The sequence below is a fragment of the Apteryx mantelli genome, chromosome 3 (genome assembly GCF_036417845.1).
Source record: "Apteryx mantelli isolate bAptMan1 chromosome 3, bAptMan1.hap1, whole genome shotgun sequence".
NCBI classification, from domain to species: Eukaryota; Metazoa; Chordata; class Aves; order Apterygiformes; family Apterygidae; genus Apteryx; species Apteryx mantelli.
Window position 1 is genome coordinate 73,689,966 of NC_089980.1, and position 144,179 is coordinate 73,834,144.

Below are 144,179 nucleotides of genomic sequence, written 5' to 3' on the forward strand. Positions count from 1 at the left end.
TGATCTTTGCCCATTATTCTCATGATTCTACAGGAATTTGTAGATGAATATGTATTCATCTATATATGAATACAATAGATTTTATTCATCGCAGAAGAATACAACACATTAGATTTGTAATTTTATTTTTTAAGGGAAAATCCTCAAATGGGCACTACAAGTGATTCATGGCATGTTGTATGGATGGTTCATGTCTTTTGTCTTCGTGCTTAACAATGCAACAAGAATACCTTATTACAAGCTGCATGTTGGTACAAGGATTTATCACAGAATGCAAAATGTAAGCTTTCTACGGATGATGCGTTCCTATTGACACCTGTGCATACTGAATCTCATCACTCTTTTTCCACAAAGGCACTCCTAATTATTTGCCCCATCAATCTATTCACATCAATGCTTTCTGAAGGTTATTCTCTAGCAATGTAGCTGCATAGGTTTCCTAAATCCTTCAAAGGCCAGAAACCCACAATCTTCACATTTGTATTTGTTTAATTTTTTTTGTTTTTGAACATGGCACTTGGACATATTTTCAATGAATGCCTTCTGTGCTTCTCACCTATCTCACAACCTTGCTGTGGTGTTCAACTACCTACAAAAGCCATTTATTGCCTCATATATTCTTCCACCATGGGCATTTTCCCTTAAATAATTCACACCCCAATGTCTTGCTGCTTGAGTGGCAAACAATATAAAAGATATTTAAAGACCCTCTTTACATAAAGCTTATATAATTTGATATAAGTACAGTTGAAGCCTCTTGTGGAGTCAGGTTTGCTTAAAGAAAACTCCAGCTCAACTGGAAATTTACTTTGTCATGTGTGAACTGTTTTCCTCATGATTTGTGTCTGAATCATGAGAAAGAACATCTTCAGTGCAAGCTGCATTGTTGGAGGAGCATATATAGGCAGTTAAATCACTTTTATCTCCTTGATGGTCTTGTGATTTGTTTTTTTTGCATTTACAATCAGGGGGCAGAGCAGATGGCAAAGGCTTAGCTTAATGTAACATGTCCATAAAATAAACAAAGCTGTCAGTGAGCCTTCTCTCCAGCAGGAGTTTATTCCACTTTCAGCAGGGTTTTTCTTCCACTGGAATGAACCTCAAAAAATTGTGACTTTAGGAAGAAACAAGTAGTTCTATGAGCAGCAAAACTTACGGTTCTGCAGTTCTTTTTGAGTTCAACTATAGAGTTTCTCTCTTGGGGAGGAAGGTGCTACTTTGGGATTCTCCTCCACAAGGCAAGGTGTTTTGACAAATTTTGTAGAAATTCCTCATTTTTGCTACTTCTCTTCTTCTGTCATTTAAAATTTGGGGGTGGAAGTAGGGAGTGGCAGGCAGCTGGCAAAGTCATAAGAGACGTCACCGCTGCATGCATTCATGACTTGACAGAGCCAATCATGTGAGTGCAGTATCATAAAGTTCTTCTCATAGAAAAAAAAAAAAACTTGTATTTTTGTTCCTATGGGATTCAAGTGAATTCTTAAATATCTTCTGAAATTATAACTAAGGTCTAGGGATGGTGGAGATCTGTTAATTCCTATTACAGCACCATCTGCTGCCAGAAGTGCCCAGAATGTGCCAACCCTCTATAAATAGGTAGTAAAGACAGGCCCTGCCCCAAAACAATAACTATCTAAACAGAAAGCACAGGTTAACCAAACTTTAATTTTGCTTGTTTCTTAAATAAAGAAATTATGACATGGACTAATTAAATGACTTGCCCAAGGCCACACACAAGGTCTGAGGTAGAGCTGTGAACAGAGAACTATTCTCTTGAGCCGCAGTTCAGCGCATTAACCACAGTTAATCCTTCCTTTTCAGAGTGCTACCATGTAACAACATATTATTCAAACTTGCTGACAATCCCGAATAACTCTTTTTCTTACGAATGAAGGAGTGGCAGTTGGCAAAAGGTAATAATGGCACTGGGCAGCAAAGATTATAACTGCCTCTGCCATGCATTGTATTATACATTTTATCTTTAAATGCTCCCTTAGAGAACTACAGACAAGAATACAAAAGAGGCTGAAATCTGACACATGCCTATAATTTATAATACTCATTATATTTTGGGACAGCTATCTCTTGGCAAGGTAAGTTCTTTTATTTATGGGCAGAGGCTGCTCATGATTTGCATGCTAATGCATTCACATCTGCAAAGCCTATAAATTAGCCTCCAGCTCCTTATGGCAATGCCATTGTCTTACTTGCCAGTATGTAATCTGATCCCAAATGTTTCAGATGTTCACAAAATAAAAGCAGCCTGAGGGAAGAGCTTCACTGTTGTGACATTAGTACATGCACAAAAAAAGTTTTCAAAAAAAAAAAAAAAAAGAGGAACATAAAATGACTGGAGGAGAGGAAAACTACCAAGTATTTCAGAAAGATGAGCACAAAAGCCTAACACCCAAGAAAATGGAAACCTGTTGCTATGTTTCAGTGTGCAAAGGCATCAGTTCAGCCAAAAGAATGAATTTATAGCAGCTTTTTAATGGGCTCCCAATAAAAATATCTTAATACAAAGTTAAATCACTTGGCTGTCAAATTGATTGTGTCCTAATGCTTCATATATGAACAGCTGTATTATTATATCTTCTGATTGTGCCTAGAGATCTCAAGCAGACATGGAGATCCTTTTTTGGTGGGCCTTATAAAGGCAGTTCCTACTCTCAGGTACTCAAGATTTTAGGATTATGTCAAGACTTATTAAGTTGGCAAAAAGATGGAGTGCAGTGGAGACCCAAGTGAGACAGAAAGCAGGTACATGTTTGGGAGTCACAGGGCACATATACTCTACGGTCCAGAGGTGCAGATGCCTCCTATTCTGACTAACTTTGTCTAAGTTAACTGGACAGTACAAGACCACTTGCTCCATGAGGAGGTGTTCAGCCGCTGAAGCCTCTGCAGGCTCAGCTTTGTTGCTATAAACACGTGAACTATTCTGGTGAAGGATACTCTCCACTGATCTCAGATACACTTCCCTATACTCTTGCAACTTCCTTTTGGTTACCTTTAACTGTGCTGAGACATATAGGCATGCCCATCCTTAAAAGAGAGAAAAATGAAATCCTTGCAAATAAACCCCAAACCCTATCTACATCATAGGAAAGATCTTAAACAAGGGTGCAGAGAGAGCATCCATCAGCAAGCTTTCTCCCACTGCCCAGACTGGTCTCTGCTTTACCCTACTGCTTGCATCACGTAGGCTTTTCATCTCTTCCTCCCAACTCTCCACCTACTCTTCCCTGGCTATAGCATCCTCTGAAACCTCCCTTCTTCTCTGGCCTACCACAAGAGATAAATGACTGTAAGTGAGAGGAAGGCCTGAATCAGGGGAGCTGGTTTGAGGCTTCTGTGTGGAAGGGGCAAGGCTCCAGGTCAGTGCACAGCTGTGACTTTGGATTCAAGATCCAGATTCAGGATCTCTTGCATGCAAGAGATGTAATAGTATCTTTATTGAATTCTGGTTGATAATAATAGCTTATTATTTATTTATTAACTTGCAAATCTCTTGTTTGTCAGAGTAGGTGGGAGAAGAGCAGCAAAGCAGAGCTCTGCATGAGTCATAACCCAGAAACAGCTCTGCTGAGAATACAGCTCACACTGCTTTGCAGCATAGCTCAGGTGATAATCATCGTTGCTGTTATCTTCATGTTGCCAGTCTCATATTACCATGAATGACAAGATTCACTATGGTATATTCAAATGGAGTTGTTGGTAGGGATTTGTCCTTTTCATTTGCTTGCTTGTACTTGCCTTTTTTATACTGCCTTAAAATGGGGAAATTACAGCATAAAGAAAAAGGACTACTTGTTTAAAACAGTCATAGAAGTATAGAAAAAAGTTTTCTTCTAATTTCAAGGTTTTGACCTCCATTCTGTCTGTACTTGTTGATCTTGCAAAGAATTGCACAAGGTGAGATGCAGCTGTGAGGCTCGGAGAGGGTTTATACATCCATTCTTCTTATCCCAATACATGAGTGAGCAGTGCACTTGTGTAAGGCAGAGCTCTGCTGCCCCCAGCAATCCTGCAACTGGCAGATAACTAGCAGGTCTATCTTTTAAATATAAGACAGTTCCACTGAAGTCTGTGGGACCCTCCTAGCTAAGAGTTAGGCATGACAGAACAGGGCCATGTCTAACTTACTGAAATATGCTGCTCAATCATATGTTTAAAAGCAAATTTCTTAGACATTTTAGGAATTCTGTTCCTTGCTGCTGAGTCTACAATGAACTTCACACGGACAGGCCCAGGAGCAGCCACCGTTGGCTGAGATTCGCTGGCTGCATCCACACTGCTCTGAATGAGCTGTGTTGAGGAAAATGGTGAGCTCAATGCTGAGCTGCGTGCCTGGTACAAAGAAGCTGCAGATGGCTTGGCAGTTGCTAGGTTGCTGGATGTGCCGGGCATTTTGTGCTGCATTTTTGTGCTGCATTTTCCAGAGGGAGTGAGCAAGCTCTGTGCCTGGAGTTGCGCTTGCAGGCTTGCCCTCTGCATGGGCACCGAATCTTGCCTGCAAGACTCTACTGCCATGCAGCAGGCTGTGCTGATAGGCTCTGAGTAGGTGAAAGAGGTTCCAGTATTTATGGAGTTTATCAGTGTTTCTCATGCTATGGTGTTTCTTCATTTCCCAGATGTATGGATGATGGAGTACACTGGACATTGCTGTTCAGATATGGTACTGAAAAGTATAGCATAATGCCTAGATAGAGCCAATTTCTAATTACATTTACTTTCTATACAGTGGCACAATCCCCTCTAAAATGATAGGTGTAGGCAAAAAGATCTCAGTAGCATTTTTGTTTAGACTGGGTGTGGTAAAGCCTCATTTTCTCTTCCTTCAGCCTATTGTGCTTTTCTTTAAACTTTTCCTGAACCTATATTTTGGACCTAGTTCTTCTGTGCTTTGCACAATAGAGAGCCAAGGAATTGCTCCTTCACAAATGGTGGTAAGCAAAAGCATGCAAATGCTAGACACAGGCATGCTGTAAAGATGTTTAAAAACATACATTTCCTCTGTGTGTATTTAACACTTTCCATCTTCGCCATATGTTCCTTCCCTCATCAATTTGCCTTTTAGATTGTTCTTTAACACTTGCCTATTTTCTTGCCTCTGCAACAGAAGGGAGGTTGATCTTTCATTTGTTCCACAAATATTCCTTATTGTCCCAGGTTTTATTACCCCATCTGTTATTGTGTGATCACTTGAAGTCTCTTGTTGTGTCACTTTCCCAGCTGATCACAGTGTACCACAGGTTCTATTTCAATTTACTTACCATCTACCATATGATGTATAAACTAGAAAGAGAGGAGCAGAGTGTTTTCCCCAGTCCACCCTTCTTCTCTTTTTGTGTAAGCAGAGATCTTCAGTGCTTACTCATTATCAGTGACAGCATTTAAACTAAATCTCTCTTCTCCACTCCTTTCTACATAGATCTGATGCTTCCATCTCAGTGCTTACTACCGTAAAGAACAAAAGTATTCACGGAATACGCTCTCCAACACTTGAAAGACATGGGTAGATAGTGTCTTACTTCATGAACTAAAGTGACGCTTCTCTGCAGCACCCCTACCAAGATGGAAACCTTTTCCCCAAGCCCAGCGCCACCAATTTACTCCTTTCTCCCTCCTCTTCCATCTCTCAGCCTTTTCCTACTGTTTCCAACACTGTTGCTCTTAGTCATGCATGCGTGCGTGTGTGTGTGTATTTTTTAAATTAATTTTTCTCCCACTTTTTTAAGCATTTGTGGACACTATCTTCTGAAAAGTCCTCTTTCATCTCCCTGTACTCAGCTACTTCTGTTTCTATCACAGCAAGCTGTTCAAGAAAGAGATGCTCTTTAAAGTAGAGGTACAGTACTGTTTCTGAAAAGGGAAGCTAAACTTGTAAGTGTGATCAGGCTGATTTGAAGGAAGGTGAGTCTTCTGCTGCATAACAAATATCTCCTATCTGTCCGGTACTATGGGAGAGGAAGCCAGCATTATTTATAACTATTGTTTTTAATAAGAACATATTTTTAATAAAAAAACGGTCAATGCCAGGGAAGACCTCCAAAGTATTGTGATCTCTCATTTAGGCATTGACTTTAAAGACCAGACTCTCTTTTCAAAATGAGGCCTCAGCAGACTGAACCATTGGATGAGTCATTTATGAACAGGGCCTATAAAGTGGAGCTGTGCAATGAAATGTACCCTGTCTGGTTCTGGACATGCACATGAAGATTAAACTCATCCCAGAAACTCTTGATACCACTGCTAGGAACTAAGACATCATTTTACAAGAGCTGCCTGTGCTGCGATGAAAAGGAACAAAAAAGATGACAGTCTTCTACAATGCTCTGCGGGCAGGTTTGAGATGTGCATGGTTTTACAAAGGGGGAAGAGGAACTGAGACAGGAAATACGGATTAATGCTAGGAAATGCCAATATCAGTGGAAAAGAAAGCTTTTGTAAATCCATCAAGCCTTTTTTTCCCTCAAGATACTTGAATGAAAAACTTTTTCTAGATTTGACTCTTTCTTTCCTTGAAAATATCAAATAAATGATATATTTTAAAAATATCAGTGTTAAGAATTGACAGCAGGACAGCAGGTTCCAGCTCCCTAAATAAATTCATATTCACAAATGCAGGGCAGTGTCAGACTCCCACTGGAAAACATAAGGGCAGTAGGGTCTACCTTATGCCTGTCTCTGGTGTAAGTGTTTAGCCATGAGCTAATCACATAGACTGGATGACTCTCCATCATCAGTAGGGAGACAAACAGACATTCCTCTTCACATCATCCTAAGGCAGAAGTCTAAAATAGCTGAGTGACACATTAGGTTCCAGGTCTGCAATTTCAGGAGGAATTAGGCACCTAAATATCTCATTGCTCAGCAGTGGAAATAAGGATGACTGTCTTTATGCCCATGAGCAAACTAAGAGGGCTCCACTGAGCTAAACGAAACTGCTTGGGAGGCTCCATGTCGCCAGGCTGAAGGGGCCGGGGAGTGATAAGCCCCTTTGCCCAGAGAGGATTTTGACATCGGGTTGAGCGCGCTCTCCAGGACTCTCCCAGCTCAGCAGCATTTTAAGGTGCTTTCTGCCCTCTGGTGGTACCATCTCACCGACCTTCCTGGGTCTTCCCTGCAGGACAGAAAGCCATCACCACTCAAAGTACTCTGACTGCTATGAATTATTTTGCTGATACCCAGAAGCCTGAACTGTGAGCCGAGATTCCTTCGGGCTGGATGCCATGCAAACATCAAATATGGAGCATATATGCATCACCTGTTCTCTTAAAAATAGTATAATCATAGGAGAAACCTCAGATCTCACTAAAACAGTGTTTCAAATCTGAATCCAGTTCTCAGAACGGCATGAAAAAAAATAACAGTACCCCTATAGATCAGGCTGAGTTGCAATATTTGCATTTCCAGCTTTTTGTCTGATATTGCACAAAAAATGATACTTTCCAAAACATGTCTTCTCTGAACTTACTCAAAGTGAACGTATAATTCAGAATGTATATAACCAAGCTGCTCTGCAAGAACTTGTCAGCCTCTCTTGTTCCTCTGGGTAAATAGAAGCTAGCATAAAGAAAAACCCCAAAGCAACAATAACAAATACTCCAAGCCCTTGTGCATTGGAATACACTACAACCTTGGGTATTCTTTGGGGGCATATTCAAAAAGAAATGTTAGCAATTCTAGGAAATAATATTCACATGCTGCACCAAGCTTCCATTCTTCCAGAAAACTGTTTCAGTGTTAGCTAGGCAATTCCTAGTACTTCATTACTGCTGTTTAGCATCACATACAGATAGCCGTTTTGTGGCCTTGGACTTCTGGACAAAAGCAAAATTAATATGGAGGTCAGGGATGATATAGTTATTTGTTTGATGCTTTCCTTTCTTACATTTTGAAAATGTAAATGAGAGGAAGAGGTAAGGGGAGGAAAAGTTGCAGCAATGAGTCTGTAGACCTTAATTGTCCTGAAACTCTGGGTATTGTGTGGGCATGATCTAAGTGAGCCAGAGTTCTCTATAAAGCTCTGGGGTAAATCCCAGCCACCAGGAATTCAGCCATTTATTTTAATAGAGACAGAATTTCACCCAGTGCATCTCTGGGACAGTACAGAGGCCTTTGCAATAACATAAATGCAGAAAAATTGAACTGCTGAGTCAGTGACCTCACAAGCACCTTCATTATCGTCTGTACAGCAATCATAGGGACAGTGTGTGCAGAAAGAGGAGGGCTTTTTGCCATCCTTTTATTTTTCAGGTTTTTAGGTCATCTCAGGCAGATGGAGCCACATGAGGCATCTGTCACTGGAAAGAGAAAGTCATACCTCTGTGGGTCACGCTGGTGTTCTCTGCTGCTTTTCCCTCCAAACAAGTATTTTCACCTGGCTTTTGAAGCAGTCTCAACATTGCATCAATTGCACAGAGCCAGCTTATTTCAGTTGTGCCAGCCCCAGACGAATTTCTACATAAGCAACATCCAACCAAGTGCTACTGACAAAAGCTGGCCAGAAAAATTGCCTTCTTTAAATTCAGATAATGGCAACTTTTCAGCACAGATGTGGAAATTGAAATTTGAGCTGGAAGGACTGTTGGAGTGGTTGGTGGGGGTTATACCAAGTACCTCCCATTCCTATCCAGTTTTTATATTGAATGACTAACTTGTTTTGGTGATGCTCATTAGCGGATAAATAAAGGTATTATGGCTGTGATGCATCAAGAGAGATTAAGTAGAATTAGGGCACTTTGACATGGAGGAAAGTAAGGACAAGACGCTGCTGAAGGCCAACACCCATGAATTATAAATAATTGGATTTTACAACAGGCATTCAGTCTGCAGATACTGCTTTTTCCTAAAGAATTTAGTTGAGAAGTAAATATGCTAGAGAAATATATTTAGATAAAATGGAAAATGCAGACAAACCCCCATCTTGATGGAACATCTTCCCCTGCTGTTCCTTGACCTTAGACAGGGCCAACAGCAGCAAGCACTGGTGCGAGACAGGTGGGATGAGCCACCACAGATAGCAGGGAAAGGCAGCAAAACTCACAGAGGCCCCAAACACCCTCAGGTGGGAGGATTTTCTCTGGGGCCAGGAGACCACTCAGTGCTTAGCCCACCCAACACTCCTGATACCTTGACTCAGGGCCTGCTGGTTTTCTTTTATACCTTGGTAAATGATTATATGCAGTGGTAAATGATTTACTGAGTTTACTTCACCATCTACTAGAGAGGCATATCCTTTGTTATGTGGCAAAGAAAAAAATAAGCTATAGAATCTAAAAGATTATGAAATTATCTGACTGTCTACATAATAAATAACTAAAGGTAATGGTGGTGAAAGGTATGATTCCTTTCCAAAGTGAAAGAATAATTTGGGGAAAAGGTTTAGATTTGATCCAGAATATCCAGATAAATTCAGATATCCAGGCATTTTTCGTAGTTAGTACAGCAAACCTCCAGTTTATTTCATTGCATATTCGGGCATCTTTTTCTCATGATCATATCACTATGTTTTTCCATGCATGTATCTTTGCTGTCCCATAGAAGTGACTCCTACCATCTGGTATCTCTGCATATGCTTGGCTACACAACCTGGAGGTGAGAAAAGCTACATATGCTATTGGAGCTGTCTATTTTGCTACAGGAACCACTAGTTTATCAGTTTGCTAGATCTTCTCACTACTAGATCAAAGCAACACCAGAGCTGAAGGCAGATGACTTCATTGACTGTATTGTGGGCCCCTGAGCACAGAAAAATTAAATATTTAGCATGTTATCTTTCAGTTTTAGATAGATTTTCCAGTTGGCTTTCCTTTTCCCTGTATGTCGTCTGTTTAGCATGGTGGAAATTCCTTCTCACATTGAGCGAAATTTCCAGAAGTAATATTCAGAAATGCAAAATTTGAGGGGAATTTTCATCTTAAGCTATTGCCACTCTGTAAATGTTCAGTGTTGTGCTTAATTACAAACATTATTAACATACAGAAGGTAGTGCTGCTAAGAGGCAAGAAGTGAAGCATGAGGTAAGTGAATAGGACAACTGCACTCTGGTCTCCAGCAACAAGCCCAGATGCTTAAAGCAAAGGAGAACATTACATTTCTCTCTTCATGGGGTTACTGGAGAGAAGCAGGGTAGGCCAAGACAGCTGCTAATGCCAGAGGTGAACTTGGAAGGGTCTGGTTTAACACGACACAGTGGGGACTTGCTGCCCAAAGTGCCCCAATGCACTTCTTGACATGCTCCTCCAGACACCACAGCTCCTGGGAGCTGAGGCACCTCAGGCACATGCAGAAATCAATGAATGCAACTCATAAAAATGGTAACCAGCTCTACGCTCCTTTCAGAACTGGGGAAATTCCCTAACTTTTGACCTTGTAACAAAGCTAGCAGTTTCTGCCCGAGTGATGCACTTTTACTCCATTTCTTGCAAAATAGATGAAATTTAACCTCTCTTCTTTTCCAACTGTAGAGAACAGCTCTCACTTTTTCTGCTGAAGAAAATAACTTCTGTATCTACCTCTGAGGTGACTTCAGTGCTGACAGTGAGATTGCTGGAAAATCACCTGTCAGCACTGAACAAATGAAGTCCTGCTGTAGTGACAAAAAAAAGATGATAATCATGGTGCCAAATTCTGCCCTTACTTATTCTCCGTGCAAAAATGATGTGCTGAAGAATTATGCATGCTAACAGTTCAAGCAAGCTTTATTTACAGCTATATTTTACTGTGAATTTGGGATGAAATCTGAATGGTGGGTATGACCAGAAGGAATGAACAAGGAAGATTATTTTGAGTGCAGTGTTGTAGCAATGATTTGGATGGATTTGAGAGGGACAAAGTTGTGGTAATGAAGGCTGCAAGAATAATACAAAAGAAGGTATGATTTGAATCAATATTGTAAGGGAACTGTGGTAAGAACTGAAGGGTGGAAAAGGAGTTATGAATAAAAGACATTTATATGTGTGTGTTTGTGTGTGTGTATATATATACGTATGTGTGTATGTGTATGCATATATATGTGCGTGTGTATTATCAAACAGTAAATTGATACCTTGTCATAATACAACTTACTATGCAATAATAAGCAGGCCATTAGTTTTTCCAGACTGATGACCTCAAGTAAGATTAGATTTTAAAATTAGCCCTTCATTATTTTGCCAATCTGAGCTTGCCAGTAAAAGCCCTTGAGACAATTAAGTGGTAAGTGGTGCCTCAACAGTACTCAAATACAGGAATTCTTAAAAGCAATAACTTAAGAATACCTTTTTTCAGTTTTCAATAATTCATAATTACACCTTTTCATTTTCACTCTTAGAAAAGCCACATGCTCTGCAACAAATATGCAAACAATGTTTTAAGGCTACTTTGTAATATGAATTATATACTTCAATCACTATTGATAGAATTATTACTTCTCACTGTCCCATTTTTCACTCACATTGGTATTAACAAGTATAACATTTTCTAGATAAGTATACAAACTTTCTAGATTTTTCTGGTGGGATCTTTGAAGAGAATGTTGAGAGGGTTAGTAAAACTTTCCATAGTTTGAAGTAACCTGTCTGAGATTTTTGCAACTTGCTTTTGGTGATATCACCTTGTTCTGTTTTCCTTGGCATTTGCCAGCAACATTTTTCAAATGAGGTTCACCATCCCTCCTCACAAGACACCTCTCTGAGTGTTTCTTGAGGAACTGATTTTGGGCATGGTTTGAGCTGTTTGACATAGCTGCAACAAAATCTCATTTGGTGCAGTCCAGTAAAAAATTGTATTTTCTCTTTCCCCTTGAAACTTATGCAATTCCCCCTACTCAGCATTCTTTTCCAGCCCCTTTAAAAAAACATCCACTTAGCATCAGAGTTTTGAGAATTTTGGCCAAGTGCTGAGTTAAATCCTCCTGGCCATGTTCTCCAGTAAAGCAGGGACTCCGATGTATGGCTAACCAGTTGGATCCAGCCTGAAGGATGCAACACAGTCTGTTCCCTGATATCTGCTCTCCTGAAGGTCTTTCTGACACACACAGGTACTGACCTCAAAGAAATATTCTCCTAGTGACCTCTTTGCTGAGGGCCTCGAAGCTCCTCTGACACTCCCCCAAACGTAAAAGTTAAGTGCCCAAAATGCATTCATCCCTAGTCCTGTGAGAGGTACATGCCTGTTCCTATGACGAGTGTTTGCATTTGTGCTGGGTGATAGGATGACATGATGGGATGTGTATAGATCTTATTGGGGAGAAGTGTTTCTCCCATGACCAAAATATTGGGTGTGCATTCATGTCATGTGGCAGGGGAGCCTTCATTTTGGTCTTCTCCGGGGTGCATTTCCTGACATGGGATAGGGGAAGTCAGGACACATGAGTCCTGGGTACCACTCCTGGACTGTGTCTGGCCAGTCTGGTGGAAAGTCTGAGCATGACTGCAACCAAGCATTTAGGAAACAGCCATTAGAAAACAAGCAATTGTTTAATGCTGAGCTTAATGCCAGACATGGGATAGTTACAATGAGCTGGTTTCCTTGTTAATAATGTTGTATTCCTGTCTTCAAATAACAGCTTTTTTTTTTCTCCTTCTCATTTACATTAAATTGTCCAAAAACTGGGCAAGAAGTTGACCATTTCAACTGTAAAGCAACATGTCATAAGCTTTCAGTGCACAAAGTGACTAACATTATTATCAATTTTAGGTAAGTCTGATCTGTCTTTATCTGGTTTTGAGAGGAAAAAGATGAGCTTAAATATCAGGGAAGAGTGCAGGGCTTGTGAAACATTGTAAGAAACTAAAATTTTTGATGTGCTCAGTTACAGTTGCCAGCAAGACATCCACAGAGATATGAGAATGACAGACCGATTCCTGGGAATTGTCAAGTCAGGTATAATGTAAATGATCCACTGTATACCACAGGTAATAGGCAGGTGAAGAACCATCTAGAGGCTGAAACAATGCTCATGAATACTGAAAACTTCAAAAGAAAAGCAGAATCTGTTTTTGAACGTGTTCCTTGCCGAAATACAGTGCTACATATTTCAGCACAACAACTTTTAGATCAAGCGCTTCAGTCTGCTCCCCTGCTAGACCTGTTTGAGGTGTACATCCCCAGGGATTAAAATATCACAAATGTTTTTGGATTTCCCGACGCTGAGGTTGCCACGAGCCAGGGGAACGCAGGATGGCGTCGCCCACCTCGAGCGAAAAGCGAGCCTGCAAGCGCGGGCGGCGGGTTTCGGCGGCGGGTGCCAGCTAGCAAGGAGTTAAGCGCAGGATTAGGGAGTGTAACTGGACCCGCGGTTTGTTTAGCAACCCGCGAGAAGGGGCAGAGCAAGGAGCGGGGCCCAGCCCTGCCGCTTGCTTTCCGCCGGCTCCACAGGTTGCTGCTGCCGCCCTGAGTCACAGGAATGTGGGTGGGACTGCCTCCTCCCTCAGCCCAGATTAAAAAGCAGCTCAGACAGATACGCGCAGTCCGTCTGTCTTCCCAGAGCAGCCTCCCCACCCCGCCGGGTCGGAAAAGCTCGGCCTCGCTGGTCCGGCCGCTGCGGGAGCGCCCCGGCAACCGCGCAGGATGGTGGTGTGCAGCCTGGCCTGCTGGCGCTGCAGGTGGCTCCTGCCCCTGCTGCTGGGCCTGGCCATCATCATGGGCATCATCGCGCTGGCCGGCCGGGGCTGGCTGGAGTCGGAGTCGGAGCCCTACGTGCACCAAGCGTCGCTGTGGGAGAGCTGCACGCGGGGCGAGCAGGACCTCAACTGGAATTGCGAGTCCCTCATGGACTACGGTGAGTGCGGGACAGGCTGCCCGCCGCCCGCGCCGCGCTCTCGCAGCGGCGCCTCCCGTCACCTGGGCTAGAAAAGCGGTTCCTTTAGCGGACGACAACACGGATGTCCCCCCACTTCCTTCTGTTGCAGTTTAGTTGCTTAGTGGGACTGGTGTTTCTAAGCAGAACTGGTAGTAAGGCTGTTTCGGAGTTTAAAACAGCAAAGAAAATCCGCCCTCAAACTGCTTCAGAGCAATTTCTTCTGTCAGTGCAATAGTAAGAAGCCAATCATTTTTTTAAAAGAAAGTTCTCTTTTGCAACCAAAGAGAGCCGCCTGGCCACAAATCCCCTTAGCTCTCTGGTTTGCTTCCTATCACGCGTTGGCCAGCTGCAGCCCTGCAATCTGGCCCTGCCGTGCCCGGGGCTGACAGGCCTTGGGGAGCAAACCCTCAACGGAGAAACATTCATGTAGGGCTCCCTGTGCAGAGCCGCACCGGCACAGCCGCAACATTTCTTTCCCTCTATCCCTCTGGCGGGAGAGAGGACCCGAGCCCCTCGCAACTAGGGAGACGCCGCATGTACCACTGTGTTGCACGGGGGCCCTAAATCTGAGCATAATCGTGCCTCTGCTTTAACTTGCTTAGCTGCTTTTATGCCTGGTGCTGCCAGTGTGATATTCTCACCACACACTCCTGGGGTCTGTTTGTGCTTTTGGGGGTGACTTTTTGTTTTTTGCTAAAACATGCTGACTGATTGCATCTGCTTTCCCCTAAAATGGAATGCTTATGGATAAATAAAAAGAGCTGCCTTACAAGCCTGAACTAGGGTACTTTGGGAGGTGAAGCTGGAAAATAAAAAGGGAAAGTTTTAGCCTGTCACAGCTCTGGCAGGAAGTATTCCCCAGCCGCGTGCCCCTTGCCAGCTGAGCCTGGTGGTCTTCCAGAAGCTTTTCATTGCAACACTTGTGCACAAGCTAAAAACTGAATATCTTGCCAGAGCAGTTGCTTCATTTCTTGGCCAGATGATGACTGCAGGTTTTACTGTAAGCGAAGGAAATCTGGCTATTGTGACAAAATAACTGTCTACCCCATTACACAGTGAAGAAAAGTAATATGGTAGAGTTGCTGAAATTTGCTTTCTTCTGTAGTAACACTGCTTTTCATGCCCCTGCATGCTGATGGTTGTGCGCTGCTCTTCAGTCCTGAGCAGTCTGGGGCAAAAGCGCCATTCTGCTGTTTTCTCTGGCTAACAAGGTGTCAAAGAAGAAAAGTATCCTTTACTTACAGCTTGTTTAAAACAGCTTGACTTCGCTTCTTCTGTAATTTTGATGAAACGAATGCCACCTTCTACTTAAGTACTATTTACATCTAGAGACAGGATGTAACATATGAGTTCAGGTTTGATTTATTTCATTTCCTTTTTTTTTATGTTAATGAAATTAAACTTAAAATAGGCACAGGCATTTACATGGAAAGAAGTGCCTAGCAGGCATTTACAGTACTTCTGCAGGAAAATAAAAGTTAATTAGTTGAGATGCATAACTTGTGCTTTGCATACAATAAATACAATACACCAACCACCCTGCGCCTCTCCTGACAAAAATAAAACTTCAGAGTGGATCCCCATTAATAGAAAACTGCATTAAACTGAGTTTCTCAATTGAGCCTTGGCATGTATACTAAGGCAAGAAAGAGAAAAAGCAGCCAAGCCACTTATTTTAAATGGGGAAGAAGAGGCGGGAGCAGACACATATAGATTTGCAAATAGGAATGTCTCCTAAACCAAACTGCTTCTTAATACACATTTACAATGCCACATGAGAGGGAAGAAGTGGAAAAGCAAAAAGAGGAGTATGATATCATTTGGTAGGGAGGCAGGGAAGGGATTTTGATTAGAAAATTATACTGGTTTGCATCTGGGAAGTGCCTGCCTGGCAGCATCAGTATATTATATGTTGCAATGCGTAGCTGCCATTCTGCACTATAATGTGACTCAAGATGACTTACTCTTGACCATTGCAGGATTAAACTGTTGACTGTGTGCTTGAAACATATCAGGAAGCCATCAAATATGAATAGAGTTGTTTGCAATGTGGTTACTTGGGGAAGGCAGGTTGCTTTTATCTTTACAGTGATGAAGCTGTAAGTTTAGGAACAATATCTGTGGGTGGCAATGTCCTCCCAGTTCTAAATGGCTGCTCCCTGTGACTTGGTTCGAATTAACATTACAAATAACAGGTGTGTATGTGTGTGGTAAAGGTGCTGCCATGGTGGTTAACTCTTTCTTATATGCCTAACAGCCAGTTGGTATTCATTAAGCACACAATAGTTAACTTAGAAAAATAGAAACATTCATCCAGATCTTTAGTAAGTGCCAAAGGAAAAAAAAAAAGCTGGAACTTAGAATTAGGAGCCCAACCTCTATGAATCATGTTTCACTGACGCTGTGTCAGTGCAGCAGGAAATGGCCTTTGGTACCTAAGATTATTGGTGAAACTGTGCACATGTCAACTTCACTGAGGGGGCCAGATAAATAAAGGAGGAATGTTACAGATACATTCATCTCACCCTTGCCTCTTTCAGGCATATTTCTGTCTGATCTATGATGCCAGGCTGAATTCTAGACAGACAAGCTTAGTTTATAATGTCTGCTCAGTGAAGGCACTTGGAGAATGCTAATAGAAGAGATGTGGAAGTTGGTCTGTCTGTCTGTCTACACCCCAAAAAATTTGCTGAAACTCCCCAGTAAAAGATTAAGTAAAGTTATTAAAAAAAAAAAGTAAAAGTCTAGCCTGGGCAGGCTAGACTTGCATACGTGCCAGTGGGCTTGCTAGCACAGGGGGCAGGCGCATATCTACTGTAAGCAACAGGGAAGCACTAAAAGCTGGAAACTTCCAGGATTTTGGCTCTGCTCAGTTCCAGTCAGAGCTGGATGGCTGAAGCAGAGGTTGTACTGGTGGGCTTTTATTTAATAGTTTGGTAGTATAGCAATGGCTTATTGCAGTCTCCTAAAAACTAAACAGAATTGTGATTCCCAGTGATAATTCCCAACTAGTTTTCCCAGCAAACCTTAGTTTCTGGGCTGTCCTGTGCTCATGATGGGTATGCACATACCTTTCCTTCACCAGTCATGTTGTCATGGAAGTTTGCACATTATGTGAGCAAGAAAATATTGTTGACAGTGGTCTCTTGCTCACAGCCCACTACTCTTTTATTTAGTCAACAAAGCATATTTTTTGAGCATTCCATGTTATGAGCTCTCAAGGCTGAATAAATGCTGTTACTCTTACTTATATACAGAAAAATATCAAAACTACAGTGTAGAAACGTATCTCATCTAAGCATGGCAATGTAAAAGCTTCTACCCTAAGATTCCTGATATTCACAAGCTAACAAACTAAATTCTGATTTTGTAAACAAGTGAACAGAGATGAGAAAGGCTTGTTACTTCAAATCCCATAGTAGTCCGTCTTCCTGCTGATGCTAGATTATTTTCCCAGTGCTTTTATTCATTTCTAAAGGGAAATCTAGATTTAAATGTCCTATGCTGTAGGGCTTCCATCTCTTCCCTGTTGAGGTTGAGGCATAGACAAATAAAATCAGGAAGTTCAGCTAACACTGTCTTTTTTTTTTTAATTTCGTCATATTTACTGATGATCATCATTAGCTTGAAATAATCCCAACCCCTCCTTGTTATTTGCATACTAACATTTGTAGCTTTATTTTCTTTGTATAGTCATCATTAATCAAACTGTATAATAAAACTTTTAATCCTTCCTAGTAATTATAGCCCTTCAGCCCCTGAACAGCTTTTTTGGTGTTCTTTGAACATCACCTAATTGATAAATACTTTTCTATGATGAGATGCCGAGAACTCAACTCTTCTTTGAGGTAAAGCTGACCAGGGCAATACTAGTGCCTCAAACTATGTGACTATGCATCCCTGAATATTTTGCTATTATTGTTTGATTCCATAAACAGATGTCATATTTATGCCTGTTTCGAGTAAGAAATACTCTGTCTGCCAAATTAAGGGACCTGAGTCTTTTCTGTTTTGGGGGAAGTTTAAATTCTGGCTAAATCTCTTGCGATAAGGTTCTTCTGAGCACAGACTGGAAACTGGGGCTGATCTGTCTTTCTCAGCATGTGAGCATAACTTTCCAGCTCTCAAAGCAGCAAACTGTGAGGGAAAATACATGCCTCTCCCCTTTGGACAGTCAGGAGCCATAGGTGGAGGACCTTGCAGGCAGAGATTGAGGGCTGGGTGGCTGGGGAGGTTCAGACAGCTCTCAGGGGACTCCCTGGGTTGAAAAAGAGCCAGGAAAGCTCACATTAGTAGGTTGGGGTGATGAGGTTCCTGCACAGGAAAATAGCAATGTTCAGCAAGAACCCTGCAGCAGCACCACTACCGAAAACTCTCCCAGTACACGGGGGTAGCAAAAGCTTGTGTGGAAAAGGAGACTGCCAGGCCTTTGCCCTATGCTCAGTGAGGGTGCAGCCTCCAGCCCCAATCTCTTACCTCAGTCACTTATTAAAAGACTTCCGATTAAATTTTTGAGAACTGGATTCTCTTACATTGTGTACCTAAGTGTGTTGTTGCTTTCATACTGCCAGAGGTGAGCAAATAATTCCCAATGAATGGAGCCAGGGCTGACTCGTATACAAAAGCTTTTTATACTTGTAAACTAACCCAGGATATGGAAATAGCTGAGATAGCACTGTGGGCTTTCTAGCTTGTATCTCCTACAGTCATGTTTGCGTTGCACCAGACTTCGAAGTGTCTAACCTGTTTGCGTATTTGAGTTTGCAATCTAACCTTTACCAGGCAGATGCCAGACATGACTTCCTGCATTGTGCCGCATATATAATGCATTTGAAGAGGAATGTACTTTGATAACAAAAAGTAGTTTTTGTTGCTGTTGTTACTTTTCTTCTTAATAGGACAAATACCAATAAATGGCATTCCTAGTTTGTTTGATTTGAATCATTTTTCCTGAACTGGCTGTGTGTTATGGTTAAATATCCTTCTATATTAGCTACGTCTAAATAAATCCTGTGGAGACAATATCCACTATCTACATTAGGTACAACAGAGAATATTTTGTATGAAAAGATTTTATCTGACCACTGACATAGCTTCAATCTCCAAATGCTGATCAGGTGTCCTCCCTCCCTCCTCCCCCTGCAGCAGTCTCTTAGGGAAGGGATATAAAACATGCAAAACTGGTCAAAGGAGTAGTGGGGACTAAGGGAGCTAGTTTGAAAACTTTTTGCTGCCTTGGGTAGCTCTCGAATTCATGAAGGGGAAGGGGAAAGGAAAAGGAAAAGAAAACCCTTTCTATGCCAGCTTGACTGCCTTCAGGGTGGTGGTGTGCTTTGGGCTGAGAACTGGCAGCTGTATTTCACTTGAGATTTCAGAAGTGAGTGTTATTGCATATTGGAACCAGGGGCAAAGAAACCACCCTAGACTGATTTAATGAAAATAGCTGTAAAACAGCGTTTGCTTTCAGAGAGTAAATTGATATATATAAAAGGGATGTCTGAGATAGCTTCACTCCTTTCCCTGGCTCAAATTACTATTTTTTTCCATTTATGTAACTAGTGGATACACTGGTTAAGGCAGAGGACTTTAACTCTTCCAAAAAGTGTTCTCTGTCTCCCTGTCTTTTTCCTCTTACTTTTTGCACACAAAGAACTTCTTGGACAGAGGCTACCTTAAAAACAAAATGTCTCCAGAATCACTTTAGCTTTGTTGGAATGGACGATTCTGACGAAAGAGACATTTGTTAAAAACGTCCTGACCTAGATCTATTCCTACGTTAGAGGGAGCTCGGCATCTGGCCCTACTTATGTCTGAATATGTGAAAGTAGAAACGCATTTTATGGAGACATGGAAAGTGAGCTGTGATGACAGCTCACTGAAACCAAAGTGCTGGTACCTATAGTTTAGCCCATGTGGGTAAGGGTCCTGCCTCCAGGGCGGGAACACCTTTTTCTGTTGTTGTTTGCAATGTGCCCACCTGAACTGGTAAATAGTTTCTAAAGAGAATAAGGTCTGGCCATAATGCATACCTTTTCACATGCCTGTGTTACTGTAAAATGAGAATTGTTGTTTTTTTGTCAGGGAGGGTTTTTTTCCTTTTTGTTGCCCTGGCACTGGACTGTGATAGATGAGCTCTGAACACCCACCGCTGCTCTGCTGGGATGAGGTCACTTTCTTAATGTCTGAGCCTCTTTAACCTTCAATTAATTGATGCTGTTACTTGAGTCTAAGTGTCTGCACGGTGCCCTGTCCTATCAAATATCAAAGAAATGTTTCAAAAAAGGCTCTTCCACTTTACCTCTGACTCTGCTTTTTCTCCTCCACCCACTACATTTTAGCTCTTTCCGAATCTTTTCAGCTGTGAATAGGTATTTATCTTCAAGTGTTCTCTTTCTCTTTGTCATCTCTCACCTCAGCTGTTCCAAATCTAATTCTTTGTGATTTTACTAATTTTACTTCACATGCTTTGTTCTTATCATAAACAAACAGACAAGAAGCCGTGTGCTGACAGCATTATTATGTCATAGACACTATCACTTGCGATGGTACCCTTTTGTCTTCTCTCATGCTTTGCCATGTGTGGAAGTGGTTTTGTAAATTTATATGTTAAACAGAAATGATAGTGATAAAGTACTTTCTGAGAGGGTGTGTGCCCTATCTGCTCAGAGATCCATGGGTCTCTTATAGATACTGATTTTGAATATGTCATCTGCATTACCATTATATCCCTCTTTTCAGTAGGATGAATTAGTGGGAAAGGAGTTCTGGGCTGTTTCTTCTATGCTGGTGCCTCTCTGCTGTGCAGCTGTGCACTTTAAAGACATCCAGTGTTGCTTTGACATAGGGCATTGTTTTTACAGTAAATGATTTCAACAAAGAAATAATTACAGGAAACAAAAGACCTACAGTGACCTACAGTTCAGTGCACTGCTGTGTATAACATCTTTCTTGTTTTCTTCCCAAGGATGGGGGAGAGCAGCAGCTGCCACATACCTTGTTGGCTTTGTGATCTTGGTCATCTGCTTTGCCCTGGCAGTCATAGCATTCTCGGTCGAAATACTCCGTTTCAACTTTGTGCGAGGAATTGGAGGCTTGCTGTTTGTTGTCGGTAAGGCTGGGTACAAAGACAAGATTGTTTCAGATGTAAAACAGGCATCAACGGAAACACATCCTAGATGGAGCCTCCCTCATGAAATATGCTGTCTTTGTCTGGTTTATGATTCGTTTTTGTGGGGAACAAGGGAAATTTGGTGTACACTCTGAGAGGATAAGAGTTAGGGAAGTTCCAGTGGCCTTTGTCAACTAGGACTTTCACAAAAGCAGTATATCAGGGTAATCAACATCTTTGACCCTGCATGTCACATACTAACCCTTTGGAGCTGAGAGCCCCAGGTGCTTCCCACCTTCCCAAGGCGTGGAGGAGCTCTGGAGCAACCCTGCAAGTGAGAGGTGACTGGCTCCACAAGGATCACAGCACACAACTGTAGGACAGGGCTGGTCTTGACATGCAGATGAGTGCCATAGCAAAGTGGCAATGTCAGCCTTAGCTGCTGCAATCAGATAGGTGTGAGGATCTGCCTACACCAGAAGTCACATATCCCTGCAAGAATGCAGATTTGATTGTGGGACTGGAGCTAATCTTTACCTATCTCAGAGGGCAATACAATTACCTCCAAATATGCTTTTAGTGGGAAAAGCAGTACAGTTCATTGTCATTTACTCTTGGTTTTCTTTCTTTCTCTCTGCCCTTTAGCTGCATTCCAGATCATAGGCTTGGTCATCTACCCAGTGAAATTCACAGAAGAAATTCCTATGACAGGAGCTAATATGTTCAGCTGGGCCTATGGTTTTGGCTGGGCCAGCACTGTTGTTGTAATTGGCTGTGCTTTCTTCTTCTGCTGCCTCCCCAATTGGGAAGATGAAGTCCTGGGAAACATCAAGCCGACCTACTACTACTCCTCCCCAGAGAGAGCACCATACTTAAATTGAAAGAATAAATCCAAGTACATTCAACTGTCGAAGCAACAAAAGAGCTCCTCTGCTGTAAATTTTGGTGTAATTATGAGAGACTGAAAAAAACCCACCTTATTTCTCCAAATTACTTCTTACTAGTACTGGTAATGAATTAGTGAAAACATTGACATCTTTAAGCAAATAGCTTTTACCTAAAGTGTTATTTACATATTCTCATGTCAGTTCTGTTTGGATGGGTTACTGGCTCCTTCCCCTCCTAACTAATTGAGTCATAGTTAATTTATTCAAACATCTGCTTACAAATAAAGATGTAGTGTTTCAAGTATAGAAAGGAAGAGGAGAGATTTTAAACAACCCATTTGGGGGACCTACAAGTTATTTTATTTTATTATTCCACCTCTGACAAAATTGCGTGAAACAGAACCAGAAGAAATACCCTTCCAAAGAATGCTTTTTCTTCCACCAAAGTCAGTCCCAAGAAAGGAACTTTACTTGAGTGTATTACAGACACATGCTACCTAAGAATGTCTTCTCATTCCTGTTACTGGATTATTGTTGACTATTAACCATTTGAACTAAGGGGAAATTAAAATTAAAATTTATTTTTCCACCAACTGTTGCAGTTGGATGGAGACCTCTAAAGCATGGAACTAACGTGTGTATAATGATGATTAGTGTAACACTGGTGGTTTTGTGGAGACTGCAGGACTTGTGATAGAGCCACATATATTTTCATATACATTGTCCCAGAAAGAACCAGTAAATCCTCAGATGTTAAAATGCATGCATTTTTATGTGGTATTTGAGAGATGCTGGTTTAGAAAATATCTTAGAGTAGAAACATATGCTGTTCTTTATGTCCTTTACCCTCTTAAAACAGCTGTGTTTTAATTATCAGGCATGCTTTGGAGGGAAATTTTAGCCTAAGGTATTGAAAACTTCCAAGAGTTTCTAAAGCAAACTGTAGGTGCTTCAGAGTTTAGTAAACTTAAGGGGTTTTTTTTTTGAGTTACTAGGGATAACAGGTAAAAACAGAAAAGCAAAAGCTGTTTTGTGAGCAATATATGTGTGCAAACTCCATATAGATACATCTCTCAGTGAATAATCTGAGAGGCTTTTACCTTGTGGTTCTGGACCCCGTGATTCAAAATAAGTAATCCAATGAGACAGCTTTGTCTTTATTGGTCATGGATCTCCTGCAGTTTACAGCAGATTTAATTATGATCTATAATCTTTGTCAGAACTTTGTTTGGGTGGGGAAGAAGGAGGAAGAATCTCATCTGGGAAGCTCTTCTTCCAGCTGTGGGAGAAGTAGCTTTAGTAGAGAGAGATTTCTAAATGGGGTATAGGTATGGGTGTAGGTATGGTGGAAAGTAAATGCTGTCTGTTACGCTGTGTAACAAGCAGTTGGGAACTTACTTCCTATTATCACAAACCCAATACTTAGGAGAGAGTAAGTGTGTGGGTATATGTATTTATGCACATGTGCAAAATAAAACTTAATGAAGCATTAACCAGCATACTGTAAAACTAAAGTACTTCAGAACTAAGCTTTTTCAGTGCCCAATATGTCTTGTATTATATGTTGTATATCTTTCTGTTTTGTGACACCTTTTTTAATTTGGTAACGCTGTATATTGTATGTGATCCTGTTTTGGAAAGGCGAGGTGACTTCTCAAGGTACCTTCTGGGCCTGTATTTTGTAATTTTACAGAGCGTAAAAATCTGCAGACTTCAGAGCTGTGTTACAAGCTCAGTCACGGCATATACAATCAACTGTATTTATGATTCTTGCTGAAGAAGAGAATCCTGTGACAGATATGTCTTTTTTTTTTCTGTGCAGTACTGACTTGCTGGGAATACTGTATAGACTTATCTGTATTATGAGTAACGATAGTACCTAACTTTTTAATGAATTCAAAACACAGAAGAGAACTGCAACTCTGGAAAATCCTTGCACAACTAAAACTGATAAGGATAGAAGACAAAAGAAAATGGGCATCCTTCCCAATAAGAAGAAAGATGGTATGGTAATAGTGTTTAGCCTAAGTAAGTTAAGTCTTTTGTATGTTTTTTATAAGCATTGTCATAACTTGTCAAAAAGCATAAATGTAAAATAAACTTGGTTCTGAATATACCGGGAGGGGTAGAAACATAACCAGCGTGTTACACAATGAAGATATTTGGGAGAAAGCTATTGCAAATAGTCATTAATTACTCTCAAGTGATGCTAATGTCTGCGGCACTCCTTTCAAATATGGTGGCTTAATTAAAGCTGTTTTAATTAATAGTTGTAGAAACTTGGTGTTGTTTGTGGTTCATCGATTCATTTCATAAAATCAAGTAAATAGCCATTCTTCTGTTAAGGTGAACTTCAGTATCTATGAACTATCAGGTTAATAAAATGGAGTTAAAGAATTTACATATCCAGGGCGGCAACAGCATCTTTCACCAGTCATATAAGTTTGAGTATATGCTGCAAAACACATCTGTGTCCTTTCATCAGAAGTGCCAGACCTAGAAAGCTCTTCATTAAGCCCAAACCTCTTGAATACATAACAACTTTAGGGGGAACCCTCGATATTTTAAATACGTGAAGGCCTACAGGTGGTCTCAGATGTGGGAAGGCTGTTGTTTTTTGTCAGAACTATGCCAAATAGCTACTTTCATATACTAATTAAGCCTTTTTACTAGGGGCACAAAGATGAATACTCACCTGCTATTCTAGTGGAAGACCACACTTCTCCAATGATTAGAAACTTTCCCATGTTTAACCTCAGTTTATGCCTGGCCAACATGTAGTACTGTGCTGGTGGTATCCTTTATCTTGAACAACTCTTTCTCCCTCTGAGATTATGCAGAGAGCAAATCCCCTGTCAGCCACAGCTGTGTTAAACCAGTCTGCTACTGGTTTCCAATTTCTGGAAAGACAGGCTCACCATTCTCCTGATCATTTGAGCTGACCTCTTCCTTAAATGTCTTGAAACAAAGTTACCTGCTTGGATTCTGGCTGTTTGCTTGGCCTTTTTTTTTCTTTTTTTTTTTTTCTCCTTTAATTATTCTTATATTTTAAATGCACTGTTAAGGCAAATACTTTTATTCGTTTTAGATTTTCCTAAAATGGATTGAAGAGAATCAGAAGGCTTTTATAACACCCACTTTTTAACACAAAGAACATGTGTATTCTTGCTTACCTACCAGTCTGTATTCAGCTACTGCCTTATTCTGTGCTCACTAAAATCCACTGAAAAACTCCAGCAAAAAAAACACTGAAAAACTCCAGGCTGCAGATTAGCTCCTTGTTACATAACTCTGGAAAAGACAGAGCAGTTCAGGAGAGTCTGAGCATACTTGGCTCTCTTTAGGGTGAATTAAGAGCACTCAGTAACTCATATGACTGGATGCTAAAGAAGGCCAACTGACCTGAATGGGATGACTGTAATCATCTGTAAATCTCATGGATAAAGGAAACAGCTGCCACACCTCACTGTGATTTTGCATTCTTAGTTGATGTAGTACATGACTCCTTTTTCAGACAATTCCTTGATGAGGTAGAACTCTTACAAATACTCATCTGACCTTTCTTTTCTGTATCTAAGGACTTTTGGTGTCAGTATACATAGGTAAATCACGACAGTGTAGCCCAGATAATTCAAGATGGCTTTTTAGGGGCACATGTTATGACGATAAGCACTACAGAAACAGAAATGCACACAATAAATGAAAGGTTACAAAATCAGACCAAAAAAATAAAAATAAAAAGAGTTGTTGAGATCATTGAGCATTTATGAATTAATGAGGAACCAAGCACTTACATCAATGGAAACAAAAATGCTTTATGATATCCACAACAGCCAAGACAGCTGAGGTAATGGTGCCACAACTCACAGCAATGGAGGTTGCTGGCAATACAGAACCAGTCCCCTCAAAAGATGGGATTTTCGGTGCCAATAGGTAAATCTGCACGGGTTTTAAAATAAACAACAAAAACAAACTTGAGCATTGATACTCCCAAGCAGAATAAAGCACAGTTGAATTCGATCTGAAGGATGTGTTCCCCAAAGCTAGGAATGCCAGTTTTTTGCTGCAACTCCTGTGACAAGTACATGCAGAGATGTTGTGAAATCCACGTGCAATGAGTCCACAGCACCTGGGATATGTCAGCCTTACTTCACATGTGCAGCAGAGATTGGCTGTGTAGATACACCAAGAATGTGTTGGATTTGCTGGGCGTGTACAGCATATTCATAAGGTAAGTCCAAAGCATCCACTATGCAGGTCAGCATTGGTTCAGTAAGCAGTCTTTTGTCTAGGATTTCCTGGCATCCAAAGGTATGGGCCAAGCTACTGCAGCAAAAGAGCTGGATGTCCAGAAATTTCAGGCAAAAATCCAATGCCCTCAAATTCTGCTTGCCTAAAATGATATTTAAATAACTTGGGAGTTCTCAAAATAACCAAAGGACTTTTATTAAGATTTTTGAATACCTGAATTGAATAAGGCTGAATTTATAATAAATGCAGTAGTGGAAAACATACAGGCATATCTAGAACTTTCTAAGTACTTTATAAGTACTAGCTTAAAATATAAGCTTTTCCATGAATGGTATTTCTCATGGGTAAGTTTTTGCAGGATTGGATAATATTTATCAGACGAATTGGTGTGACTATTGCTTTTTATTTCTTTATGGTAATGCATGCAACACATACTATTTTCCACAGAGATCTTTGTGAATATAGAAATATTTTATAAGTATTAAATATTGGTAAGCATAGGAACACATCTGAAGACAGCATTCTCTAAGATACAGACAGTTGAGAGGCCCAGCTCTTAGAAACGTTGCAAGTGAGCACTCACATTCAAAACTGGGGTCCTGAAAGCCTTTACAGAGCTGCAACTGGCCTTTGAAGAGGCCTCATTTCTTCACACGGAAGTTTCCCTGTCATTTCTCTGCATGTACCCTGAGCCCTGATGGCTACTGGGGCTCCTTGCAGGAACCCCTGTAACTCACAGGACCCCGAAGGAGAAGTCTCCGCTGCTCCACTCAAATAAGAGCGAGCAGCAGCGTCATAGTACTTTTTCTATCTTGACTCTTGCAGTATTTTACAAAAATAGGTAGCTCCATTTTATGGAGACGCAGGTATCCTAAATGTGGTACCAAAACCATGATTTATGGCTAACATTGCTTGAGAAACTCCTGGCATTTTTCATAGGGGTAGTGAAATGCTGCTTCTATAGCTCAGTCTTACAAGGCAAGCAAGATGGGTTGTTGCCTGTAGCAAGTAATTTGCTTGGTATACTTGCCTCTGGGGCAGTGAAAAGTAGGAATCAGTACTTTTGGATTTAAACTACTGAGTCCAGGTCACAGAATAAGTTTATTGCAGAACTGGAATTAGATCTACTGCTAAGCAGCCAGAAGAGCCAGCAGGTGCTGTCCCTTTCACTTGGCAGAATACTTAAAATGGACATCTACTCTGAAAATCACCAAGACTGTTACTTCTGCCTCTTGAGTTACTGTGCCACACTTATTTCCAGAACCAGTGCGCTCAAATTTACACTGGGAAAAACAGAATTAGAAACTCTCTCAGAAATTTGAGACTCGCGTTACTGCTTTGCACTGATCATTGTGAATTGTCCAGACTGTTTGTAGTTAGGCCTTTACCTACACCATCAGGGACGTTAAATAGATGTCATTAATTCTCTTCAACTAAGTCATCTGTGTGAATATGAATCAACAACTGGGACTTGAAAACACTTTTGTGATCGGTGTAAGTGGAGAATTAGAACCCAGGTAACTCCTGTCCTCAGTTGTCCTGGCTTGAGAAATTATTATGAATTAAAGCACATTAGTTGGCTGTCGTAATCTTGAACATGCTTGGAGGCATACACTTAGGGCAGGAGCTGACATGTGGCTCTTACAACCCCTTTTCAGAAGTGAGCCTATTTTTAAACTCTCTTCATGTTAGTAAACCCATAAAACAAGAAAGAAGCAGAAATTATAATGAAAACAGAATTTAGATGAATTATGATACTTCCAAAGAATTTCTGTTCTAATTTGCAATGGAAAGTCAAACAACTTGCAAAGCAAAACTCAGGAAAACACTAACTGGCATTTTGTATCGAGACAATGTGAAAATATGAAAATGTTGGTAGGAGACCATTTTCATTTCAGCTTTCTTCCCCCCCAAATTCCATATTAAACATTTTAAACTGGTCATTTCCATATAAAATTTTGGTTTCAATAAAACCCTATTTTTGTCTGGAAAATTTCAACTTGAAAATTTATGGCTGGAACTCTTAAAGATATTGCTTGGCATGCATGTCTTTTACCTGTAAATCTCAAAGTACTTAAAAAAGTAGCTAGTGCTATTCATAAATGATACATAAGGCACAGTACATTCAAGTGATTTGTTTGATAGAGAAATGTAAGTAGCAACAGTGTGGCATCTGGGAATTAATTATGTAAGGCTGATTTTATTCCTCTCCTAAGGTAGCTGACCTGTATGTTTTACAATGAGTTACTACTATGATCTACTATGAGAGGACAGCTATTTCCTAGCTATGCCACAGAGAAGTGGCAAGCAAGTTGCTTAGGTAAAATTATCACATATGAAGAATGGGGCTGCACTGTAGCACTTTAACTGTTTATATACAATTTCATAGAAACTCTATGTAATATGCTTTATATGGTTATATGGCCAGCCAGCTGAACACTAGTGCTGTCTGGTGTGGTCATACATAAATACATTTACTACACTGTCACAGCTGCCCAGCCCCTCAATCCAGGCTGTGCTGCGTGAGTGTGTCTGCTGCATTTCTTGGACTAACAGCCAACCCATGTTTTGGTGGGGACTAATCGGTGGTTCCCACTTCTGGGTCTCTGAAGCACATTTCCCATGTAGATCCTGCATCCTGCAGAGCAGCGCTGCAGTCTGGTTCATGCAGACCAAGGAACCAGCCCTGGCCCCCAGGCCTTTGGCTGCTTCAGTCTGTCCCCTTGGCTCCATGTCTGTATGGGAGCATTGGCTTCTCAATGAATTTCTGGAGAAAAAAGCTGCAGACAAAGGAAATGCATTGCAAAAGAGCTTGTACTCCTGACAAACACACCAGGAAGTCACAGACCACCAAAACCAGTACCAGATCATCAAAACCCAACTCATCTGGTAACTGCAGGATTGTTTTACAGGACATCCTTGATTTCAGCCATTTGTCTGAGGGATAGAGGGAAGGCTGAACCAGTTAACCTTCTGCAGCACATCAGTAGGTAAGTAACTGTGGAGTAAATCTTGTTTCAGTATAGAACTCCTCCTGAGGAAAATGTGTCCTGTAACAAAAATTAGCTGAAAATGAAGTCCACGTACATGAACACACAGACTCTTCTTTTGTGTTTTCCTAATGCAGCCTTGAATTGCTCACATAAATAAAAATCATGACTGCAGCCTCATGTTTGAGAACCTGTTGTTAAAACATGCTATTATAATAACCTTCTGGTTTTGCACTTGTAACCTTGCTGAGGAAAGGAAGAAAGTGTCTTAACTGTAAGCACTTGTTACATAGGCAGGCATGCTTTACTGAAAAAAGTGAGTAGAAATGTGTGTGAGGTAGGCTTTGGAAGCTGGACAGCAAGCCAGTCCTGAACTGCTAAAAGCCTTAAAACTCTGTGGAAATTCTTCTCCAAGCTCAGAAGCCAGTGAATAGAGGAGGTCTCAAATCTCCGCAGTTTTACTGTGCTGTGAGAAGTGGATAGAGGAAGATCTTCTGAGCCATGCGGCAGCAGATCTGAGCACCGACTGCTCTGAGGCTAGAGCAAGGAAAGCATAAGAGCTTCAGTGTCTAGTTTGAAGTGGGAAAGACTCTCAGAAAAGTGAGAAAGGTATGTGAGAAAGGAAAAACTCACCCATGAAGCTTCAGGAACACAGCTCAAGGAGGCAAAGATGTGGGAACACCTGTCAGAAGCAACCTGCATCTCCTTCCCCAGAAGGACAGTCGAGAGACTAAGTCTGAACCCCTCTGCTGAAGCCTAGGTGATTTACCCAACTCTATTCTTGTTTCAAATCGAGCCCTGTGTACTTAACAACTGTTAACCTTTATGCAACACCTTTAAAAGTACAGGATTTCAACAGAGTTCATTTTGGGGACGTGGGTGATTTTATTTTACAGTGAAGTAAAGTCAACTCCTGTTCAAAGTGCATTTCCAGAATCCTTCTAATTAAAGTAAAAGAATTGCAGCTTGGATTACCCTATGAACGCTTTTGGTATCTAAAGATATTTTTCTTCATGTGCTTACTATGAATGAAATACTAATTGTACTGAGAACGGTATGTGTGATCTATTGCCCTGGTACACAGGAGGTGCAGAGCAGAAAGAGTGACTATAAGGTACAATTTAGTACAAGTAGGATTTGGCTGACTGTTTTATGTCACAGTATAGGTTGTGGTTATAACAGTAAGTGTAATGCAATATGCCACTTGCAAGGCAAGATATATCCCTCTATGAAGGGAAGGAATGGCCTGGCATTATCAGAAAAAAAGGACTCATGATTATAAGTGGATCAATGAAGATAGCAATAATTGTTGTAAGACTTGTAATAGCTTATGCAGAAAATGTTTCTCAATTGCTCAGGGTGACTTTTCAGATGTAAGACAGTATGAAAGAGAATGGATCATAAAATAATCCTAGCACAGCTTTTAAAAACCAAACTCTGGGGACTTTTCTTGTTCCTAAGAGGTGCAAATATTAGAGAATTAAAATGTGGTTGCTGCAAAAGTCATAAATATCCACCACAGTCAGTCAATCCATAGTCAACTCGTAGTCATTCATATAGATCATTTGACTGGTTCGGCAGAGACTAAAGGTGGATGACATAAATGTGTGCCGATGATTTGCTAGCTTCTCCTTCCACTGAGAAAACTATTTGTGCCTTGGCTGACAAAGGCATCTCTTTATTTTGTAGCTCTGATGCCTTAAAATTGTTTTTTTTATCAATATCATATTGCTTACTTGATTACTTCAAGTAGCAATAAAAATTCATTAGGAATTTTTTCAGATGCGGAGAGTGTGCTACAACCTAGCAAGTTTAACATTGATAATGCATCATCATAATATTCAACAGAAAATGCTCGTGTCAACTCTGAGGGATTATCTACAAATACTGGAAAAGCAGACCATGTATCTGCTTTCATGTAAGCTCCCAGCTTGTACACTGCATAATACAAAGCACATTGTAGATAAGTCATTGCTTCTACTTGTAGACTCTGTAACAGAAATTTTCAATCATTTTTCCCTATTTGCCATAAGACTTTCAGAATTACAGGAGATACTTCATTTTGTCACCTTTGAATACATCTACCTCTCTATTGTTTCAGATATCACAAATTATCCTTGTATTGCATGTGAAGATTGCCTGTAGTTTTAAGTTACTTAAGGATGACAAAGGTGGGAAAGATGTAGAAACACCTACAATGACTGACCGCTACTCATCTTTCTTTCACAGTATGATAAATGAGTTCTATGGTATCATCTTGCAAATGCTAAAATTTATGACAATATGCATTCATCTGTAAGTGAGTTATGATAAAAACTAATGATACAGCCTTCAGTCATAAATACTTACCTGAAACATGGCTGAGCATTCAAAGAAAAGGGAGGAGGTTTTTACTCTTCAGCATACATTGGCTCTTAAATACCTGACAGTGCCTGACTTCATATTGGATTTCATCTAGCATAATTGCTTTAGCTTGATTTGGCTATTTTATCTGAGGAAAAAAAATGAGTTTTTAGAAAACTGTAACTATTCTTGAAGGTTTGAAACTTGGCAAGAGACTGGATATAGACAGCTGAGTGTGGGCTACAGCCTACTGCCACATGAGTAGATCATGCATGAGTGTCCTGGAAGCCTTCTTTTAGGAACTATCTAGTATCCAAATCCAAATCATAATTCTCTCAAATTTTTGGACTTTATTGTGCCCATCTCTACCTCAGCAGTGGCAACAAAAAGAATATTTATAAACAGACATGAACAGGTTGCAGATACCTTCAGGTACTAAGGGTGAGCTTCAAACAATATTTGTTTTGATGAAAATACAAATAATTTCAAGGGTAACAAAAGGATATGATGCAGTGTATTAGAATTGATAAATACCCTTTTAAACATTATATTTAGGTTAATGATCATTGAATTTGACAATAATACACATGTGGACTACAAGGGAAAATACATAATATCCTAAGGAAAAGGTGATTCCCTTTACAAAAAATATTGCTTTGTTTTTGTTCAGGCAGTCCCTTATTTCCATTCCATAAAGGTAGCTGGGGCTTCTCCATAGTTGGCTCTTGCTTTAAATGACATTCAAATTCAATGGCCAAATGTGTAAAAATGTCTCTTGCTCTAAGAGAGACTTATCAAACACCCTGATGGACCTCTGACAACCTCAAGGTGATAGGCTTTGTCCGTACTGCAGGGGAGCAGGTGCCAGACTGCTTGAGCTAGTAAAATTACACTGGCTAGAGAGTGAGAGACAAAGTAGCCAGATTGAAGCTAATCCGCTTCCAGGCTAGTAATCTCCCTTAGAAATGAGGCACAGTGTCACACAAACCCATTCAAATTGCTTTCATGGCTGAGCTAACAGCTCTTCGTGGTGCTGCAGTCCGCTGGTGTGACCGTTCCAGTTTGGGTCTATGCAAACTCAAGGGCTCTTCATGCACTCCCCTGTGCACTGTACTAATTAAGTATTTTGTATTTTAGTTCATTATTCATTTATGAATATTAATTCAGTAAAATGTTATGGAGTTTGCGATTCAGTATGAATGTCACATTTCACCATGAAAGCTACAACATAGCAGCAAATCTCTGAGACTAAATGGGGTTCACACTTGGACACAGACGTGCCTGACAAAGTCTACCGTGGGGGCAAAGGGTATTTGGCTCCCTCTGTGCCTAACCTTGCTTCAGAGAAACCAACTTCAGTCTGCAAGTGGTGCAGCTGATTCCAGATGTAAAGACTTCTGGGCCCCACCAAAATAGCAGCTTGAAGCACATATTAGTTCAAAGGTAGAGTGCTACAAACACAGCTATACTGTTCCTGAGTTGACTGATAGAAAAACCTGCACAGCACTCAGCTGCGCGGATTCCCTGGAGATTGTGGTAGTCTCCACTGTGCTTCACAGCACATCGCAGGCAGGCTCTGACAGGCCCTGAGCAGCGTACATCTAGCCACAACCACAGGCAGGGCGAGTTCCTAAGGCACAGTCAAATCAAAGCTCAGTTTTTGTTTTCCCACAAAGGCTATACCCAGACCATGCTATATTTTTAATGATAATTTGTAGGGATTTTTTTATTTTCCCTGCAGCTATATCCAAAAAAGGGGAGGGAGGGCTGTCACATATTCTTTATTGTCTTAGCTTAATAGCAGCTAGAGGATTTTTTTTGATCATAAAAAACAAGATGCCATTTCATTTAAAAATAGAGTCCGAAAAAGGCAACTTTCAAGCTCCAGGTGGCAAGTTTCAGAAACAACCAGCCTCTAATGCAAAGATTTATAATGCAAATAGTTCCCTACGTTGTCTTGTGTATTCACCTGCTATAATGCAAATCCCTTATGATACAAAGCTATAAACACAGCTGCTGTGAGATGGTCCTTCTGACGGGGAGTGGAAGAAGGAAAATGTTAAATGCAGAGGGTAAATAGCACCTGATTTGTTACCTAGTCAGCAGAGGAGAGAGGATCTGACAGATAAGCCCAACCTGCAGCTTCTCCCCAGCTCAACTGGTTATTACTCAGTTGCAGCTCTTACTCATTTGAATCTAGGTGGAGCTCCCTTCCTCCCATGTCTGTCCTGATTAAAAAGCTTTTCTCAAAGACACGCACACAGGCTCATGCATACACACGCTCACTTTTAAGGAGCTTTGCAAAAACACCCTTTGCTTTGTGTTGCTGAGTTAGTAGCAGAGGCAGCTCTTCTCACCCAGCCATCCTCCCGTGAGCCTGCTGGCTGCCCCAGAAGATGGTGAAGTACGGCCTCGACTACACACGGTGCAGATGGATCCTACCTCTGCTCCTGGGCATAGGTGTCATCTTTGGTATCGTTGCACTAGCGGGCAGGGGCTGGTTGGAATCGCAGACCTTGCCCTACGTGCATCGGGCGTCGTTATGGGAGAGCTGTCAGAGACCTAATGCGGGTGGAGAATGGATGTGCGAGTCCCTCATGAGTTACGGTAAGTATCTGCAATGGTGTGTGTGGAGGGGGGAGGAGTGTAGTCTCTGAAGCAGTGGGTCACATCTCCGAACGCATGTCCCCTCAGTCCTCCTAAACGTATCTGCTAATATCTGAGTTTTATATAAGAAATTCTGGGAAATAGGGATCCTCACTGGAATATATCAAGGTTTTTGAGAAACAGAATGGAGAAGAAAAGCGCCCTCACCCTGTTAAAAAAGAAATGTGGTGATTTAGAAGATGGGTTGTGTTACATTTGTGGTACAAAAAACACACGTGGTAATGTACCAATGCAGAAAACATTACAGCATTAAAGATTTCCTTCCTCCTTTAGAAGAAGCTAGTAACCTTTTCTCAATAATCACTGCTGTCCAAAACTTAATAACTACTGCTGAACAAACATCCATATGGCAAGCTGCATCAGTAAGCTTGGCATTAGTGTGATAAGTCATTTCTGAGTGCCAGTGAGAAACTGGGAGGTAAAGTGTAAGACGATATGAATATATCCTCAGGGGGTGTCAGATTGCAGAATGCTTCTCTGAAACTGCTCTGGCAGGTAGGTCGTGTGAAAGAAACTTATTGTGATTATGAAACAAACTTTAAAAAAAAAAAACATTTTTTTTGTATTGAATGTTGGTTAAGTGTGCTGTTAAACAGGCTGGCCCAGATGCAACTTTCAACTTGAAAAAGTTTAAACCACTGAGGCTGGGAAAGTAGGCCAAAAGAAGGATCGCTCTAAATGTGCCCTGTTTCTCAGTATTTTCCTAAACATCTGCTATTGGCCACTGTCTGAAACAAGTTATTGGGAGAGATGGACTGTTAGTCTAAGCCAGAAGGGAGGTTCAAGCATTCTTATGTTTTATGATAATGCTAATTCAAATTATAAGGGAAGAGTATTTTCTCTAAGGGTCAGAATCCCAGCTGCACTTGTAGAAGATGAATGTAAAAAGAGTTGCAGAAACAAGCTCAGGGGTCATTTACTACAGCTTTTCAAAATCGTCCATGAAAAGTTGTCATCAATAGTCCAACTCTGCCTTCTGTGCTCAAAGTTCAGCTGTAACAAATTAATTGTAGCAGGCCCCTTTGAGTGTAGGTCCCCAGGACAAGACTGGCTCCTTTCAGCATCATGCCCAGTCTTGCCCTCACAGCTCCTGTGTCAGCAATTTGGCTGGACATAGGTCAAACCAATTTGCTGCATCTGGCATGTGGAGTTGGAGAGCAAGGGTTCTTTTTGTGCTTTTTCCTTCTGGTTTTGTGACTTTCCCACCTGTTGCCTGGGGGTTAGGACCTGTTGCAGGAAGATTTGGGTTGGGCCCCCAGGCCAATTTGAACCCAGGTCTCTTCCTTTTCAGGCAAGTGCACCAACAGTAAAGCTGTTACCTTAAGGTGGTCAGCAATGGAGCTGGCAGGAAGTACTATTTTCTTTGCTGCTTCAGGGTACCTTTAAGAAACATGGAAGAGGAACGAGGGATTATAAACTGGTTTTTGGATGAGTGAATGTCTGTCCTGCCACCTGGCTGTCTCTGAGGAGAGGAGTCTGAGCCGTGGGCCCTGGGGAGATGGAGGTGCTTTCTAGGCAGACTTCCCTCAGGCCCTCTCTCCAGAAGGCAAGTGCATTCAGACCCAACCCTGTCCTCTGTATTTCTCATTATTCTGTCCTTGGTCAATAGATGCAGGGTTGGGGTTTTTCTTCTGGGGCTCCTATCTTGCCTTACACGGGATCCAGGTGCCTGATGCTAGTCTTGGATTCCACCCAAAAGGCCAGGCCACATGACAGCATCACACTTGTCACATCTGAGTCTTGCATTAAGTCTGACTCTACCTGCCTCACTGATGAAATGCAGGTTTTTAGTAGATACGCACTATTTCTAGGATTACATTTATCCACACTGCTCCAAAAAGGTCATAGAAAACAAGAATTCAGCATCATGTTTTGTGGGATGTTTAACTTCCTCTTGGGACAAGCATAACAAAGTGCACAATAAACAAAGTGTAATTACACACCTTCCTGAGCACAGAGATATAAGATATGATGTCAACAGTAAGGACAGAAGTATTTTACACTTCTTCTGAGTGATGAACTCTTTCATTGCCTCCTTTATTCCACAGTTCCCATATCCTTTTCTCTGGGATTTAACCTCAGTTGCCCTGCCTAATCTATTACAGGTTGTGTAGGTTCTGCAGTTCAGTGTTCCCATGAGGCTGGTTTCACTGACATACAAAGTATGCATGTATACCTCAGCAGTTGCCAGTGAATATTCTCAACATGACTTGGATAGTATAAAAATCTTAATTCGCTACAGGTATCTACATCCTATCATAATTTGCAAAGTTTGTAATTCCCCTTGAATCTCAGCTGTTCAGCTTAACATATATGTATCCACAGATGGCAGACAAAAGAATTTAATATCCTAGACTGGAGGGGAAGAAGGTTGAATGTTTCACGGATTGCATCAGTCAAGTCATGAATCTCCTGAATAGTTGCTTAAACTGACAAAATTCAAAGCTCACAGAGGCCTGTACAATTTTTTGGAAAGACAGAAGAATAACTCCACTAGTGCAGTCATCTTTCATGAGAGCATCTACACACCCTAGGTCTTTTGCAAAGTTTTTAAACCCTGTGGAAAGCAGAAAAATGAGTTTCTATGCTCTTCTCGAAGTTCAGATCTTCTTGTTTAACCATATGACACCCATCTAGACCTTAGCAGAAGTCTTTTGCTTTTCAGGCATATTTAGCTCAATATTTAGAACTTTATAGGAAAAAAAATCTAGTGCATTAGGACACTTATAAGAAATGAATGGAGTTTAGGATGAGGGACTGAGAGATGAAACCTGTAGCTCTACAGTGTTATGCCACTCGGAACAAATAAAGGTCTTCAGCTTATAGAGTGTTTGAACCATTACAAAGACTTCATGAACAGATAACGAGCACAGTATGAAATGCATCTGGGACATGGCTGAACTTGCAAAGAAAATGCATGAAGCTGGCAAAACACTCCTTTGTTTTTCTTGATTTTTTTTTGACTATATGACCTCTCCTGAACAAGGCGTGTCTGACAGACCTGAGACACTTTTTCAGTGTGTAATTTATTCCACTACAGGCTTTGAAGATATTTAAACTTGCATGTTCTTGGTTGGTGGAAAATGACTGATTTTGTGTTATTAGTCTTAATGTGGTGCACAATAAAATGAAAACTCATGAGTACCCTTGTCCCCTCTTATGTTCCACCTGGCCCTGCAGCCCGTCCGTGAGCAGATGCTTCCAATTGATACAACTGCAAGCTCAAACCTCTAAATTTAGAGCTCATTTGCATGGTGCAAATAGAAATCTTGGGAAAAAAATCAGCAAAAGGCATACCCACATGACAAGTGGAATCCAGATATTCAGTTATTTTCACATCATAGTACTTAATATCGATCTTATCCTAGGAGAACTTATTGCGTATGGAGATTAGTGGAGAGATGAACATTTTTCTCATCTGGAAATGCTTTTAGGTTTGTCAAGGAAACCTTGCTGCATCTTGTCTTCCAGGCAAATAATGGGCAATTTTCTTTTAGCTAATTCCAGTTTTATTTCATCCATAAATGTTAATGCAATATTACAAGATAGGATGGCAGTATAGTATGATTATAATGGGAAGACTGTGAGCTCAAGTATGGCAGCAGCTGAGTATGTCTACAGCATAAGTGAATAAGGGGAATGCTGCAAAAGGTAATATTCTCTTAAGGAAAGAAAGATTCTACTTTAGTCTCATAAGCACCCCACCGATGAGTAGTTTTTCTCCCTGTTTGTCTATACTGGGCTCTTGGGTACAGGGAGTCTTTTGCTATGATGAAGCACCATTTATTTATTCTGGAGGTAGGGTGTATGAATGGAAATCACCTGCCAAAAATCCCCAGCTAATGATACAACAGTGTGGTAGACAACCAGGCTAGGAACGGTCTCTGAGCGGCAAAGGACCTTTATTGGTACGGCACATGATGGCCTAGGACTGCCACCCCACAGCTCTCCTGCGGGAAAATTAACATTGTTTGCCAAACCAGTGACTCATCACACCCAGGGCACAAGACAGCCCAGGCACTGAGGCTCACTGCCGCTGCACTGCCTGCATACGATGGTTTTCCCTTCCCCTGCATATGATGGTTTTCCCTTCCCCTGTGTTCCCAACAGCAGCCAATACCTGGCATGGGGAAGCCTTTGCTTCCATTTAGTTCAAGCAAGAGCTGTGAGCAGAATGATGCAGGGATTATTCCAGAGGGCCAGGCTGGGAGATGGCCTCTCTCAGCAGGGCCTGGGAGGAGAACCAGGCTTTCCGCACTCCTCTTCCGAGTACAAGGGTGTCTGCATGTAGGAATAAACATGGAGCACTAAGTAACTGTATTTTGAAGCTGAGACTGGCTCAAGGCGCAGGGATATTACTGCAGACTTTCCTTAAAGTGAATGTTCTGCATCTCATCTCAACTTCCCCAGAGTCTGGTAATGTTCAGGTAGGTTTGGAAAAGTTACTTTACAGCTGGGAAGCAAAGGCAAAGGTGATTTCTGGCTAGCCCAGAAAGCCTGTGAGAGAGTCCCGAATGGAGCCCAGCTCTATGTTCGGTGCATTACCTTAACCATAGGGCAAAGCCTTGACCCTTTTCATACAGAATGAGCTGAAAACAAAAACTTTGTGCTGTTCATACTGCATTCAGAACATGAAACAATTTTTTATATATATATATACACACATATATATATACACACATGGTGATTGCTGGTAGTTTTAATGACCATGTATACAGAAGCATATCATTTCCTAAGTCATCAGTGTCCTAAGAGTGTAATGTTACTTAAGACTAACCAATGAAAAATAGGATTACAGGATTAATAATTCAATAGCTAAAACTTAGAATGCTAAAAAATACAGGCTCAATTAAATGTTTTAAATCATGGTAATGAAAATATCACTGCAACAGCATATTTAGGGAAATCTGATGCAAGAAAGAAAGAAAAGAACAAACTTGATTTTCCTCCTGCTTGTAGGAGAGATTCCATTGTTACCATATAGGTATAAGAGAAGAGATTCAAGCACAGAGCATTTAATTAGCATGGCAATTTTAATTCCTCTGCAATTACTTGCTTTCCCTTGTAATTTTAGGGTTTGTCCTTTTATATGTTTACTGGCAGATTCATTTAATCAGACTCTTTTCTAAATGATGGTTATGCTCTTCAGTAATTAACTCTACAGAGAGCAATTGCAGATGGCATCCCATTGTTTATTATCCAACCTCTCCTTTAGTAATTGCAGTTAAACTGGGTGGAAAAATAGCAATTGTGTGGAGGGTTCTCATCTCCCCCGTCAAAAGGTGTGAACCGGTGGTGTTGAGGACTTTGCAAAGATCCCCAGTGCTTTGGGGGGCAACAGGACCTTCAGTTACTTCTCTAACCTTTCCCACACAGGAGGCATCTCTGCTGAAGATTTGTCAAAATTTGTGGCTTAATTTTCATTTCTCTTCATCTCACGTCTTTCTATAGCTTATTAACGTAATCTCATACAACAGGACTATAATAGTCTCTCTTTAGTGTGCACTGTGATAAGGGCTGTAAAATCGATTTTGAATTCCACTGTAGGGTTAAACAGTCAAATTATTTAAGCAGGAAAGCAGTTACTTGGGAAAAGAAACAGAACTCTCAAAATATTGGGTTTTTTTATATTTCCATATCACTTCTCACTGACAGCTTTTATTGTTCTGAGAAACTTTGAAGACATTGAGTCAGTGAAAATTATAATGTTGTGTTTCTTCTTTGTCAAGTATCATTACAAGATCTCTCATCAGTCAAAAATTCAAGAAATTCAAGTTAGTTTATGGAGTGAGATTGGTAGAATATGGCCCAAAGTTTTCCGGCTTCCCTCTACTGGAACTAAGTAACACTCCATGCCACAAACAGCACTGCTGAAGTGCTAATCTGCAATTGGATACTTTTAATGTCACTTGTTATGTTGAATACACACACTATTCATAAATCTGGACTCAAATATAGTAAGTCTCTGTGCAATTCCCATTTGTTCATTAAAAACCCTATCAACAATAAGCAGCCAGCAATGAAGACTTTTAAGATGTATCACCAAAGCTGTCTTTCTCCTTCACAAGAAGTTTAAGCAGGGCTTGCGAGATTTTCAAATTGTAAAATTTTGCTTCTGTCAGAAAACTAGATCCAGATTTGCAGCTGTTCTCTATCAGAGGAAACTCCTTAGTGTGAAAGGTGAGTTTCAGCAAGGTTTCAGAAAAAAGTTGGCTCACAACATGAAAATTGCAGATCAATAGTGAGGAGAACAATACTTGGTGCATATGGAAATGAAATGTAAATGCAGTGTTCTTCAGCCTCAAATGGCCTTAGGAAAATAAAACATAAAAAGAGCTTTTTGGAAAGGTTCCACTGTGGTGTTTTGATTAAAAGCCCTAGTTCATAGTCTGCATTATCATAGAAGTCTATTCTGTTTAATTCACACTTTTTTTTTAACCCATCTTTAGCTTGGGACTTAGTAAAAAAGCAAGTACATCATGCTACTCTGTGACTGACACTGTGTATATGTACTGATTTATCAATACCTTACCCATTTTATTTCTCTTACCTTCTCCCCACCATCCACACATCAAAGTGGAAGTCAGCCTGATTCATTTAAAAATAATTAGGAAAAACAGGAGGAAAAATGTTATAGCATCAAAGTGTACAAAACTAAGCTTTTATCCTGAGATGTTTTGAATGTATGCATCTTCTTCTGAAGATAATGTGAGATAGGGGTACTCCCTGACTCTCTCATGATCCGACCTCTAATTTTGAGGTACTGTGCGCATATTATTTTTAATAGCTAACTTACTCCCTTGCTGCTCCCTTTGATGATGGCTTTACACCCTCCGCCATTTCTGCCTTCCTAGTGCTAAGTAAGCGTCAAGGAGGAGCCCTTATTAACACAAGATTTGCAGCAGGCAGCTTCTAAGTCAAGCTTGTACATGTCTGGGGCTTAGGATGAGGCGAAAGGGAATCAATCCCTCAAGACGTAACTGCTCCTCCCCCCAAATTCATGTCAGAATAGTTCTGAAGCTGAATTGCTTGCCTCAGTAAAAGAAGAGGCTTTCAGAAGCGTGTAAAGCCTTGAACGCAGGCTTTCCCTGTACATGTTTGTGACTCAAATCGGTGATTGAGAATTATAGGCTGTTTGCTTTCAATGGGAAATATTTCTTTTAAAGTCCACCAAACCAAACTTGAACTATCATGTTAGCATTAAGCCACTGTCAACACACTGCTTTCTGTTCATATATATAGCGTTTTACTGATAGACGGTCTATGCGTAAAGATTCTTTTCCTGTCTGCTGTCATTTAAAGACTCTGTTGTAGGGTAATTGGAAGCCCTAATTCTTTCTCCTTTATGTGAGACCTACTATTAATCACTAAGAAACTTTTGCAATGATATTATCTTACTGTGAACCTAAATAGGTCATTCTCTGCTTCCATTGTGGTCTCTTAAGCAGTGACAAGCTAACAAGCTGATTCCTGCTCACATGAAAATGGCTTCATGCTGTGAGATAATATTCTGTTATGACATGAAAAATTCATGTTAACTGCCAATAAATTCTGAAGAAGCAATGCTAGGGGAAAGAAAGCAGAATTGCCAAAAAAAAAAAAAAAGATGCCGAACAGAAGAACGAAAAATGCTTATTTTGTATTGTGCTCCAAATGAAATAAACGTACACAAACCCAAGAAAAACATCCACTATTGATCTCCTGAGGGAAAGGTATTGAAACCTTCAGAAAATGTAGTTGTTTTAAGAATGATCCAGATACGATGAATAGCACTGAAGGATAGAAGCTTGGAGAATAATACACATCCAATCATGCCTTTTTCCACCTTCATTTAATTCTGTTCATAAACTATCCATGACTAATATGCAATTTTCTTCATTTGTATGGTCTTCCTTTGAAATTATTTTCAGTCAATAGCTTTCAGTCTGCACATACAGATTATTCATAAGAAGCTGCTTTTAATAGGTTCTGATTTATTTTGTCTGTATACAAACACACACACTGGTTTTGCAACGCCAGCTCATATGATCAGCAAACACTTGCAGAGATTTTTAATGTTCACTTGCTTTCAAAAAGAGCACAGAAATGCCTCGTAGTTGGCATCTTACAGAATCGTGATTTTTCAGAAGACAAGACTTTGTACTGTCCAGTGTTACACACGTAATGTAGGAAATTCTGGCCATGCCATTCACCCAGGTCCTGTTCCACAGCTGGATGACAGTGACTTGCATATACACTAGGAGTTCATAACCCTTCAGCTGCTAAATTGTGCTGTGGGTTAATGAGCTTGATGGGTCATCCAACTTGGACTTATGATTTAAGCTAAGGAGGTATAAATTAGGGGAAACACTTCCAGTCTCATTTATTTTCCCTATTACAATAAACCCAGGACCCTACTGCAAAAACATTCACAAATTCAAAACTCATTTTTCTGCAGATAAGGTCACTTTCACATGGAAACTTTCTCTAGGAGAACAAAACAAAATGAAATGTTGAAAATGAATGAAAGCTGGCCAGAGCGGTATCTTTTCAAAGTGAAGCATGTGCTCTACAAAGTTCACCACACCCTGATAAAGAATGTCAGGTGGAGAAATCTAAGTTGAGTATGTTCAGGTTTGTTTCCAAAATAATGCTCTTTCCCTTTAATCAGAGCAGCATAAAACAGGTTGAGCTCTCCCAACTCAGTCTAGAAACATTCTCATTAAGTACAACACAGAGATGAATCACTGCCATGGCAGGTCCTAGTTCTCGCAAGAACTACTATATGACTAAGACTGGAGCTAGAACTGTGGGATTTTTGTTTCTTTCCCTTTGTGATGTAAAGGATAACTGAGTGAAATATTATTCAGTTTTCAGTGCAATTTTTCATTTTCTTAGACCTGTTCTCTCTGTTTCTTCTGAGTTAAAACTATCCTTCCTAAATTTGCTGAACAGTTCACTCCAGTGGCTGATGTGTTAAAATGATCAGCTGGCAAGAACATAGAAAATTGCTGATGTCTCTGAGCAGACAATAATTCATTTATTTTTCTTTCCAGTGTTGGTTGCATATTTAGTTCCAAGCCATTAGGAAAATTTGAAGAAGCATGTTCTTATCGATTAGACCAGGAGAAATACTTCTGAACTTTCTCGGGTTCCTTTCAGAAAATGTGGCTCAAATGGAGAAATTCAGTAGTCCATGTGGTTTGAGGGTACCAGATTAAGAAAGGCATGAGAATGTCATACATGAATTTTTTCCCATATTTTGAACCAAGTACACTAGAAACTGAGAACCGCCTATTTATCAAAGGGGGAAGGGGACTTCATGTTCTATTTTCAGTGCATTACAGCTCTTTTTTGAAGGCACTTTTTGGAACGCTAAATATATGGCAGGCTAAGAAAAGAATAGATCTGGTTGTTCAAAGTTTTAGCTCAATTTACTGCTGAGCAAGCGAGTTTATTTCCTTGTGTGTGAAGCACAAACAGCACTCACACTGTTGCAAGTTGGAATAGGTATGAGGAAGTAAGACCAGGAAGGCAGGAACTTGGAGATAGTCCTAGTACTGGATCTCAAATAAAGTCTATCAGCTTCCATATGGCTGCAATCAGCAGCAGGGTATTCAGAGTATGCATAGATGGTGCAAAACAAGGGGTAGTCATGATATCTGTAAAACAAGTTAGCTTTAATAGCACAGTAATAAAGCTTCATTATTATTGTGCTCTGTCTCAGCTAATTATCCGGCTCAAAAGCTACCATGAGCTGTGTCCTGGCATGGGCAGACTCCTTCTGGCAGCTAACTTAGCTCAGGGTCTTGTCACACAGCAGTGTGTTATAGTGGGCAGACACTATTTTCATTTTCTGGGAGTCATGCATTGATAGATTCACTTTGGATGGTCTGCACTCTCACAAATTGTTAGTCATTTATTTAGAAGGGACCGCAAATAAAGGCACTGTCCTTGCTCTGCTTGAGATAGGCAGGAAAATGTGGATTCCTTTTGCTTGGGTGGGATGACAAGGCCTTGTTTTCAGACAAAACTGCTCAGAAAATTGCCAGCTAGGAGGAGCTTTGAAAGGAGAATGGCCTGTAGCTTCTTACAAACCCTTTAAAAATACTCACTGGCATTCTTTCAGCTGATAGGGGAGGGAGAAAAAGAAAGAAAAAGAGCTAATACACAAACATTACAGGATCCTGTTGGTATTCAAGGACACTCTCTCACAAACACACCTTTCTTTTCTAACAAGCACATTTTAACCATTAAACAGTCAAAACATCACTGCATTTAAGGAGGCTGAGAAAATAAATCTCACAAATTGCTGTATATTTTCACAGACTCAACTTGATGTCCTGTAACTTGCTGCTCCTTTTGTTTCTATTTTGATTTTATCACAGGTGGACTAGATCCTTTCAGTTTTTAATTGTGCTCTCTCTACAGTCAAGTGTACATTGAGTTTGTGTGACACCTGTGATAATTTTTTGGCCTGGAGTTCACACTCTTAGGCAAAAAGGTTTGCAGTTACGATAATTTATTTATGCTTTAAGTGGATGTTAAAGCAAAAATCAGTGTAAAACAAAAAAAGATTTAGGACCAGATTTGCCATTTGCAATTAAATCATCTCATTAAAAACAATAAAAAGTATTTTGTAATAAAACATCTATTCTTAAACAGTATTTTTAACAAAGCGTTTTGCAACATTTGGAGAAAGAGCCCTTAGGAAGCGAGGTGCTTCTCACTGCCACAGGTCTCTGTGTTTGTGTCAGGATTTGGAGAAGTCGTCTTTGGAGATGCAGAAGACATTTGCAGTTGTAATGGCTGGAGCTATTTGTTCTTCCATGGGATCTGTGTTTTATGACAAATTTAACTCTTCTAGTTTGTGCATTTTAAAAAAAATTAAGTATTAGTTATACTAGAAAAAGACACTAAGCTACTCTAGTTTTCCTGCTTATCACAAGGAAAAAATAAATGTCTCAGGTGTAGAGATAGTTCCAATTATTTCTACACAAAGATTTTGCTACCTTGTACCTTAGGAGGGTAAAGTGTTTGTGCTCTGTGGTCTTAGCTACTGCAAACTACTACTTTTTGTAAAGGACAGATGAAGTTTGAGTAGTGTTCCTCAAATAAAAGTAGATAGTGTCTCTTCTATGCCTCCTATTGCCTTATTTGGAGCTGTGTATTGGTGTTCTTCCAAAACTGAGATAATTTTTTTCTCTTTTGTAGAAGTATGAGTCACAAAATTGGCAGTTACATGATTAAGCAGTGCATGGTAAAGATGTAAGCATCCTGCAGCCAGCAAGTTTCTTCTTGCCTCTCAATACCCTGCAGGCTGGGAGTACACCAAATCTACTTTCATGCAGTCACAGCACTTGTAACACTACTTAGAGAAAAACACCTGGGCGAGCCTGGTGGCAGAGGCAGACGGTGGCGTGGGCCAGTCCACATCACATGCAACTGCAGCCACCCAGAGCCCTCTGAAGCCCTGGCTCAGGAGCCCTTCCCATTCGCTCTGCCACCAGCTCTTCTTGGAAAATGTGGATGCGCTTTGGCAAATGACCTGCCAAAGTGACGGTGGCAGTGGGTGAGGCTACACCACCAGGTCTCATTTGTGTCTCGGCGCTGCCAGGCGGCTGCCTTCTGGATTTGCTTTGGGAAAGGACAGCCTATTGTCCAGGGGGGCTGGGCCCAGGATTTCTGCTGTCCCAGCCAGTTGTGCCCCTAACACCACACATCACATCCAGATCTTCTTTGGATTTCACCCTTCTGCCAGAAGCTGTAACTCTTGCAGCAGAGAGCAGTAAGGTCACTGTTCCTCAGCACCTCCAGTTCGGGACAGGTTACACCCAGGTGTCCTTTTTTTTTTCTCTTCTTCTGTTTTAGTGAGATGGCAGAGAGGATGGGAGTGGGAGCAGCCTAAACTGGGTAAACTGATCCGTGGCAGTACGAGAAAATCCTCTTCTCGACTGCCTGCTTTGATAGTCTGCCCAAGGTGGCCCCCTCCCATATGGGGCTGCATGACGGCACATTACATGTTCTATCTCTGAGTCCTGTGTAAACTCCCAATGAAGAAGAGTTTAGGCTAAAATACTGGACTACAAGCTGAGATATAGGCACACCTTTGCTGTCCCTTTCAGACTCCTTCCCAGGCAGCTGTTTACAGGATAGAAAATATGGCTGGAAAGGCCTAGAGCGGACAGGAAGTTTTTGGCATAAGGAAGAAGAAGGATGCTAGATAAAACTGAAATTACAGTGAAATAGTTGAAATGGAGCAGGATTCATAAAGCAAGGGGAGATGAGGGAAGAGTAAACAAAAAGGGAAATTGGTTTTGGTGGGCTGATGGGAGGGAAGGGGGAGCTGGGAAATTGTGACTATTTCTCTAGTCTAATAGCAGCCTTGGTGTGGAGTCTGGGGGAAGAGAGGTTGAGCATAGAGGTGTCACCCATCAAGGGCAGGATAGTGTTAGAGCCCAGAGGGCTTTTATGCCTACCTGACACTGGGAGGGGAAAGGCAGAGCATTTGGTTTTTATTGCTTGCATGCTCTCATATGGGTGACTGTCCTCAAAGCTTTGGGCTAATACAGCAGCAGGAAAAAGGAGCTAGAATGAAGACCATTTTATGGTCCTACCTGCACAGACAGACAAGCGATAAAGTATGTGTAGGTCACTGAAATATAAGATGGATGCCTGAGAAAGTGGAATAAATAAAACCTCATTAGTGAACTTGGATACTTCCCTCCATTTGTCTGTCCAATGATTCCTGTTCAGCTGGGAGCGTGTGCTCCCCATGCAGAAAGGCCAAGAAGTGCAGATAGATAGGGTATATATTGAGAGTGTGGCCAGCAAGGCCTCAGCCTGGGCCCACAGGGACTGAGATGTTTAGCTCTTGTGATTAAAGCAAATAAATTTGCAAGTTATTAAATATCAGAAATCATAAGTCACTGAGTTCCAGAAGGAATTTTCACTGAACAGTGCGCACTACATTTAAGTTTAGTTACAATTATCCTCATGGTTGCCTGGGCTGTGATAATTTTACAGCATTAATACTGTATGGAGTTGATCGGAAGCCAACACCTTAGACATACGTAGTGTAAGTGAGGAGGTGAAGTCTGTAAATGTCCAGCAGACTTCAACTGCCTACTCCATCTACATACACAATTTAACAAGTGTCAGACTGGGCTTGTTACACTGAGAGCAGACACTTTGATCTCTTTGAGCAGTAGTTGCCCCTAAAGACTTAAAATATTAAATAAATAATAATATTTTCAGTTGCTATGCCAACACATTTGCTTAACACCGACATGTCATAACATAAAGTTGTCTAGTTTGAAAATGGAAGTATTAATGTCCTGAATAAGTTTTCAAAATAAAACATTTCTGACTTTGGATCAAAAGCGGAGGTCAAATTTCCACACAAAATAGATTCCAAATCTTTTCCTCCAAATCTTTTCCTCCATTTAGGATACAGATCTATAATCCAAAACACAAAAGGCAGTAAGTCAGAAATCAGTGGATGTTGACATTAGTGCAGTATCACCATACTTTTAAATTTGCATGCCTGAGTGGCAGTGCTTGTATGAACACTTTTTTTTAAAGAAGAATTTAATTAGTTTCAGGGACAGTTTAATTCTTCCTGTCCATGCAAAATGATCCCAGTTTTATAGCATCTGATGAGGTAATCACATTTGTTAATGAAGTACCCATCATTATATTTTTACAGTCATTTTTATCACAATTCTTAATAGTTAAATCTAAACAGGAACCTTGCATGAAAGTCCTTTTGCACTCTATATGAGAGGTCAGACCTGAGGTTTTTAAGCATTCTGCACTTAATGAATGATTTATTGTGAAACAAAAATGTTCACACTATACAAGAAAGCTACCATGCTTTGCTTTGTGAGAGTCAACCTTCTTTTCACATTTATTTAAAATAAGCCTTTCATTATAGGCCAGAAACACTGTAAGGGATTTTTTTTTTTTGCCTTTCTAACACATCTTCCTTTTGATTTCAGCTTGGGGAAGAGCTGCAGCTGCCACATACCTTGTTGGCTTTATACTTCTAGTCATCTGCTTTGCTCTGGCCATCATAGCATTTGCCATTGATACACTCCGGTTCAACTTCATAAGAGGGATTGGTGGCTTGCTTTTTGTCGCTGGTAAGACAATATATGAAGTAAAGTTTACATACACAGGGATATCCATAACAGAACTGATATTTCCCTCAGTTGATTCTATACCCAGTTCTAGTGTCTATATGCACTTGAACTCCCAATGAAAAATAATACAAAGTCTATCATGGCAGTAGATCAATTTTCAAATCCTCCAAACCATGGGTGGCTTTAGGTATAGTTATTATGGAAGCCAGCAATATGATGGGTATTAGCTTAATTATTTTTTTTCTCCTGTTTCTTCAGCCGTGTTCTCCATCATGGGCCTGGTCATTTATCCTGTAAAGTTCTCAACTGAGATTGAAATGACAGGAATCAATATGTTCAGCTGGGCCTATGGCTTTGGCTGGACCACTGCCATTATGGAAATATGCTTGGGATTCTTCTTCTGCTGCCTTCCTAACTATGAAGATCAAATCTTGGGTAATGTGAAGCCCACATATTTTTACTCTTCCCCGTAAACACCAGGAAAAATGTATTTGTATTCCAGAGATATTTGACAGATCATCTAAATTTTCTGGAATATCATCATCGGATGTTAGTAGAAAAGGCTGGAAACTTTTTAAATGCATGTAGAAAAACAGTACTGGCATTTTACAATAAAGTTATCATCTACTCTATTCTGGACCTTCATATCTGAGGTGGGTTGCTTAGATTAAGTCTAAGCATGTAAAAACCATGTGTTTCCTCATTTATGCCCATTAGTGATGGTGTATATGGATTCCGTTACATATTACATGCATTTGTATTTCCAATTAAATTCAGAAAAGCTTTTTAAACCTTCAGTAAACTAAACAACATATATCATCTTCCTGAAGCAAAGCAGCTCACAATAATCCTATTTTGTATATATCAGCTTAGTTTAACCTGAAGATTTTGCATGTTTTTTCAAGAGCCAAATATCTTCATCCATCGACTGCCAAAGCAGTAAATTAGGTAAATTAGCCAGCCAGCACTTCATAGCTTAGCTCCTTTTTTCATTCAATAATTTAAGGTACAGGCACAGAGTAAGATAAGGCAGAGAGAAACCCCCCTGCCCCCCACCAAAGCCAGCACTCTAACTTTTGCCCATCCATTTGGAATATAAGTATTTACTTTGGAATATTTGTAAGAGTAAGCAAGAACCATCAGTAATCCAGGCATCCTTAAAAATCCTGGCATGCCATTACTGGAGGCAGCCCAGACCAGGCCGAAGGAGGGGATTTCAAGCCATCCCTGCACAGTACAGATTTGGGTTGAAGAGGCTCCTGGTGCATTCTTTTTCATGGGCATCTGCCTTTTAATCCATTGTATCAAAATCTGTGGCTTTAAAATCTTCCTTATACTATTCTAGCTCTTTTATCCAGCATGAAAGGGTCAGGAAGGACTTAAATAGATGTACGATTCCCTTCAGCTGTCTAGGTGCACGTTCAGAGTACGTAGCAGCTACCTGTAGAAGTTTGAATTTAGATATGAAACATTTGTGCAAAGGCCCCTTTTTCATTAGTCTGCTGTTTGTAAGTACTTTAAGAGCAGAAAGTATATATTTTAATACATAACTGTAAAATGCACAGATATGCCCTACCATCTCATACAAAGACTCTCACAGCAAGAAGAAATCACATCATAAAATACCTTTTTGTATCTTATACTGCACAGGGTTGCAAACCTTAGTATATTGCAAGCAATAAAGTATACTCACGATCGTGCTGCTTTCTGCCTTGCATATCCTAACTTTAAAATGTTCCATTTCTTCTGTTAAGTAAAAAAGATGGATAATTCTGTTACGTGTAAAAAGAAGTCCCATTGAAATCATTAGCTAGAGAGGCTTATTATTTTGTAACTAATCTCCGATTTTTTAATAATCTGTACTTTATGAAAAGTGCCATACCAAATGTTCTTTACTGCAAAGAATAAGGGGTAGAAAAACATTTTAGTAAGCTTTGGGTAACTAAAATTAATAAAGGCATGGGATTTCATCTTTTTTTTATAGCAATTAGCTCTGTTCACTTCTAGGGAGTCACTTTTAACTTTGATCAATAAACATGAGAGGTGTGTCAGACCAATGTGAAGTGTATACACACCAGAGAATAGTTAGATTAGAACCTGCAAATACATTAAGAAGATGTTTCCTATTTGGAAAGAAATGAAAGTAAAATAAAGCTGGAAAAGTAGTTTGTATAAAATGGCTTGCAATTCTTTATGTAATGTTATCTGTTCAGGAAGAAATCGATCACAAATCTTTTTATTATGCTTATTATACCCAATAAATGACAGTATCTATGTACTGTTTCAAGAGTGAGTCTTAGATCTGTTCTGTTTTGGAATACTAAGAACAGGAAAATGTGGAATTCCCCAAAGTATTCTTTCATAAGGTACCATTTTGAAGCAATCTGGGTACACTGGAGTAGCGTTTTGAGAGGAGAGAGTAACTTACAAATATAACTTCACAACAGCTTATATTATTCTTTAGCTGTATTCTGATTGTATCCTATGGCCTTGTCCACACACACACATGAATCCTGAACTTGCTCTGTTAAACTTGTGCTCTATCTGGGTTCAACTAACTATACACACGAGTCTGTATTATAGTGTGTTACAGTTCATTTCAGCATGAAGGACAGTCAACTCATGTTCATCAAATAGGAAGCCAGTGTGGTTCTGCTCCATACCTTTGCTCCAATGGATGTGGCAATCCCTTGGAGGAATCAAAAGGGAACTTGAGCAACCAGTGATTACATTTACGGTTTCTTCAATATTAGCTCGACGTAGACCCAGCGTGGGGGAAGATGCACAAAACAAGGCTTAGGAGCATGACGCCAACCTTGCTGAGAGAGCAGAGCATAATTAAAAGGCAAAGAAAATCATTAGTGACAAATAATCTCCCCTCCTCCCACCCCTCCCTTGCTGGGTTCAGCAGCTTCACCTCCTCCTCCTCCTCCTCCTCCCTAAGGGAGGAAGAGCCGTGTCCTGCACGCCCCCCTCCCCGATGGCCGCAGCACTGTGGGACTCCCCATTCCCTACTGCCATTTCCCCTTCCCAGAGGGAAGCAGGGAGGAAACAGTGTTGCCAAACCCAGGGGCAGCTGCAAGGGAGCCAAGATCAGCTCTCCACCGTGGTCGTCCGTGTTCCCCACAAGGAAAAGCTTTCTGTAAGAAAAAGGTGGGTCAGGTGGGTATCCAACACGCAAAAGCATCATAAATACCAGGCTTCAAGTGTGTGTATTTAGGGTAGTTTGATTCCAATAATGTCAGGTCAGTGCACCACAGATCCACAGATAAATACATCCTAAGCCCCACAGACAGAAAAATGGTAAGAAAAAGAGTATAAAGCCCTCTATTTTCCAGACACTGTTGTACAGATTCCAGTGCCATCTCCTCTAACTGCCATGGTGGGGGAACCAGCCACTCGAGAGATTGCAGCAGAACAGCAAGCAAAAGGCAATTACTTTTGGCAAAAAAGGAAGCTGAATCCAGGAGCAGAGGATATAGTTCAGCTAGACTGTCAGCTGATTGTCAACTAAATTGTTAGATTAATCTTGAGTAAAGTCAATATAAGAATGTAGATATTTTCAAACAAAGGAGAAATTAGAGAAAGAGAAAACATCCCTTAAGTTTTGCATCCCTGTTAGGTGGGGATCTTTCTTAAAGTCCTGCCTGTCAGGGAAAAGGGGATAGCAAAATAAAGTCTTAAAGCTTCCCTGTGGCCAATAGCAATTCTAGAGAGAGATCAGGAAAGAACAGATACCTGCAAAATTTAGCTTTTGAGAACATTAGGCCTGCTATAACAAAAGAAGAAAAGTAAAGATGTTACTGCCAAAGGCATTACTGCTCTTCCTGTCAAAATTTCAAATTATTTATTGAGGAAGCATCCTCCAACAAATATATTTTATTTAATTCAACTACATCACGGAAAAACAAGGCAGAATTGTTCTGAAAGCAAGTGGAATGTCAAGCAGCCTTTCAGGTGGAAGCTGAAGCAAAAGAAATAACGAGAACTTTCTATCAGTAAGTTAATACATTCCATTTAATTTTTGGCATTTATACCAGAGTTTCTATAATGTGTGGATGTCTTGGTCCCTTCAATTTTCATTGCAAACATTTCCATCTTTCACTATGCATCTTTCAGGCACCTGCCATTTGCTCTTAAAAACAGCCTACCTAAGCAATAATTCCAGTGCAATCTAGATGGCAACAATATTAAAGCTGTGCATATTTTGCTGTACAAACTAATGCCATGAGTGAAATTTTGACCCCATTGATGTCACTCACAAAACTGTTATTGATTTCCATGAGGCTGACATTTCATCCTTGATGGACAAACATTTTTTCTACCTGTGCTCAGAATCAATTACATCTTTGTGAGTAGCTCCACTGATTTTAGCAGCTATACTTCTGGAGTAGGACAGTGGTCTGTATAAGATAAGGGACCAGAGTCACAGCAGATGGGATCATTCCCAAAACAAAGGACAACTCAATGTGTACAAGACTGGCAGAATCTGGGTCCTAATTAAATTATATTTTGTTAGATACACCATGGGGTTACAGTAAAAAGATGAATTTTCCTTTCGACACATTTCAGCTGTGCAACAGTTATTACTTCTAATAATTCAATTTCTTGGAAAACTTACTTGCATGTTTTTACATTCAGTGGATTTCTGTGTGCTCTGAAGATGATAGATCTAAGAAAATAATGAAAAAACAAGCTTATGGTAAGGGAGAAAAGAATTGGCCCATTTGTACACTTTGGCAGGAAACCAAAATCAAACAGACTTACTGGAATGATGTTGAACTGAACTACCAAAGAATTGGTTCAGAATTATATTTGAAAGTCAGATATGAAAACTGAGAAATAAAGGACTACTAAATGGTTAATCATAGAGAAAGAGAGGATGAAGTCACATGGATCTTCCCTTATCTTTTCCCCCATTGTCAAAATACTGCTATTGCTAGAAATTTTTGTTTCAAGAGCAGTTGCTACTCTGGTGCAGCTGCATAGTAAGGACTTGGTCTAAATTTTATCTACAAAATTCCTTAGTGCTAAGTGCCAAAAGCACATGGATATCTTTAAGCTTGCAGGTGGTTCTGCTGAGGTCAACAGAACTGTTTATATAGATGGTTCCTTAAGGGGCTTAAAGAGTAGAGTTCATATGACTATCTATACACACTGTTTAGTTACCCAGATTGCCTGCAAATGAAATGATGTAGAAAACTTTTTCAATGTTTTTTACCTTTTTTGTAATCAGAGTGAAGAAGTGGATGAATTATAGAATTTTTGCATGTGACTTTTGGGAATGAGAAGAATTTATAGCAATGACTTTCAAAATAATCGTACTGTTTATGATAGATGTGGTGAAATTAGATCAAAGTGTCCTCTCCTGGATGGCTTTTTGATACATCTTTTTACTTGTTCCACAGTTTACCTTGCTGTCTGTTCTTCTGTAAAAACTATTCTGAGAATACCTACTCTAATAATTTTATCAGATTTAAAAGAAATTATATTACATATCCATGGAGAACCCATGATAAACCCACCCCTTTAAATAACCCTTGATTATGCAAATCACATCTCTCATCATTCAAGCAGAAGTAGGGATGTTACCTGCAGGATTTTTCCACAGAATAATGTAAAACCAACAGAAGCAGATTCACTCAGCTATTGACTGCCTGAGTTATGTACACAGCTCACAGTTTCTCACAAAGAAATTAGTGTTCCAAAGCCTTGGACAAAATCTGTTTCTTGTGCTTAGCAAAGCATTAATTGAATAAGTAAAATGTATACCAGTAAAGCAGTTTAGAGAAAATATTACATAAAGGCATACACATGTAAATACTATGTATCACCCATTTTTATAGCGGACCAAGGCTACATAAAACATATTTGGGCTGGCATTGTTATTTCTATTTTTCATTCTTTTTCTCTTCCATATAGAAACTTTCTCACCTTACTTCTTTAATGCTCTTACTGCTCCTTGGTAAGCTGCCCCAGTTTTACCAAACCCAGCCCTGAAAAACACACCCAGGCTTGTTACGCTCATATCTGAAGCTCATACCAAGTGTTTGTACAAGTAGTATTTTACCCCCTAACCCTCCTTCTTTGCTTCTTAAATAAGAAAGGTTTGAAGTAATAAAATCTTGCTGACCTTAGGTAAACTAGAAGAAGGGAAGGACCATTTTTCCAGGCTGGCAGGTTTAGAAGGAACCTTCAAAACAAGGACAAAACAAGAACCATTCAAGAGAAAAACCTTCCCTGGTGTGAAAATTGTGTCCTGAAGTGTAGTTACAGTCTTGCAGGCAAAATATGGCATGATAAGCACCTAAATAACCTTTGCAACCCCCCTTCATATGAGCGTATTCTCCGGTGCCTGCAGTTGCCCACTAATGTCCCCAGATCTTCGGGGCAATGGTTTCTGAGTTCTTCAGTATGCAGCAAAGAGGAGCTACCTGTTGCTCCTGCCTCCTACAGTGCCCAGGGTAAGGGACTCTTGGGGGAAGCCTGAAGGACTCCTTTAGCCCTGGTGTGATTTAGCTTGTGTCTTCACTGAAGGATGGCATGGTTACCTACCTGAGTGGAAGTTTCCCTCAGTTTTAGCTGACAGTCCCACACAACTTACTAGCAAGTTGAAAGTGCCATTATATCCAGTTGACAGGGTTGTGTGCGTAGGCAGAGACTTAGCGACCCACATGAGCCATTCAAAGAAAAATTATTCTTATAAAATCAGAAATTCACTGCGCCAAGGGCTAAAACCTTCCTTAAGATACTCCCATGTGTAACAAATGGAAAAAGGGAAAGAACAGATGCACCCATTTATTTTCATAATTGTTACGCCTGGTGCTTTGGCACCAAGAAACACCCTCTGATTAGTAACAAGATTTTAAGTAGGAAGAGCTGAACCTTTACAGTGTATCCTGAGGTACCTGAACGGGTAAGGGACTTCCTGAGACATCGACTGCAGTCCTTGGCTATCAGAAGAAATTTCTTATCATCTTACTTGTTATCTGATCCCAGCACTGCTTTGCCATCCACTACTTTTATAGGAGGCTGATCTGAAATACCATGCTCTGAGAGTCAGATTCTTATTTCCAGCCTACATATATCAATAGCCAGGTGACAAAAGAACCTCTCCCTCTCTTTACTGCTGGATGTAGCCATATCCCAATCCCACCCTGGAGCGGTACAGCTGGCTCTGGGCTTTTCTCCAGCACAACTTCTGTTTTGACTCCAAGAATTTCTATTTTATCTGTTCCATCCCCTTCAGCGCATCCTTCCCCAAGCAGCACTTAGCTTTCAAAACCAGTGCTCCTGTCATGCCTGCTGTCTCACTTGTCACGCCTGCCACTCTGGATAATTACAGAGTAGTGCCCTGGGCCAGTCCTTCAGTTTCCTCTTCTTTCTTGCCTAGTCTCCAGCACCAATTATTTTGAACTGGCCATCTCTGTTACCAGCCAGCCCAGGAAGAGTCCTTGCCCTGGTGGCGTGAGCATGGACGGGAGGGGAGCTTCACGCCTCTCTCGGACACTGCCTGGCTACGTAGCATCTAGGTCAGCACGAGGGGGCACTGCAGAAAAAATGTGAAGAACAAAATAAAAGCAAACTTCTTCAGTTTTCTATCTGCACAATTAAGACAAATAAGGACACCGGAACAGTTGGTTAAAAGCTTTTGCAGTGAAGAACTTGAAATGACATGTTCTTCCTTCACCTCCCAAACTCCCGAGGGCACTCTGGGATGGCAGTGCCCAGAGGAATTATATCCTCTAAAGGTTCAAAGAAAGCAGTAGGGCTTCTTTTCTACATAACACACATTTCCACCTCCTTCTAGAGGTACAACTCAAAGATTGCTCTGGAGTCTGGAATGGGAGTATAAATAACTTAAAGTGATCAAAGGCAAAATATCTCCAAGGAGGAAAGATTGCTTCAGGTTTCATGGCAGGTTATCCCCTCCTATATGTAATATTACTTTATATATATTACACAGATCATATACAGATCACACACCATGTATGTCTGGGGAAAGGACACTTTGTTCTAAAGTATTAAACATTGCTACAGGTGGGGCACTAGACTGGATTAATATTGGAAAGGAGGACTGATAACCAGCAACCTCAGCATTACCAAAGCAGCTCCAACTTGAGCTGTGCTGATTTGTAAAAAAAAATCCAGAAGTTTCATATTACCTTACTTAAATGATTGTTTTTTCAGGCTATTTTTTTGGTTTCTCTTTGATTGACTGTTTTCATGAACTTTAGTTCAGCCCAAAACAAAATATTTTTTCAAAATATTCCTTTTGCCACTACACTTTCTACAAATTTTAGAGTAATAAACATTTTGAAACAAGATATTTAAGCTTTATTTAGAAAGAATACAGATACAACATTTTAGTTATTTTTATTTTATAGTGGGTGGAAATATTCACAAATGACAAATTTTAGAGAGATGTTAAAGTCAACTGGAGATCTAATTTGTTTTTTAGTGAATAATCTACCTGTCCAAAAACTGGCCTCATTCTATAGTTGTAAATATAGTAGCTATTTTGTTATCAAAAACTGTAGTAAAGTTAATGTAATTTAAAGAGAATCCTTCTTTCATGTCAGTAGCAATAATCTACAAACAGAGAATGAAAACATTTTGTAGCAAAAGGCATGGCTTTGAAGGTTATCAAATGAGTGATCACAGAAGACTAGGCAAAGTTACATATGACTGGGCTTGTATACAAGCTCCTCCTCACTCACTTGCCTGGTTTTGAGAGTCCATGCCAAGTCAAACACAAAGCCTTGTTGATAGCCTGTGAAAAGCATTTTGAAGGTAGAGAGGCACTACAGACAAATGCCAAATGATTGAAGTTCTGCTGCCATACATTCTTGCCCCTAAAAAAATGATTTAAGCCTGACTACAGCTCTATAGATGTTTTTGTTTTCATACATTGGGAAGCCTTCTTTAGTCTGCATTAATAAACTGAAAATGCAGGCCAATTTAGTGATAAAAAATGAATGAATAAACTAACAGGCAGGGGTCAATCAAAAAAGTAGTGTTTGTATCCTTATTATAGAACTTTATCATTGTTCTCCTTGCTTCCATCATTGTTATTATAAGTAGTGCTATAATCCACCTTTTGTAAGAAAAAAAATATGAACTGATACCCCTCAAACACCCATTATCATCAGGCTATGGGACTGCCAAAATACTACGTAGATGCAAATACCAGGAACTGTAATATCTGCTCCTATAAAAATTAAGCCCAGAATGAAAGAGTTAATCTGAGCAACAGAAAGAAAGGTTCTCTTTCAGCTTTGGGGCAGCCAGTTTGTTCTTACTGTCACAACAAATTAAGAAACACACCATGCAGTCCTGAAAAGTTGAATCAGCAGAAAAAGCCTGGGCTGAGACTCTGAGGACGAGACATTCAGTATCAGTTCTTAGGCAGAAAATGTACCTGGGGCTAGGGCTAGGTCCCTCCTCGGCAAAGACTCATGGAGTACAGTCATTTAACACTTTGTACTGGGGAGCAGCTCCCCAGCAGTTGCTCGAGGGCAGTGAGACAGTTGGCTGAGAAGCCATCACAGCACTGAAATTAAAGTTACAAGCTGCTTTCCCACGGCAATGCAGGGCTATAGCATGGCGCTTTATAATTATGTTTTAAGAGCCTCCACCCTCTTGCCCTTATTTCCAATTACTGTTGTACCCATCCAAATAAGGATTGCAAACATCCTGCAAACAGGGCAGGGAAGCCAAGAATGACTATTCTGCGTAGGTCAGTAGCTGGATGCAATCTGGAAAAATTACTTTATGTGCCACTGTGAGTTTCTCAACCATGTGGCTTAATTAATTTTCTCTTATAGACTCACTGACAGTACGTTTAAAGCTACAAGGAAAAATGGCCAGCGAGTGGAATGGAAATGTGGCAGGAAAGGAAGGAGAGGGGAACTTGAGACTATACAGCAAGGCATCAGGGTACAAATTCTGTAGTAATTCAGCCTGGCTGTTATTTCCACTGTCAGTCGACTCTGATTAATCTTGAGTGAAAATCCTATGCTAAATGTTTTAGCAAGTGACACAGAGAGCCATATAATCCCCTAGAGTTTGTGCCTGCAGCCATGAGACCCCATGACTTTCTTTCTCACCAAACTTTGCCACCTGCTCTGTGGGCATACATGGAAGCACTCAGTTATCTTCACGGGAAAAAAAAGGAGCATATGGACTCCTCTCATTTAGCCTGAATCTATTATAATCAATATTAGTGACCAAAGACCTACTTCATAGCCCCCATTAACACATGGCAGCATATGAAATGGTAGCTAGCCTTCACTGACCATTAATATCACAGCAATCTTCTACACAGATCTCTGCTTGTCTCTCAAAGTAATATAACATAGAACTCCTACGTCCAATTGAACTTCTGTTTTTCAAATTCCTGTGTACAAACACACAAGTCCATCCTTTTTCTAGTTTATTTCTCCAACCTAGGCTAAGCTTTCAAACTGTATCCAGATGCTAGCGCTGTATCTTCTCTAGTAGGGCTCCTTTGGTTACCTCTAATTCATCCTGGATGACCCAGAAATTTCACTGAGAAATCAATGCTGTTCAGTAGTCTGTTCTTTTGAATGGTGCAACATCAAAACTGTACAACTAATAGAATTTTAAAATATTTTCTTGACTAAATATTGTGAACTAGGTTTCTTAAGTTACAGCAGGTTTAGACACAGGTTTTGGAGATGTTTACAATTCCTGACTCAAGTTCAAAATTTATAAAAAAAAAAAAATTTGCATCTCAAAAAGCTTGTCAACCATAGAAATTTTGTGGTGGCCTTAAATGACTAGTCACCCACTGTGAGTGGCAAATAGCCAGGATGAAACCAGGATGAGTGTGTTTTTATATTTGATTTGCAATGGAGGCTGGCAGAACCTACTTCAATGGGAAACCAGGGTGTAGGTAACTGCTAAAAATGTTCAGTTTTACCACATCTGAATAGATAGCATTTCTCTGCCAGCATATGTTACTTGGTTAGTACATTGGAAATGCCAGGTAAATGTCCCTTGCTCCGACATACAGATTCCACTTCTGATGTTCTGTCCTTTTCCTCTTCGTTGGTGAAAGAAGGATGGTTTCACAACAGCAGGGACTTACTCTGTATCGGTCCATTCTTTTCAGGTGGGTATAAACTAAGGAAAAACCATAACCTCATGAGGTTAATTTTAAGCAACACCTTTGCCCATCATCATAATAATAATAGTTGAGTATCTCCATCATGATGTTAAAAGGCTATTTCTCCCTTCATCTGTGTAATAAAGGGTTTCCTTTTTAACTTTAATAGTCTTTGTTCTACCTTTTGTGACCAGTGGAATGTATTACTAACAACAAATATAATTCCTATAATTAGAGATTTATAGGCTTATATCGAACCATTTAACTGCCTGTTTCTGATCTGCATCTAGTAAGAGCCTGGGCGGCCATTAAATTAGAACTTGTGAAAAATTTTATTATGGAAAACTTTCCTGTTGCAAAAAGCAGATTTGGATAAAACAAATCAAAACAACTTTGAGGAACCAGTTTGGTTTCATCACGACTTTCAACCAAAAAATGATTAGGTCAGATTGTAATATTTCATTTCAACACTCAAGCACTTAATTTTGATATTATTTTTATTCATGTGAAGTAGCAAAAATAAAAAAGTTTCAATGAGGTGAATTTTTAACCTAATCAAAATAAAATAAATTTGATCTTATCAAAATAACCTTAGTAAATCTTTCATTTTGATAAAATGATTTTTATTTTTGATTTTTAAAATCTACCTTACAACAGGTGGAAGGCTTAAAATATTACAACAGAAGCTGAAGAACAGAAAGTTCTTGATTAAGTACAGTCAAAAAACAGCATTTTTGTGGTTGGGTTTCACAAAAGTTTTGAGTCTGGTCAAATGATTAGGACCAGGGGTATCAACCATGAGTTACTTTTCATTAAGGAGCTTCAAGTTTTATACAGGAAAAAAGAAATGTGAATAAATGAGGAAAAGAGAAAATTTTCTGTAATTGGGTACTATGCAATTAAAAGGTTGAATATCCACTCTGATGGGAACTGTGAATGTCTTATCCATTTGAGTAGTAAGTACCAAAACTCAAGCTCTCTAAGTGAGGCTTCAGCCTACCTATTTGGGTAGATTAGATACTGCCTTAAAGTGAAGCCAAGCTCAAACTGATATCCCAGCTGCGTCCATGATAAGAGTGGATTCAGCTGATAGAAATAAAAATAACAGGTTTGTAAGTATAGGGTAGAAGCTGAGCTAAAACCTGAGTAAGAACCAGAATTAGATGAAAGGATCTTGGCAGGGGCCAGAGGCACCACAGAGTTTTAAGTAAATATTTATGACTTCAAAATTCTGGATTTTCTGTAATTACCTCCTCTTCCTTTGCTAATTGAATGTTTATGCATATATTTGGCAAATGTTCACGCACTGCTTTTTCATATAGCCCATTACAATTCCATGCAGTTGGGCCTGTCTGAGCAAAGCTAGCACAGCCAAGGCATTTCCATACGTCGTTGGCTGGTTGGAGCTCCTGGGCCCCTGGGTATCTGCACAGGGCAAGTCCAGGATTAGAGAGAGATCACAGTTCAGGGAGTAGGTTGGATGGACTAAGGGAACAAAAAGATGGGAAGATGCCTGCACAATGGGAAGGTTTGGAAACCCCTCCCCAGGCCATCGCTGCTCTAGAGGAGCATGACCCAGTGCTTGGCGCTGAACTTGCTGCCCATGGCGAAGACTCACCCCACTCCTTGGCTGGAACAGGGGATCTAAGAGACCGGTTTCCTGAGGCCTATTTGAGGAAAAATCTTAGCACAAGATTGAAGGGGAAGCACAACTGGACCTGGAGACAAAGCTGAATAAGAGTCTGCCTCTTTCTTCATTATTGGAGAAGTTGCAACACGACCCGTTGATGACCAGCACAAGTGTTATTAGTGATAATAATATGTTCCAAAGAATTGGCTTCTGCTTCAATCCCGAGTGGCATCCATGCCATTTCTTTTGCTCCCTGCATAGTACAAGATGGATTACAAGCAGAGGGAAGACTTTTAAATGTATAATTAGCAAATGATTTTAGCTGAGATGTTACTGATTTAGTAAGAGCTTTCATTACAGCATAAACAAGCAGCCACATCCCATATAAAAGACACAAAGCTCTCTGTTTATAGCTTTTCAGGAGTTATTAGCATTACAGATTTTTCAAGTTATCCTGGTCTAAAAGTTTGATTGAATGACTAGGAGCTGTACTAACTGGGAGTTTTTAGTTATCAGTCAAGAAGGAGGTGGGGGCAAAGGACAAATGCACATGTTTGAGACAAGATTGTGCACTCCAGCTCAACAAGTTAATATTAACCCACGTTTTTATCTGTTCTTCCCTGATTATGCCTGAAGTCGTCTATATAGTAGAAATTCAGGATAGTTTTTTCTTCCATAGCCTGAAGAAGTGTTTGTCTAGGTGTCCTAGAGAAAGAAAACCCTGAATCCACACAGAAGTAAAAAAGGGATCAATGCTTATGTTTTTGAGGAAGTGCAGAGCGACCATGAGCAGTCAGGCCAGTAGCGAGTGGTGTGGGACAGAGGAGAAGGAGGCCGTACTGAGAGTATTCGATAAGGATGATGTGATGGTGAGGAAGCAGTGCAAGGAGAGTTTGAAATGGTTTCTTATCTTGATGTGCAATGCCAATATTTCTACTACTGCAGTGGACTGCTCTTGATGCTATTTTTCTGTTTCATCTTTTTCCTGCTGCAGCTAGTGATCCATTTGGGAATACTGCAGGGAACGGTTTGAGTGAGCTGTGTGCACACCCTGGGCTTTTAATGTTAGGATTTGCTTCAGGGAAATCTTTGTCTTTCAGCAGTTTGTTGTGTGTGAAGGGAGGGGAGAAAAGGCAATCTGCAGGAGGCTGAGCTTAGCTGTGATTTTAGTGAGTGGAAACCTCATTTTTGCCTACAATTGGGAATAGAAAGGATGAACAGAAAAGCATGGCCAGTAAACCAGCAAGTGCAGGGATGGGGAGCTGGAATCTTCCAGTGCTGCTTACCTCCTTCAAGCGCCTGCTTCCATGTAAAATAGGGATAACAGCATCCTGAGGAGCTGCTGGGAGGATGAATATTTGTAAGGTATACTGAAACTGCAGCTGGTTTTGCAGCTGGCAAACAATCTGAGCCTGTTGTTCTCTGGGATGCCAACACAGCCGCTCCTCAAAGGCAACACCCCAGACGGCACCACCCTGTTCTGGAAAGATATGAAGAAGCTGCTTTGCTTCCTCTTACTCCTCTGGATCTCAAAATCCCAGTTTACTCATGTCAGACACCAAAGGGATTGAAGCAAGTGAAGCAACACTGTCCTTTGTGTCCTTTCCCATGTTTTAGAGAAACAGCAACCATGACAGCATTAAATAACTTCCCTAGAAGCACTTACAAAATACTCAGAATATTTCCAGTTACTTTTGTTGTCGATTCAGAGCAACCTGCAAATTGTTGGGAATTGGTTATGTTCTAGCAGATATCAACATCACTGGCTTTCTTACCATTCAAGCAGTCCTGTTTGAAAGTTCAGACTTTGTATGTTAGAAAGTTTGCAGTCTACCCCTCTGCGATTTGCAGCAGTCACACTTCCTTTTGTTGTTATTACTAGGGCTAAGATACTGCAACAAGTGTGCAAGGATAACTATCATCACTGCATTAGCCACTTGTAATTCCCCTCCCAATTTATAGCAAGGCAGTGATTAGCTCCAGTGTCTTGGCAGCAGCTGTGCTGTGATGTATTTGCAGAAGTCAGTTTGTTCTGGTAACTGAGCAACGCGTTAGTGTTGCACAGGGGGGATGAATCATGAGGGTGTTGGTTCACGCTCAGCAGGGTTCATAAAAGTCAGAGAAAGCACTAAACAAAGGAGACTAAAAAATCTAGTACAAAGCAATGAAAACACTAACATTGTGATTGTCCCGTTCAAGGACTGAACTGTTTCACAGATATCAGTATGTACAGGAAAAAAAATAAAAATGGGTTCATAGGCAGGTGGCAGGTAACAGAGAGTTCCTGACCGCCTCGTTAAGTGACTTGAAAACAAATTATGTTTACTCTAATTTTTCTCACAGATTACTCTGTCCTGTATTAAATAAAAGCAAGGTTTTAATTTGTGTGTGTGTGCACGAGGATGAATGCAGATAATAGCAGCATCCAGGCAACAGCTTTTGGAAAAACAATGGTTGTAATGGCTTTTAGTGCTTCCCACAGTATTAGAAGCTTTGAACAGTGGTGTCAGTTTTAGAAACATAAGAAGGCTTGGGGAATGGATTCTCTTAATCAAGATTTTTTTTTTTTTACTTTGGATAGAGTTATGAGAATTTTATATCCCATAGCTAGCATATGCAAATTTTTCCATTCCCTACTAATAAAACAGGAAATAAGGAATGGCAGGGCTGTATCAATTACACGGTTTGCAAAGACTGGTAAACAAACAAGCAAACCAACTGGTGAAACACAGTTCTTGGGTGAGTAGGTGTGTAAATCTGTAATTTTGCTAACCACGGGCTGTGCAAAATGGGGATACAGTTGGTTGTATGTGAGCTATTTAAAAGATGAAAGTATGCCTGCATTTGGCACACATTACTCTCTACTTTTTAAGAAGGTAAACCTCCTTAGCAAGGAACCTCCAGATTAGTGCATAAAAATAACAGACTGAAAGCTTGTCCCTTACCCCAGGTATCACAGAGTTGTATCTGGGACAGCTGCTTTTCTGTTGTTTCTTTTTGAAAATAAACCAACCTTGACGGAGTTTCAACCCAGACATCTAGAAATCCCTTTTCTAAATTGAACTTGCTTAAGCCATAAGGATTTTCGTTCATATTAGAAGTTGTCCAATTTTCAAGACTAGACCTTGCGCTTTCCAGAGAACCTGGCAATGGCTATGACCATCTTTCAAAGCTGCCGAGAAGAATCCTCATTTGATTTCATTTTTCACTACACCCTTGGTTATTTGTTACTGTCTCCTGCCATAGGTTATACCTCCGCTGATCAGCCTGCAGAGTGATTTGTGTTAAGGCTCCCTTCTATATTTCAGGTACAGTGAACTGGATTATTTCAGAACCTTTTCCCCCAAGCCTCTACTTTCATCCAGTTCAAAATATTTAGCTCTGTTGATTAACAATGACATGAATTAGAGTGCTCCTGCAACTGTAGCATTGACAGATCAGCTGTGGAAGTAAAAAGTATCTGCGAATCACTTTTTCTGGTACCACTGAACGCAGGAGAGGGCACCTGCCCTTGCAATACAAAGTGCATCTTTGAGAGCTTCTCTAGCTGGGCCCAACCATTTTTCCATCCAGGTCTTTGGCAAGCCCTTCTTTAGGAGTACATGGCTTCAATTTATTTTTCAAACTAGACTTAATTTTATGCCTGCTTATGCCTTCACAATCCCACAGACCTTCTTTAGAAATGCCTTTATAAAATGACAATATAAAGCACTTCTACTGTGAATGTACAGCAAATTCCCCATTAATGCTTTCTCTGGTTTCAGAGTAAAAATCCATTGCACTCTGTTAAAAAAAAAAAAAAAGTTTCAACAGCACATAAAAAGTCAAGATATTTTCAAAATGGCATTTAAGATATCTACCTCAGGAACACAGGAGCTTCTGACTTTCTCAGTCCACACAACAAATAACCATAACTAACCAAACAAGACCATTTGTTGTACTAATATTCTAAGTCATATGCAGGGTATAACAGACCCATTATATGGTTTGGGGATTCTATCATTTTAAGAAGAAATCTCCTTTCAAACCATCCAATATGAAGAGAGAGAGAGACAAAATTAAATCTATTTTCTACAAATCCCCCAAAGCCAATGGGGTTAGTTGATTAGCCACCTCAGTAGGAAGGACTGATTGAACTGAACTAAGCTTTTTCCTTGGTTAAACCAAAGGTTGAAAAACATTAATGAGGCAATGCTGGGGAAGCTTGAATTGTCACTTCTTATGCTGTACCTGTTGGTAAATAAGGAAAGGCTTGCATCTTTCACCACAAATGATAGTTGGGTCATTTCACATGAAAGAAGTTTGCAGGAAACATGAAAATAACCAAGTTAAGAACAGACCTTTGAAAGGGACCCATGAGATGAAAATTTAGATAGCCGCAGTGCAGCCTCCTTTTATAATCAATACTTTTATAGTCAGCAAAGTCCTCCTGACCTTGAAGCAGACATCCAGGATACGATAAATGAGTTCGGCCCTGCCTATTTTCCTTCCCTGAGGACAAAGTGAGCCCAGTCTGATTAACTTTGGTGTAGACATCTAAGAGAGGTGAACATATCTATATGTCTCTCTCAGTTTCTGTTGGTTTGTGTATAAGTTTCAACAATCTCAGATTTTAAGGCTGTAAGGGACTTATCTATAGTCTTCCCTCTTGCATGGCACAGCCATAAATGTTGTTGTTTTTAATGAATAAAATGTCAGTCCCGCCAAACTTAGCCTTTTTTGTTTGTCTGTCAAAAGAGTGAGATTACTTTTCCAACTTTTTCAGCGTTTACTCTTTTGAAGGATTAATATTAAAAAAGAAAAACAAGCAAGCCATCTTTGCCTGTTCTAATCACTAACTCATCTTAAACTGGGAAGAAAATGAAGCTCAGAATTTCATTTTTGTTCATATTTTCCTTATTGAATTTTGGTCAGGTCAGGCTCAAGCCTGAACTCTCATACAGAGCTGGGTCCGTACCCTCAGCGCTTTGCTGTGGTGACTGTGCACGTGTGAGAGATCTCCTGACTTCAGCAAAGCCTGTGTGGGCCAAGGGTCTCCTTGCCTGGAACAAGTCAAGGGCTGATCCTCCAGGAACCCAGGTGTCAAGGAAGGAAGGAAGGAAGGAAGAAAGGAAGACTCTGCCACTCATGCTGCGGGAAATGGGCTGAAGGCCTCTGTCATTAGCCTTGGATCTTGCAAGGCACAGAGGGTTTGCAACAGAAAGCAAGAACTGAAAAGATTTGTATTTAATGGCTCACCGGGGAAGATTTTAAGAAGTCACAGGCTTGTCTCATATTACATATTATGCAGTCATGAGTGCTTCATGAGTCAAAGTGTGAGGCTTTACTGATGCTCTTCAGTTACTGACATTGTTAGTATTTACATTTTATATTGTATTATGAGTGTACACTTAATACTAATTTTGCTCTAGGGCAACTGATGACACCACGCATAAAGCTGGGAAGAATTAGGCTCTAGAATTTTGATAATCCATTTTGGTCCCTTCCCTTCCCGGTCTTCCCTGATAATTTTTTATGGAATTCTTGAGAGAAGACTTAATATATAAAATCTGTATTCATGGAGAACAGGAGAGGTGCCTGAGGACTGGAAGAAAGCCAATGTCACCCCAGTCTTCAGAAAGGGCAAGAAGGAGGACCCAGGGAACTACAGGCCAGGCAGCCTCACCTGCATCCCTGGAAAGGTGATGGAGCAGCTCATCCTGGAGGCCATCTCCAAGCACGTGGAGGAAAAGAAGGTGATCAGGAGTAGTCAGCATGGCTTCACCAAGGGGAAATCATGCCTGACCAATCTGATAGCCTTCTATGATGGAATGACTGGCTGGGTAGATGAGGGGAGAGCAGTGGATGTTGTCTACCTAGACTTCAGCAAGGCTTTTGACACTGTCTCCCATAACATCCTCATAGACAAGCTCAGGAAGTGTGGGCTAGATGAGTGGACAGTGAGGTGGATTGAGAACTGGCTGAATGGCAGAGCTCAGAGAGTTGTGATCAGTGGCACAGAGTCTAGTTGGAGGCCTGTAGCTAGCGGTGTCCCCCAGGGGTCAGTACTGGGTCCAGTCTTGTTCAACTTCTTCATCAATGACCTGGATGAAGGGACAGAGTGCACCCCCAGCACGACGATACAAAACTGGGAGGAGTGGCCGATACACCAGAGGGCTGTGCTGCCATTCAGAGAGACCTGGACAGGCTGGAGAGGTGGGCGGAGAGGAACCTCATGAAGTTCAACAAAGGCAAGTGCAGGGTCCTGCACCTAGGGAGGAATAACCCCCTGCACCAGTACAGGTTGGGGGTTGACCTGCTGGAAAGCAGCTCTGCGGAGAAGGACCTGGGAGTGCTGGTGGACACCAAGTTAAGCATGAGGCAGCAATGTGCCCTTGTGGCCAAGAAGGCCAATGGGATCCTGGGGTGCATCAGGAAGAGTGTTGCCAGCAGGTCGAGGGAGGTGATTCTCCCCCTCTACTCAGCCCTGGTGAGGCCCCATCTGGAGTACTGCGTCCAGTTCTGGGCTCCCCAGTACAAGAGGGATGTGGCACTACTGGAGCAAGTCCAGCAAAGGGCTACAAAGATGATTAGGGGACTGGAGCATCTCTCTTATGAGGGAAGGCTGAGAGAGCTGGGCCTGTTTAGCCTGGAGAAGAGAAGGCTGAGAGGAGATCTTATCAACGTGTACAAGTATCTGAAGGGAGGGTGTCGAGAGGATGGGACCAGACTCTTTTCAGTGGTGCCGAGCGACAGGACGTGAGGCAACGGGCACAAAGTGAAACACAGACGCTTCCATCTGAACATGAGGAAAAACTTTTTCACTGTGCGGGTGACAGAGCACTGGAACAGGTTGCCCAGAGAGGTTGTGGAGTCTCCTTCTCTGGAGATATTCAAAACACGCCTGGATGCAATCCTGTGCAATGTGCTCTAGGTGACCCTGCTTGAGCAGGGGGGTTGGACTAGATGATCTCCAGAGGTCCCTTCCAACCTCAGTGATTCTGTGATTTTGAAAAAAAATCGAGGGGGCTATTTGTTAGAAAACAAATAAATTATATTGTGAAGCTACTAACTTCAATTACATGACAGTTACCTCCACTCCTTACATTTACGCTGCCCATTACAGCTAGATGAGATTAGTCTCCCTGCTTTGATCCCTAAGAATTGGTGACATTGCTAGAAGTCAGCAGAGCCAGTGGTATGATGCTCCCCATTGGCTGGGCCAAGGAAATGCATTTCAACCAGGCTGCCAGGGGCCATAATAGTGCTAACTGTGTGTTATCGTGTAAAATTTTTCTCTGTGTCCTCTGCAGCTTCTTGTAAAACAAAGTCTACTCCCAGTGAAAGTGAACAGCAAAATCCCCACTGATCACATTTTATGGATAACAGATCAAATCCTGGGTTCATATCTGTTCTTCTAGCCCAATAAACTAATGTTTAAAGAGGTTCATTAACATCTCGCCTTACACAGATGACATGAACCTGCTTTCTGTAGTTAAAAAACTATAATGTAACTGAAGTTAAACCTACAGGCACAGTCTCTGCTTGGGCTGGAGCATATGAGATCTTTAGTTTCAGTTCTTGGTTCACTCCACTGAGCTTGACCTTTACCATGCAGATTTCTTACAGAAAAGACTCAGTCTAATCATATGGCTGGAGTTTTCCATCCACCCAGAAAAAAGAAAAGGCTAAGTCCATTCTGCCATGCATTTTGAAATAAGTAAGGCAGAGTGCTCACAATAGGAAGAACTAACTGCAGCATTCAGAAATGCAACCCATACTTAGCAGCACTATCACTGTCTGATATCTGTACAAATAACCTGCATGTGCAAGTTTGTTATTAAGAAGACTTGTAAGAGAACCTTCTGCAGCTCTAACAGAATATCTAAATATTTATTCCACTTTGTGTAAATTTTCCTTTTATGGCAGAATATAGTCAAAAGATAATCATTGCAAGCAATGCCTTTCAGCAGGAAGCATGTCACAACTTTAGCTACAGCACATCATGCCCTGTTGTGCTTTGAAGTTTATCCTAAAAACCCTCAAGCAAACACTAATTAGTTGTGTATCAGGATGTTTTTTAACCAGAAGGCACAAAGGATTTATATTTATTAATCCTCTAGTACCAGGCAAGTTTAGCTCTCAGGTAGAAAAGTGTCAGGATCTTCACTGGCTCTCTTAAAAATATATGAAGAGAATCCCAAGGATTTAACCTTTTTTAACTGCTCTAGAAAAGGCAGACTTCTTAGCCAGATTGAATCTGTCACCCAGAATAGTAGCTTCCAAAAAAACCCCAGACCTATTGATAATCTACTTTGGACATTTCACTCAGCTTCTCTACATCTCAGTTTGATTGTTCCAACAATGATAGCAATGTAAGCTTTTTTGTGTATGTGGCTAGGAGGAAGGAATTCATGCTTTTTAAAGCACTTCTTTGTTATGTAGGCCAAACAATTATTTGTTATGTAGAACTATAATAACTTTAAAAATTGATCAGTAAGTCCTCCCATGTAAAACTCAGGTGCTGACTATGACTTACTTCTTGATGTGTTGGCTGGTTTAGTTTTTTGTAGTTATACTTTTCTCAGCTGTTTGACTTAGAAAGCAACTATAGCTTTCTATATTACTGGTAGCTGAGATTGACCTCTCTTTGTCTCAGTTCAGGAGACTTAATTTTTGGAGTAAAAGGTTGTGATCCATGCTATGGATTACCTGGTAAACTATAAGCATACGCCCTTGGTTAGTTCCCTCAGCTGGCAGAGCTTGTTGAACATTGTAGATATAAAGGTGTGCTGTTTATTGGAAGAAAGAGCTATCAGCATCAGTATAGATGTTCAGATGATCCTAGAGAGCCTTTTACCTCCCCCTCCCCCAGCAATTTAGTTTAAAATTTTAGTTTAAAATCTGGAAAACATCTTAGAAGTTTCTGGAGGCCAATAGTTATCGAACTCTGTCATGTCCCTTTTGGCATTAATTCAAAGCAAGTTTGGCTCAAGAGTGTGACATGGGGGCACAGCGTTTCAGGTGGATAAGAGTGAAATTCAGTCTCAGAGACACTTGTATATCTTTTGTTTGCTTGTTTGTTGTGTTTTGGAACAGATCTAGTTTACTACCTGGTATCACAGAATAAATGGTTTATTTGAGATTAAGAGACAAAAGGTAGATTTTTAGGCAAAGGATGCCCATTCTTAATAACTTTTAATGGCAAATGAGCACCCAATTCCCTTAAGATCCTTGAGAAATGAAGCTCAATTGATATAGTTTATGTAGTCCACATATACAGACTAAAGGTCAGCTGCAATTTAAAGTGTCCTAGATGCTCTGAATATTACATTCACCTTCTCTAATGAAAAGTTTTACCTTTTTTCCATGAACATATGCTAAGATAGATACCACTGTCATTTTATAAGGGACCTAGAAGACCCTATGGTAGAATGAGTTTAAATCTAAGGAATAAATGCTGTAATAGTTTAGATATCATAGCTTTGTAAGACAGGCTTGACTCCTAAAATCACTTCTTTCCCTATATAGGAAGAGAATGGAGAAAATGTTGTAGTGACCATATTGGCTTCTTTACCTCCTACAGACTGTGGTCACAGCAGGCTTTAGCTGTCCGTGCCTGAGTTGCAAGTTACATGACGTAAGGGTTTTTTGCATGTGAACGTGGTGAGCATGGAGGGTGAAAGTTCCCGGAGGGCTAAAAACTGCAAATAGAAATATTGTGAGTAATATGTCATAACTGGCTCTCAAGTTGTCCACAGTCAAGCCCATGGGAAAACCTCAAATGATTCAGCCAGAATCAGATCACACATACAGTGCTTTGATACACCAACCAACTATTTAGATAGAAAAATTTACAGAAGTCCTCTCTTCCAAGTATTCTCTGGAATATTTTCTAGTTTGGGGTCCTGTTCAAAAGTGCTAGAACCTCTGATTTAAACCAAAGCTCAATTTTGGTTTCAGGTCATTAACAGTGAAGCATTTAACAGACTGGCCAATAGTTCACGGTCATCATTCAGTATTGCTGGGCATGTGTCTACATTGCCTGCAAGGTTAGCATGTGTGCAACAGGTGACATCACTATTTCTCTCTTCAGTGTGATTTTACTGTCTGCGCATTCAATGCTAGAAGCTCTTGGGGAAAAAGCTACAGAACCATTCAGCAACCCACTTTTATTCAGCAGATAAGAGAAGGGAAGGCTTGATTTCCCAAACTTGCTGATGACAGAATGTGCCACATATGAGTGTGTGGGGGAGACTGACCTCAAGCACACAAATAGCAATGTGGCTAGACTGGTGTTGCTAATGAGCAGGATGGCATTAGGTGCTTGTAAGACATCATGTTCTACAGAAATGCTATGCTGCACTAATTATCAGAGGAAGAAAAGTGGCTTATGTAATTCAATGTCACTAAACTAAAGCAGCAAAGATAGAAATCAAAATACTTAGTCAAGAAGGTATCACAATCCAAAGAGACTAAGCAAGAAATTAGGGGGGCGAAACACACACACTAAAGCTACAGAGCAGTTTGTATCACTTCCAATAACTGTTATGCAGTTCTCTAACAAACTGTCCACGTGCATTGTCCTGTTTATTGGCTCTAGCACCTAATGATTGCATGGGCAAAACAACATAAGAGCCAAGGCACTTCTTCAAGGCAGCTGCTGCCCTGGCTCAACTGCTCAGGTATCCACAGCGGTCTTGCCACAGCAATACAGAACTCTGCATGGGGAGCCTGGCTCCTCAGGGCAGCCTCAGCATCTCGCCAGGCATATGGAGTACTAGGTGCTTTCCAGGTGTAGTCCTTTGTCCTTAGAGCCTCCTGGCTGCAGCACCGGGCCATTCCAAACCCTCAGCAATGCAGCAAACAAAAGCAAATCTCAAACTCTTGAAGTGCATGTTGTTTTTGTCTTCAGAAAATTATGAGAAGAGCAGTATGGTCAGCCAGCTAGCCTAGGACTGAAAAGACCTAGACAAAGTCAAGTTCATTGTTTTCCCTGCTATTATTACCCTGTGTGACCTTGGGAAGTCACTTTGGGTCAATCAATAAAGGACTGTTATACTTTCAAGTATGCATGATAGAAAAGTTTGAAGACAAGAGCGGTCCTTCAAAACTACCTTGATTGGAGCGCCAGATCCCTTCTTCAGGGCTGAGAAATGCATCGTTGTCCATGTGGGACCTATAATTTAGCATCCCACTTAAACACAGACATCCAGAGCTTCCTAAACTAGGCAGTGGTCTGAGGGAGCTGGTAACCCCCTTAACATTTATTTTTTCACTAAGGAGGATTGCATCCTGCTCCCAACGTGGGAAGCCCCATGCAATTCCTCCTGGTGCCTAACTCAAACCCTGGAGCCTCCAGTGCTTGGCTCTGCAAGGTGGCACTCACACTCCCTTCTGAGGTGGACACACTGCACAGGAAAAGATTAAGTAAAGGAGAAAAGAAAGAGATCAAAGGGATCATTGCCCTGAGCTCAGAGATTAGCACATCACCTGAGGTAAGACCTAAGACTCTGGCTTTTCTCAAAGTACTGGTTATACATTTAAGAACCATTATATATTAATAGTTCATGATCAGAAGAGGTTATAATCCAGTTTTCCATGTCTTCTTCCCCTAACCCTTCTCTCCCACATGAGTATCTTCAACACTAGGCTGCAGAACTATGCTACTTCTGAAGCCCAGTTAAATATGAAGTCATGAAACTCAATGTGAGGGAAGAGAAGGGGCTATAGCCATGTTTTTATGGGAAGCAGATGAACATAGATCTCCCATGTCCTTGTGAGTACTCTGCCTGCTGGAGTCTGTCAAAAAGCAAGGCACCCATGGTATTTAGGAACCTTCCAGAGTAGACAGCAACTTAACAAGAGTTTGCAGTTCTGAATTTATACACTTAATTCTGACCATGCACCATTTTATTACCTGCATCTTTTCAAGATCTCCATCTTTATGCACAATATCAAAGAGTGGGAGGGAAATACTCTATTCGTGAGGGTACTGTAGGGATAAATACACTGAAAGATTGAGAGACTGTAGACATTAGAATAACAACAACAACAACAAACTTGAAATGTCACGCCCACTGACTTTGGGATAAAGTAGTTACCTATGTGATTCCTTTCCAACCAGTGTGAGACCAATATTAATCATGAATAATCATATCACTTCAGCTTGCACAGATGCATTCTGGGTCCCATGCACATACCAAAAACCTTAACAAAGTTTTAACTGTATTTTGATTATCTGTTGCTTAGGGAATCAGCTTCAGGCATCCAGAAGACACAAAGGAAATATGAATGTCATCAGTATTCTCACAGGCACTGTCTTTCTTTTAAAAGCACTTTTAGAACTATTACAGAGATTTCCATCACGCTCAGATGCATTCTTTAAATGCTCTCTTTCTCTTGCAAGAGACATTTTCTCCAGCTATTGCTTATTGGTTCTGCCCTGGCAAGCTTTTTGCTAGCCCTGCTGGAGAGGAGTAAACTGGGGTGAGGAGGTGGTCCAATTTCTGATAAATCCACAACAGAAGTCATTGATTGGGGATGAAGGGTGACTGCTGGCATGCTTGCAGGAAGGGCAGTGAACTGTTAGAGAGTCATGTTTATGGCTCAGTAACAAATTGCTTGGTAGGCAGCATGACATTAAGGAGTTAATCAGCAGCTAGGCAGAGATTAACCTCTAATTGCAACAACTCCAGACAGTTTAATTTGCTTCCCCTGGCCTAGTGACAGAGTGAAACCGTCAACTGGAGCTGTGTGAAGTCTGCTCCACCCAGGCTGGGGTGGTTTCAACCAGAATGTGCCTGCCAATCTGCCCTCCTTGCCTCCCTGCATGCACAGAAAAGCATAAATCTTGCAAAACTCTCCAACTACTAAACTCTTTTACACCAAGGGATTTACCCATGGTTGGGTAAATTGATGGCAGCTGCTGTCTCCTCAAATTGGTTAGGCACATTCATGCACTCAGTAAAAGATAAAGTGGCTGAACAATTTGAGATTAGTCTCTGCCTTTTTTTTCTTTTAATTGAAGCCATATTCACAGCTCATGGTCTCAGCCAATGTGGAGGAAGGAGAACAAGATCAAAGGGACTATTATGAAAAGTTGCAACTCTGCACTGAAATACTATTTCATTATCTCTCTTTTCTGTCAGTCATACTCTACTGTGGTAACTCCAGAGTTACATGAGACTCAGGAAAAGAACAGGGTTAGCCTGGATTTAGCAGCGAGGACATTAATTCTGTAGCTGCACATCTCTTGGGAAAAGACTTACAGAAATATGTCCACTGTAGCAGCTTTCTTTCAAAAGAAGCCAATGCCACTTTGTATAGTAATTAACATCTCACCTCTCTGCACTCCCCAGGTTCTAATAAGGCAGCTGATTTACAGCGTACCACAGCAGTGCACCCCTTGAAAAGTACCTATCTGTTGCATTAGCAGCAACAGCAACAAATGGTTGAACCTGAAGGGGAACTTCTAGGAGGCTGAATGTAGACATGCAAATTGGAATTTGGCAAAAAGAATCTGGATTAGCTCCTTTACCTTATGAAACATATGACTGAGACCCTAAGGGTTTACACTGCATGCAAAATCATGGTCTCTTCTAAACCCACAATATTCTACCCCATTCCCTTACATGGTAAAATCATTCACCAAAGTCATTTGAATTACTTATTCTTCTCTACGCAAGGTCTTGCTTACTGTGTGCTGGCCAACCTTAATTCTGAGTATTATGCGTGCTAGAGAAATAATTGCTTTGGGCTCCCAACTCTTAGTCCTTTGCGTTGCTTCTCATGCAAAAAACAAAAGACTGCTGTGCACTCTGAAATGCACACAGTAATCCCAAACCAGCACAGTAAGGAGCTTCTAATGGGGTGAGCTCATCTTTGAATATATCCTAGATTGAACTGAGTGCCATTTTCAGTCTTTGCTGGAATAGTAACTAAATTCTGAGAGATACAGTGGAAAAATTTGCAATGCAAAATGTCATGCTTATTTCAATTTAAGATAATTACTCCCATTTTGTGAGTGTTTCTTTTTAAGTGATAAAGACAGGGTGCTTCAGTTGAAAGAGTGAGACTCCAGAGATTAAAGAAATCAGGAATGACTGCTCACAAAAATCAGAAAATGCCTGAACTGACTAGAAGTCTTTGATGCTAAACCCTGCTACAGTGGAGAGATGGCAAATTCTTACCTATCTCAAGACTTAGGATTTGACTGCTTACTCAGTTCAACACAGTGACAGTCAGTAAATCTTTACTTCAAGATATAAGAAAGCTGCCATCCAAAAAAAAAAAAAAAAAAGGTTGGGCCAAGCAGGGCCTGGAAGAACATGTTCTGCAGACAAGGGAAATAAGGAATGTACAAGCTGCAACTCCATCTGCCCTGCCAGGCTAGAGTCAGGTGCTGCAAACTATCAGGAAAATGGAAATAATCATTCCATTCCACTTGCATACTTTGAGCTCACCCTCACACTTTGCATTCGCTTCAAACTGGGAGTTTTCCTCCTTGTTTTCTATGAATAATAAAATAGCTAAATGCTGACTTTCCCAATGGGATTTCATCTGAGATGAAATGTTACCACTCCCCAGAAACTACCAGCTGTCACCACCCTACTTAAATAGTCACTGTGCTCTATTCCAGTGGTTCTTGCTATTAAAAAAAAGAAAAATAAAAGTGACCACCTCTCTGCAGTGAGGATGGAGGAGTATTTTCCTACAGACAAATATTTAAGTGTGGGAATTCACTTTCCCAGAATGCCCAAAGGAAGCAGGGAATAGAATTATGATAGGCTGGAGGAACACGAAGGTGGAGTTTGCAGACCTGCAAGGTACTGTTTGTTAAGTCCTGGGATGTCCATGGTGCCTCCATATTCATGTTGCTGCTTTCTCCCTGCATTAACTCCTTCATGAATATGATCTGTGAGACACCCGCACCTTGTACCCAGAGAGGGACAGCAGCTCTGTGAAATGCCAGGTGACCGCTCCCAGCAGCGGGGACAGAAGAGCAGTGAACACCTACAGCAGGAGAAGAAACATTGAAACTTGCAGTCTCCAACGCTGGAAACCTCCTGCTTCTACACTCGATACACTACAACAACCATTTATCTGTAGGTCCAACTTCCCCCTCCAGCATGCAAACAATTTCCACTGTTTTAAATAACAGTTATACAAATAAGCGGGACACTTTTCCTCCACAACCGCAAGCACGTTTCACTGTCACTAGCTAATACGTGCTTATGTAGCTAATACAGAAAAAGTGCCCTTACCTAGGCGAAGCTGGGCGAAAGTGGCGTGATTATGGGGGGGGGGGTTAATGCAGAAAGGAGGGGGTGCAATGGCCACAGGAGCGGAGCCGCTCAGAGCAGGCCCGCAGCTCCGAGCGGTTCCTCGGGTTGCCGCCCGTGCCGCCCGCGCCGCGCCGCCCCGCCCGCGGCGCCGCGCTGCCCTCGCCCGCCCCCTGGCGGCAGCCCGCGGCGCTGCAGGGTCCCGGCGGCCACAAGCCCGGGGCGGGGGGGATTTAGGGCATGGTCCCTGCAGCCGCCCGCACACCCAAAGCGCCTCAGTTCCTGCACCCACAGGGTGACTGCTCAAGGCAGAAGTGGGAAGCTTCATTTTGTCGAAGGTGGTGGGGGACAAAACAGCCCTTGGCTTCATTAAGGACAGGATTTTCTGCCCTCTCCTAAGCTACTGCTGAAGAAATGTTACTGAGCGATCGCGCCACTAGCACTCTACTGTTTCTTCAGGCTTCACCGGAGTTTGGTTTCCTGCTGAAACCTGCTGAATTCCCAGTGTTATTTCTTAGCAGGGATAGTGATTTGGAAAAGGAAAAGAAAATCATCCAGCCACTGCTGCCAACTGATACCACTCTCCTTGTGCATGTACCCTGCCACAAAACAAGGAGATCAGCTGCTTCGCTGCCTTGCTAGCAAAAAGCCTGACCGATCTTGCTGACTGTGCCAGCGTGACTGGCACCATTTGCTACCATATGAAAGGGAGTCATTTTGCTGTGCTCTGACACCCATCACCCTTCTTTCAAATGTGGGATGTGAAGTCCATGTATGTAGAAATTCTTGTATCTGTCATTATTGAGCAAAACAGAAAAGAAGGCTCTGGCAAAGTCAGGGTTTTCCAGCCCTGTGGCCCAGCTCAGGAACTTGGCATTGCAAGTACTGCATTGAGTTTTGCCCAAGTCTGAAGCATAGAGGGCAGCAGGTCTACGGTGGTATCAGCTGGGAGGTGGCACTCTTATCCAGCCCTCTGGGGCAGCCTAGTGAGGGCCCGGGTACCTCATCATTGCTAAGGAGGTTGCCACTGTTCATCGGAGATGAGCAGGTTATGTGCCTTGTGTCAGGGCGTTGCAGGGGCTGGGGGCTCCCTGGAGCTAGTGCTGGGGGCGTTCCCAGCAGAGCAGGGCTGGGATGGCCCTTGCCCCAAGGGAGCAGGGCCCTGGGGGCAGCCAGGGGCAGCCCCAGCCCTGAGGGGCGTTGGGCACCGCCGCAGGGCCAGGCTGGACGGTCACTGCAAGTTGGGGTCAGGTCTGGATCAGCAGTCCATGGCCATGCGCAGGCAGGGCTGCTACACGGCAGGGGCTGAGCTCAAGCCAGGCCCTGGTGCGAGAGCCCCAGCTGGAAGCAGCCCCGGGAAAGGGGGTTGGGCCCAGCTGCAGCCTCCCCACCACTGTCAGGGAGCCTCTCCCCACGGCCCTGGTGGGAAGGGGCCGCTCTCGGCTGCGCCAGCACAGAGCCCCAGCAGACAAACCTCCAGGAGCACTCAGGGCCCAGATGCTTGTTCCTGAAAAGCTGCTGTTCTGGATGAAGAGAAAATGGAGAGTGCAGGAGCCACCCTGAGCTTGCAAGCAGCAGGGAAGTGTCAGCATTGCAGGACACAACTCTGTTTCCAGTGCTGCAGTTTCAGTGCTGCCATTTGGAAGTGCCTGGAAGGAAAAGAGGCAAATCTGAGAGCGCAGAGCACAGGGACATATTTCCTCTGCTACCAGTTCCCTCTGGAACTTTCTTGCTGGAGAAGGGACAGGCACACAGCACCATGGATGGCTCCATCCTCCTGCTCCTCTGCAGCTAGCCAGCTCTGAAGCCGCTTATAGGATGATGGGCAAAGGCATGGCTTTCCGTAGGAAAGATTCTTGTAAAGGATCAAGCACAGTATTGCTATTTATTGGCTTTTGCATAGAGCATGAAGTATATAGTAAGAGGTGAACATGACTTAGGCATTTCTACCCATTCACTTGATTAAAATAAGATACAGTTTGACCTTAGCACTTCTCTAGTGAAGCCAGAAGAACGGAAAAGCAAGTTGTAAGAAGTTGCCATATAGGATTGACTAAAGGTCCATCTAGCCCGGTAGCCAGCTCCAAACGTATCTCTGAGCCTGTAGACACCTCCAGGGAGCAGCAGGCGGTCTTGGGGTTGCTCTGCTTGGTGTCTCTCTGTGGTTCCCATCTCTCCATTTCTTGACCCTTTGACCCTCAGCCCCCTTTATTTTATTTGTTGTCCTCCAGAAAAGTTGTTTTTTCTCCATCTTTTTCTTCAGCACTTTCCCTTCCCTGGAGGGGTTCAGGGTCTTGGAAGCTCAACTTCAACTTAGCTCAACCCTGAAGGAAGGAACCAACAGGAACCAGATTCACTGACTCCTGACATCCTCAGAGTGGGTCATGGGTGCCTTGGGGTTGCTCCTCTCATTATTTCCTCTGATTCCCTTTCTCTTTTTAACCTTTTGACTACAACTGTTTTCCAAATCATTGTCCCCTGTGATCATTTGGTTTGTCCATAATTTCTTTCTCCCTCCCTCCAGGAGGGTTTTGAGGGTTAACAAACATCCCTACAATGAGACACCCTGTAGGGATGGTAGCTGCAGGCTCTTCAGACATCCTTGAGGACCAGCAGTTGCCATCTAGGGTGCTTCTCATCGGGGATAGGGATTTAGAAAAGGAAGGAGGGGAAAATTTGACCCACAGATAAATGGCTGTTGTACCTGGAGGTGAATGTAGGATTCCACTGCTTGGTAAGATTCAGCTGCCTGTTCTTTCCTTTTTGACCCATCTCCTTTTCCATTTGTTGAGTTGTATGAGCACTTGGTTATACCTATACCTCCCTTCTTATGGGAAGGGGGAGAATATTTTATATTTATAGGGATGGGCTTACACCCCTTCCTCATGGGAACAATTAATAAGAACAATGGCTAGGAGCAGAAACTAAAGAAGACTCTGAGAAACAAGGCAAATATGGAACAATATTGAGCTGGTAGGTACCTTTTAGCCTTTTGCAATCAATAATTTAAGAACTTCCTAGGCTGGAGACTTTTGATGCATCACAAGAAAGTCAGCAGAGCTTGTAATTTATTTGTGCAGTGTTAAACCACAAAGGAGAAAACATCAGAAGACTCCTGTTGCACAGCCATGTGGTGGCTGGGATGTCTAGTAGCTTATCTGTGGCCAGTCAGTGGTGAGGCTCCTTGTTTCTGGTGCAGAACGAGCCCCTAGGCCTAGGCTATAATATGCCTAGGTAGAGCTGATCTTGTCTGTGGCATCCACAGTGCTCCTGAACAGCTGTTGGCTATCTCAACTCCACACATTTTATTTTCCTAAAACACGAAATTAGCAGCAGCCGGGCTGTACCTCTCTGCGTCAGGCAGCTTGGAAACTGCCTTCTCCAGCTGGAATATGCCACATAGCTTAAAAAGTTTGTATGTAACCTGGGGTGGGCTCCCAGAATTACCTTTGGTTTAAAGCTAGTTCTTCCCAGACAGGGACAGACAAATATATCAGTGATTTCTGTTGGAGAGGAGGAAGCTACCACAGGCTGGCTGCTTATGAGAGGCTCGTCTGGATCAGTGGACACCCAGCCAGCCCACACTCGGAGGAGCTGTGGGCAGGTATGTGACCCCACTGATTGCCTGGGGTGTAGCTGTTTTGCACTGCCGGAGGTGTGCTGCACACATACACACAGCTCTGCAGGGTCAGCTCTCAGCCTGCCCTGTAACACTGCAAACTTCAGTATCACTAAGCAGTGCTAAGATGAAAGAACTTGCAGCAAGAGGCTCCTAAATCCCCTTCTCTCCATGGAAATCCTGATGATAACATCACTACGTGTCAGTAGTATGTTTTTTGTAGGATGGCAGGGCGTTCTCAGTTGAGTAGGATTTGTAACCATTCCTCTGCTGGTTTGCTTTTGTTCAGGCATCTCTTACTGTGTGTAAGAATGTGCAAGCAGGATATACACAACTTTATGAGTACACAGTAATAATCTGTTGACTAAAACACACTGAAGACAGCTGGGGCTAGCGTGCTACCAAACTACATTTTAGCATGCAGCCCAGTGCAGGCACCTGATGCATCCCTGCTGGCCTGGCAGCTCTCAGTGTAGCGGGGAAGCGGCAGCCTCTGTCAGTCCTTGGAATGGACTAATGCTTGATCTTGTTGAGCTGTTGTCTTTTGACTCTCTGCTTTATTTCTTAGGGTTTTATACTGTTTCACATTGGTATTTGTCTCTTGAGTCCTTGTGCTAGAAATTAATGCTGCCTCTTATTTTACTCCTGTCTTTACTTTCACTTTTCTTATCTTGAATTGCTCTAGCTTGCTAAAGCACTGCCTCACAGCTCAGCAATCATGCTCTCAGAAAAGCTGAACCAAAGTCATGCTACCATGCCTTGCAAACCTGTGCCTTGGTTTGCAGACAGCCCTGGGCTGTGAGGTTATGGGTTGCAGAGACATGTGAGCTCCAAGGGGGGCTCAGCAGGACCAGCCTATTGCCTTCCTGCAAGACTGACATTCACACTCAGGTACAATCAAAGCGAGTGTTACCAGTGTAGTTTATGGCTGATGTGTTACAGAGGGTTAGACCAGGGAATTTGAATGCTTCCTCTGTTCTTAGATTTTTACTGTTTTCTCACAAGCCTATGTGAGAAATGATAAATTCATGCATTCTGCCATGTGAGTAATGTGTGCCAAAAGGGTTGGTCTCTATGGCGTGGCCTATAACCTCTTTCTGCTACAATAGGATAAGCTCATTTGTACTCATTTCATGTTATGGTGCTTGTTTTCTTCTGTGCGCAGATTGCCACAGTCAGCAACAAGATAGAGCAATCTGTATGAATGTGAGTATACAAACACAGAAGCTGAGAATTATACTGGCTGACTTTGAACTTGACAGTATAAGGACTAGACTGTGATGTGTGTCCCTGGTTCAGGCAAGCACCAGTAAGAGACAGAGTGGGGAGTCCTGCTTCCTTTCATGCAGTGCTCAGAAGTGGCACAGCTGCACGGGGTCCCGAAATAGCGCACACCGCACACTGGCACCATAATGCTGGGAGACCTACAGCTGGGGCTAAGTGGCCAAAACTGCTTTTTCTTTTCTCCTACTGCAACAATCCCATTCCTTGTCCCCCACCCTCTGCATCCTCCATAGGCAACTGCTTCCTGTGTGCAGGGGAGAGAGGGTGTTTGGCAGTGCCTGGAGCAGGCTGGCGATCAGCTGGCCTCCTCTCAGAAGGAAGCAGGAGAAGATACAGCAGAAGTGGGCAACTAGTTGAATTCTGTTTCCTCATGATGTTGTCTGTCTCTATCGGACAGTAGTGTTCCTTGGGTGAGCTATTTTGAAAACTATAGGCAATGAGCAAAAATCGTCCACTAGATGGCCGTATTCAGTAACAAAAGGCAGTACATGTATTCTTACTCTACCATAACCCATACTGAGGATGGGTTGTTGTTTTTATAGGCTAGATTAGTCTTTCCATGGACAAATTCCCGGGAAGAGACTGAACATGTAAGACAACTCACCCTGACAAGGTTGTGGCTGTATAAGCAATCTTGACCATTCTGTGTATTGGTAGATGGGATACCCCAGATAAGGAGGGCAGTGGACGGCAGCGCAAAGAAATCCAAGTAGCTTTGCACAAAATTAGTCTGCTTGGGACAGCCTGGCCAGCACTGAGCCAGTGGTAGTAAGTCCTCAGCTGGCTCCTAGAGCAAGACCCAGCCTAATCCCAGCCGGGATCTCCAAGCCCCACACTAGTGGGAAATCCAGCTCTTGCCTCACGTCTCTCCATGCTCTGGCTGCAGCACTTGCAGGAGGCACCATGCAGGCCAGCCAGGGAGGTCCCCACAGCTACCAGTTGACCATACTTACTGGTGATGGTCTTGAGTTGATGGGGAACTCATCCAGCATTGAAGGGGGAAGGGGAACTGCTGGGCATGGGGTCTGATAGTGAGGCCCCACTGATCAGTCAATGACTGTGAGGTTCCTCTTCTTTTGTCTTTCATGGGATGCCCTGTCTGTACGATACTGATGAAGGATGTTTTTAAATGAGTGTATAGTTTTGTAGCACAAAAGCTAGGCTTGTGTCCTGAAATGTAGGTCAAAGAGGGCTAGTAGTCCATATGTTTGTTTATTGCACTTCTGTGGATGTGAGTAAACCAAAAAGGTAGCTTTTCTGTATTTTATCTCACTTAGTAATCCCACATGCCATAGTCAGCTTTACCAATTTGGCCTATGCTATCATGTAGCAAGAGATGGTTGACTTGCTGTCTCCAGTCATGGATCTACAGCCCTAGTTATAAATGGCAGGCCAGCCTGGTGAAGAGCATCATGAAACAACTCTGCACAGTAGTAGGGCACTCTGTCTATAGTGAGCTCTGTAGATCTGTCTGTTTCTTTGCTCCCTGTTGCTCAAATTTGCACACCACCATGACAGAAAAGGCCACAGTGCAAGTAGGCTTTGTGAGTCACTGGGTGCGTCTGATATGGACAATATGGGGTTAGAGTGACAGAAGAGTCTTGTCAAAGGTGCCACAAGGGTTTGTGCATTAGGTATCATGTCAGAAAGGACCTTAGCTGGACCCTGAGGGAAACAAGGGAAGGGCTTGCAATGCAGATGCAGCTGGTGCATCCTAGCTGCTGTGAAATTCAGGAATGTAGTGTTATTTCACTGGCCATGTTTACATGGCTGTATTTTGAAACACTTCCTGCCCAGGATGACCATGGGTTTGTCTTACTATTGCTAGATCAAGGTAAACGATAGCTTAGAGGTGCTTCCAAAAACTTTAGTGTCCTAACATCTCTTTTCCATAGATATTGACAGCAGACTTCCATTATTAGAGAAAATGAAGAATAAGTTCTGTCAACAGAAGAGGCATTGCTGTGGTCAGTTAGGGCTACAGTGATAGTCAGAAAGAGATCTCTGATTACTGCAACCTAGAAAGTAAAACTTTTTCACTTCAGCTGTGCTGTCTATACTTTGAAAGCCTTTGAAATGCTTTTGAGCATTAATTATACTGTGACAATCCTGTCAGGCCCTGGGTTCTAGGTATCGTCCAAACTAAGACTTTAGCAAACAAGATGCAATGATTTCAGTGGATCAGGCAAATGGAAAGTTAAGACCAGAGAAAATGAAATCATACACCTACTAAATAGGCAAATTACCCAAAGGGGAGTTATTTCAGTGGTTCCCAGTGACTTAGCAGCAAGTCCCCACTGCTCTGAGCCCATGACAAACACAGCACAGAGCATAGCCCAGCACAGCATGCAGTGGGAACCAGAGCAAATGAGGGGTAAGGATCATGCCTCCGAGACATGATCATAAATTGCAATAGTCCCATTCAGCTGTAACATTGTCTAGGCAGAAAGGTAATGCAATGGCCCTGGACAAGAAGGTGAAGATAACAACCTCAACATGCTACTTAACCTCAGCAAGGTGCTGCCATCTAGCATTTCTGAGGGTTTTTTCCTATGCCGTTTATTTTGTTGGGAATTAACAGAAAAAGTATTCCTTTCTTTTAAGTGCTTTTCTGGATCCTGATACCTACTGCAGAATAGTGAAAGTACAGGTGCCCGTGTGTTCAACAGGTCATTAACTCTCTAGTAGTCAGTGTGCATCTGCATGTCTCAAGACATCTATTTTTACACTGGAACAAATTCATAAATACAATCATCTTCCTTAAGGAAAATAAATACTGATTTTGCATTTTCAGAGGTGATTACATGTGCATGCATGGATAGAGGTACTTAGCTTTAGTCTCCCATATTTGAAAATGTTGATCCAATCCATAAAGGAAATATAATACTAATAAGTAAGAAACATTCTACAGTACACAGTTTTGTTTCTTTCACTATTTAGAAACCAAATCATGCTAAAAAAATTTAGAAAGCAATGTAAAAATCTCTATAAGGAGACTGAAGGTTTTCTTTCATAAAGGGTTTTGAAATTTTTGAAACCTGAATATTTAACTTGTCTCCAAAGTTTGAATTCTAGATAAGAAATAGAAATTCAGCAGAAGAAATCTAGACAGCAGTTAGTCTACCTTGGACTCTCACAGGAATTTCACTTTGACAAAAACCTGTAGTTTCAGGTTTGGGGTTTTTTTTATTGAGAAATTCAAACAGAACATCTGACAATGTCAGGAACTTTTCTTCCTCTTTTCCTCTGAAATAGAATTTTGGCAAAACTGATGTGATATTGTGAAATATCGCTTCAATAGTACTGTTTTTTTTTCATTGAGAAGTGTTCTGTCAAGTTTTTTTTCAACCATTCTGTATATGATTAATATTTATAATGCACTTTCTTCACAAATACCAGTTTTTTATAATTATTACAATATCCACCCTGATTTCACAGGCAGTATGTGGAAATGTAGCCTCACAAACAGACAAAGGAAAAGCTGTCATTGTTTTCAATATGGCAAGTTTTTTCACCTACAGTACCTAGAGATATCTCATTCAATTAAATTACTTGTTTCAAGGATTTTTTTTCCCATGTAGAGCAGCTCTTCTGTTTCTACATAAACTTGAAAGAGTGTAGTAATTTTTAAAATCAGAAGCTTTTAACAGTTTCTTGTACATTTAAAATGTGAAAATTGTGAGTTCATCTTAAAAAAAAGGAGCAGAAGTTCAAGACAGTTCTGTCTTTATCTGAAGCATTACTGCATCCCATTTAGCAAGTTACATTATTCTGAGTGTCCAGTGACAGAAAATATTCACTTCCGTGTCTATATCTGATAAAATCTTTCAAATAGATTCCTATTCCTCAACATAAAACATTCAGATATTGAAAAGCACTGGGTTATTCACTAGATTATTCTGGAACAGTATTGTGGCACCCCAAAATTTCTCTGTCCAAGTATCGGTAGGCTGAGTTTCTAGGTACCATCACTCATGGTGCCAGTGACTAAGAATCAAAAATCAGTGATGGAGAATAGCAAGCAGGCTAGGCACCAGCTACCAAGTGGCCCACAAGGAGAGACTTTGTTGACCATGACAGCTGTCTTCAAAATATGGTGCCAAATTCCCACAGAAAGAGGATAGCTGTTTTTTCTACACCTTTTCACTGCTCCAGCAGTAAGATTTGAATTTAGATTATTAGATCATATATTCAAAATGAAACTACTAGGGTCAGCTGAGAGTGTCTGAGATGAGATTTAGCTGAGGCTGAAGAAGTTTGATTAATCTTTTACCTTCGTCTTAGTCTTTCGGTAAAAGGAGGGTTCTTCTGGGGTACATCGTATGAAACTGGTGGCTGCACATTAAGTTACAAATGCTTTATAAAAATTGTGTGAAACTTTTTTTCTTTGCTAAATGTCATGGTGATAGGAATCAGTATATCATATCAGATGATGCAAATAAGGAGTTACACTAGAGTACTCTAGAGACTTTTCTCATGCTGAAGGGTGATTTATTTATTAACTCTTTGTCCATTTATGTTGATTGCCAGTAAGTCCTAGGAGTTCTGTCTGTTGTTTCTAGTAACAGGACCAGGACTCATGCAAATTCGGAGAAAATACATGGTTGCAGCTTTCTAAAATGGGGAAATGAGGGATTTCTTAAGAGACTGTCAAGCTAATCTTGTGTCCCTGTTTAGTCAGTCCTTGATGAAACTGCCCATTATGATGCCAAATAGAAAGCAAGTTGTGATTATGAACTTCGTTTTAGAGCTTGCCACTATGAGCCTTGCTCTGACTGTCATTTTCTCTTACAGAAACACCATACCTTCATAAGACGATGGCATCTTTCATTTACTACTCCAACACTGGCAGACAGCATTAGATATGTATACTTCTATATAGTATCTTAAACACCTGATCCACTATGTGAAAATATTATACAGAGCACTGTTACTAGGAATACTGTTTTTAAAGGAAAGCTGAAACATTGATAGGTGAAATGATTTGGCCAGGTTATATGGGAAATTTGTGGGGGACTCAAGGACTGAATCCATCTGTCCGGAATCTCCCCAAAATCACAAAATTGTGTTATTCAAAGACAGGCTTCTAGAATAGATTCACAGTCTGTGTAAATATTATATTAGGTATTATATAGGTATTATAAATACAACTCTAATGCTACTGTCTCCCATCTCCATGTAATGAATACTTTGTTCACCTTTTCCTACTTTGGCTACATGGCTGAAAGCAGTACATGTTCAACACATGATGACAAATGTGCTTTACTCCTCATGGATAAGTGTTGTTGGCTCTGCATACCTTTAGCACCTGTCATGAATTGCCATCAGCAAATGTTTCTATAAAGTTAAATTGTGGGGTTTTATTTTAGTGACGTGACACGCAATGTCAAGGATGAACACTGACGAAAGAGCAGGCTGTCGGATACTGATTCAATCGGCTCAGAACAGTTTATCTGGAACCCAGGGTACTACAAGGTCAAGCACTTCCCCTTATTCAACCGCACACAATACCCCTGGTTAGTCTGTATTTTTAGTTTCAAGAATTTTCTATCTTTGGTATTGGTTTTGTTCCACCAACAATCCCAGTTTAAGAAAAGTTTTAAAGTGAAGAGCTGCCAGGAAGCTTTGCTGGAAGGCTTGCGGTGTTAACCCAAACGCTGATTTACTGCCACACCCAGATTTAAAAGGATGGCAGTGAAAGATTTCAAGCTGCAGGCACAAGGCACCACTGTGCTTCCCCAAAAGACAGAAAAAGCCATATAAAGTCTATACTTCTTTTTATAAGCAGGTTGAGGTGACACCTTCCTCAGGGAAAGGCAATCAGAATAAAAACAAACATGGAGAAGCAGAATATAGCAGTGGAATGCTCCAGAGCTCTTTTTTTAAGAGAAAACTGAAATATAGTGACTACCAGTCTCTTGTCTGGCTCATTGTGCCCCTGGGGCTGGTAAGAATTTCAATGGATGCTCAGATTAGTTTAGTCTCAAAATTGGAATTTGCACGAAGTTTAAGAACAAAAGAGATTCTTCTCTGATATCATCCTCTTTTTACAGTTTTTAATTCATATATGAGGTAGACAGACCCTCCTCTGCTGTGATGGTAACCTAGCCTTCAGAGCGATGGGTTTGAACCTGAGAACCTCAAAGTGAAGCTGGTCACTAGAAAAACTGTCACCAACCGTCTTCATCCTTCAAGCTAAGAGAAATACTATCCACAAATAAAGTGCTCAGGCAAATATGAATTGTTTACCTGATTCATTTAAAGCACATCGCCCCTCTGTTTTGCTTTTAGAAAGAAACATGAAATGAATCTCTCATGAAACTCTGAACAGTGAACTATAGTCTACATAGCTATACCTTGCTCATTACTGTGGTATTTGAACACATTATTAGACTCCATAATGCATGAAAATCAGCTAGTGAAGTTTTTTTGTTTTTTTTTTTTCTTCTCCACCTTCAAAAAACACTGGGAAGACCAGGAGGCTTCTTATTGGCTTTTATAAAAGGAGGGTGGCACAGAGAAAATGATTGTTTGAACAGGGAGGAAATAAATACTTCAGAACAAATGGTAGCTATGTGAATTTTCAATCCAAAAAAAAAAAAGAATTTAAAAAGTATAGTTTAATGCCATTAAGTACTTCTTCAGGGAACAATTCACCCAAGCTCTGATGCCATTTTTAGCCTTAATTACCTAAACAGACCATAGCGGTTCTTAGTGGACCTGCATGGGCTCTGTGGGAGGGTGCACAGGCACACTCCAGATCAGTCTGAGGTGAGACATGCATGTCTCTGAGGAAGCCACTCCTCAAAAAAGGTAGGTATACAAGAAGTCTTTACAGGACTATAGACCTCAGGATTGTTTCCTTAGAAAGTTGAAAGATTTTTTTTTTCTTTCATTGTCCACATTGTCCTGTTCTTTTGTTAAGGTTAGAAATACAACTTAGTAGAGAGCCTTGCACTGGAGTGGCTGCAGTGCTAGTTGTTCTGGCTCACAAGAGGTAAGATCAGGTCACACGCCCATGTTGCATTCCCCAAAACACGGAACGGCCCAGCCCGCAGGTGCATAGGCCAGTCCCAACTTACCTAGCTGGGAGAGCCTCTGCCTGCTGCAGACCTTCGACCTGCCCATCACGGACTGAGGACGCAAACGCAGCTCCCCGTGGGGTCTGTCATTCCCGAGGCCTTCCCAGGACTCCTCCATGGCTCTTCCTGGAAGACAAACACATCCTGGCAATTGCAATTGAAAACAACTGCAGCAAAGAAGTGACAATAGCACGGCACAAAGCCTGAGTGCACTCCCAGGTAAGGGTGAATAAACGATACTGATGTTTGGGTAGGCAGCTAATTGCCTGGTGAAAACATTTCTTAATTATGCAACAGGCAGCCTTAAATAACCTCCTAGAAAAACAAACAAACACTTCTTCACTTGCGATGTGATACCTTCTAAAAGAGCAGGGAGAAGTGCCAAAAGACAACAAAATCAGGGGACCTCATCCATGCCATTATTATTTCAGCTAACGGTAGCTTGTCTCCATCAGTGTAGTAAGAACAAGAGTGTGCACAGTCTCACTTCAGAGCCTGTCACTAATATTTTGGTTTTGGTCCTTTTCCTGGTACAGAATAATTGTAGGTTAGGAGACAAAGTGCTGAAGTTGATCAATGGCCATGTTTACAAATATTTCCACCAAGCAGCACTACAAATTGGTTAATAAAAAAAAAAAAAAAAAAGCATGTGGCACAAAAATATCTCTGCTAGCTATTTGAAATAGTTAAATTCATTGCATGTGAGTTGTGAAGTTCTGAGGACTTCACAAAGCAGTTATGGTGCTGGAGGTAGGTAAATAAGAATAGTACATTCTTATGGGCATTTGGGTAGATCATGTTTGCATTAACAATCTCATACCTAAAGGAAACCACACTATAGCTGTGAGGTGAACTCGTGGAGTGCCGTGCTTGTTTGCACAGGGGAAGACTAATGCTGAATAATACACTGAGGGCAGGCAGGCAGACAGACAGGCAGGCCACTAGCCAAGCAGACAGAAGGAGGCTGTGACAAGCCCGGGGGAGGCAAAAAATGGCTAAAAGAGGAACTGGGAAGGGGAATCTACCCACAAGGAAACTTTTCTGGGCTGGTGGTAGCACTCTCACTGCAGGGAGGAGGCAGTGCCAACCACAGGTGCTGCCCTGCGACACTGGCTTAGGCGGGGGCTGTTGTGCCTCCACGCCCACTGCAGCTCCCCGGCATGGGCAGGCAGCCATGAGCCTCTGCAATGCCAAAGCACAGTGATGAGGACATCAGGACTCCAAAATACGTGGGAGACACACACATAGCCAAAGCTGGGGAGAGCTGCCAGCCCCGGGAAGATGGTGGGGTTGTGGCCCTTGTAGTTGTGGGAATAGGAGGCTTCCTTTGGGGACATCAGGTGGGCACGTGTGACTTGTTGGCTCCAGCCACAGGCCTACTGCCCATCTGAAGTTTCAGAGCCGCAATCATTTTGAAAATGGATGGAAGTACCTATGGAAAAATATGACAATATTTTCATGTTGCTTGGAGAGGTGTAGCTGGAGATAAGAGCCATGTCTAACATAACTCATCTTGAACTGAAATAAAGAACAACTGAGACTTAGGTACAAGCATTTGAGGCTCAGGTACCTAGGCATGTGTGAAAGGCAGCTACATAAACTGTTTGAGGAACAAGAACTATTTTTAGATGGGAAAGGAAGCAGCTGCATGAATGATGAAGTGCTTCCAACTTAGGTTTTACAATAGTAAGGATTTAGGGAGAGGAGTTGCCATCTAAAAACTTGTGGAATTTCTTTTTAAAAACACATATCTGTGGAAATTCTATACTTTGGATAAAAAAAAAAAAAATAAGTGTCAGAAGTCAGAATAAACCACTTTGTTTAGCAAAATAGCCACATGATCTGCCAAATCCAGTCTTGTGATAAATACCAACACATAGTCTGACAAGTCATCACTACTAGCTAGCTTCCCCTGTATTTCAGTCAACAGATGGGGAGGAGTATGTGTAATTAATACCCAGCGGAAAAGTAAAGGACTTAAGTTAAAGTAATCCCTGACTACTCTCAAGCAGGGATTGATCAAATAAAATCAAATACATGTTTGCATTCGTATTTCTTGAGCTAGCAGGATCTGGACACAGTCCAAGCAGAAGTAGCAGAGGACCTGTAAGATGGCCTGGTGGTGCAATATCCTACCCACAGCCTGAAGGGGTGGAGGAGGCAAGGAGGAGTGAGTGCCTCTACCACTGGGCACAGAGGCTGGACTCAGCCAGCCTGGGTGAGTATTTAAGGGTGAATTTTATATTAAGTTTTTCATGTGTGGTCTTTGATTAAACCAGAATTGGAGAGGTAGGAGGTCAGAAATGGGTCTTTGAAGGTCAGAAAAAATCACCTGTCATTTGTTCAGGAAATTCAGGTTATTCTGTGACTGTGCAAGTGCAGTTTCTGGGTGTGGTGTGACTTATCTTTTCCTGTTTCTCACCATTTTTCAGCAGCAAGCTGGTGGCTTTTTATTTGCAGTTATAAACTTAGTTCTTGATAAACTTTGTTCTGGTGACAAGAGAAATAATGCTATAAGCAAGACCTCATTTTCCTCTTACTATTTTCTTTGGTTAAGTAACTTATGTTATTTATGGAGCAAAGCAAAGTGCAATATAAATATACCCTGTCTCTTTTTATCCAGCCTTTTAGTAATAAAATGCCATGTAAAAACTCTATGTTAAAAACTTGATATACTTGATATTATGTAAAATGATATTGCAAAAAACTTATGCTGTTTTGACAGGGATAATTTTGCGATGGTGAGCTGCAGTGTTAGTTAAAAAAAAAAATCAGCAAAATTCCCTGCTTCACTCTGCTTTCCCCTTCTTCACCCTGATCACAATTTTCCAGGAAAAATCAGTTACATAAAATTTTTCCTCTTTTTTTTTCATAATTATAGTTCCCTTGAAATTTCAAAGTTTGAAAATGTGTAGTCATGGATACCCTGGTTCATTTGTTGTGAGCAAGGTGAAGCACAGCTCTGTACATCAGTCTGCCCCAAGTGATTAGTATGGTATAAATAGAGACATACCTCATTTTATTGTACTTTGCTTTATTGCGCTTTGCAGGTATTGCATTTTTTACAAGTTGAAGGTTTGTGGCAACCGTGTCAAGCAAGTCTATCGATCGGTGCCATTTTTCCAACAGCATGTGCTCACTTTGTGTCTCTGTGTCACATTTTGGTAATTCTCATAATATTTCAAACTTTTCCATTATTATTATATCCATTGTGGTGATCTGTGATCAGTGATCTTTGATGTTACTGTTGTAATTGCTTTGGGGCACCACGAACTGCGCCCATATAAGATGGCAAACTTAATCGATAAATGTTGTGTGCGTTCTGACTGCTCCACTGACCAGTCATTCCCCAGTCAAAATATCAACATTAACAGGAGTTTGGAAGAAGCTGATTCCAACCCTCAAGGATGACTTTGAGGGGTTTGAGACTTCAGTGGAGGAATTAACTGCAGATGTGGTGGAAATAGCAAGAGAACTAGATTTAGAAGTGGAGCCTGAAGATGTGACTGAATTGCTGCAATCTCATGATAAAACTTTAATGGATGAGGAGGTGCTTCTTATGGATGAGCAAAGAAAGTGGTTTCTTGAGATAGAATCTACTCCTGGTGAAGATGCTGTGAACATTGTTGAAATGACAACAAAGGATTTAGAATATTACATAAATGTAGTTGATAAAGCAACGGCAGAGTTTGAGAGGACTGACTCCAATTTTGAAAGAAGTTCTCTTGTGGGTAAGATGCTATCAAACAGCATCGCATGCTACAAAGAAATCCTTCGTGAAAGGAAGAGTCAATCGATGGGGCAAACTTCATTGCTGTCTTATTTTACGAAATTGCCACAGCCACCCCAGCCTTCAGCAACCTCCACCCTGATCAGTCAGCAGCCATCAACATCGAGGCAAGACCCTCCATCAGCAAAAAGATTACAACTCGCTGAAGGCTCAGATGATGGTTAGCATTTTATAGCAATAAAGTATTTTTTAATTACTGTATGTACCTTGTTTTTTTAGACATAATGCTATTGCACACTTAATAGACTACAGTATAGTGTAAACATAACTTTTATATGCACTGGGAAACCAAAAAATTTGTGTGACTTGCTTTATTGCGATATTTGCTTTATTGTGGTGGTCTGGAACCAAACCTGCAATATCTCCAAGGTGTACCTGTATATATTCATACTCACACCTCTAGCTCTTTCAAGAATCATTTTGATAAAAGCTGAAATGGATGAGCTACAGTTTAATAGCAAAAAATGGTGTCCCTGTGGGTGCCTGGGATGGTGTCAGTGGTTAGAAGCTCACACTTAGCTCACGCTTTGCTGCACAGTTTGGATATGGGTGAGTGGCCTGGCCAGGCGGGACACATGCGACTGAGGCTCTTCCTTCCTCTCGTGCTGGAAACATGCCTGTTTGGGGACTTTCTGTGCCATTTTCTTTCAAAATCCACAGGAAACACGACAAAAACTGAAAAAACAGATTCTGATGGTCAGTATTTGTTATAGCTTTGTGGAAGCAGCAGACAAAAAATGTTTCAAGTGGTTTTGCCCCCCTCCTAGGATTCTGGGCTGTATTTTACATTGTGCTGACCCAGGGTAACCGAGGAAACTAAACATCTGACAGAAGCTAAGCTGAGCTAGGACTGAAAGCAAAACATAAGTAATGGGCCCATTTCCCTGGCTTTCCACACTGCCTTGGTCATGCTAGAGAGCTCAAGGGGAGCACTCCAGCTGCCGCACCCAGAGGCTTCCTGGTCCTTGCAACACCCTCTGGGAGATTTTTTGGGCAGCCTGGATGACCTGACTGGCAAGATGCCCTGCCAGGAACTGCCTATGTTTGCAAACATAGATACCTCAGGATAAAGTGGTAGAGTGTGGGGCAGCGGTGGTGTACATCTGCCTTAGCAGTATTGGAGCCAAGGACAATGCTGGCTAGTGCCTGGGTGCCTGGGTGGGCAATGAGGCACGGTGTGTCCTGGTGGCAGGTGTGGGGACTGTGGGTGGCCGCCACGGGAGGGACCCTGTGCCTGCTGCTCAGCAGTGGCAGAAAGGCCCACTCTGCACGGGTGCAGGGGGTCTTGCAGCTCCACTTCTCCTGAACGCTGGGGCAGTGCTGGCATTTGTTAGCATGCAAAAATAACTGGAAATAAATCAATACATGGGAATAAATCAATATATGGGAATAAATCAAAAGATGGAACTAACTAACTAACTAAATAAAAAGGAAATAAATGAGGAGCAGTGTGGCTCCACACAGAAATGTCTTGCTCCCCTACCAGGCTGTACCTAGCCCGGTCTGTGGGCACATCAGAAACCTGGCATCATTGAGCTGAGGGTATAGGGAGAGCTGAGTTAACAGACATTTTTCTTGATCAAAGGCCTTCACAGGCCTCCCTCGGATCATCTCCCAAGTCAGCTTCATCTTAGGCTCATCCTGAGAAAGGTCAGGACCCCCCGAGGGAGAAACACCTGCCCCTCAAGGATGGAGGTCTGAGGCAGGTCTAAGGGTGCAGGGTGGATGTGGATGTAGCGTTTTTCATTTCTTCTTTGGAGATGGGTTACCCTGTGCTTGATTGAGGTGAGTTGCCTGAAAGCCAAGGCAGAAAGCCCTCAAAGGGTGTTTAACACCAGCCAAGGCACGACAGCTTGGGTGATGCCCTCGTCTGGTCTGCACCAACCAGGGCTTCGTGCTCTCACCCAAGCCTGACATCTGCACATCTCACCTGCCCTGGGCAACACCACCACAAGGACCTTGTGGGAAGGGCTGCTGCCTGCTTTATGTGCAGCCTGGGATCAGGCTGAGCCAGGTTGTAAGGGTGCCTGGAGCTGGATACTGGGGGCCCCCAATCTGCTCCAGGAGTCAGCTAGCTTAGGTGAGTGTAGGTGTAGTCACATTGACCACTGGTCACTGTGAAGTCCTTCATAGCATGGAGTTTGATGACAACTGGTGTGCTGTGAATTTGGCATTTTTCTTATCTTTTAGTCAGAAAAAAATCTCTAGTCTTGGGTAATTTTTTTTCTTGAATATATGCTAATCTGATGACTATTTAATGCTCATTTATATGGCATTTTTTTACATAATGAATATGCTTTTAAGTTTTTTTACTTATATCCCCAAGTAGATCTTGCTACAAATATGTAAATTAGTGTTTCTTAAATCAGTGCTTTCTTCCTGAAAGCTTTCAGTGCTTTGATGGAGGAAGCCCACAGCACATTATTTTCTCTTATATGATTTAGAAAAAAATATTTTCTTGCATTGCATTTGCAGTTTGTTTTGAGTAGAGTTGCAAATAAAGGCCATCACATTTTCTAGGCTTAGAGACCTATGGATCCTTTACTCAGTTGTATTGGAACAGCTCAGTTGCAAGAATATGACAGGGGAGTTTGATGATTTGTGCAGACATGTAGGAGGTGAGAACATGTTGGACTACCACATAATGCCAAAACTTTAAGGTTGAACTCTAACCCAATACACTGTGTGTCACTCATTTGCTGACTTAACATCTGAGTTGTTTATAACACGAACACTCCTCTCCTACATACAGGGACTGAAACTCCCCGAAGACTAGCACCCGATGGCAGAAGATATGTTGGTTTACACTTTTTGGATTGAGAGTAGATGAAAATTTTGCCTGGTATGAAACTTTTTTTTAAGGGCTTGACTGTTTATTTTTGTTATGGATTAGATGGGTACACAGGGGCTACTAAAGGTTAATGATATTGGAGAGCTTTTGTAGGTTACCACTGTAGGTCAATTTTTGACTCAACTGTGGCTAAAGTTTCTTGCTGTTCTGAAATGACAGATGGCCTATGTAAAATTATTTGATCTTTTTCAGTATAATTCCACTTTAAAAAAGTAGAACATTAACATTCGTAGAGAGAGAAACTTAAGAACATTTTGGACCTTTTCCCAAGTTCAAGTTGCGCACACATCAAGGAACAATCAAAGGTTGGCAAATCTAAAAGTAATAAAAGTTTAAGTATTTTATCATCAAATAAATCTCAGCAGTAGTAAAAACGTACCTATCTGCAGATAATAAAATTGTAAACATAGAGGAAAGAAGTGTTCAGTAAACATCCTGATTCTGTATTTAACATTTTCCATAAATATTAATGTAATGGAAAGGACTGTTCTTCTGTGATATGAGTAAATAACATCACTTCTTCCTAAACATAGCATATACCCACAAATTCTACAACAGTTTCTTGAAAAAGAAAGAAAATCACCAGTGTCATTCTAAATGATTTAACAGAAAACGAAGCTTGTTAAATAAACCTGATTTTATGCTTTGCTGCCATCAGTTACGAGAGTGGTTGCTAAAAGTAATTATGTAGATTTTTATGAGGTATTCGATTCAGTATTGTACAGTGTTCTGACAGAAGAATATAGCAACACTTATTGTCAATGAAGTAGGTACATTAAACTTAGGACTGACATCCTGGCAAAACTGTTAATAAGCTGGCAATAAGAAATCTTCGGCACATGGCTTTTCTAGTTATTTTCTGTGGAGATCAGTGTCAGATTTGATCTAATGTAACATTTTCATCTGGGGTCAGAGAGAAAATATTAAGTCGCTACTCATAAAATCTAAAGATGACATAAAGACTGGAAAAATGATAAAACTGGGGGATAAAAAGGGTGTCAGAGAGTGTAATATAGGTGGATTAGCAAAGTAGACCCACTGAAACAAATGCATTTTAATACGGCCAAATGCAGAGCGGAGTACTATATCCTGGAAACCACAGAGAGGATGGGGGGGCACCGTGGGCAAACAGCTCAGTATCAGTTTACAGTTCACTGAAGGAGTTAAAAAAAGAATGATGCAATCCTTGGACGTATAAGCAAAATAGAATAAGAGGTGATTTTACCCTTGCATTTCTCATTGCTGAGACTTTTTTCCATGCTAATGTTTCTAGATCTTTTTTCTGGTACTTCTCAATTCTCACTGAGATGACAAATTTATCTTTATTATGAACATTTTTTCCACTGCAAAGTGAGTGTTTATTCCTGGATTATGGTAATAAATCACTGCAGAAATAGGTAACAGCCAGCTAGAGAGGAGATGAACTTCCCTCTTAACTTCCCTGTTCATGCCACAACAGTTTATTCTCATCTTTCTTGATAACTTTGAAAACCTAAGAGTAAACAAGTGGTTCATATGTTTCCCCCAATTTATAACATTAATCATTGCCTAAGCAGGATATGAATTCCCCGGTACATCTCGACTGTGTTATGATTCAAAGAAACTAAACATAATCACCTGCAGCCAACTGCAAATGGTTTACAGAAAATTGTGGCCCAGTATTTTTCCTTATAGGTCGATAACTTTTCAGATCTTTTGCTTTGTTAAAAAGAGAAAATGATGATGGAGCCAGCTAGTCCATTGATGCAATTCCATCACAAAGGGAAATCCTGTTTTCCTGAATATGTTATTAATGCAAGTGGAGGATATGTTGTCCTTGGTAACAATACCAACTATCTTCCGGTTAACACTTATTCCAGAGAGCCCTACCCTGAGACAAGTGCACTTGTGCTGATTTTCTATATCAGAAGCATATTGGGGCTGAATTAGAAATTATCCGGGAATCCAAATAGTTTTCTATAACTCTGGTAAACTAACTGAGGAAATGGTAATGCAAGCGGGCTTGGTATTTAGCTGATTGTTTAGTGCAGGGACATGTATCTTGTTCTATATGCTCCCTTTGGGGAAGTTTCATTCTGATTTCTCTGTAACCCATGGAGTACCTGAAAGATAAGATGCAGTAACTTCAGAACCATGCAAGCAGAATCTCAAAAGGTGAGACTCAGTTGGTCCCAAAGTTAAGTTGTTGGTGGGGGAAAAAGCACATCCTCAACACAAACAGAAATACTATTTTTTAAGTATTGTGCCTTTCACCTCAGGATGTTAGTGCTTATTATAATCAGTAATGAATTTAGTCTCATATCTACTGAGTTGAGGTAGGTTAGTGTTATTTCTTCAATTTCATGCAGAATAAATATAAAAATGGAAGAAGTGAGATGTTAATTCCCCCAGATACTGAAGGCATTAAAATTCCTAACACCCATTGATTTCAGGAGGAACTAGTTGTCATAAATTTTGAGGATCTTCATGGTTTTCCTGGCATCAAAATCTGATTAGTTAGGAAGATAATGAAGTAAAAGCTAATTTGTGTGTAGCCCTTATTTTCTTACTTTCTTGAAGAGGAAACATCACCTTAGAAGTGATGCGTGGGATTCATCTGACCAGATGTGTCACCTTTACATTGTAAACATCTCTGTCTGAACTAGCCATCCAGATTCTCCTTACAGTCAGTAGGGGAAGACAATCGAGATGGATTCACCCTGGGCATTTGAACCACAAAAGTGGAATACTGAAATACAGTCTATACCAGCTGTGGTCATCCACTTACCCTTGCCTCTCATATTTGATATCCTGAGATTCACCGGAAAAGATTATGAAAAGTATCCAGGGGATTTCCATGCAGTCCTTGATGCTATCTTTAGAGTGCTCTAATGCAGCTTCAGAACGAAGAACTTGTTTGTACTTTTTCTTGTGTCTACTTGTCTCTGCTTCACCCAGCTCAAAACAACCAAGTTTACAGATTAAACACTTACTTGTTTCCAAGTGCCTATTTTTGCTGTCCTCCATGATGTCCTGTGATTATTCTCCATGCATTAGAGGCTTTGCTATATTAATTTTATCTACTGAAGATATTTTCATTGTTGTAGTATTAAAATGGAGATTTATTCAATCTTTCACAAACTAGCATGTATTTTTAAATCACTTACTGTTTTTTAACAGTGCAAAAATAAGTCATGATCAGTACAACCTAGTTACACTTTTCCTAGCACTGAAAATATTTAGTTAGACTTTGAAACATAATGCAAAGAGTATGTTAATGAAAAGAAGTTAGGAACAAAACACAGTATGGGCAGCTAAACTACCAGTGTTAGCATTGTAGGCTGAAACTTCGCTGTAGAGAACACAAAAAGAGAAAAAAAATACCCCAAACTGCTATACTGCTGGACTTTGATGAGAGTTTAATTTGAAGTTCTTTCCAAATAGGAAATGTTGTTACTCAAAAGAGATAAATACTGTGAAATTTAGAAGGCAGAGCTCAGCCGGACTTCTGCATTTCTATAGACGAAGCCATCTGTAAGACACAAAAGGCAAGCATAAGGAGGAGCATTAGCGACCGGAAATTTTCAGCAAGCCATCCTCGTGACCTTCACCTTCTCCGAAGCCTCGGGGAGCAGAGGAACCAGTGGAGCAAGCAGTGGCGGGTGGCTCGGGGCAGCCAGGGGAACTGCAGAAGTGCACCCAGACCCTGTTTGAGGGTCGGGGAGCAGCAAGATGGAGGGCATGTCAGCATGCAAAGTTATACCGCAGGTACCTTGGGGAATTGGCTGAAGCTGGAAAGGCTGTGCCATCTACAGAACTTGTAGATACTTCTCTAAATACATGTATAATTATGCAGTGGAAAGTATAATGAAGATCCACACTCATTAAAGATCAGCTTGTTCTTGGTCACAGCCGCTGGCAGGTTTCTATTCTGGGAAAGGAAAGTGAGCTTGGATCAAAGAACGTGTGACAATGAGGCAACTCAACATTGTAGTTGACATTGTTGCAGTCAACTTAGACCATGCAGAGAAATTAAAAATCCCTTAGAAAAAATCTTACTACTCTGAGGAGGACCGACTCTGTTGTGTGTCCAGGAGTGGAAATCTGACATAGGCCCAGTGCAGGGTGGATGAGCAATGCCTCAAAGTCTGATTTAACAGCAAATTGTTTGTACTGAAAGTCAGTTAATTAACTAATGAAACCCCAATGATAAGAGATTCTACCTTGATAGAGCTTTCCTGCTGAATGCCCAAATGAAAAAGCGAGGGGAAGAAAAATTCTGGTGATGAATATATTAAATTTGACATTCACAAAGACTCAGATTTGGCTGGGCCCAGTGGGGCCTAAGCTACATGTCTGGTCTGAGTAATGCATTTTGAACTTTAATAGTGCACACTAGTGATATGACTCAAATGCACAGGAGCGCTGGCAAGCAGCAGAGGCTATCCTGCCTCCAAGCACCTGACCTGGCACCAGGCTTTAAAGAAAAGAGCTCTCAGCCAAGGGTCATCATTCATTCATTGCCCTATTACCATCACCCAAACTTCCCTTTTTAAAAAAAAAGTCTCTGGAAACGATGACTTTTTTCTTTTAGGCAAATGTAGGCTGGTCTAGACACCCACATGACTGTGAAAAAAGCCATGAAACATTGTCCTTTTCTGTTAGGCTGTGTGTTAGTAATATGTAAGTGAAAAACAATGTGATCTCTTTCCTCAAGTAGAAATAAGTTTTATCCTTATTGCAGGGAATAAGTTACAGGCTAAATAAGCTATAGCCTATCATGCTAAGATATCAGTATGGCTGCTCTTTTTGCTTTTTCAGTGGTTCTGCATTAAAGATCACAGCAAAAACTAAGGCACCTAACTCCCATTAACCATCAATCAGTGCAAAATATGTCTTTATTTAAATATATTACTTATCAATGAAGTCTGCTTATATAGGCATATCTTTGTGGCATGAGGATTGCAACAGCAGTAGTTTAATGTGCATTTTTCACTCCAGAACACATAAATGAAAGTAAGAGGCTATTTTTATAAGATAATTGGCCAAATTCTCATCCTAGTTATCCTACTGAATATCTGGACTAATGCTGCTGAAGCCAAGGGGATTATTAAAAGCTTACAGCAGTATAAATGTGATCAGAATTTGTAGTAAAATGTTTAACAGGCATCATTGCAGGATGCACTCTTCTGTCAAGAATGTCAGACAAGAAGAAACGACTCCTACAATAATTATATTTAGGATGTGGGAATTCTGACTGTGTGATCTTAATGTGATACTTAATGCCACAGCCAAACTCTATCCTACATCACCCAGCTGTGTATCTCAGAATAGACAGTAGAAAAAGTATTTGTTTCAAAGTGCAAACCTCTGTGCAGAATCATGTTCCTTAGAGTAGATCCCCATTGCAGTGGATTTACTTTGCATTGTAACTGAAAAGGGAATTTTGACCCTTTCTTGTGACAGGCCACCAAAAGGTTTTGGCTTTTTTTAATGGTATTGGGCAGGAATTGGACTAACTCATAATGTGCATTTTCATTAGATCATATGAATCCCTTGAAATAAAGGCATAACCAGAGAACAAAACCTAAGTTTCCCCCCATGGTAATTCACCAGGGGAAATCTCACTTCCTGCCCAACACAAAGTATTTGTACTATTGCTTAACCAAAAAAGAGAGCGAGGGGGGGAAAGAAAGAAAAAAAAAGCCAACCCAATAACAAAAAAGAACCATTGCTGTCAGAGATCAGGGGATGGAGAGAAGAGGGGGAGAGACTATGTACGTAATATTATTCAGTTTAGTGAGGCTGGAGGAGGGGGCGGTCTGAATAACATGCCGTAGGCTGTCTTTCAATATTAGACACAGGGAGTTTTTTGAAAATTAGCATTAGTACAAAAAGAAGTCATCATAAAACTCCCAAGCAAAGCTACCTGCTCTTATTTCAGGTTTCTGTCTGACAAACATTAAATACATTTTTTAATATATGTATACATATAAAAAAAGGCTTTATAAAAGCTTTTTCAGTAGAAATAAATCTTGACATATCCAGAAGTAATTAAACTAGGTTCACTAGGCTGCCTATAGTAACTGCTCAGTAAAAAAGCCTTGTGGCAGCCATTTGGCACAGGGTCTTGGGCTGGCCTGGAGGCGGAGGGAAGGATGTCACAGCCCCTGCGAGGTGACAGTGGCAGTAGCCTGCCAGGCCTCTGGGAACTGATAAAAGCAGCTCGTCCACCTGTTGAGAAGTGGTAACACTCACAGAGGAGTCATGCTGAGCTGTGGGATACATCAGAACGTATTGTATTAAATATTTGAGTTATTCATGATGTACATTTATTTAACATTTGTGATTCCTGTGTGACCAGGGCATGGATATGCTTTTAACAGACACTAGGGAATTGTTCACTCTCTGGGGGCCCAGGAGAGTAAAAGGGAAAGGAAAGGTGAAGGGGAGCAGATATTTGCTGAAAGTGCCCTCGGGCAGGCATTGAGTGTTGCTACTCAACGGGGCTGCCTTCCTTAACAAACTGGAAATGAGAGGAGACTTAATGGAGGACCCTCAAAACAGGGGATGGGGCCTCTCGCAGTAGGTAAAGGGACACCATTCCCTTTGGCCAATTCTCATTTAACACTGGGACGACTGACCCTTGAAAGAGCTAGTGGCAGCCTTCTCCAAAATAGGTGTCCATGGCCAAGAGGAGACGCAATAACTCTTTTGACACTGGATATTCCCAGGGGAGTTAATGAAGCAGCAGCTGAGTTAAACCGCTTCCAAGCATTTTGTCTTTCTTCCTTTGCAGCTAAGACAAGCCCTTCTGAACCTGGCAAGTGTTGATGTTATCAGGGTTTATCACCAATGGAGGAGAAAGCATAAGCGCAGAAATCACTGCGCAAGTTTACATCAGCATGTTGAATCCGCTCCCATCAGCAACAGGTTGGCTACACTGTATGTAAATATGGACAGCTGAGAAACTGAGCACTTGGGTGTTAAGGCATCTGTGCTTCTTATTCCTTGTTTTAAGAGGCCTTGTCAGTTTGATATAAACTAAAATTGTAACTGTTCAATGTTGCAATTTTCTAGTTTCATCCTGTACATATTACACTATTGCATCCTACTCATGTATGCCGGATAAAATTATACAATCACTGCTCCCCTGTGGCTCTCACCTAAAGAAAACATGTGTCATACCTCCAGGCTGAACCGCTTATTTTGCAAAGACTGAAAGCACAAGCTAGCTTCAGGCACGGTGGTCACCAGTGCATGACGTTATGCTCAGCATCAATTTTTTGAGATTTATATCCAAAACACTTATATCCAACATCCAGATACCACTGAAATCTTCACAGCCTCCCTCAAATGCTGCCTAAAGTCCTTCAGCTCCTCTGTCAGTAAAATCCTCTGGATAGCTAGGATGTTTCTAGCAGGTACGTGAGCTACTGTGCAGAGGCTCATGCTGCAGATACTTAGCTGAAGAGCTGTGTAGCCGCATTTGTAGCATCAGTAACATAAAGTAACTTCTACATAATCAGGTAATGCATGAGACCTAAAAATAAACACAAATGCTTAATTTTAACACTGAAAATGTTAAGGTTTGACAATGATTCATAATCCAAAAAGTCTGGGAGCCACTACTGTAGGAAAAAAACATATGTGTATCACTTTATGTTGAGCCCCTGCAATTTCTTCCTCCCAGAAGAAATGACAGCAACACCCAGGAATCAAACAGTCCCCTGAAAGCAGAGCATTGCTAATTTACAACCAAAGTGTTTGAGCAAAAGCTGATCTTAAGGACACTGAACCAGATGAACGGTGCAGCTCCCCAGCAGCCAAAGCCGCCTTAAATCAGCCAGCTTTCCCCTTTCCAAACCAACCTGTCACCCAGTTCAGGAGTTAATGCAGAGCAGGGCCATTTCTTACAGGCAGTTTGGATGTAACCACCCTCCTTTGGGTAGTAGAAGAGTTTGATACCACAATATGCTCTGAGTTAGGCTCAGAGACAGGGAATGGGCCTCTCCAGTTTCCTCAACTGGACACAGGCAGGGGGACATGGCAGTGTCAAAGCTGCAGGAGCTGTGATCCTGCTGTTCCAGGTGGTGCCACCTACCTGGCTGAGACACTAGGCCCAGGTTTTGCACAGAAGAGGCTTTTTTCTCCTTTCTGATAACTTTAGACACTTCTGGGGAATGAGGTGTTGTGGATCAGGACAGGCTGTAGCCTGTACAGGGATGCTTCAGCATGAACTGGAAAGCTGGGAAAGTGGTAACCTCTTGCAATTTGATCAATCACATATGAAGTAGAGATGAGGCCACTCATACATTTACACAAACTCAGACAAGTGCTTTTCATTTTCCCAGGCTGTTTGTGGGCCAGCTGGAACCTCTGGACACCAAGCTGCATGGGATCCAAACCATGACTCGCTAATCAGATAAGACATTCTTACTGAAATAACTGCTTCATGATAAATACCTCAGAGAGGCATGGCTCCTTCCTGAGGTCTGCCCACAGCAGAGGAGTAGGATTGCACGTCTGTGGGGTCCTCTGCGTCTGCAGTGACTCTTCCACCCTGCTAAGTCAGAATATTGAACAGGATGGAGTGAGGCTGAACAAGTGCAGGAAAAAAGGACTGGTGCATGACTCAGATTGTAAGAAAGATGTCTTACCCTTCTGTGTAGTATAGGACATCACAGCCTTCACCTAAGGTTGTAACAGCTAGAACTCTCTCTCCTTGCTTTACCTCCAAAACACCAACCACACTGAACTCTGCCTGGGGCTTCTGGAACATACACCCAGATCAGTAGTTTGATTTAAGGGTTTTGATCTAACAGACTACATGCTGTCTGTTGCTTCCAGCTCTGGTTAAATACCCTAGTACTTCAGACCACTCCAAAGACTTGCCTAGCAGAGCACTGTGGTATCAACAGATCAATCTGATTTCTCTCCACACTAAAAATTTACTAAGAACTTTCTTCTTTTCTGTATGAGAAGTTATCTATTAATAGAATGGGAATATCCCTGAAAAATGATGTTTCTTATCCACAGACATAGATAATATTCAGGTTATCCATCTCCCCAGTCAGGAATTACTGTAATGATGTAAAAGTATCCTTTCCCAAAACTAAATGAATGCGTAAGCCCGCCTGCACAGCAATGACTTACTGCACTACGTTATAAGGAATTTCAGTGCACTGAGAGTAGTCATTAAGCCAATTGCTTCATATTATTTTTACCTTTCTGCTAAGAAAAGAATCTCTGTCTATAAAAGATTTGTGTCTCAGTAAAGAGACTTCCATAAGTGGTCACAAAAAGGGAGAATCCAAATAAAAGTTCTCTCTTGCAGAACAGGAAGGAAAAAATACATGAACTTGAGGAGGTGTCTGGGGAGAGAGCAGAAAGCATCAGAGGGTCAAAATCCCCTAAGGACATTAGGGAAATACCAGAGTATTTAAAGAAAAAGTGCTATTAGCTTTAATGTTCCCACACAAGTAAATCACGAGAGACAGGCTGGGCACTCATTTACATAAGAGCTTCAGAATGAGATAAGCCTCATGTGACTTCAGAGTTATGAGTAATGGGCCCAGAAAGCTTCAGAGAAAATCTGTGGGATTTGGGGCATTTAATCTTAAATCCTTCCTCCGTGGAGAAACTGCAGCTAGCAGTAACCCCACTCCCCACCTCCCCTTGCCAGCCCGGCTGCAGAGTGTGCCTGGAGAGCTGCACATGATGTGTCCTGACACAGGACGGACCATGGCCAAGTCTTGGCCTTTTCAAGGGGCAGGTTTTGGCTGCTGCCTTGGCTGGATGCCATGAACTGCCTCCATCTCCTAGTGCCCAGGGGTATTTGTCCCCGCCAGTCTTTGCCCTCTCTTTTGTCATCTATGTTTCCACACAGTGCAGAAGTTTGATGACTCTGGAGGGCATGCGAGTTGTATGGATCCAAAAAAAGGGGGAAGAGGGTATGGATGGCCGGAGAGTCTGATTTTGGAAAAGAGGACTATGCTCTAGAGATGGGGCATGGAGATCTAGCAGGCTCTGGCCTGGAAGAGTGGACTTTGTTCTGGGTCGTTGGCCCCCAAAGGATGGGACACATGGGCCTGGGGAATCTGGGCTAAATTGTAAGGAGAGCAGTGGGTATGCATGAAGGTAGACCGGGATCCGAGACCGTGGTCTGGAGAGCTGTGCGAGTTCAAAGGGGACTGGCTGACCTAAGGCAAAAATACTCAGGAACTTAAATCCTATAGTCTAAATTGGGAAAGTGCTTAAAAATATGCTAAAGGGCTAAAGAGCAGGATAGGGCTGACCTGGAAAGGGGGTCCTCTCTTCTGACTGTACAGGGACATTTGCAGCCCCTTCTCATTTTTCCTTCATAGCATGGGCGACACCTAGAAATCACTGCAGTGTGCAGTACTGTTTGCGTAGGCAGAGGCGTGAAAAAACAGAGCACTGCAACAGGCATGCTCCTGCTGAGGGAGTGCTACAGCGCAGAAAACCCCTGGCAGCATGGCCATTAGCAAGAGTTTGTAATGAGAAGAAAAACACTGCTTTCCTGTACTACTCAGCCTAGCAGTTAGCAGCTGGCTTTTCAGATGCTCTCTAGCAACCCAGATGCCAAGACCAAAGGGTGAGGGGCTTCCCTGCTGCTCCCAAGGGAGGAGGCAGTAGGGCTGGTGGGTGCCTTTGCTCCTGCATGCATGGCCTGGCACAGAGGTGGGAAGCACTCACAGCCACCACCACTGCCCAAGCTGGCACGCAAGCAACATGGATGAACAAAGAAAGTAAAGTCAAGTCAGTCTAGCTTAGCTTCCCTTGCAGCCTTGTCCTGCACTGTCCTTATCCTCCTGAACTCATAGTTCTGGGGACTGAAAAACCACTGTACCCGCCAGAGCTAAGCCCTTATGGACCCTGACTGCACAGGTCTCCCACAAGCTAGCAAGACAGCCCTTCCTGATGGACACAGACACAAGATGGGACTACACAGAGACTTACAGCAACTTATCACCTCCTCAAAGGGCTTGGCTACATGCTCTTTGTAACCTGCTGAACTGCGGTCCTGAACAGAAGTGCTTTCCTTAATGGATGTCCCACGCTCAGCTGTGCCTTCTCTCATCATCAATATAAAATAGCAAATTTAATCCTTCAATAATTTATTTTTTTTCAATTATACATTTAAGTTTGTAAAATTCAACACAAGAGTAAATATACGTAAAAAATCCCCAAATGTGCAAATTTCAAATTGCATTGTTTGAAATAGCATAAATATTTTACTAAAACATATGTTCACATTTATTAAAGTTCACAAAATATATAAAATCTAACAGAAATAAGTCATGAATTATTTTAATTTTTAAACCTGTTTTTTAATAACTAGAAAAAGATTCTAAACTTGAGAAGCAAATTAGAAGAGGTATCACCCCCAAAATAATAGCAGCAAAATAGATGCCGAAAACTTAAGAAGTGTGAAAGGGGATGAGAGAAGCAGGTATCAGACACGATGGTACAGGCAAGTTTGCTAAAGAAAGAAATGCGGATTGAGAACTGGAAGCATGAACTCCAGGAGTAAAATCTTGATCCTAGAGTACCCCATTACCAAGCTCCAAGCCATTAGTACGATAACAGTATCACATTCAGGATATCAGAAAACAGTGTGACAGAAATGGAGAGTGGGGGACTTAAGAGCAGCACATATATTTTGGACAACCACGGTGTAGCAGAAGAGAGTTGCTTTGGCTTCAGAATAAAACCCTAAGATAAGTTTGTTGTTGTTTTTTTTAAAATGTCTGTTGGAGGCACTTCCTTCCATGCAAGTTGCAAATGGGAAGATTCACATTTCCCAACACACACGTATGCTGGTAAAAGTTGCTTCTGTAATCACATATCTTTCCAGTTATCTTGAGATTTGGGAAAGGATCTAAACACTGGGCTAAGCATGTTAAAGGGGCAGACCATTCTGGTCTTGTTTGACTGCAGCGTGCTGAGGATCTGCAAGCACAGCCCCACTCAGTGCAACAACCTAGCATGTAGGACCTCGAGCCTTGACAAGCTCTGTAAGAATAAGAACACAAGCGAGGAAGCAGGCAAACCGGAGCACGTTTCTTTAAACATCCTCACCCAGTTTCAATTGCAGGTTGCATCAGCCTGTCCTGGAGGATTTCTCTCAGGAAAGTCTCATCTCTCACTGATGTATGCCAAAGCAGAGGGTTCTTGTACCTCCAGCAGTAGCTGAGCCTCCCTGCCTGGGAGCAGGAGGCGTATGGAGAAAGAGGCAAAACCAAGAAGTTCTTTGGATTCAAATGCTTCAAACTTCCCACTGGGAAGTCCAAGAATTAAATACAGCATTATAGGAGCCTAGTCGTGAAAGACAGCTCTGTGCAGAAAGCAAACCATATTTCTCAGCAGTCCTTGTATGCAGTGTTTATAGGAAGTAGATATTTATTCCCATTCTTGGGAATAAACAGGAACAAGAGCGGACAGCTTATATTCCCCCCCCCCCATGCTCCCAGGACTGTTAAGTGTTTTGGACATAGCACCATTTCAGTTATGGAAGTAGCTGTTATCATTTTCTTGTTCTTTACCAGTTCTTCCTCTCTGCTAGCCGTAGATCTGTTTGAACTGGTAGCATTCATTGCAGTAACCATTGCACTTGGCATTGCCATAGTGATCGCAAGCAGGGGCTCGGCAGCGTTGTTTTGGAGTCTCTTCTGCAGCTGAGTCCCTAGGATTCCCCAACTGCACGAGCTGACTGAGGCGCTGGCACTCTGGGCACAACTCATCGCTTCGGCAGGCCAAGTTGTTTCTACATGAAGCCCCACCACACTGTCTCTTCTGGCTAGTCAATGCTGTTCGCTGTAAATCTCTGTGCTGTCCTGTTCTCTTGAAAAATGTTAAAAACATTGTCAGTGGCAACGCTGGCAGCACAAGTGGCTTTTCATTTACTTTCAACTCTGCTAATGTTTTGTATATGTAACCACTAGGGGTTGTTAGCAAACTCAGAAAGCAAACACCATTGCAAACACTGCAAGGGCTTCTGGAGTTTGCTTTGCAAAGCAAGGCAGAAAACTCATATTCAAGCTAGTAGTCTTTTCATCTCACACATAGAGACATGCTTCTTTTAAATGGTACAATACATGAGCCAAGCCAGGCTTTACCAAAGAAAATCATAAGTTCTGCCATTTCTTAGAAAAATTGTTTTTTCTCTTTGTAAACTCTCCACTCTAAAAGAAGCAAACGAACCAAATAAAAAAACTGGAATAAGGAAAACCTGTAATGTGCTCAGTGAAATAGGCAACATGAAGCTGACTAACTCTCTTGATGGAGCTGCACAGCTCTAAGGGTAGGAATGATAACCTCTCCCCAACTAGCAAACACATCAACTGTTGGCCCAATTGCTTCCACTGAGGTTGCTGGTAAAATTCCAGCTGAAGCAAAACTGAATGCAGCATGGACAACCCTAAATCAAGAACAAACTTTACAAGTGCTGCACAGCTCTAGCAGGCAGAATCATGAGATACTCTATACTTATAGATATACTTAAGATACAGTAATTCAAGGATTTTCTATTATACATTTTGAGTTGTTCTCAAGAGAGAAAAAACGGGCAGTGTTAAACTGGAAGATTTTCAGAAGTTCACTTACTTCTGGCTGTCTCACTAGCTGTTCTTCTGTCCTTCTGGCTTCCTGAAATCGCTGGTTCTGGGCTTTAATGAAACAGTTCTGACAGTACCCTTCAAGCATAGTGCTACCCAGGGTGCCACAGTCTCGACGCTGGCAGGAAACCGTGTTGTGGAAGGCAGCAGCAGAGCTGCCAGGCTGACCCGCTGCAGAAGAATTCCTCTGAGATCTCCTCTGATGGTGTAGTGAAGCACTGTCTGTAATGCAAAGTAAGGAGAAACAGTTTGAATGTGCCCAATAGATCTGACAACTGAAAAGCAACTATGAAAAGCTCCTTGGTTTAAAAAAGAAGAAAAAAAACCCTACTAGCCTCAAACATGGGTTTCGGGCAATCTTCAGTCCCCTCAGTCAATGCACTTTCTTTAATGTTACATAAATAATGGGGTTGATAATAGCCTGATTTCTACATCAGAAATTGTTGAAACACCCGATTTGTGAAAACCTTGCCCTCGACATGAGAACTGGATCCCTCTGAAGTCAAAAGAAATTTTGCCATTGGCTTCAGAATGTTATTTGTGATCTAGCCCAACACTTCCCTTTTGTCCTGCCCAGTTTCAATCACATTGGGTAAAAAAGTAGAGGGGCACAGAGCTTAATGGGTTAAATTGTCTTATGCTTTAGTCTCATGAAATGATCTTACATATTCCATAATAATACGGAAAAAAAAAACCTTGTGAACAACACTGGAAAATAAGATATTGCAAGCTAGCATAGAAGCTCCCCAATTTAAACTATGTAGAAAGTGCAGTATTGGCACAGCTGCCAGCAATGAAACAGTCTTATGGGATAAGCAACAGTTCTCTCATACATGTACCTTCCACCCACTGTACCCAAGGGTTCTTTGCCTATGTAACAGGGCAGTATTACGAAAGGTGAAAATTTCATGCCATGATTTATTCACAGACTATTACCTTTCTAAAGTCGTGACTTTATACACACCCACATGCATGCACACAGTACTACCAGGAAGGAGTTCAAGGCACATTTTAACAAAATATTCTAAGTTACACCAAAATACAAGCACACTACAGTCCCATATGCTCTGTTTATCAAGGTGACTTTGGTAGTTACACCAGAATATTACACCAGTTACATCCAGAATGAATGCAGATCTCCAAATTAATCCCAATGCCTTTTAAAGGCATTAAAAACATAGCGGATTTTCAGTAGCACCAATACAATACCATTACTCTCATTGATTCTTTCAACCTGTCTAGATGTGAAGAAGTTTAATCAGAAAAAATTCATACCAAAACATTATTGCAGCGGATGGCTGGGAGGGATCAAAACCCACCCCATATTGACCTAGTTCTGATGCCATGAAAGACAATGGGAAGTTTTACAGTGCATTTCACAGATTACCACACTGTTACTGTGTGCCCCTTTACAGAATAATAAGGGCCAAAAAGGCACATTCTCCTCACATTGCTGCTTCTGCTCTACACTATTTCCATCAGCACCTGCCCTTCCACCCCCAGCGTGTACAGCTTCACAGCTTCATGAGGTTTACCTGAAGCCAAAGTGCGACAGAGCTCACAACATCTATACTTACCATGGTTTTCCCTGTACTCAAAGAAACACAGTGTGCAAAAGCCCTCATTCTGAGGCGTTCCAAAAAACTTGCAGCCAGGTTTCCTGCAGAGATTACTTTCCCTCTTTTCCTCTGAACCATGTGTGGCATGGGGCAGTGCTGCCAACGGTAGCTCATCACAGTTGCTGTTGGGAACCTGATGGCAGGAATGCTGAAGGAGGCTCTGTGATATCTGGGAAGGGTCAGATGTAGACCTCTGATGACACGTGGGCAGAAAACCAGGGCTGCCATTTGAGGAATGCTCTGTAGTCCTTTTGAAACAAGTGCTGCATATGCCATTAAAGGTCCTATTGGCCTTCTGAAGGCACACCTTGCACGTTGCATAGTCTAAATGTCTTAGGTCATCCAATTTGTTACAAGGACCAAGCTGTCTGGAGTTGTAGCAGCGTTCGCAAAGTCCGTTGTGTTGCACGTTTAACGTAAATGGGCAGTCTGGAGTCCTGCATTTCATGGCAGTGGTTTCGCTGTACAGGAAAAGGCTTGGAGCAGTTGGAGGTGCGGAGCGAGGCCCTGTTACAGGCTCTTCAGATGTCCATCCCCCAGGTTCACAACCTTCACCACGGGAGGAACCTGACCCAGCTGCCCTTGGTTTCTCGGGTGCTGTTTTGGAGTTCTGCTTTCTTCCTTTACTTCCCTGTGATCTCCACTCAAAGCACTCATGGCAGTAGGGCTGGGTGTTCACAGACATAAAGAAAGGGCAATCTGGAGTTTCACATTTCACCTTTAAGAGGGAGAGCTGGGAAAAAGACAATTCCTGTCTATTCCTGGAGCAGGCCTCTCTTCTAGCAGGTTCAGTGTTCTCCTGCCATTTCTTGTACTCATGTTGTACCAACTGAAAGTAATCTTCCACCAGGTTTATTTCTTTGGGTAGGTTGCCTTCATCTAACCTGAAAGCCAGAAAAGGAAGACTATCAGTGGTTGAAATGGGCAGATGGTGGGGGTGGAGGCAAATACAAGCAGTGTGGGGAAGAAATGTAGCTTTAAAGCACATCCATATTACTCAGCTAAAAGATCCAGGATGTTAAGCTGTTGCTTTAAATGGAAATAATTTTAAATGCAGGTGTTTAGTGATGTCAAACGGAGACTTTCATATCTAAAGAAATGGTCTGATACAATGCTAATCAGAAGTATTCTTAAAAGGGTTTTCAAGGTAAGGGTTTTCGGTCTGCAAGAGTTGTTTGCAGGCAGAATATGAATAATCTCTAAGAAGTAAAAAGAAAAATTCCCCAAACCTTAAATTCCTCTGAAGATCAATGCTCAGCCAGGCTGAGGTCAGAGTGGAAGACCTCTCTACTCACCAGTCCATACTGGTGAAAACAATCGAAAGCAATTTTTTTCCTACAGTGGACTTAGTATTTCATGATACAGTTTATCAATATCCGCTTCTGTTTTTGCCCTGTTGAGTCTGTAGCTAAAAATGGAATTCTTGAAACAAACTAAGTGGCTTCAGTCAAGTTCCTATTGCACTAGTATCCATAATCCAGTCCCTGCGCTGCCCTTGACCTCTGGGAAAACTCCACATCATGGGTCTACCAGAGGCTGCAGAGGATGAGGAGCTAGCATTACTGATACCTTCAAGAACCCATCAGTTCAGTATGACTGAGGAAGCTGCATTACTACTCTTTATGCACACACATATCCTTTGGGTTGGAGGATTTCAATTTTTTAAAGGCTGCCAAACCAGCATAAATCAGTACTGATAGCATAAAGAGATCTCTCTGTGTGGTAATGGAAGTAAACACAGAGGATATAGGCTGTCGCTTTCCTCGCACACTTGTGAAGGGGCAGGACAGATATTGATGCTAAAATTCCCTAAATGCCCTCTGCATTTTACTGGATATTAACTATCAGAGGGATGAAACCAGATTCCAATTTCACAGCTTCCTGCCTGCAGCACTGCTGCAACACTGTAACAGCACAATGTTTCAAGGGATTGGCATTTTTGAAATACCACCACCAACTACTTTACCAAATGCAGCCAAAACTATGCAAAATGCACTTCATGCAATTTATACTCACATAAAGTGCAAAAGTTCTGTCTTACTAGTTTCTGATCTTATCCATTTTAGCCTTCCCCTGAGAAATCTAAAAGTCAATGAAACTAATCTATTAGTTTTACTCTTATAAAATATTAGTTTCACTCTTCTAAATCTGAAGACATTTTCGGCTGTAACTTTGAGACTGGTTTGAGCTCATACTACTTAAAAGCATGTTAACAGTAATGCCAATATTTCACAGTGCAGAGGGTAAGCATGTATGCTACTGTGAAAGGAAGGAAAGACTGAAGAAACGCACAGGACTATCAGGTTTCTACCACCATCATAAGCAGCATAACTTTGAGGAAAGAAGAGTAACACTCACTTTGCAGCATTAATTAAATGAGTTGTACCATGATCCCAGCCTTGCACTGGAATTTCTATCACTATCAAGTAGTCTTTTAGCAGCTGCTCTTTTTCCCTCTCCTCTGTGTCTGTCAGAAAGTGCACATTCAAGTCCTCAAATCTGCCTCGTTCACTGATGACCAAAGGGACAGCCCGGATTTCTGTGTGAAAACAAAAAGGGTTAATACATATATGTTTTATCAGAGAGGAGTAGCCACAAGATACAACACATGGAGATGCCACCACTGTTGCTGAATTTTGAAGAGACAAAAGAATGGCTGGCAAGAGCAACGGGTTTCTAAACAACGCAGCTGGGGGAGAATGCAGACACATCTGCACTACAAATCTAGCTCCATCCTACTGAAGTTTTAATGTCCCCAGAGCACCTTTCTTCTCAGTGTAGCCAGTATTGTAGATCTTAGTTTATTATACCTTTTCACAAGGTGATGCCCTAACCGGGACCTAGAAAAGTGTTATCCCATGCAGAAGAGATGCATTAAAAAGCAGCAAAACATATATATCACTATCTGTCCCAGGAAGCTGTACACAGCTGTGAGACCATGTCCTTCAAAGCTTCTTTAATGACAGGGCATGGATGGAAGCCAGAACACAATGAAGCAGAGGCTACCCTTTCAGTGATCCCAACCTGTAATCAGGCCTGTTGTATTATACTTTCAACTGTCATTTTGAAGACAACCTTTAGTTTCTATTCAGATATACCTATACACAGCTTAATCTGCTTACACATTGAGAACAGATTCAGAAGGAATCTTATTTATTAATTTTTTTATCTTATTATACATCTTACTTATTTTAACTTTAAAATACAAATCTAAACCAGATTATATTTCAAATGCTTTATCAGCATCAAGGTACTGAAGAGGATACACAAATACTCAGACAAGGTACTTGGAAAATACCTGGCCCACTGTCCTTCAGAGTCACTAGTGGTGTAAAATGCATATTGTCATAGCCGAGTACAATTGGATATCTGTAGCATTCTTCAGCTGGCCAAAGGAGAGGCAAGTAAATGCCACCAATGTTCAGAGGAGCAAAACTGGAGCCTGATTCTAAACTTCTCACCACTTTATCTGAGAAAGGAAGAAAAAAAACCAGCAGTTAAAAGCAAATACATATGTGCCACAGGCAAGAGAAAACATTCTTGTATTTTAGAACAAATGCAGAAAACTCCCAATTTTGAAATACATCTACCTGAAAGAAATAACAATCAAAAGAAAAGTACTATTAAAGCATACTGTCCTTAATGTGAGATGATTGGCTGGACAACTCACCTGCAAGAACAATGATTGGCCTTCTGAGGATGTTAGCAAGGATGAAGATGTGGATTTCTTCCAGTGCATTATATGGAAGCCTGTTTCGAGCCCCAGATGTTTCTGGGGATGTCATTTCAATGAGGTATTCCCACTCCTCCTCCCAGTTCTGAGGAAAGAATCAACATCTGTCAGCAGTGGTTCAAAGACGGGGAGATCAAGAACCAACTGCAGCACAGCAGTGCTCAAAATACAAACATTTTCCCTTTTCCTTCAAAGGGACAATGTTTCTACTCTCCGCTAACAGTGGAACCCATGAACCAAGAATAAAACAACGTCATCAAGGCAAATATTGATGATGACGAGCATTCAGAAAACAGCATGATTCCCTTAAGCCAACTTACTCGGGTATCATAGTGGAGTCCTGTTTCTACAAAATCCTGGGATTTGATTGCCTCCCTCTGCCAGCGGAGCTTGAAGTTCCGTGTATCTATCTCCCTGAGTGTGCTGAACAATGTTTTCCTTAAGACAAGGTCAATATCTTCAATACCCCACATGTACTGGGATGCAGCATGCATGAGGCAGTTTCCATCACCTGCAAAAAAGAGAGTGCATTGTTTTAAATGACTACTTAAAAAAAAAAAAAAGACACAGAATGTAGAATTGCACAGCACATATATCCCATGTGCACTTCTCTCCAAGGCAGGTTTTTAACAAGAAGATCACAGCTACAAGCTCTCTGCTCAGAGGGAGAAAGCAAGCTGGTTGCCTCTCTACTGTTATCATCCCTTCACCACTTGGTATTAAGCTGTCATTCAGCAATGGTGGGAAGCCTGCTCCTTGTCTATCTTATTTGAGTGATATCATGAAGTAAATTTTGCGATCAACTGCAAGCGACAAACACTGCTGAATTAACACGACAAAGCCATTTTAAAACTGAAAAGGAATATATAAATGCTAATGAGGGAAATTACCCTGTGCCATCAGGTGTACGTTTGGGTAAGAGATAATGAAAAACACTGACTAAGAATATACTGTAGTAACAGTGAGCCTTATGTCCCCTGATGAGCACTGCATTGTAGGGCTTGGCACTTGGATGTACTTGATGAAGAAGTTATAACATTAAAAAAAAAAAAAAAAAAAGACAGAAAGGGAAGAACAGGTGATGTGTGTAATGCAATTGCAGGAGCACGTCTTCCCTTCCTCTTAGAACATGGACTGTGTGCTTGCTGTTGAAAATATCAGTTAGAGAGCTGTTCTTCTAAAAGACAAAATTAAAACTAATTAAATGAATAGCGTAATGATTTGCTTTTCATTGAGACAACTCCTTCCATTCAAAAAGTCCTCCATACTCCATAGGAAGGCAGGAAAGCAATGTTCTGCAATTTCACAGGTGAGGAAACTGAGAATCAAAGTAGCTAACTAACTTGATTGAAAGGTGTGACAAAGTATGCCAATGGCTGGTTCTCAAATTCTACCTATACCCATCTTCCTCAAAAATCTTTCGAAAGAGAGACATCAAGATTCACTACTGTCACATCCTCAGATTCAAAACTAGGTCTGCTGTTTACTACAGTGATACGCAGATCCTCCAAATGTTACAACACCACAATAATCTCCTCAGAATAGAGGACTTCAGCCATGGCAAAGCTACTAGATTTTACTCATGTGAATAAAAATTCAAAGACCTTCCACCCACAAAAGAGTTAAAATGTCAGCTAAAGATGCCAGCTTGCTACATGCATTATCAGCTCAAGTATATCATTTGTGTACTTCTGCTGTTTTTTCTATGAAACTGCAGAGGAAAATCTACCACAGCCCCCAGATCCTGAAAAAAACCCATCACCTGAAGTCCACTTAACATTTTATAAATTATTACAGCCTTGTCGCATATCAGGTTCCTGCAGCTGCCTTTTGGTTTCTGAATTTTGTCTTGCAAAGCTTACTTAACAAACAGCAAACAGCATACTTGAGCTCAGAATCAGGGAATAGCATATAATATAGAAAAACTGACTAGGTTTCCTTCTGACCAAGAAAGATGACATATTAATCCCATTAAAGCTTTCCCTTTGCAAAATCTAGAGCAAAGATAAGATTTTTTTTTCTTTCAGAGCTTACTTTCAGTTCTTTATTGAGAACCACTGCACAAAATTCCTTACACAGCACTTGGAATTCCCCAGTGCTATTTGACTAGCAATTGAGCAACAGTTGTACTTTTTGTTCTGCTGTGCACATGGCTGAACAGTGAAGTCTCCGGCGGACTTTCCCGGGGGGTGTGGCTGGCGAGCTGGAATGAGCGCCTATTCATTATACAAGTGAAATCTCTACAACCAATAGATGCTGGAATTTTTTAATTTTTTTTTAAACACAGTTTCAATTTTTATACCTCCTACTTCCTTCCTTCTATCCTCCATTCACATGTCTGCAAATAAATGTGTGGTGATTCGCAATGGCTTTTATTTTTTTTAAACACACAACAACTCTGTAAATTCATGTACACATTAGGTAAAATCCACATGAATAAAATCCTAAAAGATATACTTCTTCGGTTTTCAAAAATTAAAACCTTCATCAGAAAAAGATAGATGTTTCTTAAGAAAGCCCATCTCTGGCTAAAAAAAATAATATATGCCTCCCACACCTACAGGTTAAGCAGCCAAATGCTTTTAAAAATATTCTTTATGCCATGTGGGAGGAAAAAAACCCATCCTTTTCACTCATTTGAATAATTTTGTTTCCTGGGATATTACATGGCTTCTACAGGCTTCTGTCCCCTCTCTCAGCGATCCTTTCCTTCAGACCACAGTTCACCTTCTTATTCCTGCAAAGGTCCCGAGCTGTGACTATTTTGCATAAACCACAGGTTCTCAAAGCCACTCCTCTATATATGCACTTAATGACCTTGAAGCACTGAACTGAAGCCAAGTTCATTGTTGGGAGAGTAGACGGAGAGACAGAGACACAAACCAATCCCTTGCTTGTTTTCCCCACACCAGCTTGAATATTTCAGCATCATATATATTGGTACATCTACTCATGGATGGGATCCAGGTCACCAGTCCACAAACTATTCCCATTTGTAAACACTGGTCTACAGTCATGAGACAACACACTAGACCATATTCATTGAATATTGTGTTACCACCAATAAGGGCCTGTCCAACAAATATTAATCCCTGCAGAACACGGATTAATGTTAGATCTGGGATTCCAAAACTGTTGTTCTTTGCTCAGGGCAAAAATTACGTACACTTTACATTTTCCTAGTAAATCTGTAAGAGTGTATTTGCTGGAGTGACATGTTTTGAAGATACAACACAGAGTGATGTTACTTCCACAGTATCTGTAAAGTACTGCCTGCCCTAGCTGCAACTCCAATCCTTCTAGAAGTTCTAGGTTATGCAATCTTCATGCAGAGTCTAATTAAAAGCTTGAGAATTTTAGGCAAGTGGAGGGACAGCCCACAAAAACGCACGAAATGGTCAGTGCCTCTATGACAATTAGAGAGATACAAATTTGGATTGGGTTCTTCAAGGTTGAGCCAGTTACCTCTATATGGTGGGTCTATTTTTTAATAGTTTTTGTAAAACACAATTGCATGCAATCAAACTAAAAAATACAGCAGAATTTGGGAAGGGAGGAATGTGGTCTAGGAAGACAAAGGCAACATGTATATAAACACATATGAGAAGAACGCATCCAAAGAACGTAATGTAAAGGTCCATCTCTCCTGGTGTTTCTATAACCAGTAGCACCTGCTCCTTGAGCAAAGAAGATATATTTTCCATATTCTTGGAGTCCTAATTGCCCCAGTCTATCTTCCCAGTTTGGGGCACTCTGTGCTGTAGGGACTCCTGAGACCAGGCTTGCAGTTGCACGACCATACATCACAGCCATTGCCAGACCTATCCTCCACTGAATGTGAAATGTCCAGCAGTCCTCACAGTCACGTGCAAAAGTTACCTGCTCATGAATACATGGATACACGCAGCCTATTCAAGACATCTTTGCACAACAGCAGTACCCTATTATTTAGGGTACCTGACAAAACACATATTAACAAAGTAACCCTGAAGTAAAGTCCTAAAACTGCACTGACCCTTGAAAGCAAAGGGCATCACGCACTTCTTGTTACACAAACATGGTTGTCATTTGCACACACTGGAATTAGGGCTGAGCCCTGAGGGAAGGCAAAGCCTGCTAAGCTTATCAGTTAATTGAGCTTTAGTCAGCCTGACAGCACGGGGTGCTGGTGCCTGTCAGCAAGGTCAGTCTCCCCGAGGCTGGAAGTCCAAGACACTCCCACTGACACAGTGGCTCCAGCTGGAACGGCAGCTCAGCCTCGCCTGCCGGTTACAAAGGCAGGGGTTATAACCGGGTATTGACTTCTATATATACAAGGGAACGTATCCCTGTCACTCAAGGCATCTGAAGTCTCCTCTTGCCTGACATTAGGGGCCATTCAGTACTTTCAATGAGGCAGCTGACACATAACGGAGTCAGATTCATGGAAAGGTGATGGATTGTAAGACAAGGTTCTCACATGATATTATACGCTGACATGCCACAGGTTAATGATATTGCTAAAACATCTCTGTAATTTTCAAGCTATTCATAATACCTTGATAAGTGTGGGGGACTGTTAGAGACTCACGACAATACACCATGTGGAAAGAATTCCAGTTTACAAAGTCAAAATGAAAAGGCACAATTTTTTTAAAAGCAATGTGCTTCTGTTTCAGTAATGTAAACTCAGATGATGCTATTAATAAAGGTGGTACATTCTTTCTACCCTTTTTAATGCCAGTGCAAAGTCTTGACTTACCATTAGTCTTCAAAGGCACAAGTTTCCTAACTTCCATGCACCAGTTCAGCTTCCTCTGGCGCTCCAGTGAAGTCTGGGTGGCCTGGTCAGTCAGGGCCTTCTGAAGTATTTCCCGAAACTGAGGACAAAACTGGCACATTCTGAACATTTCTACGGTGTATCTGTGCATAGTTCTGAAGTGGTGAATTATTCCATTGGGGGATTTGACCAGATCTTCAGGAGTTCTCTCTCTAATCTTCACAGCTTTCAGCATATTGCTCTGATATAAAGCTTGAGGAAGGATGTGCTGGCCAGCCATGTTCCCAGAAGAAACCTGAAATGAAGAAGAAAAGGATTCTCTTATTGACACTTCAGTGTCCATGCATCCAAGTGCTATCACTTCTGCAGAGAATTAAAACGCATACTTCCGGGTTGCAGTTTTGCCTAAAAAGTGTACAGAGTGGACTTATCCACTCTGAGCTTATATAGATAATGATTTTTAAAGCTCATATCCAGAAATCTCTCTGCATTACTCAGATACAGACTCTGAACAGCTAATCCTAATCATTTACTTTGATCATTTACTCAGATATTAAAGAAAATTTATTCATAATGAACCAAGGAACCTGTATCACTGTTAAAAAAGGGGTCTGCATCAAAGTAAGGATAAAAGAAGGAAAGATCAAGGGAACGGAAAATTATCTTGGAGACTTGACTAATTGATAATTGCACAGTGTAATCCCCCATAAACCTGCTGAACTTTCAGCATGTTTCAAGCTTTTGTTTTGATGACATACCAAAAAAAGCAGATAATGACCATTTCAGATTCCCACAGCCCATACATTCTGAAAAGTGATGCTTGGTACAGTACAAAAAGAGACAGCCTGAAGAATTATATGCCATGCTAGTATCTGCCCCATACTTACGGTGGCTGAAGAGGGCAAATGAGGAATTTGCAACAGAGCAAGCACTGAAGGCCAGATTTATGCTACTCTTCTCAGGACTCCTTATATTATGTGAACAGTAGACCTATGGCACAGAGGTGCTTGTGCAGTATGTGGGGGTGCAAACTGCAGTCCCACTATTACTCAGCAGTAGTCAACATAGCTGAAAAAGCATTTCCACTTGGCTCAAAAAACCCAATATTTTTCCGCAGTGGGACCAGTAATGTTTGCTGGCCAGCATCCCTTTCTTCAGTACCTCTGGCCCCATTGGCTACAGTGGGAAGAAAAAAAAAAAAAAGTGTAACCTCAAACTATCTACACCCTCTGAAATACTTGTTCAGAACACACCAACACTGTGGCTAGCTAGAGCTAAATGTAGGGACGATGTCCCTCAAGACTCCTGTGCACAACAGTAACACCACTGACAACTTCTTTTCACATGGAGAGCCTCTCCATGCTACCCTGTACATTACTACTCTGTTTAAAAAAAAAAATGAAAAATTTCTTTTAAGAAAAATAAATGTATGCATGTCTAAAATTTAGAATTAAGTTGGTTGTATTAGGGAGCCTACCATTGTGATTATGAATCACATAAAATATAACGGGGACAACTATCAAGCCAACTAGTCTTGATATATGTCATATTAAGTTGAAGAAGACCAGAAACAACTGAAAACTGAGCAGTGTGACTATTAGGAAGTTGTCTTGTGGACATGGAAGTCTGGAGGGCCAGAGAGAAGAAGATGGATAACCTGTCAGACTGATCAGACTGACTAGGAAGGTGCTCCCAAGCCTGTCGAGGCCGAAAAGCCCTCTTGCACAGGACATAAGCATGTCCCTCCACACAGGGAACTAACGTCTCTCTTCTCTTCACTCACGCTGCTTCCACTGGCAAAATCCACCTTCAGCTGGAGCCCTGGAAAGAACTTTGCCAGGATAAGGGGAGACCTCAAACTCTTCCTGCCAAGAGCTACCTTGTATATCATCTCCCAGGACCAACCGATCTAGAGAGTCAACGCGCATCCTATAAAGCCCTGAACAGAGGCAGGTGAAGCATGAGATGATGCAAAGGCAGTACAGTCCACTGTGCTCAACCAGGGCAATGTAATTCACACAGAATTTCCTCTGCTCATATAAGGGGCAGTGCTCACAGCCATCACAGCTGGGAACACATGGAAAAGCTTTCCTCTAGTTAATAAAGATTGCATATTCTAAACATACCCCCTAGGAATACACAGCCTTAAAAGGGAATAAACTCATTTTCTCATCTATTCCCCCCTCCAAGCAATATAGTTTTACATATTACTGATGCAATTCTGTATGTAATTGTATGGATGGTTTAAGAAATGAAATATAAACAACCCCTTATTAATCTGTTTAATATCCGCGGCTGTACTTTGCACAGACCAGAATGCTGAATTCCTTAATTATGTAAGTAGAGTCATTGAGTCAGTGGGATTTTTTTACATGAATAAAAACTAATCACATGATTAAGCACCACTGGCATGGACCCCTGAAATGGTTATTTCCAACATTCTGTAAACTCAGTACTTTTTGTTACTTAAGCATTCACTGAAACTATATTATTCAATATTATATTCTACAGGTATATTTTTCCCTCCACACATGTAAAGTACTGTCTGTGCCATTTACAGTGGTTAAATATCAAAGAAAAAGCTGAACACCATTATTTTAAAAGACAGTGTGATGAAACAAACAGAACTCAGTAGAGACCGAAGCTAACGAGACTCAAAGAACAGACAACTCAGCTACAATTATATTACTTTATACTATACTAGATTTCACTACACTACTTAATTACTTTAACATGTAACTACTATGAATTCTCAGAAAGAAGCAGTAACCAGAGATTAAATAGCTATCCTATGCAGCATCTTTCCCCAACATATAACACACAGGATGCTGGAAAATCCCAAATTTGGGAACTTTGGGAAAACCCATATTCTGTTCTGAGCTCTGCTGGTGGCTTAAGTTACTTTAATTCTCTGTCCTCTATCTGAAAAATGGCAATAATATAGTCCTTTTGGTAAAATGCTAAGATAATATCAAGCTCTAAAATAAATGTGCTTAATACAAATTAACCAGATGGGTCTTCAGCTTCCACTGATTTCTGCGCCCCGGTGCCTTGTACAGAATTAAGCATATTATCAGCATTTACCAGACAATAAAACAAGATCAGGATCTCAGGATGTTTTATGAACCACAAGACTGCTTTTTATATAGCTTAATTATATAACGTACCCGTCTGCTGGAAGCATGTATACATAAGATGCAAATGACTACCTGTATTAATACCAGTTTTATATAAGAAGACCTTAAAGCAGGAAAGTTTCCTGGCAATGGCAAGCACCAAAAGCAAACATAAAAAAAAATCCCAGCAAGCTAGTTTCTGTGACATACGTGCTAAGAAAAACCTGCTGCAGCAGCCCCACCGGTCAGCAGATCTCCGAGCAAGCCGCCAGTCAACAGAGGGCACAATTTCATCGCCTGCCGAGCCGAGATTTCTAGCAAAAGCTCTAGAAACCCCAGCGCCGCCGCTCCCGGGGGCGCAGTGAGGCCCCGCTGCCGCCGCGCGCAGCGGCGCGCCGGGACCGCGGCGTCCCCCGGCTGCGCGGGGCCGCGCTCGCGCCGCCGCTCGCGCCCAGCGCGTCGCGCCGCGGCCCCCCGCACTCGCGCGTCGCCCGCGCCGCCTCGGCGCCCCCGCCGCCTCGGCGCCCCCGCGGCGGCCGTTACCTCTCGGCGGGCGGGATCCTGGGGCCGGCGGCGCGGCAGGCGCTGGGCTCCGCTCCTAAGTCCTGCTGAGCAGCGGGCTGGCGCGGCCGAGCGCGGGGGCCATGAACCCCGCGGAGCCTGCGCCGCCGCCGCTGCTGCCGCTGCCGCCGGGCTGGCAGCGGCCCCGGGGTCACTCGTGGCGTCGGGCCGGGCTTCCCTCAGCCGCCCCCTCCTCGCCGGAGCTGCTGCCGCCACTGCCTCCGCTCCAGAATGAAAGGCTGAGCCGAGCCTCTTGTTTTTTCCCTTTCTGTTTTAGTGCCCAGGCAAAAACCCCCACCGGGGATTTCCACCTTCAGCGCCTGGGACTTTCCGACATGTGACAACCGCAGCGCCGGCGGCAGCTGCCTGCGCCGCGCCGCCACCAGGGGGCGCCGCGGGGCCCCCCGCGCTGCGCCCGCCGCGGCCCTGCGCCCCGCCGGGCCTACCTGCCCCTCCGCCCGGGCTACCTGCGGCCCGTGACGCACCGCGGGCCTCTGGGCAGCCGCGGCGCGCCTGGCTCTCCTGCCTTGTCCCGTTCCCCACCGCGGGGCCCGGCGCTGCCGGCCCGCAGCGGCGGTGGGACTCGGGGTCCCGGCTCGCCCCCTCGGGGCTGCCCGGGCGCTCGGGGCAGGTGTCTGGCTAGCGGAGGTGTCGCTGCAGCGCGGCGGGTGGAGGAGGGCAGCCCCCAGCGCCCGGTGTGAATCGCTGCTGCCGACCGGGCCGTGTCCACTGGCTCTCCGTCCGTGCGGGACGGGCGCAGCCGCCCACTTCTAAGGGGGCCTAAGCGCGTTTTTAAATAAACCAACCCCTTTATGCCCTGGGGATCTGCGCTTGTGCAAGGGATCTTCCCAGTGCAACGACAGCGATGCAAAAGGCCCCTCGGACTGGAGGGGGTTGTGCTAGAGAATCAGTGGCAGTGCCAAAGACAAGGGATCCAGGTTTCCCCCCTTCCTCCTGAGCCGTGCAGTCCTCTCTGCCGAGCAGATGAATGTCACAGCCGGCCCCCTGTACCCCTCTTCTGGCACGTAAACAAGGCTGGGGTTGTAGGTGCCCTCCCAGGAGTGGATCCTGGAGGTGACACCCCAGTGAGACGAAAAGGGAGCCCGTCCCGTCTGAAGCGATTGTTCTTCTAGACTGTTTTCAAACTCAATCAGTATTCTTTTTTTAGGCTATGTCTGTTTCACAGTTTTGGCTTTCTATTGTAAGTAACCACAAGTGACTTCATTTTTTTAATTAAAGGTTAGACTCTGATATATAATCACATAACTGCATAGGCTGGTATTTTAGGCAGGAAGTGCTAATATACTTTAATCCAGTCCTGCTCAAAGGAAAGACATTGTAGGAAAGGGACAGGACTTCCAACTAAAGTTACCAAGACAGGGACATCTTAGTGTCTGAATATGTCTGAATCTGAGAGTGTGTGAACTCTTGGCTACACCTAGCAGTTTGTAAGAATCATTGAAGATAATGATTACAATCAGTTTACACCTTAACATCCTGAAATCTTTGCAATGGAAAAATTCACTTCACAGTACTTAAGGCTACAAACTGTAACTGTAACTTACAATGTGATTGTAGATATGAAGGTGATTTGTGCTCAAAAAAAAAAAAAATAGTTCCTTGCCCACCTGGCTTGCAACCTGAAGGCACACAGAAATGAAATGCAGTGCAGCAAAGTTTCTTGCAGTTTTAAAAAGCTTTATCCTTATAAATGCTGATCTCCTGCCAGTTCCTGAGCATCCTCCACTCCCACCAACTTGCTGAGAAGCTAGGGTTGCTCTGCACCTTGGAGACAGGCCTTAAATCTTGACTCCTTCACAAAGCAGGTGTATTTTGGAAGAGTTCGGACTTGAGCTCCCTTACCTCGCTCCCATTAGCACCAGCTGGCGCAGCTCTTGCCTTTGTATCACATGCTGTGGTTATACGACAGCATGCTCTTCCCCAGCATTGAAAGCAGTCTTGTGTCTAGCTCTGTGTACTGTGCTGTCCTTTCTTCTCTGCCTGTGTTAAAAAAGAAGTCAGGGACATACTTGGAAAAAGAATAATCCCTTCCAAATTTTTTATTTGTTTTCTAACAAAACCTCCTCTCCTTGCATACATTTCTTCTAGAGGTTTTATTTTGATTTTTTTCAGTGCAGCTCTTTTTTTAAGCCTCTCTGCTGCCTTGCAAAGTAGTAGTTAGCAAGGAACCATCCACATTCAAGGACTGATGGTCTGAGAAATGACTGTGGTGCAGGGAGGCTGCATGCTTGGGGGAACTAGGCCTGAATGATTACTTGCATATCTAGGGCAGCAGTTGGGGTGTGGTTTATCCAGTGTATAATCTGTTTTCTTCAGCAGGCAAGCCACTTTAAAAAGTTCCAGCTATACCCTGCTCCTGGATGTTTTTTCCTGTCCTCTCATTTGTGCTGAGGTACTGGATTACTGGAGTGATCTAATTAGAAAACAGCTTTTTTTTTTTTTTTTTAACCCAAACCATTTGTCTGGTGTGGTTTGAAGTATGGCCCCTCGGCCAGTTTTGCAGGGGTTGTCTGAGGGATGGTGAGTGTGGCTGTGGTGTGGAAATGAAGCCCCCTGGTAGGAAATAGGGAAAAAATGACTGATTTATACCCTGTTTTATATGTGAAACTGCAGCAAATAGATTAGCTGGTAGTTCTAGTCCCTTCTGTTTTTTGCTCACAAGAAGAAGAAAAGGAAAATAAGTATGAGGAAGGAGAATATTTAACAGGTCCACAGGTAATAGCTGTGAGCCTATGAGGGAAACATTCAGTCCCAGGAAAACCTGAAAAGGCAACAGCTTATTTTTGTTTTTCTAAACTCTGAGCATATCTGAATATTCATAATTACTATTTATGGCTTGACAAACTGAAAATTGATTGCACATGGCTAGGGCTGATGTTTAGTGTACAGGTCTGAGCAGGATGGCAGGAATTCATTTGATCTGAGTTTGCACAGCCAAAACGAAGTTCTGTCTTGTCAGCCAGATCTCCTAGGCAATATAGTAATACATTAAAAACATCAACAACATCAATAATTATAGAATGTGTAAATATACATTCCTCTTTTTAGATATACTCTTATTTCTTGTAATTATACCCCATAGTTTATCCCACCATTTATGATATAATGTTTATATTTGACAGAGTATAAACATACATGCATACACATATATAAGGGCAAGGAAAAATTTCCTCTTTGAAGTGTACACACACACACACGCATGCACATACACACACACACACACACACACACACACATATATGTAATGATTCCATTTAGTTGATTGTGCTTTGGGAAAAAGAATGAATCTCCCAAGGCCCTGTTCAGCTCTGTTTCTGTAAATTATTTTAATAGGATTTTTCTTCTTTTTGCTGTTCAGGAAGGAGGAGTTCGTGCTCACTAAATTAAACCAAGACCTCAGTGTGTTCAGAAGATTGTCACCAAGTACTTCAGAGATTGCTTTACGAAGGACTCATTTTCAAGACAGTACTTCTATAATATTATATCATAGAATGATTATTACAATAATATTTATGGATAGTAACATTCAGGCTTTAATAACTCAATCATTAGCCAGGTCTTTTAGTATCAGATAATTCTGTAAGAGGTATGATTCATCTAGAAGGGAGGAAAAGGATCATAAAAGGGAAATCCCTTCTATTGCAATAGCAGTGCTTGAGGTCACGCTTGAGTTCAGCACTTTTGTCTTCCAGAAGCCCTTTTGTTACTCCTTTTCCTGGCGGTGGCAAAGTGATGAGAACAACTTGTTGGTATATAGGAAAAAGAGGGAGGAAAATCCCTTAAACCTCAGACAGAAAACTGGTGCTTGCTACAGAATCAAATAGTGATGGCAAAAAAATACCCAGACTCATCTCTGCCACTTCTCTAGCAAGAGCTGAACTGTTTTTGTGAATTTTCCATTATGCTCATCTGAATACAGTAAGAAAAACTTCAGATTTCCAAGGCGACTTCTACTGGGGTAGTGTGGCAAGGGACTGCACTCAAAGGAGGCATCCTTATTCCTGCTACTGGTCCAAGCCTCACTCTTTTCTTCTTTTCTTCTTTTTAATGTCCATTTTACAAATGTCAGGAAGTAAAGGGCTGGAATTGCAGTGGGGTCCAAAGAAGATGAAAGTTCAAATCTTGCCTTAGCCACCTTTGTTGAGATTTAAGTTAAACATTATGAATAACATTCTCACATTAAGGCTAGTGAAACACTGCAATAAATGACCTATGGAGGCAGACAATGGACATTTTTAAGAACAGATTATCTTAGCCAGAAATGGCTTAATTATGGCTGGTCTTGCCTTGGAGCATGGAGGTAATGGGCAAGATGAAATCTCAAAGTGTCTTTTCAGCACTGTTTTATGAAATTCTCTGAAATTCTATGTGAAAAGGTTGCAATGGCAAGGATAATAACTTTCCCACTTCATTTGTAGCTGTCATTCATTCCTGTGTTATCTGTATATAATGGATCAAGCCTGAAGGCCTCTGAGAACTGCAGAAACAGATAGCTACATATGTGTGTGTTTGAGATAGCAGCAAGACCCAGCATTACTGACCCTCTGCAATGTATAGAGAGAATTCTAATAAGTCCCCCAAAAGAAATAAGCAGAAAAACAAAAACATTTTAACTTGGGAGAGCAAAGTGTTTCAGTGGATTTTGAAACACGCTCAGTTAGGGCTAAATTGAAGAAAATAAGAACAACTGTAGCAGCCCAGATCAAAGGCCCATCTAGCTCACCACCCTATTCCTCACGGCAGCTAATAGAAAATGGTGTAGGAACAGAGTGAGCTGTTCCTGATACTTTTCCAGCCCTCACTTTGCCATAGTTTTCCTGTGAGCCTTTGGGCTGTGCTTTAGCATTTCAATGCCTCAGTTCCTCAGTTGTACAGTAAGTATATTTCTTCTCTTTAATTTTGACTGCAAACTCTTCAGGATAGAACTTTTTGTTGTTTTCTGCTTGCCATGCCTTAACACCTAGATGCATGGCTATCATGCATACTTACAAAGCCTAGTCCCTGTCCCAAGCAAGTTACCATCCAAGTGTAGCAGACTTCGCTTAACTGTGAACTGTGAATATCTTGAAGGACGTTGATTTTGCTTGAGGGCTGTAAGCATAAAACACAGTATGGATAATGCTCTGATGGGACAGATTCTGCACAGAGATGCTCCTCTTTTCAAAACAGGTTGGGCAGTAGTCGGACATGCCTTAACTGCACAGAGCAAACAACTGTCTTCAGGTAATGTAGGCCCATGCGTTTGGGCCTACATTGCTACTTCTGCTGGGGCAACTACTGTGTTGCCTAACTGTATAGTTCACACCGTGGTAGTGGAGCCTAAATAGATTTCTGAGAAGGCATGTTTGTTTCAGCCAACAACTCAGCATCCCAGATGTTGCCATTAGTTAACAAATAAATAGGCAACTAAAGACAATACCTCATCTAAAGTGAGACAAGAACTACTATTGTGTTGCTTTCTTCTGTTCCCTTCTGATGAGATTATAAAAACAGGTATTCTAACTTTAGGCTTGCAGTAAGCCTTTAGAACAGAGCTACGTCCTCTGGGAGGGAATGAAAAAGGTTGGGGGATGGAGATAAGCTAATGTCTGTTCACCTAATTAAAGCCTTGACTCCTCTCTCCTCTGTTCCCTGAACAGCTTCAATGTGTAATGCAGTCAGTCGAGCTTCCTTGGATAAAACAGCCTGCAGTTCATCAGACTTGCAGATCTTCCAGGTGTTCAGCATATTTTCCTGCTTTAGCTCCTTTCCCAGTGAAAACTAGTCTCACTGGAAGTTTTTATATTGTCTCAAAATATATGCAGTTTATGTCATCTGAATGGTAAAAATTCGGTGCAACCTTTTCTCATTTCTTTGATTTTTTTTCAGTAATGTCTTTTCCTATATACTTTTACATTTATTAAGCCAACCTTACACTTTTTAACCTTCAGTAAATCTATTTTAAATCATGGTTAATTTCCATGTGCTTGGTGAATACATGAATGAATGACTCTGTATCATTCCTTACTAATATGGGAGAATTATTGATGCCATTTTCTCTCAAGATAGAAATATCCTTTCTGCTCAACAGCTCTTAGCAATGGAATTACTTAGGGACTACTAGATGAATAAAAAGTGATCATGCGAAAGTAATTTAGTCATGAATCACGGGCAGAGCACTAAGCTTATCAGTCTTATCTACAGCATGCGGTGATGCACTGTAGTGGAAGCAATGTTTCTGATGGGCTTCTCTTGTTCATAATTGTCTAGTCTGACCTCCTCAATAACACAGGCCATTGAACTTCACCTGTAGTTTCTGCATCAGCTTCGTACCTTCTTCTTGATGTACAGTGTCTCTGTCAGGGAGAATCTATTTTGATTTCATCAAAGGGTCTGGTACTCCCAGAGCTTACTGTAAATCTTGTTTTAGAATAACTATTGGTGGTCTGGGATTTAGCCTTCTTTGGCACAAGATCAGCAAAATGGTTTCACTAGGATTTTACCTCAAAAGTGTTAATTATTGAGTAGGCTTCAGTACCTTATATTTTAAGAGGTTAACTAAATTTGGGATACATTCAAAGCTCACAGCCATTTTCAGTGACAATGAGGAAGTGGATTCGTTCTTGGACTTTCAAAAGCAGAGGAAAGGCATTTCCTTTGCGTAGTGCAAATTCTGTGCATGGGGGAATAACACAAGAGTGTTATATGAGTGGCCAGAAATTCAATCTAGCTTTCCAAATGGAGAAAAACTGAATTTGTCTTATATTAGCAGTGCCAGAATTTCCCTAAGAAAAATTCCTCCAAAGAAGGATGTTGGTTTTTGCACGGGAATTTACCAGTGTTTACTAAATTAAACAACAAGAGTCCACAGATCATTAGTTTGCAGGAAACAATTAATCAGCTCCCTCCAGGAAAATGTGAATTTTACTTTATAAACATGGATTTAGTCAACATCCATGGGGTAACTTTGATTGTATGTTTTAACTGAAAAATGTATTGTTTCCCATGGATTTTTTTCTGATTCATACTAATTTCAGGGAGAAGGGATTCACCGTTTTTGCAATGACAGCACTTATTGGTAACACTACTATAATCATCTGTTCTCATCTTCACAGGGAGAGTTTTGCCATCTACATGCAGGGAATGTGTTTTCATGTCACATGCCCCCACCTCTGTAATTTCTGTAGCTGCAAAACACAGCCCACAAGCTGCCTACTGTAGATTACTGTTAACTGAAGCAGGCAGAGAGGAGTTAAAGTAGTCCCAGATAGATTTGGGAAAAACAGAGGGAAGCAGCATATCACATCTAGGAGCTATTATAGAAATCTATTCATCTCTGCTCTGCATAGAGTGCTCTAAATAACTGTGCTTCCATCCTCATGGTCTTAGAGTATTAAAATTGAGGATTGTCTGACTTGCATCAACTGCACCAAGCAAATGCATTGCTCTGCCTGTTAACTTTCTTTTTATGAGGGGCAAGAGTTTCTTTCCGTAACAGTGACACATTGCAGACTCTGTGGGATAAGGAGCTGCTGAAGGGCTGAAGATATCTCATTTTTCATATGTACCTGTAATTGTTCACTGTCTGAAAGTACATTGCATGCTTTCTAATTGGATTGGTGAATTAGCCATCCATCCTTCTTGGAGGAAACATTTCTTTATTTTGATAGACTGGATTTACAGAAATCTGCTTTTTCTGTAGCAAAAACAGATCTTTCAAATGCAAGAGATGCTGAAATGCTACCCAACTCCTCATGATTGATATCAAAATATGTTTACATTTTAAATCCTCTCTGTACAGAAGAATAGATGTCATGTGTAAGAACACTAAGTATGATGCTTTTGCATGATAGCTGAAGATGGATTGCAGGAAATATCCCATTGTGGACAAGATGAAGGCTGAAAGTTCAACACTGAAAATACAGGTGCAGTATGTACACCTTTATCCTAGCTGGGTCATGTCTAGCTTGTGGAGCAGCAGTCAAAAAACCTGGAAAGACCAGTGCGCAGCTAGTCCTGATATCCACAGGCTCCTTGTTCTACTGTTCTACCATTTTTCCCCTTTTATGGTTATACACATTGCCCAAACTCATTCATTTTTAAAAATAGATAAAAGGGAAACACTAAGTGTAAGGCTAATTCTCAAATAACTTGTCACGAAATTTTATGAAAACACATGAGACAGAAACACAATGAGCTTGTGGTCATTAAATATTCCATGGAATTTGTTACAGCAGGAAAGATCACTAGCTTCACTGGCTTCACATGTTTCACTGTGTCCAATTATAGCTGCCTACATAGGTTTCCCCTTACAGTTTCAATTGGTTTATGACATCCTGTCATTTTCTGGCCTAAATATAGGTGTACGCTGAGGAGCAGCTATGATATTCTGAAAACATGGCTGCATTTCAGAGGTGATTCCTGCTTAGAAGAAGAAAAGGGAGAGAATGAATATGAAAGAGATTGCCCTGTGTCACATCATCTGCTGAGAAATACAGAAAGGCATATGCAATTCAAGTGCCGAAGGGCATGGAGAGGCCAGGTAGAGGGAAAATAAAGTACTAGGCATGATATATGTTAGCAAAAACAGGGCTCCTGGCAACATACACATCCGTGGAACAGTAGCGAAAGGAGTGACAAGAAATGGAGGCAGACAGGGAACAACAGCTATATGCAAAACTCTGAGAAGCTGGTATGCAATTTCCTGCATACAGTGACTCTGAATCATTATCAAGGTAGGTAGACTGCAGAACTAGATGTCTGTGCTTGTGGATCATTCTTCTATCGCCAAAGTAATATAGGGACTGTTTGCTGCAGTAAGCATACACACCTATGTGTACATGTGTGCACAGATGATAGGGAAGTGGGATGGAGAAGGCGAATGCTTGAGATGATAGAGGCAGCTGAACACAAACAGTAGGGATAAAGGCTCTGGAGTGACATCTGTGGAGCAGGGACAGGTGATGTTCACAGATTCCCCGTGGGTTCATTCTTGTTGACACTCTTGGCAATATCTTTTCAGCTCACCTTCATGAGTCCTCTGAATCTTTATGTCTTTCTGTTCTTGGGGGTGTGTTTACTCTGGCCCAAATACAGCTATCTGTGATCTATACCCATGAGGGAGCCTGCCCACGCTGTTCAGATCTCTCTGCATTACACTCCCTGAGCTTTTGTTTTGGGGGTTAGCTCATCTGTCTGCCTTCACAGCGCCCTTACTCATTCATCCCTCTACCTGAGCAGGAAAGCGGCCCTTTGTGAGCATCATGCAGATCTAACGGCATTGTGATCAGTTATAACCATGATTCAGAATTCACATCCTGAGAGGGGCATAATCTGTTTCACTTCAGTGTGATAGAAAATTAAATGGAGTGATAAGCTTCAGGCTTTTTGTGTCATGTTTTGAGATCATCAGTTCTAGGGACAGTATCTTAGCATCTGTGTGGCTTGACATGGTCACTATTATCTAGACTGTGCAATACCGTCAGCCTGAACAGTTTGTTCTTGTAAAATTCCTCCATCAGGAACAGCAATCATTAGTAGTTCATAGTCACAAACCAGGGCCTTACTCTGCACAAACATATTGTCCCAGGAGTCCCTGAACTCCTGTGAATGTATACTCTTCTGGGTGCAGGTACAGTACAATCTGACTGTAGAAGGATGGATCTATGGTCTATCTCTGTTCTCTTTCTATGATAAACTGAATCCCTAGAGATGCAGAGAGGAAGTAATCTCTACACCCTCTGCTTCTGTGGTAGGTTCTTCTGGAGATTGCATAAAGAACATCTATCTGTTCTGCTCCCTTGGTTATTTGGATGTATACCATAATCAGACATTAATCAGTCTAGGATCATCTCCTTGGCTGTACAGAGAACAGTTCCTTTATGGACAGGACAGATGGCACTAGAATGGGAACAATTTACGCTAGGCCTGAGTACGCTGGTACTTTGAAGTTCAAAATGGGAGTCTGCAAACTCTGAAAAAACTTCCTGGAATCAAAGCTATCCCAGGCAGAACGGGTAACCCCTCCTCATAAAGCCCTGCATGATTCTACTGAAGGTCTGCAGTAGTTTACCTAGTTCCACTGAACTGTGCATAAAAAAACCCACAACACTGTTATAATCCATAGCTAATTTAACAGCTGAATTGCTCATCAAAGGTAAATCCCCTAACTGAACATTCACTGTTGCAAGAGCATTTTTGCAGATTTGAGGCACCTACCCACACTTACCCATTACCTTAGTTCAGTACTCAAGAGTATGTGCTCGACTTTAAGCCATCACTATTATTACTTGAGCTCAGTTGATACAACGTCTCTCAGGAACAATATCTGAGTATGTGTTCAGCCTTATGTCTTAACAGGCTCAGGCAAAACCAGTTTACTAAGATTGCTCAGCACCACTGGTGTTAAAACCCTGTTTCCCATTTTTTCCATGTTTGCCAAACCACTTATTTTTTTGGTGAAGGGTCTCATGTTGGTCTCCGCTACATGGTGAATTTGGGGGTGGGGGAACAGATGGAAAGCCTGAGTTAAAACATTTCATTTTCTAAGAAAAGAATTTTCTTAGAAAAGAATTTTCATTCTTTTCTAAGGTTGAGGCTGGGAAAAAAAAATACATTGTTTTGCCTGTGTAAAAAAATACATTGTTTTGCCTATGTAAAAAAATTCCAGCAACTTTTACTTTAAACTTTTCTGATGACCCATTCACTGGAGCAGAAACTTGACATACAGCAAGAGGGAGACTTATGTGTCAAGAGTGTTCTATTTGCAGCTCAAAGAAATATCAATCCAAACCTCTTGCCAGTCAGTTGCTATTTACACATGCGGGTAGAGACTTTTTTAAGGTCAAACCATAGGTGGTCCTGTAATGAGTGACCTTGTGTAAATTCCCTGCAGCTTCTTGCAATGACAGCAGCTCCAGGGACACAAACTGGGAGTGGGCTCAGCTTTCCCTGAGCCTGAAGTGCTGGTTGTGCAGTGCAGAAACCCCTGAAGAGGACTGCTCTGCCTCCCTCCATCCAGGTCAGAGCTGCGTCTCCAGACCACGTGCTGCAAAGCTCACCTCATGGCTTGGATTGGCCTTGGTGCTTTCTGTGAACAATGTATTTGCCTGCCACCCAAAAGAAGTGTTCTGGTTGACCTGAAACCATCAGGAGTCAGATCAAATTCTTGCACCTGAAAAATACTTCCGGGTGAACACAAGAGGAAGTGGCTGTTCCCCGAGTTGCTTAATGGCCCAAGGTAGGTCACACGTACAGAATATGGTTGGCACTATTTGCTTTCTGCCTCTGACACAGAAAGTTACATGAGGTCAGAGGCAAACCTAGATTTCCTTTACCCCTTTCCTCAAGTAACTCAGTCTCTGAGCTCTGGTGAGGCAAAATAAAGTATGCAGGAAGAGTCTTTCAGTCAATCTTGCTCAAACTGCAGCACTTAAATAAATCATTATTTATTTCCTGGATAGGAGACAGAGCATCAAGGAGTTTGATCATACACTAACAATGAGGAATCTTACTGAGGTTACTCCAATTAATAGTTAAATATTTTTAAATTGAGTGGAGTGGTGTCAACAAGCAAGGTTGGGAGCACCTTACCCCAGACTATAACATCTGGTGCTGTTATCTGTGGGAAGTGAGTATGGGTCCCGTCACATTCCAAAAAAGTTAACCGCAGGCTGCTTAGTTAAAAGGCAGGAAGCTGTAACACTACCTCCTGGTTCTTTACTCTGTGCCCAGTGCTTTGTTTTTGTGTTACAAATGCTGGAAATGGAAATGAAAAGTTTTCTAATGAGTAAAAAAGCATTTTGTTCAGCCCAACTGGTAAATGTAATTTTTCAGGTTAAGGAGAGGAACAGAAAAATCCACATTTTGCTCCAGATCAGACCACTTCATTTATCAATTTTTCAGTTCTTCCACCAAACCAAACCAACTTTACCCAGATCTCCAGTATGTTGCCATCCTGCGAGTGTCGTGCCGGCAGCATGACGGAGCATACTCCATCCCCTTGCAGATCCATGTGTCACCTTCAGGGTGCTGACACCAACCATACAGGGTGATGCAGAGGTTTGCTGCAGCCCAGAGATGTAGGGCAAAGCTGGACCTCCTGCAATTAAATGCCTCCCACTAGTCCACATCAAGGTGGAAGGCAATGTAAATGAGATGAGGGAGTTTGTCTCTCCTGTGCTTTTAGCAGCCTTCCTCTTGCCTAACAAGCATGGTAGAAGAGGGGAGTATCTGTGACTTGGGAAGACCCTGATGTTATCTGAGTGGCCGCTGAGACTTGGTGGTAATCCTTGACATCTAAGGCTGAAGAAGACTGAATTTCAGAGCTTGGGAAAGTGAACTGAGGACTCAGCACAGTTTCTGTGAGAGAAGGGAAACCAGGCACTGAGAAGCTGCAGAAGGGAAGAGATTCAGTCAACTGATTGACTGGTTAATGGCACTAGAATAGAAGCCAGTTGGGACCAGGGAAATCAGTGAGGGCAGAGGAGTCAGTCCTACTAGGAGCTAAAATATGGGATGAGAACAGGAAACAACTAGAGAAAAAAATCAAACTAAGGAAGGAACAGAGTGGAACAGTGGTAGGAGGAGCCCAGAGAAAAGTCTAAGACAAGGAGTCAGAAAGCAGAGAACAGGGAAGTTGGAGACTATCAGCAAAAGGGCCAATACTATGAGTTTGGGAGAGATTAAGACTGAGCCAGGAGGGCTAGAAGAGAGGACTGGAACTTGGTAAAACAAGGAGACTGAAACTCAGTGAAGAAGCTTGAGGAATGGAGACTGGAAGTTGAAGAGAGGAAAATTAGAGGGATAAGGAAAAAGTAGGTGGACCCTGAATAGGAAGAAGTGAGGAAGGAAGAGGAGAAAATGTGAGGGAGTGGGCAGAAAAATGTGTGCCCCACTGCACACTCTCTTCTGGAGTTATGCCATTTCCACACTAGAGATTATCCATGATGCCAGTTGAGAGATGACATGTCTAATAAAGACTGATGGTCTGTCCCAAGGGACAGAGATCTGCCTGATGGATGCAGTCCTATAAATGAACTGTCAGGGGTAGGTGGCAACTTAAAATATGATGTTGCATGATGGAATTTGTCTTTTTTTTTTGTGTGCTTCACACATCCCATCACCCCCTAAGATTCAAGAACATTATTTAAATCACAAGTCTAATATGTCAGAAAGATTGTCTTCATCAGAGTACAAGCTATGCGCATAAAGGTATGGTATAATACATTTGTCTTAAGAGGAGTCAGGGTTGTTAGCTAAAGCAAACAGGACATCCCCTACGTGTCCAAGGCCTTGGTCTTGCTTGCTGTACCATATTGAAGGAAGGGATTGCAATGAAAGAAAGTGCAGCCATGTGGTAAAGGTGGTTGTATGCTTGCCTGGGAAACTGTACTTTACCCTCTTCTTTGCCACAAAATTTCTGTGTGGTGCCAGGCAAATTTTTGAAATCTGCCTTGTCAGAAGTGGTGACTGACTGGGTGCTCCTTATATTATGCATGTGTGGGTGGAGATTTAGGGTCTGACATGAAGGAGTGCTGAGTTCTCACAGCTGTAGCTGAAGTAATGCATGTTGTGCTTTAAAGATAGAAAGTACTGTATAGTACCAAATAAACTGAGAAATCAGGTCCTATGGAGTACACAGAAGTAGTGGAAACTTTTGACCTTATTCACTTTGTGCTTCAGTTCCCTATCTGCGAAACAGGTATTGTACCACCCCCTCATGTTGCAGAACTTACGAACAAAGATTAGCTAACATACAAAGATACTCAGATCCTTTAGCAATGAGGCCAGAGCAAGAATCTGTGAGTAATTTTATTTTCAGAGCAGTGTTTAAGTAGTAGGTAAAGTGTGAGGCTATGCACTGAGCAAAGGGGAGGCCCCAAAATTTCAAATAGCTGCTCAGTGAATGACTTGCTTGCAGTCTGTGCATGCAAAGAGGTGGCGGTGGGGTGGAAAAAGATATTATAAGATCATGAATTGAAACGACTGTCTCCTAAGGTACAGCACAATTGAATTAGAGCTGCAAAGGTGACTTGAAATCTGAAATTTCCTAGCTTGAGTGTTTAACTAATACGTTTGCATTTGTAGTCTGTTTAGTAGCAAGAATTTAGAAGAATGGACAAGTATCACAACTGTTTTACAAACTGTCCTATCAGGATTTGAAATGAGCATTGAAGAGTTGGGAATAAACCACAGATCCCTCCATCTTGGTCTTTTCACTAAAGATCAAACAGGACATGCATTTTTGTTCCAGTCAGATTGGATTAGAAACACCACATAAGCACAAGTCTGCAGTTTACCTTGGAGTCCGGTGGTTGTCTTGCTATTTGGCATAATTAGGGGCAGGTCTAGCACAAATATTGATTTGCGAATACAGAGCATAGTAGAGAAGAAAACCAAGCCTGATGTTGAGGCAAATCTTAATGAATCTTGATTATACAGAAATCTTTGGGGTTTGCATCCCTGGTTTAATGGAATCAAAAGAACTTACAGTACCAATATAACAGCGCAACTCAGGGATGGAGATTTAGTCTCTAGCTTTGGAATTAAAGAAAGTTTCCTAGAACTGGCATTTACCTGTATCTTAATGAGCAAAGGGGTACTCCTTTCCATTGTAGTGAGAGTGTGTGGAATCCCCTCTAATAACTGATAATGAAACTGCAACTGATATTTTAAAATCACACATTTGGTGGTTTGTTTTTTAAAAATTTCTGTGAGTCACAGGAGTCTGTGAGGCCAGTTGGGAGCAAAGGCAGAAAAAGAAACCTTTCACAAATGTAGGTCGCTAATGATCGAAAAGTCAGTGGAGTAAAAATAAAACTGCCAGACCAAATGTAGGTCCTTAATCCAGTCACTATTTTGGGTACAGAAACATTTGACTTCTGAGGGAAGAAAAACTCACAACTCTGAATGACTCACAAGTCCCCTACCAGATAAATGAATTATGTATCCTTCTCTACCATGAAAATAAGATTGGAGTTCAATTTATATAGTATGTATTTCCTTATTACAGTCTGTAAATTCAAAGCAATGATTTTGACATCATGTGGAATATTTATCAGCAACATTTTAAAACTCAGCATATATATTTTTCCTGGTGTCTGTTTTCACTAGAGATTTCTCTTGGTCTCAGACATGATATTTCTCTTTAATATACTGTAGTCACAGAAGAAAGGAAGGTCTTGTCCCTCTTTTTTTAACTTCATTTGATATTTAATAAAATGACTTCAAACTAAGACTGGAGCTTTCTTTAATTACACTATAGAAGTAGCAAGTAAAGGGGTAATACAAAAGTATCTTCACCCTTTTTAATGCAAATCCAAGAAAGCAGATTCATTAAACAAAGGAACTGTGCTGATTCTTACCTTCTCTTTGGCTGCAGTTCCAACTACAGCTGAAATTGTGGGCCTGGGATCAACTGTGATCAACTACTGGAAAATGTTAACAGTATCTGTGAGCAGAAAATGCTGCAGCTCTTGATATGCCATTTTGCTTCACCACAGTCACAGGATGTATCTCATTCAGACAACTGATATTCTGCTGTATTTGCTGGTGTGGCATTTTAAGATTTGTTCTCAACAAGCACTGTGAATCAGGATTGGGACCCGTGGCATGGAGGAGGCTACAGGTGCTTAGGGACAAGCAGCTCCTAAGCTGGGCAAGAAAGTGAGAGGCCTGGGAATGTCAAGATCTTGAAGAGAGCATAGAAACAGTAATACAGTTCAAGGAGGTCAGTTACCTTTAAGCCCTAAGATTCATCTCAAGCTATTAAGGACCCTGTTAATGAGGTTTGATTGCAACATACTGCTAGGGAGAATTTAGTTTATCTGCTTGAACTTGTGGAAGGTGGTCTTCATGGTATTCCTCTTCTCCTGCAGGAAGATTTTTTGGAGAAGGGTAATTCAACAGCAGGACTGTTGAGTATGATTCGTTATGGTGTTATCTCTTGTCCAGCATATTTGAACATCTGGATTATTATCTGGAAGAACATCTCTTCATCATAGCAGCCTGCTGGATACAGCCACACAAACTTGTCCCCTAAACTCTGTATTTTTAAAGAATGGTGAAAAAAATGAGGAGACAGTTCAGTGTATGTAGAGATCATATCTTATCTGACCAGCTGATATAGCTGGAAAAATTAGACAAGACTCTGGGTGCACAAATCCTTCCTCTGTTTTGAAATAGAAAATTCACATTTCAAAAAAGGAAGAGGCATGTTTGTGGGCTGGAGAAAACATTTTTCAGTGGGAGATTTAAAGGGCACAATCTGTTTAGTTTTCAAAAATGAGGGCTGAAAAAAGATTGGCTTGTTTTTTGATAGGCATTTTCTAAAGGAGGCAGTGCTGGGTGCTCACAGTAGAAAAAGGCAAAACAAAACCCAGTGGCTGGAAGGCAAACCTAGACAAGTTCAAATGAGAGGTTAGGAACTCATCACTAAATAATGGTGATTAGTTACTGGAACAAATACAAAGTGGAGCCAGGATCTCCTGATGTCTTCAAATCAAAACAGGACACCTTTCTGGATGATAAGCATCAGCTAAATACAATAGAATACAACTGACCGAGTTCAATGCATGGGTTACTAGGTGAAGTGTAACACTCTGGGATACACAAATGATTTAATTTTCCCTTTTGGCCTATGACTTTTTGAATTGAAGGTGCTAACTTTTTGATAGACACATAAACCTCCCCTACCAGATAAACTGTTCACCAATCCAACCACAAGCAACCTTTGTGTAAGAAGGGCTGGAAGAGATTTTCAGAAATATCTGCATTATTTGGAAGTCAGTCACACCTTCAGAAGTGACCTATGTCTCATCTGCACTGAAAAGCTTATGGCTTATCCGTAACATGAGCCAGCAATGTGCCCTTGTGGCAAAGCAGCCCAACAGCATCTTGGCCTGCATTAGGCAGAGCATTGCCAGCAGGTCAAGGGATGTGATTCTTCCCCTTGACTCAGCGCTGGCAATGCCACACCTGGAGTGCTGGATCCAGTTCTGGACTCCCCATTACAAGAAAGACATAGACCTAACGCAGTGAGTCCAGCGAAGGGCCGCAAAGATAATTAAGGGTCTGGAGCATCTCATACGAGGAGAGGCTGAGAGAGCTGGGACTGTTCAGCCTGGAGAAGAGAAGGCTGAGGGGAGGTCTTATCACTGTGTATAAATATCTGATGGGGTAGTGAAGTAAAGAAGTAAAGTAAAGAAGTAAAGAAGATGGAGCCAGACCCTTCTCAGTGGCACCCAGTGACAGGACAAGAGGCAATGTGCACAACCTGAAATACAGAAAATTCCATTTAAACATAAGAAAAAACTTTTTACTGTGAAGTTGATTGAACACTGGCATAGGTTGCCTGGAGAAGTTGAGGACTCTCCATCCTTGGAGATATTCAGAACCCAACTGGACACAGCCCTGAGCAACTCGTTCTAGGTGACCCTGCTCAAAGCAGAGGGGTTGATGATTTGGAGATCTAGATGATCTCCAGAGGTCCCTTCCCACATCAGCGACTCCGTGATTCTGTGAATGTGGTAAAGAGGCAAATTCAGCCAATGTATTACAGCCTGACAGGTTTCTCTGTCTGAATAAACTTTGGTTTATGACAATCGCTCACAGATATCACTCTCCATACTAGTCCTGCTGGATGTGGGTACTGGCAAATAAATATATTGTCTCATACCAAAGTAGTATTGGTATTTTGGAGGTGGAGTGTGTGTACTAATATATAAATAAATACAAAGAAATTTATAAATAAATATTTTATATAATATATTGTTTCATACCAACATAACTTGTTCCAGTTCAGCAGCAGATAATATAAAGCATTTGCTACATCTACACCAGAACTGTTACCAGCATAGCTACGTTGGCAGAAAATCACCTCTCTTATCAGCATGTTTATACTGATAAAAAAAAAGGAAATGTAAACTGAAGTCCTAAGCATTTATGTCAAAAATCTGGCATAAATTCCAAAATCTTGTAGGTGTTTTTGAACAATTCTGTCTTCTTATAAATATAGTAATACAGCTAAGGGCAGGCAGCTGTGTCCCTCCAGAGTAGATACATTTATACAGATGTGAAGGTATTCTATATTTCTGTAGCACAGGAAAACATAAAAATTATATTGACAGAAGTTAGCTTTTTCTTGACAAGCTATGTCTGAAGCAAGAATAGTACCATTTCAGTAAAAAACCACACCCCCTCATGAACAGCGTTACGGACCAAAAATCTGAGGTTGTCCTGGTAGCTAAGTTACTCTTTTTGTTTCTGTTTTTTTTAAAGTTTGGACACTGACCCTAGTAAGTCAGAGTGTTGGAATGTAGAAATTTCAAATGAATCCTGAAATCTGATTAGCTAAGGTAGAATAGACGACTATGCAGTTGTCATCCTGTGAGGGTAAAAATTGTCTATATAGAGTCTTTACTAATATACACAGTCCCTTAAAAACATGTAGAGTGAAAGATCATCCTGCTAACCTACTTGGAAAAGAAGCAGGTGTAACTCTTCCATGTAGGGCCTGTATCCTTAGAGCAGTTATGGGTCATAAGACAAACTGCTCTCCCTCACAAGAAAACCAAAAAGAGACAAATCAGTTAATGAACATCTTCAAATAGCTATGTTTTAACTGAGTAAGGCATGCACAAAAATAGCAATACCTTCCTTAGGAAGGTATATAAAAGCCTCATTTTTAATGTAATGTAACAAGTAATTATTTTTTAAATGTCTCCCTTTATCATTCAGTTCTTCAAAGATTTGTGGCTTTTTTGGGGGTGTCTTGTTGTTTGCATACCATACATTATACAGCCAAAAGAAATTGAGGAAAGGCACTCATGCGTCATTGTAGAAGAATCTGCCCTGTTTAGATAGCTCTCAGAAAGACACAGCCAAATGAAGGCAAGTGAGATGACTAGTCACTTTTGAATGTTTTGCCTCACATGCTTCTGAGTGTGCATTTGACAGTATTGCTTTTGTGATGTTAAAGCACTGAGCTCCATGGCTTACAAACCCAAGTGTTTAATGCTGCTGAGAGCCCTTGGCATTTGCCTGCCTGACAGCTGTGGCAGGGAGAAGTTTTGCCATGTGAGGGTTGCCTCAGGCCAGTAGCACAAGACTGCCACAGTTTGAGAAAGAACATGAATAATGATCAGGCCGTTAATTTATCTGTGGGGGAGAGTCTACTGTTGTTACCTGCTGCTGAAATAGCATGAAAAGTCATGCAGTAACTCAATTCAGTGGTGCTGCATCATGGTAATTCGTGCTAGGTTGCAAAGTTACTATCATTGTGGCTTTAAGCAACAGTGCTTTTCTCCTAGCAGGTGCATGTTTACAGAATTAAAATAGTTAAATAAGAGATGCTGATCTGAGAAAGAAGGTCAAACCACCTTCATCCTTTCCTATTGTCTCCCTTCCACAGCATATTGGCATAATGAAACATTTATGACTGTCTTTCTCCACAAATAACAAATCTTCTGCTGCAGATGTTAAATCTGTCTCAGCCTCATCTATTCTTTTCATACCTGTTAGTTGCCACAACAGATCAGTTGTTGCTTAGGAACAGCTGTTGACATCCAACCAATTTTCTTCACCCTAGTTACATGATCAGTATCACCCCAAAAGTAGCTTATCTGGTTCACTTGCTGGTGTAGCCATTTCAAGAGATGACAGATTGAAGTCACTTGTACATTTTGTTTCTGTCTTTTGCCGTGCATTCAGTGGAAAAGCCCATCCTTATTGCGCTGGTTTGGAATAAAAATGTGTGCTAAAGATACATGCATGTGGGAATGAAAAGCCCCTGTGGGAATGAAAAGTCACAATGTTCTTAGAAATAGATGGCCTCTGGAAGTGGTGAGTGTGGCGGTCAGTCATCTCAGCCCACCTCATATACCAGATGTGGGAGGAGGTGCCCACGCTTGTTAAAAGCTATACAGGTATAGGCTAACTTAACATTGCTTGGCTGCTTTCTTTTAAGCAATATCTTCTTTTTTTTTTTTTCTTTCTTTTTTTTTTTTTCGGAGGGGAATGCCAGACTTGACTAACAAAGACAAAGCAGACTAAATGTTTCCTTAACAGGAAGCCACTAGCTCTGTGCTTAGCAAGTGGGGAGGGAAAGCCTTTAAAACTGCTCAAACTTTCTTATGCAAATTTTAATTACACAGAAGTACAACTTTGGGGAGAATGGCCCAGGGAAAACCTATTCAACTGGAAACTGAGCCCCTCAATTCCTTTAGGAATGGAGTGAGTAGTCTCTCAACCGTTATAAATGCACAGTGCACAGACCTGTAGGCAGCACCACACACAAATCTAAAGGTAAGGGGGGTGGTCAGGTCTCCCAAGAATTCGGGGTGTTGATCCACAGTCTCCATCTAGTCTGATTTTGGCTGAGGAACTCCAGATAATGTCTTTCCTAAGAAAAGCATTAGAAGAGCTTTGAAGCAAAATGCTATCAAAAGGCAAAATAATGCAGTCCCACTAGAGGAACACAAAAAATTTCTCAGATGAAGGCATTTATTACAGTTATAGCCAGACAGTTAGTATTTGAGTGGCTACTTGAATCATCTGCATATATAATTACCATTATCAGAAAATATCCCAGAGTCCTGTCAGAGGTCAATGATGCTATCTGCTTTTCTCACATGTATTAGAAAGGCTGTTCCTATCTTCAGACTTTGCTATCCTAGAATCAGGCCCTGTATGCATACTTTGCTTGTTTGTGATCTTGATGGCACCGATCACATCACCTAAAAATAAGCACATGTGCAATTCTTAGCAGGACTGAGGCCTTAGCCAGTGGCAAGATATAATCAGTGGGTAAAGCTGAAAGAGTGATGAGTGACAAATGGGCCATTGTTTACAGGTTGTGTTCTCTAGCCCTCATGGAAAAAAGGAATCTTGATGGCTGTGAAGCAGTTCAGGTGAAGTAAGAGCTACTGCAGCTGTTGTAATGGTCTTCCTAGAAAAACAAGTGTCGCAGCATGCTCTCTTCCCTGGTTCTCTGCCTCTCTCTTGCTGAAAGTGGCAGAAAATTATTATGGTGGCTTCCACTGGACTTTGTGGGACAGTTTGTAGAGGAGGCAAGTGTCTCGCATGGTGATGTGTCAGGTTGCCGTACAACTGCACTGGCTGGTGCATACTTTCCAGAGCTGAAGATCATCCTGTGCCTGGCAGACGGCTGTCCGAGAGACCAGCTGGAGGCTCTACTCTTATATAGGCCAGCATCTAACGGTCCTTGGGTGGAGGTGTCACCGACTGGCCTTTGGTAACAGAGGGATGTCACAGCTGTGTACGAAGACAGCAGAGATTTATTCCAGGTATGTCCCCTCCCTTCATCTCCCCTGCTACACTGGCAGAAAAGCAGGTAGTAGCTTGTGCCACCAGACAACTCCTTTTGCCTTTGAGTGAGCTACCTTGGGGTTGAGCGTATCTGCTTCATCGCCAGGGCCTGCCTGCTCCAAGTAGGCATAAAGCCCCAGGAGGATCTTGCTCCTTGAGCTAACAATTTGTGGCAAGTGCAGTTTGTTCCTTGAGCTCTGAGCCCAGTTTCCTCATCTCAACCCCTTTCACCAACAGAGGGGACCAAGCTTTATCATGGTGATGTAGCCAATACGTCTTTGAGGACTGAGGGTTTGCTGACTAGCCAGCTCTTGGTGTACATGGGCTGGGGTACAGCAGACCTGGATTGTATTCTTGTTTCTGCTAAGGCACCTCTCTGACTCAGTTTCCCAATCTGTAAAATAAGAATAAAAATGCTGTTCTACTTTGTAAAGTCTTTTGAGCAAGGTAGGCAAAAGTGGTACAGAAGGAAGAGGAATTGGCAAGCAGTTTGGGGGCAGAATACGCTTCTGTGCCACAGCCTGCAACATGCTGAGATGGTTGTGTTACTATGCACTGGGGCTAGGATCAACCCATGTACATGTAGTGACAGCTGTAATCCTTTTTGGACAAACAGAGAGAGAGTCTGAGTTAC

The 144,179-nt window shown here is 41.6% G+C and overlaps 3 protein-coding genes across 4 annotated transcripts; 2 read left to right on the forward strand and 1 right to left on the reverse strand.

Annotated features, from left to right (window-relative positions):
• The first annotated feature begins 13,448 nt into the window (after positions 1–13,448).
• Positions 13,449–24,056, forward strand: PERP (p53 apoptosis effector related to PMP22). Its single transcript, XM_013959145.2, has 3 exons — positions 13,449–13,771; positions 20,757–20,900; positions 21,546–24,056. The coding sequence occupies exons 1-3, from the start codon at positions 13,561–13,563 to the stop codon at positions 21,779–21,781; spliced, it is 591 nt and encodes a 196-aa protein (XP_013814599.1). The 5' UTR covers positions 13,449–13,560; the 3' UTR covers positions 21,782–24,056.
• Positions 24,057–33,617: 9,561 nt separating this feature from the next.
• LOC106497919 (p53 apoptosis effector related to PMP-22-like) lies at positions 33,618–50,421 on the forward strand. The gene is made up of 3 exons (XM_013958950.2): positions 33,618–33,978; positions 48,018–48,161; positions 48,420–50,421. The coding sequence occupies exons 1-3, from the start codon at positions 33,768–33,770 to the stop codon at positions 48,632–48,634; spliced, it is 570 nt and encodes a 189-aa protein (XP_013814404.1). The 5' UTR covers positions 33,618–33,767; the 3' UTR covers positions 48,635–50,421.
• Positions 50,422–102,303: 51,882 nt separating this feature from the next.
• TNFAIP3 (TNF alpha induced protein 3) lies at positions 102,304–118,830 on the reverse strand. 2 transcript variants are annotated; one of them, XR_010883745.1, is made up of 10 exons: positions 118,524–118,830; positions 114,103–114,293; positions 113,720–113,867; positions 113,348–113,518; positions 112,408–112,588; positions 110,008–110,933; positions 108,420–108,652; positions 106,896–107,657; positions 103,257–103,353; positions 102,304–102,333 (listed from the first exon to the last, which is right to left on the reverse strand). XR_010883745.1 is itself a non-coding variant. In XM_013958943.2 (8 exons), the coding sequence occupies exons 1-8, from the start codon at positions 118,819–118,821 to the stop codon at positions 107,376–107,378; spliced, it is 2,430 nt and encodes an 809-aa protein (XP_013814397.2). In that variant the 5' UTR covers positions 118,822–118,830; the 3' UTR covers positions 106,034–107,375. The 2 variants fall into 2 exon arrangements, 1 of the variants encoding a protein (XP_013814397.2); XM_013958943.2 differs by lacking the exons at positions 102,304–102,333; positions 103,257–103,353 and having other exon boundaries at positions 106,034–107,657.
• Positions 118,831–144,179: the final 25,349 nt, after the last annotated feature.

What these genes read in the sequence shown, in the direction of transcription:
- TNFAIP3 (XM_013958943.2), bottom strand. Translation starts at nt 118,821, where the DNA reads ATGGCTGGCCAGCACATCCTTCCTCAAGCTTTATATCAGAGCAATATG. An exon ending in TCTGAAGGACAGTGGGCCAG is followed by an intron (nt 112,589 to 113,347) that starts GTATTTTCCAAG and finishes GTTTTCACACAG; the next exon opens with AAATCCGGGCTGTCCCTTTG. An exon ending in AGCTAGTGAGACAGCCAGAA is followed by an intron (nt 107,658 to 108,419) that starts GTAAGTGAACTT and finishes ACATTTTTCAAG; the next exon opens with AGAACAGGACAGCACAGAGA.
- PERP (XM_013959145.2), top strand. Translation starts at nt 13,561, where the DNA reads ATGGTGGTGTGCAGCCTGGCCTGCTGGCGCTGCAGGTGGCTCCTGCCC. An exon ending in CGAGTCCCTCATGGACTACG is followed by an intron (nt 13,772 to 20,756) that starts GTGAGTGCGGGA and finishes TTTCTTCCCAAG; the next exon opens with GATGGGGGAGAGCAGCAGCT. An exon ending in AGGCTTGCTGTTTGTTGTCG is followed by an intron (nt 20,901 to 21,545) that starts GTAAGGCTGGGT and finishes TCTGCCCTTTAG; the next exon opens with CTGCATTCCAGATCATAGGC.
- LOC106497919 (XM_013958950.2), top strand. Translation starts at nt 33,768, where the DNA reads ATGGTGAAGTACGGCCTCGACTACACACGGTGCAGATGGATCCTACCT. An exon ending in CGAGTCCCTCATGAGTTACG is followed by an intron (nt 33,979 to 48,017) that starts GTAAGTATCTGC and finishes TTTTGATTTCAG; the next exon opens with CTTGGGGAAGAGCTGCAGCT. An exon ending in TGGCTTGCTTTTTGTCGCTG is followed by an intron (nt 48,162 to 48,419) that starts GTAAGACAATAT and finishes CTGTTTCTTCAG; the next exon opens with CCGTGTTCTCCATCATGGGC.